At 35.8% G+C, this 144,179-nt stretch overlaps 1 protein-coding gene and 1 pseudogene across 4 annotated transcripts; both read left to right on the top strand.

Moving 5' to 3' along the window:
* Window positions 1-10,527: 10,527 nt before the first annotated feature.
* Window positions 10,528-13,402, top strand: LOC149546413 (pentatricopeptide repeat-containing protein At2g13600 pseudogene; annotated as a pseudogene). The gene has a single exon (XR_016353712.1). The product of XR_016353712.1 is annotated as a pentatricopeptide repeat-containing protein At2g13600 pseudogene (transcript).
* Window positions 13,403-24,231: 10,829 nt separating this feature from the next.
* Window positions 24,232-143,827, top strand: LOC149546412 (uncharacterized). 3 transcript variants are annotated; one of them, XM_089791190.1, is made up of 2 exons: window positions 24,232-25,618; window positions 28,658-28,998. In XM_089791190.1, the coding sequence occupies exon 1, from the start codon at window positions 24,331-24,333 to the stop codon at window positions 25,594-25,596; it is 1,266 nt and encodes a 421-aa protein (XP_089647316.1). In that variant the 5' UTR covers window positions 24,232-24,330; the 3' UTR covers window positions 25,597-25,618; window positions 28,658-28,998. The 3 variants fall into 3 exon arrangements, with proteins under 3 accessions (XP_089647316.1, XP_089647313.1, XP_089647315.1); XM_089791187.1 differs by lacking the exon at window positions 28,658-28,998 and adding an exon at window positions 59,564-59,817 and having other exon boundaries at window positions 24,235-25,618; XM_089791189.1 differs by lacking the exon at window positions 28,658-28,998 and adding an exon at window positions 143,405-143,827 and having other exon boundaries at window positions 24,241-25,618.
* The last annotated feature ends 352 nt before the right edge of the window (window positions 143,828-144,179 follow it).

The following is a 144,179-nucleotide window of genomic DNA, read 5'->3' as shown; positions in this document are numbered from 1 at the left end:
GTAATGGGTATAAAAGACTTACCTATGCAATCTCTCTTCATATATCCAACTTCATTGTATATGAAATATTTGCCTCTAAATTCATGTCTAACTTATTAAGATGATTCATCTTGCTTAGGTCAATCAACTTGCTCTATTATCTTTGGTTCAACATGTTTCTCAGACAACTCAACTTCTTTAGATGCTTTTTTAGATATGTTTGAATCAATCTTACTTTGATCAAACTCTTTAGGCTTAGGGATTTCAACAACTAGATCTAGTTCTTTTCTAACTTTACTTTTCTTGGCTGATTTTTCAATAAGATATCCAAGGCTTGTATTATCATAAGAAAGTCTCAGGTGAAATATTTGTTCATCAATTTTCTCACTGCTAGAATAAAGTCTCTAACTACTACTTAGCTTGCGTTAATTCTCCTTTCATAATGATATTTTACTTTTCTAGTTTTGCATGCTCTATTTTAATAGAATCTAATTCAAATGTTACTTGACTCAATTGGGATCTAAGATCTGCATTCTCAATTTTCAGATCTAATTCACTTTTACTATCATCCTTTTTAAGACTCAACTTAGGTTCATCAATTTTCAACTCATATTTCAAGATCTCATTTTCTTTCTTGAGGTTTTTTACTTCACCATTGTCACTAGTCTATTCATTTGATTCCCTCCTAGATTTATGATCATTAATCTTATCTTTCAGTTTACCGATGTAGACTTTTGCATCTTCATACCTATCTTTTAGGTTATGTCTTTCTTTTGTAAGAAGATCAATTTGTTGAAGAGCTTCTTCTATATTTCTTTTCAATTGTTTCATATCCATGGGGATTTTACTCAAGATGTCAAGCCTCTTTTGAGTAACTATTCTTTGATACCGATTGTTAGAAATAGATAATATTGAGTAATAATAATACTGAGAGGGGGGCTGAATCAGTATCCTACAAACTTTTTCCCATAACTGAATATTGTTAATTACTTTATAACTTGTATATGAAAGTAAATCAACAATGTTGAACAGTAAATTTAACCATACACAAAGAGAACTCATAACACCATTATTTGTTAACTATGAAAACCCTGGCCAAGGGAAAACCCTAGTGGAGATGATACCCACAAGATGATCCACTAAACAAAAGAACCTTGTTAAGGATATTGACCCTATTAGGAGTCTACGTGTCAAGTCCTTGTTAGAGGACTAGGCCTTGTTAAAAGCCTCAACCCTGTTAGGAGTTGCTTTGGCCTTGTTAGGAGTTGGTAGAACAAATACAATGTATGTAAGAAGAACTCATTTACCTAACATGAAATTATACAAATAAGTTCCTTCATAAGAATAGGTATACATACAATATTGTCTTACTACTGAATCTCGTACTTGCTCTCATCACACATCATATTTTGCATCACATAAAGCTTAGACATCATATATACTAGCTTCACAATATTTCACATCACATATACATCATGACATGTCACTACCATTGCACACTTATCTGCACAAGATAAGATCTTCATATATACCTTGCAAATTACAAAAACTCTGCTTTGTTGGCCTTCCTTCTTTCATGTGCTTGATTAATTATAAAAATAACTTTGGGTAAATATCTAGGATGTCGGCCCAACATGACTAAGTAATTATTTTGTTACCAAAATAATTCCTTAAGTCATACAACCCAATTTACTAATATGCTCTATTATGCTCTGTTAAATACCTAAACGGGTAAGTCAACTGTAACTTGCATTGTATAGTTTGTATAGTTCTGTGCATTGACATATGTCATCATGATATTGCCAACTGATGATCCTCCAATACGCATAGGCTAACTTGAACATTGTCATCTGTACATACCATATATGTCTTTGTACTGCTACAAACTGTCTAACACTTAGACAATTTTCTAACTCTGATTACATAAATGAAATACTAAATATATGTTTCCATAAATGACAACACTTAGACATCTATCTAGCCATATTGCCAACAAATTTATATGCTAGACATAGTCTAATATTGTAAATGCTTAATGAAACAAAATATTTATTCCTTTAAAATTTTCCTAAGTCTTCCCATCCCTTTACACTGCTTTTGAATTTAATCTACATTTCTACATAAAATATAAATTCTCTTTTCAAGAGCTTACAACTATAAATTACATTTTTATATAATTTACATCACAACATAGTACATGATACAAGTAAGCCTCCAATTGTGAATCAATAATAGAACTATGAAGAGATCATTATTGAAAATATGATCAATACCTTGATAAAGATTTCCACTCAATCACGTGGAACCAAAGTAGATCACTCCCCTGATTTAGGAGATAGGACCAAGATCCACACAAGTGGTGATAAGAAAAGTATACCTTGGGTGATAGGAGTACCCCCTTCCCAACACAAAACAAAATAAGATTGTGAAAATATCTATATAAAAATAACTACTAGAGGCACTACAAAACAAGAAGTGAGGCTCTAGATAAGAAACTAGGTGAGTTTCATTGCATCCCTTCTTGTTGGGATCAATCCTAGTGGTCATGGTGTTAGCATGATTGCTAAGAGTATTCCTTTGGGAATTTTGTTGGCATGTTTTCATAGATGATTAAGTGCTAACGTGTTGCATTCATGACTTGGTTTTTCGTTAATATCAACATATTGATTTTTTGGGTATAACAATCAGAGTTGTAAAGGAGTTTTGTTCAATGTGGGCAGAGGATGGAGAGTTGTATTTACTGAGGTTAGAAGAATTTATTTGGATATATATCTTAATGTTATATCGAAGTGAACAGAAATATTTATGCACTTTTCAATTAGTTATAATAGCTTTTCAAAAGATTGTTGGAGACCAATGTGTAGGAAACTGTATGTTGAGGTTTGAGTTTTATCTTTTTGGTGAGGTTAAAGCTTGTTCACACATGTTTGAGAGAGGTTTTCTTGGTGACTAAAGCCCCAAGTTCAATATGAAAACACCAAAAAATATTTTTGCATAAACCAACAAATAGAACAACTTAAAAGTTTGAGCACTTTATATAAAAGAAAAAAAGACCTCTCGATGAAGTTTCTAGCATCCATAAACTTTATGTCAAATTGAGTTCTAAGATGTACTATACTAAACTAATGGCATGTTGCTTAAAATAAATAAAATACCTCAAACATAATGTTATAAGTCTCATAAAATGACAAATAAAATCAATGGCATCAATTGATCTTTAATTTTTTATTGTTATTAAAATAGTTATCAAAATATTTATCTTATTCTAGACATTGTCGAGAAACTTTCTAACTAATATGAATGACATGCTCACTACCATTTGTAATAGAAGTTTCCATAAATATAATTCAAAATGATGTATAAATAAAATGGTCAATTAATTAGTTGATAGACTTTCCTTACAAGACAGTTCACAATTGAGATAGTTGTGTGATATAGGAAACTTTTTTATTTCAACTAGAAAATATTTGTAGAATGCAAAAATGCTCCACATCACATCTATGATTCTATATGATTATTAGGGAAGGTGACCTAATTGTTAAGCTCCTTAACATCATGCATCTCAAAATCATAAGTTGAAATTTAAAGTCAGCCTCATTCTTTTATATTAACTCACATGACAAGTCCCTGCTAAGTTTTAGGGCCAAATTATGAAAAATGATACTACATCATCATGTGGTTTATCTAAGGTGTAAAAGAAATCCCCCTAAAAAGGAGAGACCTATACTTGTGCACAAAGTCAAGTTTTGTTGGCACACTGATGTGACATCACATGATTGGTTGCATTTAAGATCTAAGAAATACATTTTATTTAATTATGAATTGTTATCATCAACAATAACAACTTTAAGTCATACTATTGGTGCAAAATTGTCAAAAATATTAGACACTACACTATGAAGTGTTATAATAATTATGTGAATGCCATCAACTACTAGATATTTTCTCGTAATAAAGTAACATATTAATCAAGAGAAAGGACCTAATAGTTAAGCACCCTAACTTTGAGCTTCTCAAAATCCTACATGAAATTTCAGTTGCTCCCAATTTTTTGTAGCAACTTAGTACCCTTTTTATAACTAAGGTTTTAGGGTCACATAATTAGAGATGATGTTACATCAACATGTTTTTAGCTAAATTGTCTAAAATAACCCAAAAAAAGTGAGACAAATGGTTGCAAAAAAGATAGTCCATAGTAGTTTAATTGACGTGACATCATATGATTGATTGTTTCATAGAATAAGAGATACATTTCATTTAATTATAAGCAGTCATCATTAACAATAACAACTTTAAAGTCACAACTAATAGTACAAAGTTGTCAAAATTACCCATCAATCAATAGATATAAATATTAAATCAACTCTTATCACAACCATTACCATTGAAATGTGTGCAATTACTTATCCTTTCACATTACATTTAATTGTAAACCCCAAATGACATCCTTCCTAGTTTGAACATCATGCCTTCTACCATTTCCAATAGAAGCTAGGGGAGATGACCCAGTAGCCATCCAAGCTAACTTTGGGCATGTTGGCTCCTGATTTAACAGTTTTACAAACAACCAAGAAACCAAAAAAATGCATCTAAGGCTAGCAAATTCCTATGACAGATACACTTGACTGTAGTCTTGGGCCAACTATAAGGCATAACTCCTTCTTCTTCTTCAGGCTCTACTAAACCTAGGTGGGTGGACCTCAGATTCAATTGATACCGTACCAGTGCAAAAACATATCTCTAAATCTAATATAAAGTAGATTTAACCCTTATTTCTCCTATTAACTCATGTAATAACATAGATCTACAATAACAAGTTGAAAATCTAGGAAATTCACAAGCTGAGTGAGGGCATTCTATTATAGCTCTTCAACATAAAATATAAAAATGATTTGAATTTGATTTTGATTTGATGTGGGTGGGGAAAGAAAATGAAAACAAAGTATAGACAACAAACTAATGATCCTATAGCTGATCAATGCCTGATCCATTGGGCAATTAATGAATCTCCCTCATGCATTTTGGATATCTGATATTTATTCATATATTCAGATCTATGATCTATCCATTCACCTTGTAAATAGACATCAATGTTCAACTAATTCTCATTCTTACCTAATATCCCCCTCAATAAACCTGCAACCCTATTGAATCTCTGAAGCATTTACATAATTCCTTGAATTACAAGCAACAATGAAGCAACATACAGCCTTAAGGGACTGCACTTATGATCTAGGCTCTTTGTTCAAAGACCATAAAAGATCATAGCTCAATTGAGAAGGGAGACAAGATTTAAACTGAAACTAAACACTTGCTATTCCTTGTATTGATTTCCTTGAAATAATACATAAAAATGCATGAAATTAACTCACAAAGAACCTAATAAACCAAACTATTCAATGAACAAATGCTGTCATACAAGAGAGAAAATAGTGGGAATGAGAAATTGATGGGATGGGAAGGGGGTATCATAGCCAAAGCAAAGCTTCATGGTCTGGAACCAACACATCCCAGATCTCCCATGCAAACTTCATCAATTCCAAGGCCAGTTCTACTAACTATCTTCATTCCAAAGAAAACTTTTCGAAATTCCAACCCTTACAATGAATGAAAGAAAGAAAGATATAGCAAGAAGTGAAATCCTAGATCTGATCAGTGCCTAACATGTGTCCACTTGGAATTTAATCCCTTTCAATTGCAAAACCTCTTTCATCTTTCTACCATTTTGATCTGATTTTGTTTTCATCATTACTTGTAACTGATTTGCAAACATCTTGGATGAAATGATGAAAACTTTTGAGTTATCAAAATATCTAATAACTTCATGAAAATGCTAGTGAAAACTCCATTTAACTGACTTAGAAATGACCCCAATTTCATTTTCACTATCGTTTATGCCTATTCAGGTCATTACCTTGCTAAAATTCAAAACTGAACTTTGATACCTGAATGCGGTTGCAAATTAGGAATCTAATAGAAAACCTCTTATAGCTCAAACAGATTACTTCCTGTGCAAAAACTAACCTCAGAATCGAAAAGTTTCTCTTCTTCCGATTCTGGCGATATATAATATCACTATATTAACCTTCCAGAATCTCTTAGAATATCAGTTTGAAAAATAATCCCTGTATTATAAAACCTTGTCTGCACTTCTTTTAAATTTTAAATTTCAAAAATTTAAAATATCTAAAGTTTGAACATTAGAATAAATGCCCCTTTTGATTTTAAAAACTTGCACGTACATCCATTTGAAAGGAATTAAAAATGATAAAAAATGTATGTCATTAAAATTTTCCCTTTCCTTGAAACTCAGGGTCAAACCTCTGTTGACCGACTTCCACGTGGCAATGTTTGATTGGCCGAGCCTTCCACCAAGTGCCATGTCACCACCTGAGTGGGACCCGCTGACACGTGTCAGCATCTCACTTACTCGCATTACTTATCTAGCATGCATCTTCTTTTTGCGGGCGTGCATCATTTGTTGGATCTACCACGTGGTAGCATCCTATGCATCCTCTCAAACTACTCTTCATTACCACCTCGCCACCAATCGGGCCCATGCCACCACATGTCACTTGCTTGCTTTCTCACATGCACAGTCAGCAACTGCCACGTCGCATGCGGGAATGTGCCTTTGTGACATGTGGCACACTGTGCCACATCAGTTCCTCAGAATCTACGCCCAAATGGAAGGTCGTCTACCACTTGTCAACCATCGGTTCATTCTCAGGTTCCATGTCATAGCTGACATCATCATCTTTGGCAGCATATTTGGTCAAAATTTGGTACAAGTTGCCTCCAACTATCGATTGGGACCCACGCGCAATCACAACTCTTCAAAAAGCATCTTTCTTTAGACACAAGTCATATTGTGTGCAAGTGTATTTAAAGACTAAAAGTCTCATTTCCCAGCCAATGTGGGATAATTGTTTTTGACTGCTTCAGCTTTGTGCTTTTAAAAAACTGCGGGTTCTTCTTCTTACTACCCGATCTATGCAATTGTGTGGGGTTTTCCTTACTATTCCAATCTGAAACTCTGATTCTCTGTACTCAGCTTCTTCTTTTTATTCTCACGTGGGTTGCTTACTCGACTTTTCTTAACTTTGACCTGTGGCTTATATCATTGCCGGCGTGTATACTATTTCCCTCTACCTATGGTGTGGACTTGGATGCCTCTTCTCTTCATGGAATCTCCTCTCACGCTTGGGCAACAATCTACATCCTATTGTGCGTTGGTCTTCTTCATATCTTGTGACTTTGCCTTGCATTCGTCCATGTATGTGTTGTTCCAACTCTCTCTCACTCTTTCAACGTTGGAGCATGCTATAGGCTGCTCAGCCCTTGTGTGGACCTCCTCCCTCAACTATGGCCTCTTCCTCACATGGACATGAGCCTTTTGTACTGAAGATTTCCTCTACTGTTGTGGTCTTCCTGCAAAATGTGGATTGCCCCTGTTCATGCGTGGATGTTCTTGCTGATACTACGGCTTCATCCTTCATGTATGGGCAGCCTCCTTTAGTTGCTACCTACTTCTTTCCTCTGAGTTGACCGCCTCCCCTATTGTGGGTTTCTCTCCAATTTCCATGTCTTTAAAACGGCTTCTCTTTTATCCTTGGCGCTTTTCCTCATCTCACTGCTTCTTTTCAAACACTGCTCCTGCTTAGAAATATAACTGATGTTTTGCCCTTTGCGTGGGCTTTCCTCTTTGTCTAGCGGATTCCACTATAAAAACTGCGACTTTTTCTTGATGTGGGCGGCTTGCTTCCTCTAACATTGACTCTCTTTGCCTTTTAACCCATGGTTATCCTCTTTTCACGTGCTCTACCTCCTTTTTAGCAATAGGGTCTACTCTGCCCTCTACAATTTGAATGGCGTCTCCTCTGTATATAATGTGGGTTTATGCTTTGATCTACATGTGATTTCCTCCTTGTGTGAACTCTGACTAAAATGACCTCCTTTCTTTATTTGAAACGGCTTTATCTTAGTCGTGTGGGCATCCTTCTTTTATATACATATGGCCTGGTTCCTTTGTCTGGCCAGCGGCTTTCCATATGCATGGGGGGCTTATATATCTCTTTCCTCTTGGGAACTCGCAAGTCAGGTGTCTTTTTCTTCACACCCCATCATATTTTACCTTCTCCAATGATGTGCAATACTATAAACTTTGTGTCTTCTCAACTTTGAGTAAAATTTGCACATATGCATATTTTAGACAAAGTTACATATCAGTTCACATAATTACAATGATTAAAAGAAACCATTATAATACTTATTGAAATTTCAATCCACAATGTCTATTAAATATGCAAATATTAGTCGGGCTCAAAATGGGACTAGCTAAAAAAAAATTCGTTTTCGAACAACTGATATGTCAAACTGATCCATTGATCATCTCAAACTAATTAGAATCAAGTTCAATCATTGAACCAACAATTAAAACTCATTTTATCACTTTCTACAAACTGTCAAATTTGCATCAGGAGGTCTGTTGACTGGCCTAAAAAACTGACCCAAACACCTAACAGAGCTCTGAAAACTGGCATACTGATTCTTTGCTCCACAAACTTGCAACACGTCGAATCTCGTCTCATGAAAAATTCAAGGTCAAAAGATATTCACTGTCAAAGTTGACCACTTAAAAACACCTACATATAAACAATAAACTGGGTTCGGATTTGGCTTTAAAAATTGCTTTAAAAACTAGGCAAATGGACACTCCACAGAATGAAAACTGGGACATTGGTTCTCTATCATGAGGACATTATGAATATGGGATTAAGGCTCATGAAAAATAACAGGGTGCAAATAGCGAGCGGCCAAAGTAGGCTACTTGGATTTTGCAAACTGGAAACACTGACAGAAAATATTTTTTGCAAATGGTATTGACCTGGAAAAGTGTGCAAACGGATTCGTCATGACTTGCAAACTAGCACACTGAGAGTATTTTTGGAGTACAACACAGTGGTACAATCCATTCGATATCACCTATCACGGATCTCACCTATCACGGATCTCAAGTTATAACATCCCGAACAGGGGTACCAAACAATCTACTCCTGACACTAGTAAAAAGATAGAAATTGCATTTGGAATCGCGTTTGAAAACTAATCAAACGGATTCATCATAAGCTGAAACTTGAAACATAACAAGTCTCTGACATCTACAATGTAACACAACAAGAATTTCATCATTTCGGTCAATTGGTCAAAAGTTATAATTCATCAAACAAGGCTTCCCAGAATTATGTGCAATGTGCATCAACATGAAAATAGTAAACTGCTAACTATGAGGGATTCAAAACCTAGTCAAATAGACTCGAAATCTGAAACATGGGCTCTCAGGTATGGATACTAGACACTCCCAAAGCGAAAAGTCATAAAACATTTCTGGGTGTGAGATATTCAGATGCAAACATGGCCTCCTATCACTGTTTGGCACTCAGGTGAAAATGCAGATTTGACAATTGCTCAAAACGAGACTTCATGAAATGGCTCGAAACATCAGTTTAACTTCATGGAACATGTGGATAGGCTGAATGGAAGGTGTTAGAAACATTAAACACCTCACAAGGCTCAAAGGTACAGCCGGGTATGATCTCATCAAAAAGCATTTATAGGCCTAAATTTCTCAATGGTACTCAAAATTGACCATGCAATTTTAGTCTCAACAAAGCACCTAGAACTCATAATACATACGTCAAAATTTGTCAGTTTTTCCAGTGAACCGTCTTAGGTGAGTGAAGAGCTTAAAACCAACCTTTTAGCTTTTCCACATTTACGGAGCTCTCCATAGAACTCGCAGAGTGTGAGTTGGTCTAAAAGTGTCATTTTAAAACATTCGCTTGAAACCCACTATGTTCACCCCCAATAGTCATTCAATAAAATAATAGTACTTTTTTCACAAATGGACCAATTAGCAACTAAGAAAGCTAAAAAAAATCAACTATTCGTACATGTGTGATCAATTATTAAAACATGTATGATCATTTTTTAGAGTTTTTTATGAACCATAATTAAGAGGGTCTATAACAGTGGTAGTGGTCATTAGACCTGTAACTATTAGGTCACTCCCCTACTATAGAGGGGGTCTATAGGCATATATAAGGGTCTGTTTGGTTCCTGGAAGATGACAGGAATTGCCTTTTTAAAAATCTGGATTTGAAATTTTTTGTATTTATTTCAAAATTGGCAAAATGGAATTAGCATACAGGACTTCCAATTTTGCCTCAAAACCAGATTTTCCAACTTCCTACTAGCAAGTAGGAATTGAAACTCAAAACCCGGTTATGTTTTTTAAGGAGTGTAAAAACAATAAATTGGACTACTTTTTGAAATTTGTCTTCAACTCCAAGCTTACACATACAAATGTGTCTTCACACATCTCTTTCGAGTGAAACAAATAATTTAAGTAAAATCTCAAAAATTGAAATGAAGATTTGCAAAACCTTGATTTGGCTAAACCAAAGTTTGTAAAAATCCAAACGAACCTAAAGGAAGTCCTGAATTAATTAATACGTGCGGTGAAAACGTGCATTTTACTGGAGATGATCTCGTTTTCTCTCATTGAAACGCAACATACAGGAAAAAAAACAGTAAACAACTCATTTTGAATTCATGTTAACACTTCCTCCAAGGAAACTGAATTCATTTGGAAACCATTCGTACCAGCACATTATCAGAAGCTCAAAATTATTGAATTACAATTTTTGTAATACGTTTGCTCGGCAGTCTGAACAGAAAGGGATTGTTGAATTTTGCCAAAATGTGAGCAGCTCTTGTAAACCCGAAAAATTGTATGAACCGCAAACGTTTATAAACCGAGGAAGCACGCTGGCAGATTCCTACATATATTATACCGTGTTGCAAGATTGTATAGGCATGAAATCGTTGGAAGATGGAAAAATTGTTCATTCCCACATTATCAAAGCCGGATATAACCAGGATGTATTTGCTCAAAATAGCCTTATTAATATGTATGCTAAGTGTGGAAATTTGGCTCGTGCATGCTATGTGTTCGACAAAATGTCTGAAAAAAATGCATTTGCATGGGCTTCGGTGACTGCAGCATATGTTCAGAAGAGACGATTTGAAGATGCCTTGAAGCTATTTTCTGCCGTGCAAGAGTCTGGCATAAGCCCAAATGAATATGTTTTTTCAAGCGTTTTAAAGGCCTGCTCATGCGCAGAAGCTCTAGAGGAAGGAAATCAGTTCTTTGCTTACATTGTAAAAACTGGATGCCAGTCCAGTTCTTTTGTGGGAAATGCACTAATTGACTTGTACGGAAAATGTGGAAGGTTTAAGAATGCACGACATCTGTTTGACAAAATGGTTAACCGAAATTTAGTTTCATGGAATTCTATTATTACAGGATATGCCCGAGGCGGGTTATATGAAGAGGCTCTAGAACTCTTTGGGTACATGAAAAAAGAAGATCTGGATTGGGATTGTACCACTCTGGCGACAGTTGTGGGAGTATGTGCAAATCTTCAAGCCTTGGAATTGGGTAAGCAACTCCACTGCCACTCTCTAAAATCTCAATTTGATTCCAATGTTGCTGTGGGAACTGCCCTTGTTGATATGTATGTCAAGTGTGGGAGTATAGAGGGTGGACATACAGTGTTTGATGGAATGTCAGAGCGGAATGTTGTGTCGTGGACAGCGATGATTGCAGGGTATGCTCAACATGGCAATGCTGAAAAAACTCTGAAACTCTTCCCCGAAATGCTTTCAGCAGGAACGAAAGCTGATGAATACACCTTTTCCATTGTTCTTAGTGTATGTGGAACACTTGCAGCTCTCGAATATGGGAAACAACTACATTGTCACAGCTTGAAAACTGGATTTCTGTCGCACATACTGGTAGGAAATGCTCTTGTTGGCATGTATGCTAAAAGTGGGAGCATAGTAAAAGGCCGTAAAGCTTTCGACGAAATGGTTAAGCTTGATGTTGTTTCTTGGAATTCTATGATTGCAGGATATGCCCACCATGGCTATGGCAAAGAAGCTATCCAACTCTTTGAGCAAATGCAACGGGCAAATGTGGTACCCAATCACATAACCTTCGTTGCTGTCCTATCTGCTTGCTGCCGTGAAGGCCTTGTAAGTGAAGGACACTTCTACTTCAATTACATGATTAATCATGGTATTACACCTCATATGGAGCACTACACCTGTATGATTGGGCTACTTGGACGTACTGGGCATCTGGATAAGGCAGAAGAGCTTATTAACCACATGCCATTTGAACCCGATTTTGTGGCTTGGCGCACATTGCTCGGTGCCTGCAGAGACCATGGTAATATTCGGCTAGGAAAGCTTGTTGCAGATTGTATTTGGAAGATAAAACCACAGGACCCTGGAACTTATGTGTTGCTGTCAAACATATATGCTGAAGCAGGAAGGTGGGATCATGCTGCAGATGTGAGAAAACTGATGAAAGACAGGGGAGTGAGAAAGGAGCCAGGTGTAAGCTGGATTGAGGTAAAGAACAGAGTTCATGTTTTTTCCGTAGAAGACAGAAAACATCCCCAAACAAAGGAGATTTATGCAAAGCTAGAGGAACTTACGGAGCAGATGAAAAAGGAAGGATATGCACCCGACACGACCTCTATGCTGATTGATCTTGAACAGTAATAGATGGAGCTCTCCCTGTCTTGCCCATAAACCCCATACTTAGCATTTTGCCATCAGTATCGCTCTTTTGAGGTTTCTTTCTTGAACTGAATCTTTGATGATGAATGGATATAACTGGGATGCTTCTGGTAAAAATTATCGGAGAGTTTTCCAATCAATGTCTTTGATTCCCCGTAATCCATCAGCCATCACTATGAGGCACAATTTGGATTTAGATTGTAGAAACTGGGTCCCTAAAGAACTGAGAGTGAGAAAAGACTCAATTTTAAGAGACACACCAGTTGTTTCTATTTCTCTTTTTCGAAGGAGTATGATATTTTGGACGGCTTAAACGTCACATATTAAGATATGGCATACTAAGATATGATTTCTAAGTGAGATAATATGGCATACTAAGATATGATTTCTAAGTGAGGTTCGTCTATAATGTTAGCTGAAATAAGCAACAGATCTTTCTGAAGTTATTGCGGGGAACCAAGACAACTTCCATCTTGATTTTGTGGGTGGAGTTATTGCTGGCAATGATCTGTCCTGCTTCAGACACCAACAGTTGGCGATGAAAGGAACATGGGTTTATTTTTGGGGGTTGTTTGTGGGTTTGGATGAGCAAGGAGTCATTGAGACATGATAGATTACTGATATTCTTCTTCTGACAATTTTTTTTCTGAAATTGCCAACTTTGAGATTTCTTATATCTAAACCCTAAATCATGGAAGGGGATTTGTACATTTTTTCCATGATTGGACTGTAGAATAGTAATTCAAGTAGATAATGATCATTATTTATACAATATAGGCTCCCTTTTTCTTGACCGCGTTTTTAAAATTCGTTGTTTGGGATTCCTTGATGAGCTAATATAGTGCGCCCTTTTCGAGAGTTATCTCTGTGGATTTACTTGTCATTTGACCGTTTGAAATATGTGTAACGATTACAAATTGCAGATCATTTTGATGAAATAGAAACCGTGATAATATACATGTTAAACTCATTAAGCTCTCTCCTCAAAATGCTCGCTACTGTTCCTAAAACTTTTGGAATGGGAACTGAAACTATTGGAAATGTGCATATTTAAGACAAATAGAACTTTTGTAATGGTGATTGAAACTAGTGGAAATGTGCATATTTAAGCTAATGATTTTAGTTGGTTAAATACAACATACCATAGTGGTATGGTGTCCGCTTATACACATTTACTATTATTTTCCAGTTTTACAAGATTGATTTACCCAAAGGCCTTGTGGTCAAACCTAACCTAAGCATTAGCATTAGTGAATCAAGATTCATAAATAGTGTTTGGTGTATTGGGGTGTGAAAGTAAAACCTAGAATTAGTAGAGTACCTTGTGTTTCAAGTTGAGTAATATTTAAAGGAAAGGGAGGCACTTAAAATAATAATGAAATTTGGTCTTTCAATTTAAAAGCAATGCAAATGGTGTAGCAAGCTAAGTGGGCTTAAACTTTGAGGAAACTTAATGGTTAAATGGATTTGAGTTGGAGTAGTGTTGGGATGGGTAACCTCTCTTGAAGGCCCAATGTTTCACCCTTGTGAGCGTCACCTAAATGCATTGATTGCTAAGTGTTTCATTCATTCTCACGAGAGATAGGTTCTTGCAATCCTCTACTCATGGAACATGGGTCAATGAGTTTAACCCAAAAACTACATAGTTAAATTTTAATAACAAGATCACAAATCATGTGGTGCCACATCAATACACCATAAAACATGATTTAGTCCATGACTGTCATTACAAGTTTTTTTGTACCTTTTTAAATGCCTCAACAAAAGCATATTGATGTGGCCTTGAAAAATCTTAGTGATAAGCATGGGTCTTCCCAAGTAAGTTGCTAAAAAAAATAAAAATTAATTCTAAATTTCCATGTTAAATTTTAAGAAGTGCAAAGTAAGTGCTCAACCAATGAGTCTTCTTCCCTAGATTAGGTCTTTCTCATCGTATTGAATAATCTTTGCATTACTAACACTTGAGAATCTAAATCCTTCTAATATATATTAGAATCCTATCCATTCATTTCATTCTTATTATAGCTCAATTTTGCTTACAAAACATGATAAACATTTAAGACAAGACAATAAGACAATAAGGATTGAGTAACCATTGTTGAGATTTCTACAACGATTATTAAGTTCCAAGTTGGCATTCAAGTATTCAAGCATTCTCAAGCTAGATTTCAAGCATTCAAGGCATCATTTGAAGATAATATTCTCCATTGTAGCAAGCAAATCTCCTTTGTGAAGGCCAAGTAGTGGAGATCTCAATCAAGTAAGGAGATCTTTTATCCATCCACATTCATTAATACATTTTTCAAGGTAAGCATCAATGAAGCACAATAATGTTGAAGATTTGAATAGTATTTGTAGATCTATGCATTTGTGAAGGGTATCCTTGCTTTTTCTCTACATTTCAAGAGACAACAACTACATGCAACAACATAGAAGCAATTACAAGTATTTTCAAACACATTAGGATCTCAACGTCTGCTCATGGAGGTATATGCATTTACATTGTAGATCTAGTACCCACTTCACATTTATAAGCTTTTCCTTTCGTGCATATTTCATTTTTATTTCAAGGTTGATTCCTCAACCAAGGTTTGACCAAGGCAAACATCTTTCTACACAACATTTTCCTTGTTTTCTATGTGTAGGAATAGGTGTCACTCGCATCGGATCAGGTCTAAAAAAAATAGGGTCTTGCAAAGAGTCTACAACTAAAAGTAGTTGAATGTACAGGGAACAATTTAGCCTAGGAGACTGAGTTTGTCCAGATTTACTTCAAATTCATTTTACATGTCAATGACATCCTCTAGTTTTGTTTCTAGTGTCTATACTGACATGTCTTGTTTCTGTTAGTGTGTGCATCATAAAACTTCTTTTTCCCTCCTTTCTAGCCCTCCATTTTGCATCATGCATCCATATTCCCTTAATCAACTCACCTCATTTACAATGAAGGGTCATTGTACCCACTTAGCACTTAAGTCTTACTTGGGCCTAGTAGGTCATCATCCTTTGACTTTAACTAAAGATTAGTTAGGTGTTGCATTAAGGAACCATCTATAACCCCTAATTGTCCACATAACCACATTCTCTTATGTTAAAATAATTTTCCCAATATTCTCAAATTGCAAACCCATAATCTATTTGAATATCAAATAAGACTTTTAATTATTTTAACTTAGTAAAAAATTCAAAAATTTAGAATGCATAATAAATCAAAAAAAATCTAGAATTTTGCACATATAGGCCAAATGAGTATATCTGTGCAAGTTCTTTTTATATGTCTCAAGCATTATTAACTTGTGTAGTCTAGAGAGTTCATTCTAGATTAAAGGTTCCTTCATTGTCATTGTTATGATGGATTTGTTTTGAATTACTAATGCTAGAACATTCTATCTATGCATGCTTTGATATGTATTCTCTAACTTGCAAAAACAGGGGTAAAAATTTATTAAGACAGAAAGGAATACAACAAGGAGAGCCCAACAAGGAGCTCGATCCTGAGCAACAAGATCATCAAATTCTTGCACCATCTCAAAAGATAATTGCCTCCTATCCCTAATATTCCAACCCGGATCATGACTAGATGCCCATTTGGCTAAACAATCAGCAGTTCTATTCCATTCACGAGGAATATACGTGAACCTAATGAACTGAAAAGAGGAAGAGAAGAAAAGAATCTGCTTAACAACAGTGGCCAGCTGCCAACTAACATCCTCAAGCTCTTGCGAAGAAAGCATGTTCACCACCACCTGGGAATCAGACTCACAGATAATCTTACTCCATCCCTACAAGCAACACTGTTCCACAGCATAAAAAATAGCCTAAGCTTCCATGAGATTGTTAGTGTAATCACCTTTATGAACTGAGAAGAAAAATTTAACATCCCCAGAACTACAACGAGCCACTCCGCCAATACCAGCCGGACCAGGATTCCCACGGGAAGAACCATCAGTGTTAATTTTCAAAACTCCACAGGGAGGAGGAGTCCAGTGCCCATCCCGGTTAACTCGACCCTTCCTCTGATGGTGAAGCTGCCTGGACATAGAAGGAAACCTATGAGCTGCAGCCCCATCTTGCAGATGAAAATTGAGGCGATTACAGATAGCAAGATCAACCGGATCCATACCCCCATCAAGCTCACACTTCACAAGAATAATTTCCTAAAGAGAATGTGATATTTTCCACCAAAGATGCAAAACACCAAGCCGAACATCTTGGAATATGTGACGATTCCTCTCCAACCAGATATGCCAAAGCATAAAAGATGGGCCAGCAATCCAAGCAGCATGGAGAAAAGAAGACTTGGAGGGAGCAGTACCCAAGTGGGCCCAGAACTCAGGCAAAGAGGAAGCATGCCGACAAGAGCAACCCCAAGCGCTCCACCAAAGGTGCCATATCTGAGTAGAATAGGAGCAATGGAAGAACAGATGGGAGACAGACTCCTCTCCATTACCACACAAAACACAATAAGAGGGGCCCTGAAATCCACGTTTACAAAGATTATCCCAAGTAAGACAACAGTTGTGAGCCACTAGCCACATGAAAAAATTGCACTTGGACCAAGAAACTTTATTCCAAACTTGCTTCCACCAAGGGACCTCAGCATCCCCAAATAATTGTCTAGTTATCTCTTGATACCCAACAGAGACATGATATTTACCAGACAAGGTACCACCCCAAGCCAAAACATCTGGACCAAGCAAAGAAGAACACTCTCTAGAGGCCAAAATTTGAGAAAGCTCCTGACGATCCATGTCTGTACCTCCAGGAGGCCAATCAGAAGAATGCTTCCATTTGTAACCAACAACAGGTCCCAATTGATAAGGAGTCTTGTAATGAGCCACTTTATCCCATCCAGCGGCAAGAAAAGAGTCACAAAGAGGCTGAAGATGAGGGTATATGGATAAAATGGAAGGGAATCCATCCCAAGCATCAGACCAAAACAAAGCCTGAGAACCTCCTTTACATATCCAAAACAGACCCCTCTTTACCAACATCGCACTTGTCTTCAAAGTATGCCAAACCATTGAACCACAACCTTCAAGAGGAAGTGCAGAAACAGAGCAAGGATCAACACCATGAAAATATTTATGAGTGATAATACGAGCCCAAAGTTGATGTTGTCCAGAGCACCATCGCCAATAAAGTTTAGCAGCCAAAGCTTGACTACTCAATAGAGCAGATCGAAGACCAAGACCACCCTCCTTTTTAGGCCTACAAACAGTTGCCCAATTAACCAAGCTCCATTTAGTACTACGCAAATTACCACTCCAAAGGAATTGCCGAGAAAGAGCATCAAACTCCTTGAGAAAGTAAATAGGTGCAGCGTGAACCATGCTTCGATAAGTAGGAAGAGCTTGGATAACAGCTTGAAGAAGAGTAACCTGGGCAGCAGTAGAAAGCCATCTATGAGTCCAATGATTTACCTTATCCTGAAGCTTGGTAATCAAATTTTGCCAGAAGAGACGTGGCTGCCTGGAAACAGCAATAGGGATGCCAAGATAAGTCAAAGGAAGTGATCCTATCTGAAACCGTAGGATACCAACAATCCTGTGCTGAATAGAATCAGGAGTGTTAAAAAAGTAAATGGAAGATTTGTGCTCATTAACTTTCTGGCCTGAAGTTGCCAAATAAACATCCAAAGCATGTCGAAAGGCTTCAGCTTCCTTGATCCTAGCAAGACCAACAAGAGCAGAATCATCAACAAATTGAAGATGGGAAAGAGAAGGTAAGCCATTACCCCATCGCCAGCCTTGAATAGAATTCTGGGACACCTGATGCTTAATGAATATGCCCAAGCCTTTAGCCATGATGATGAATAGATATGGGGAGAGAGGGTCACCCTGGCGGAGGCCTCTAGAAGCACCAAATAGTTGAGAAGATTGACCATTAATAAGAACAAAAAAAGAGGCAGAAGTAACACAACTCATAATCCAACTCACCCAGTCAGAGCTAAATCCAAAAGAAAGAAGAATACTCCTTAGGAAGCTCCATTTAACTCTATCGTAAGCCTTAGCCATATCCAGCTTAACAAACATGGCTCTCTCCCTTGAAGTAGCCATAGAGCGAATAGCCTCAGTAGCAATAACCACCCCATCCAAAATTTGTCTGCCAGCAACAAAACCACCTTGTTCTTCTGAGATAATAATGGGAAGCCACCTTTTCAATCTCTTAGCAATCAACTTAGTAATAACTTTGTAAACCACATTACATAAGGCAATTGGTCTAAAAAACTCCAATTGATTAGCACCCTCTCTCTTAGGAATAAGAGTCAAGAATGTAGAGTTCAAAGCTCGAAGCATCTGCTTGCTAGCATAGGATTCTTTAACCACCTCCAACAAATCATGATTAATGATGTCCCAAAATTCTTGAAAGAATTCAACTGGAAAGCCATTAGGACCAGGAGCCTTCCCCTTAGGCATGCCAAAGACCACCTCCTCCAGCTCTTCCAAAGAAATAGGACGCATGAGATAATCATTCATTTCCTAAGTGATAAGGGAAGGAATAGAGGACAAAATAAGATTTTCTTCATTATCAGCAGGAGGAGAGTCCTCAAAGAAGAGGGTAGAGAAGTACCAAATAGCCTCCTGGAACAAAGTTGGCAAGGAATTCAGTTGGATACCTTGAGAATTAACCAAAGAAGAGATAGTGCTCTAATTTCGACGAGATTGCACTGTTTTATGGAAAAAGGCAGTGTTACGATCACCTTCCTGGCGCCAATCAACTCTAGCCTTTTGCTTCCAAAAAATTTCCTCTCGAAGTTCCAATTTACTTAGTGTGAATGACAATTTGACCTTGCAAGGCTTTTGAGCTTTCCAACTGATTGATCAATGCCTCCATAACCATTACAAATGTCTGATTTTTAATAAGAAGATTCATTAATCGTAAAAGTTGAAGATTTATGGAAAGTTTGATAAAAAAAAATTCTAATGTTCAATCATTCTAATTATATAAGAGGTGTCTCACATAATTTAGCATTGTAATTGATAATTTGGGTAATAAAGTTTTTTCGACAATGTACATGCAATTCATAATTTTTTCCTTCCTTTATATTCTTATGGGGATATTTTGTCCGTGAGTTAATTTGACCACAAGTTATTTTGGCTTGGGTTATTATGACCTTGAGATATTTTATCCTTAAGTTATTATGATTGAGTTGTGTCCAAGGTTTTTTTGGTTGGGTTATTGTACCCTATAACCAAATGTAACATGATATCAAGATTTACCCTTAAAATTAACATCTATTTAAACAAACATCCAAATGAGTGAATGATTCATAATAATCCCCTATTGAGGCAATTGACAATCATCTAAGACATTTTTCATGTGTATGGTGCAAGCATTGGTGCACCAACATTTACATGCATTTTTAAAGTTCTAGTTACATAAGTACAATTGCAAAAGGTGGAGGCATTCAACTTATATATGGTCCTCACTTGAGATTATCAAGTAATCATCAAGTTCCCCCTTACCAATCTACAATTAGACTTGCCAAATGTCACAAGTAATTAAAATTATTTAACTCAAATATAGAAAGTACATATCTCAAAGGACCTTAAATATGCAAAACATTATCAAGGGTTTTAGTCATTCTAGTAATTAAATGTAAGTTTTCCTCTTCCTTACCAACACTCCTCTTTGTATACTTACCTCCAAGAAAAGCTACATTATCATAAATTGTGTGTGTGTATTATGAGGAGTCATGTGATAGTAAAAACCTAAATCAATAAGTCAAGCATCATCACTCATAGTGTTAGCATAAATACATAAAACATTATTTTCACCATCATTATATGGGATTTTTATGATGGCATCTAAACCATTTTTCTTGTTTCTAAATTTGTTCTTCATTTGTCACATTTTTCCATAGTTCTTTTCCATGAAGGCATCTAAACCCTTTTAATTATTTCTAAATTCCTTCTTTGCATGTCTCTTTTGCCATTATTCTAGCACTTGCTCTTCTATAGAGATTGTCCATTTTCTATCTCCACAACACGATTATTGATGCCGATGACTATATTTTCCAAAGTATCAAGTGAATATAAATGTGATATAATATCTTCCTCTTTTGACTTAATATTTATAAAATTAAGCTAACTTATAATTAAAATTAGAAGTTGAAATAATGTACAATAAGATAATCATCTTTTATGTTCATGAACCATCTATCGAGATATATCATATTAGTAAGAATTTTGATATGGTAAATACCACTTATCCTATTCCATAATGTGTGTGAAGTAGTAGCTTGTAAAACATATTACAAACATGAGATGTTGATTTTCATTGTTGTCAAACTTGTTGGAAGAACAAAGTATTAGTGACATGAATGTTGGTAATTTGGTTATGTTAGGCCTAGATGTAATCAAATTCGTTTGGAAGTTTCTTGGTGTTTCTTTTCCAATAAGGGGTACTATTAGACTAGTCCAAAATATCTTTGATGTCCTTTAGATATGTTGAAAATAATTTTGTTGAAAGATGATAGTAATCATGTTTGGTCATACAACATATATGTTTTGGTGATTCTTGTGTTTCACAAGAAGAACTTTGATGATCTATAGTTGATGTGTCTAGTTATGATGTTTTTGTGTGTTTAAATTTTCTACCTTAGTTGGGGTCATTCTTTTGGTCCAGATACACTTCATAGATGATGTTGGAATGTTACTTTGGGTCTCACCTTGTTGTATGGAGGTTCACATGGTTCAAGATTACTTCAAAATACACTTCTTGGTTGATTGTTCTACAATATTTATTTCACATCTGCATGTTATGTTTCATAGATGACTTTATTCATGTGTAGATTATTGGATCCATCTTATAGAAGTGTGTTGTGAAATATTTGGGTCTCCTCTTTCTCTTAGAGACTCTTAGAGATGATTGCTTTGTGCATCCTGGGTTTGAATAACCTAATTTACGTAATTATTATTTTCTTTGGTCATGGGAGACCTTCATTAAATCTTTTAATGATCTGTCTCATATTTAGGGAATTTCAAAGCTAGAGATGTGTAGTGGAAGAGTAGTAGAGTGAAAAAGTGTGTTGTGTGACAAAAAGAAAAAGAAAAACAAGTTAAGGGTTTATATGATGAAAATATGTAAAAATTTGAACTTGAAGGAAATATATTCAACTTAACAATGTGTTGAGAAAGTGATAGATTTATGCCATGACTTTGATCTCTTGATGCCGATTCATGTTTAGGAGATTCTTCTTATTTCATTTATGAGGTTCATGTTGTTGTTGGATAACATTGAGTCTAGTAACATCCTTCTATATCTTGCCCCAAGGAAGTGAGTTGTAGTTGGTGCAAGTCCTGACAGTGAACTTGAAACACTGTAATTCAAAATTATTTATATTGTGTGTTTGATTCTCGACATGGTTTTCCCTAGGATTGTACTTTCCACCTAAATATGGCATTCTTATGTTGATTGTGTTTTATATTTTGTGGTTTCATTGAAGTAAGTTGCTTATAATAGTTTGAAGTACATTCATATGTGAATTTAAAGTTGTTATATATGTCTAGATTGATTCACCCACCCTTGCCCTAGTCCTACCATGTGTTCAACCAAATATTTAAAAGTACAAAACTACCTGACATGTACTGTATGGTCCCTGTGTCTTTGTTTCTAGTTTTAAACAATCTTTATTCAACACATTCAATGATTTCTTTTGTTTTTAATCTATTTCTTTAGAAAAAATCATCCATTTCAACTTCCACATCTTGTAAACTTAATACCGTTGAGTTTTTTTAATGTTCATTTAAGAAGTAGAATTTATGATAAAAAATTGTCTTCTCAAATATACAACACACGCTTTAGAAGTTCCCAATATTGTTAATAAAACCTTTACATGCATAACCATGAGCTTCCATGCATGCAACAACCTACAACATAATGGTAAGTTGTGAGCCTCTCAAAAGGGAGGTCTTGGATGAAACTACACAAATAACATCTAAAATAGTTTGCACATATATAATTGATTTCTTAAATATAAATTACTATAAAATAAAAATTAAATAATTGCAAAATCTATAAAGAAAAGTAGACATTTAAGCATTATAAACAAAAGATTTATGTACAAATTTTATTTTATAAAAAAGAACTTTACATATAATAAAAGAACAATAAATATTATTATTCAAATACCAAATACACTCCAATACTCTCATAACTTTGACAATTTCATGAAATTTCTCTCTTTAATACCAAAAACTACACACTCTTACAATTTTACTTTATATTTTATGCTCACTTTGACATGTTAAACGTTAATGATATTAAATTTAAAATATTAGAATCAAATATCATAACCTTTGTAATGTTTAAATCATCCTTTTAGACATTTCTTGAGTTTGAATTTCCTAGAGGATTGTGCCTCATGAGGAAGTTCACATAATATGATATTATTGTTCTTTTGAGCTAATAAAAGTGAGGAGTTAAATGATTCCAAGAATGACCATCTGATTATTTGACCTAAATTCTTGCTATTAGAGAAGGGGAATCCTCATTTGTTCAATGAATTATGCTTTCAGGTAAATCTCAAAGACCCCAAAAAGAACCGTTGTCTTTTTTATCATATTTTAAGCTTTAAAGGAATCTACATCACATGTGAAGACCATTGTAATATAGAAACCTTTGGAAAGATTGATATCAATATCAAATGGGCCATCAATCTCCTTAGCATTTGTCAAGCTCTTAAGGCGATTGTCTTGTTTTCACAATCCCTTCTCTTTTTAAATATATTTGTCCATTTTTAAATATTATATATTAAACAAATAATCAAGTTGAACTCTACATACAACATAGTTCTAAAAATGGAAATCATATTGAATCTTTTATGTTTACAACAATGAACAAGTGCCACATAATGATCTTTAATTGCTTTATAATACATTATAATTATAGAAATAAAATATTATAATTATTAACTAACATATGAAACATAAAATGATAGGTTATTGATAAAATTATTATCGATAAAATTATAATCTATCAACAATTTTGTATTATATAATTTTTTACTATTATAAAATTCTATCATAAACTAACATAATATAATTTAGCTTATTTTCATTTTTAGAATGAGATATTTTGAATAAGACTATGTATTAAAAGTAATAGAGAAAATATAATAAATAGGATGTTAATTATTATTTTTATCAAAAAAATTAGATATCTTAATAAATAAATTGATTAGGTTTAAAATGATAATGTATTATAATTTGAAGAGAATAGTAGAAAGTGTGTAATTTACAATTCAAAATCTTTATTTTAATGTAGAATATAATTAAATAATTAACATAATATATCTTATAAATACATGTCCTTATAATACAAAATTATATCAACCAATCAAAATAGAAAAAATAATTTAAAAAAATATGAAATTAACTAAATTTTAGAAATATTTTAATTGTAAGAAAATAACTATTTTTAATTAGTGTAAATCAATTACATATTGGAAAAAATATGAATACAATAATATATTACCTAACAAATACGGCTGAACAGCCGTCAAACTTCACCACATTTAACGAAATGAACATAACGAGGGCAACGGCAATTTCCTTTCGAATTTACGTTAATATTTTTCACTGTTGTTGGTTCATTATGCTCGTCATTCAATATCGATAAAGACACAGTATTTTTCTCCCTGATATGCATGTTGTGATACTGCGCTAAAGCTAGGAAAAATTGATTTAGGGTTTAATGGAGCTTCTCGAAGACGCCAAAAATCACGCCGATTGCGGTCACAGGATCGAATCCCTTAGGCATTTAAAGCAAATTTTCCTTCAAAATGACAGCGATCCGGCACTGCTAAACCAGTTTCTGTCTATCTTGACGGATCTGCAGAGGTCGCCGTTCATCCCGGTGAGAAAATACCTAGCGGTAATGATAGAGCAAATCGGATCAAAAGGTTCGGAAACCTTGTCACAGATGTTTCCTGCTTTATTGCCGTTATTAAACGACGAAGCGCCGGCCGTTGTTTGTGAATCCATCAGGAGCGGAACAGTTTTGTTTCGCAGGGCTCTAGACGTCAAAAATGTTGAATCGGACAAGTGGCTGAAGGATTTATGGCCTTCCATGGTGAAATTCAAGGATGCAGTTTGCGGCTTCGCCTTCCGGCAGGGTATTTCAGGCGGAGTTAAATTTGCAGCGGTGAAATTCGCCGAAATAATGGTCTTAGGTTTCACACAGGATTCAGGCACTAATTTGAGCGTTTTAGGGCCAGCGGGAGGTCACATGGAGGAGGGCAGCAAGAACCTGGGGCTTATGCTGGATCAATTTGATGCGCTTTCTTCTTCTTCTTTGATAATCATCCTCATCAACTGCGTTGCGAAGATCGCAGCGGAAAGGCCAGGGTTTTGTGGGCGTATTTTGACGGCTTTGCTGCGGCTAGATCCTGCCCGCTACGGTCACATGGGGAGCGTAAAGCATGCCCTAAAGACCGCACTGCTTGCGCTTTTGAGTTGCGCACACTGGGGGGCTCTGCCTTGGCGTGACCGCCTGCTAGAGTCTCTACACGCATTAAATGCTGGGGAGGCTGCGATTCAAGCGCTTCGTAGAGCTGACCGCGCGCTTAAAAAACTGAAAGCGGACCGGGCAAATGCAAATCGTCTTAAAGGTCCACGTGGCACTGACAGCGACGACATGGACGGAGTGTTGCCAGGTCTGCAGAATTTAAATGTCCGGCAGCAGCCCGGATGCCAGGTGGAGGAATTGTCAACCCACGTGGACCCGACAAAGGGGATGCCAGCACACGTGGACAGGAGCTCTTCCGAGGGTGTATCATCGATACAGGTGGAGAGTGAAATTAGTTGTCCTATTCAGCAGGCGGTTGGCAGGATTGCTGCCCTGCTGGCACACGGACAGAAAAGCGGGGAGTCCATCGAGAATTTGGTGCGGAAGATGGATCCGGGTTTGCTTGCTGACGTGGTCATATCTAACATGCAAAATCTGCCATGTAGACGCTGACAATATAACTAATCCTCCAAAGGTAACTTCTCATTCTTTTTACCTGCCAAGAGTACTTAGAATTGCCATTGCTGAGCAAGAGCAAAAATCTTCGTCATTTGACTTAATTAATTATTCATATTCTTTATGTCAAAATGCTTGTAGAACGTCTTTTTAACACCTGTTAGGCTGCCATAAACCTTTTTAACGACACTAGACCTACTCTCAACCTTTTTCCACTAACCCACCCCTTGTCGAATGTGTTGGTAGAAGGTCTCTTGGACACCTAGCTTAACTTTTAGGAAACATTTCTTCGTGGAAGCTTTTTTTCTTCCACAATTCAGCTCACTTTTCAATTTTATAGAGACAAAGAAATGTTTAAGAAAAATAAATACAATTGATGTCATCCATACGAATATGAGTTGTGGACTAAAATATTATAAATTTCACAAGTCCTTACCTAGACTTCTAAGCCATTTTGAAATTTTGGTTTAATTGTTTTGGATACGTTTAATGTTTAAATTTAGTTACATATTTTATTATTTATTATTATGTATTATGTGATATTATATAATCTAAGTCTTATATTAAAAGTTAATAATGAAGATCAAATAAATGTGGTGTTCTTAATTGAAGTCATGAAGTTTAGTAGTCTATTGGTTATTCTTATTTGATAACTCAAGGGAAAGTAAAACGTTATTAGGTTAGTGTGAAGACTTTGACTTGTTTCGTATTCTACTTTTAAGTTGTGATTACATTTTTATGCAACTTAAGGAGCAAACATGATTTTAAGTTGTGGACATGTTTTTTTATGCATCTTAAATGACTCGCAACCTAAAAACTTAAGTTGCCCCCTTATTTAAGTTTAATCAGTTAAGTCACATGTATTTTAAATTATTTAAAAAACCATATGCTTAAAGATGAAGGGGATATAGGATTTCACGGAGCCCATTGGCTCATTTTAGGGACATTGTTTGGAGCATTTGAATGAGTTGGTAGTGGATCAAGGGTTGATTTAAATCATAAAAAGTGTGTAGGGTACTTTTGGAGTGCATTATGTTATTAGTTCTTATTTATATTTTTGTTGCTATCTTTTTCTTAAGTTATAAAAGCCCTTAGGCACCCTTGGTCCTAGAGAGACATACAAGCTCTCCATAATTAGAAGGTTGTGTTCAATGAAAGGGCTTTGGTATGTGATGACCTAACACATCATTTTCAAAGTTGTGGTTGTCTATCAAGTTTGAAGGCCAATTTGTGGGTGCACATCAATGTTACATTTCAAACTAGATGATATGCAACAACGTGTCTTAATATTTCTAACCATCATTGGAAATTACAAGAGAGAGGACAAGTGGATAAACACAACACTAGTTTTCTAGGAGATTTGTCAAGGATAGCTAGGGTTTGGAAACTTTTTTGAGATTTTCCTGCCTAAACTTGCAAACTTTTAATCATCCCAACCTTAGAGAAATAAATAAAAATAATGTAAACCATTTTTTGAATTTCTAGGAAGAATTAACGTGTTTCTTATTAACATTTTTTGTACTTGAAATATTTAGAAATTATTTGTATTGGCAAAAAAATTAGATAAATAATTTGAGACCAAACTCAAATTGGTTGAAGAATATCTTATTTGCAAATAAAATTTTATAATTTTGTGCTATATTTTGGACATATTATCTTTCTATAATCCCTATTAGGGGATATTACAATGGTATAGGAGTTGCAACTCTGAATGGCCTATTTGGGTTGGTTGCATGTGTGGAAAGGGTGGCCATTTCACAAGTGTGATCCATAGTAAGTCAAATTGCGATATTACTATCAAGATTCAATCGTGTAGTTTTGGAGTCAAGCACATTGGCCCATGTCTTATGAGCATTGGTTTAGAGGAACCCATGTGTCATGAGAACAAATGAGACACTTAACACCCTTTGCAATTAAAAGAACTCTCAATATCTTCTTTAATTATGAAGCATGTAAACAATAGATGCAACAACCATATAAAGATAACCATACACAATAACACCAGATTTGTTAACTAGGGAAACCCTTGATCAAAGGGAAAACCCCAGAGGGGATGGTACCCACAAAATGATGTACTAATTCCTTGTGAAAGGATAGACCCTGTTAGGAGACTTTGAAACCCTATTAGGAGATTCCAACCTTGTTAGGAGTTAAAAAGAAGATACATAGACCCACTGTGTAAACAACTTCAGTACTATCCTCTTTGAATAATACAAATGCACAACTGTCCAACAACAACTTATCGTGCCAAATTCTGGGAACCAACCATTTTGGATTCAACTCAAATTTACCCTGTGGCAAGGGGTTTTTTTTATTTAAAAATTTCCTAATGCTAATGACAGAAATTCCATCCTGGGTTGTGGCTTCTCTTGGAAGGAAAGGTTCCCCCTGATGACTAAGCCTTGGTATCTGACTTTTAATTCGAATACTAAAACCTTTAATAAGATTCCTCTTTGGGTTCGGTTACCGAACCTTCCGCTTCACTTTTGGCTGGATTTAGTCTTCGAGGCTGTGGGGGAGACCCTTGGGGATTTTTTGATGGTTGATTTGGCTTCCTCCAATATCTATAGGATGATGTATGCCCACATCCTTGTGGAGGTAGATGTCTCCAAGGGGCTTCCGGAAAAGATAAAGTTGGCTTCTCCAAATGGTTCTTAGAGTCAACTTCTTGATTATGAGGGTATCCCCTTTAGATGTAAGAAATGTCATATGACCGGCCATCTTGCTGCCGGATGCTCCTCTGAAAAGGTTTGGTTGAAGAAATCACCTTTTTGGTGGTTGAGGGTTTCAAATGATCACTATGCGGTTCGAAAAGTATCCACGGTGGTAGACAGGTCAGATAGCTCTTCTCATGCTGATTTGAATGAGGATTTTGTTGTTGTCTCTTGCGATTTGAATGATGTCCCTTTGACAGTTTTGACTGCTGACACTTCTCTTGTTGCTGACTCTGTTGATTTGATTATTGTCCCTTTGGAGGCTTTGAGTCAGAATGTTGATGTTGTCCCTTTTTCTGTTGCTGACTCTATCCATAACTCTATTGTTGGTGCTTCTCCTGCAGCGAGGATTTTGGGGGTTAGTGGGGATTGGCAGAAGTTTGTTGGGAAGGTGGAGGATGGTTGGACGTATGTTAAAGCAGAAAAAAGGAAAATCCTCCAAACCCTCATTTGATATGTCTTCACGTTCTCAAAAGTCGGGACTAAAAATGTAAATCTTGATGGTCTGTGGTTTCTTGGGTTGTTTTCCCTATAGTGGGGAACTTGGTTGTCCCTCTAGTTTGTCGGGTGGTTTCCACAGTTATTTTATGTTCTTCATTGTTATATCTTTCTTGTCCCTTTGTACAAGGTTTTGGGTCCTTTCAAAACCTGTTTTTACTTAATCAAAACAACTGATCTTGCCAAATACAACTCCTTGTAAGCTCATTGCACCTCAACTCACCAATCTTTGGTCTGATCCAAAAGATATTCACATGTAAGCTCACATAATACATCACATAGATACGATCACATATCACTCTTTCATTGCAACACACTTCCATAAGGAAATTCGCTTTCCTTTATACCAAGCCCTAAAACAAACTATTGAGTCGACCTTGAGACTTTCCCAATTTACAATTATAATATAAGACCAACTTAAGATATTATATTACACATTACATTACAATATTACATCTTTTCATAGTTACAAGCAATCTGTCAACTCACAGTCTTCATGACTTTCCACTTGCTAATCATTTGATTATACATGATTAACCAATGCATCTTCAACATGTCTTCAACCTTTGTCTTAGCTCGCTCAACTAGATTTCATCTCTGTTAGGAGATAAAATCCAAACAACAATACTCGCTTTCTAGAAACTCTGTCTAAAATCTTCATTCACCAAATCCTTCATAACTTGTCTAGTCTTCAAATTTTCACAGACACTCTTACCTGTAGCATCTAGACATAATCTAGAACGTAATCCCAAGTGTGCGTAAGCTTATCTTCAATCCTTAAATCACACTTAACCAATCTCTGTCTACTATACTACCAATCTTCATAGAATAACCAGTATGTTGACACCAATGACAAACTCTGTCATGAATGCAACATATAATCACTAAAGCATGTCTCCAATGCTGCTAGGATACTCCCTCGTAGTAATACCATCAACATTCATACTAACGAGATCCCCCTTTGGCATTGATGGGAACATAGATGAAAAACATCAAAATTCTATGAATACCAAATATATCTAAACTGCAATTGCTCCCCCATTCACGCTGTCCATGAATGTAACCATGCACAAGGAAGGTGTTAATCTCCCCTATACATCAACATCATTCAAATCCTCTTCATTAATCAATATTAATATCTCCCTCAAGTACATCTCTCCCTGTAGAATGTATCATGTATAATGTACTCTTCTTTCTTCAAACATACATATCAAAGGATGTTTTTCATGTACATACCTCTTCGCGATTGACTTCAATGAAAAAGTCATCATTATGTCAATTCTCTAAGTATGATATACAATAAGCTCAAGTGTCCATAGACATTGTTAAATACTAGTACCAAGAGTCCTTCACGACTCAAATCAAATATAAATACCCTCCATAGGAGAAGCATCAAGCATTCAGTCCAAATAAATAAATAATGCTATGCTACAACCTCCAGTTGGCCCATTTTCAAACCAAGGAAGCAGAGGTAGCCCCTTCCCCAAAATTTGTCATTCCAAGCTATAAGAAGCCCCATCCAATACAAGAGCCAAATGGTGTGACGTCTCCACTCCCTATGTAAAAGAGATGGCCTTATCAACCTTCTATACCTATCGCCATTTCACTCTTTGAGGGTGGACTAGTTGTATGGACTCCTAATGGTCCTAACATATCATTTTGGAAGAGAAAGGAAAAACTGAAGCTACCATGGGAGGAGTTGCAACTTGTTGAGGATGACATAAAGGTGGAGGTAGAGCATAAGGAAGAGGATCTAGTCCTCTTATTTGAAGAGCTTCCCTCTTTCATTGAGGAAGAAGAAATAAACAAGGTTGTTCCTTCTCTTGAGGAACAAATATTGGCTGTTGAGCCTTTAGAAGAAAATGAGGATCTGTTGCAAGAGAAAGAAGAAGAAGAAGACCAATTACTACAAGAAACAATCCTCTATGATATGGAGGATGATGAAGAGAACCCCAATGACAACTCTATCCTTGAGGAGGAACATTCTTATATACATGAGGTTGTTTTTCAACCTATGCATATTACTGCAACAAAGCTAGGAGAATAAGATGAAGAGATCTTTTGGGATGAGCTAGAGTTGTTTTGTTCATCCATGGATATCAAGAAACCTTCTCCTTTATCAGAAGATCATGAGTTGTAGCAACAACAAATAGAAATCCATGCCATACTAGTAGCTCTCTCAGAGGTGGTTCATGAGCAACATGATGACAAGGAATAAATCATTTCTTCACAAAAGGAGGAGCCACTTCCAAACCAGCAAGGTACCAACATTGCAGAGAAAAACAACATGGTCAAGGTTGATTTCCTAGACCTAAAGCCATCAAGAGGATGCCCCATAAGGCATCTAGCTCTGCAACAAATCAACTTGTTGCCCTTTTGGTCATACTTACTTCGAAGCATGAGGATGAATTTCAAAAGGAGCAGGTTTGTCTTTGTTGGTGTAAATAAGTATTTACTTATTACACTTTACATAATTTTACTTAAATTAATGCATTATTTTATTATTATGCATTATTTTTTTATTTCTTAGGTGAGACACTTAGGAGTTTGCGTACTTTTATAAGTCGTCATGTTGACAACATAGAAGTAAGCAACTCTAATTCAACATATGGTGTCTACAACATTGGAGTTTGCATAATTAACTAAGTTGTCATGTAGACACCACAATTATTCACACTCCTATTATAGCACATGGTGTCTACAACATTAATTTGCATGCTACACCTTTGTAAGCTTATCTTCTCATCATCACACTTACCCCTGTGCTTAATGGAGGATAATCCACACGTGGTGGACATGTGTCTGGTTGTATGACTTATCATGTTGCCGATTCTTATGCATTTTAGAAGCATTACAGAAGCCTTTATATATAGGCACTCCTAGTGTATTTTCACATTGAATTGATTATATATTGTTATTCTGATCATACTCTTTTTAGTCTACTATTGTGCTTGTGCTTGACTTCCTTGATCTTGGGTGAATTTTGCTTTAAGAAAAATTCTTACATGGTATCAGAGCTTGGAGAATTTCTCTTCACATAGCCGTTCGAGACCATGGTTGCTTCAACACCTTGACCCAGATCCAGCGTATCACAGTCATTGAGAGTGTCTAGAGGTAGAATGGAGCTCGCCATTGTGTCTAAAACGTCGATTCAGTGAAAATTGACTACAAATTTGCCTACCCTAAGCCAAAGTCGATTTTGAGGCAAATTTTTTTCGCAAACCGGCACCAATTTGCAACCATAGTATGATCATTCTTTAGATCTACAAATTTGTTTTAGATCAGTATTTATTTTCTTTCTCTGCAATTTTTAGATACAATTTTTTGAAATTTTTTTAGGCTAGGTCGGCTTGTAGAGAATTTTTTTTGTACAAGCACTGAGTAGTGACACTTGGATGCTGTACCTTGCACGAAATATTTTGCGGCGGCATTCAACTTTCCAATTTTAGAAATACACAATAGACTACTCAATAACCGACGACTACAACCCAAATCTAGCCAGAAGACCTCACCAGTCAAGTACACGGCTCACCCACGATGGCGTAGCTCGTTTGTTTGGGTTTTGCAGCTTACACATTTTAAACTTTTAAAAAGTTTCTTCCCCACGCAATGTGGGATTAAATCACCAAAACATGTTAGAGTAAGTCATTTATTACTCTAGGTGCTTTAGCTCTCTTAGGTGCATATAATTAATATTTTATATTAATTATAATGTGCAAACCTAGCTTTCTTTCCTTTAGGGTTTCGTTCACCTTAAAAGGTTGAACTTTTGTATTTTGTTTGCATGACTTAAAATACATTTTTTGCTCTCACATTTCTAAGAACTTCTAAGCTCTGCTTTTTTCGTTTTCTGGCTTCTCTTCATTGCAGGATATTTGCATTCAGGTGTTCTTGAGAGTCTGTGAAGTTGGATTTCTCAACTTCTACATGGTATCAGAGCCACCTTGCTGCTTCCTCGTCTGAAGATTCTCGAAGCCACGATTCACAATCAGAAACCCTCGCTTTTTCGGAGTTTTTTTCTTCAAAAGGGTGAAGGGTGAATTTTCGAGGTACTTTGGGCTCAAACGAACATCACCATTAAATCCAGAAGGCTGTTTGTAGTTAGGATTCATATAAAACTTTTTGTTTTTGGACACAAGGCATTTTTGGAGATTTTTTGAAGCCTCCAAGGAGCGGTGTACGAACTGTATGGACGAAAAAGGCAACTTTTTTTAAAAAAAATCGTGTCGCCGTTGCTGCGCTCACGTGCCACCACGGCGCCGCCTTCTCGCCTCCCGGCTGCCACCAGCTCTGCACTCTGCCGGCGGATCCGACAGCAGCACCACTCGACGACCGCTCCAAGCCACTGCCCGACTGTCGCCCGACCATCGCCAACTCACCGCCCGGGATAGCGGGGCCACTGGGTGTCCCTCCCGAGTGCCATCGCCACTGACGGCTTCAACTCCTTCGCCGCCTTGCGAAAAAATTCGGTGCTGATGTCATCAAACCAACAGGTGATGTCACTTTCAGACAGGCTGACATCATCTTGCTGGAGGATCACGTCACTTTTTCGGGGTATGCTGATGTCATTTTTTGGCGTGCTAATGTCATTTCTCAATTGCTGACATCATCTTTTTGGTGACAATTTCTTTTTCTTTTTTTGGTGACGGTCGTACGGCCGTCAAATTTAACCTCGTGTCTGTAATTTTCCAGCAAGGTGCATTTTTGGAGCAATAGTCGATTTTTTGGCTATAACTTGAGCATATGGAGGTCTTTTTCTAATCCGAAAGAAGCGTTGGAAAGCTGAGTCAAAGACGGAGACATTGGTGTTGGTTTCGTGTGATTCTGAGTTTGTTTGAGCTTCCAAATTCGTCGTTGAAGTAGAGGCTTTTGTTTTCCTCTTCTCTGCATCCAAATCCTAGGTTCTTTTCTCAATTTTTGTGCTTTTCCATAGTTGTTGCTTTGGCTTTGGGGGATATTTTTTATTCGTTGTGGGGGGAGCATTTTCTATTCTGTAATTTGCTTCAGAATTAGACCCTTCTACTTTCGTCTTTTTTTTCTCTCAATGTCGGATCCTTCTGTGATCCGGCTCACGCTGCACAACTATCACACCTAGAAGACACAAATGACTAGACTTCTCATGTCAAGAGGTCTATGGTCTTGTCTGGATGCGAATCAGCCTGCTCTTACGTGACCTTATGAGGTTCTACAACACAGGAACAAAATGGATGAAGCCATGGGACTGATTGCACTCAACATTTCAGACAGTCTGTTATTTCACTTGGATGGTCTGACTACTCCACGGGCTTATTGGCTCAAATTTCAGACTTTGTTTGGCCAAGTGAATGAGTTTCGGGCACTTCAACTTGATGCAGAGTTGACATCTTTGACACCTAACAGCTTTGCCACCATTGAGGACTTCTTGATGAAGTTCAAATCTCTGCGCACAGTTTTGTAGGGATGTGGTAGAAACAAAATAGATGATGAGTGTATTTTTTTGATACTCTCAAAGTTGCGAGGACAGTATCAGATCTTTTCTTCTACTTTCTACTCCACTATGGATGCCTTGGGTAACAGACATCAGATGCCCTCTTTTGAGATTTTCTATGACAGGTTAACTCGTGAGCAATCCAAGCTCACTCAGATGGACTCACTTATAGGTTCACCATCACAGGCATTACTTGCCAAAGATACACAGGAGCAGAAGCCGAAGCAGATATCTGATTCCTCTTCTCAGCACTTTACTGGTCCATCCTCTTCTTTTAAGAAGAAGGAGAAAAAGAAGACCGAGACTCCTTCTTGTTCCTATTGTCAGAAAGGAGCTCATGATGAGGCACATTGTTTTCAAAAGAGATTTGATGGTTATGAGAAATAGATTGCAGATTTGCAAGCCCTTCTTCAAAAGAGTTCTATTTCATCCCCATCCTCTTCTACCTCATTGGGGTTTGCTTTTTAGTCTTCTTCCACCTCTTCGACATCTTCACCGGATTTTGGATAGGGTCATGCATTACGGGCTTCCATTGCCTTCCCTTCCCAGGTCCCTTAGATACTGGATTCAGGTGCGTCTCACCATATGGCATCTTCTCCTCTATTTAGGCTTCTCCGATTCCTCATATTCTCATGGGGAATAACACTGCTCTAACTGTCTGCGGGAAAGGTTCCGTTCGCATTCAGGATGGCACATTCAATGATGTATTGTATGTTCCATCTCTCTCTGCCAACCTTCTCTCGATATATCAGATTACACACAGTGGATCAGGAAAGTTAGTTGGGTTCACTAGAGATTCAGTCTACATTCGGGATAGTGCAACAGGAGGCCTTATTGCTTCAGGGACAGTTGATCATACCACCCGTCTCTACACCTTCTCACACTTTGGTCCACCATCTCCATTATCAGAGCATTCTTCTTCTCTTTCGCGAGAGCATCATGTGGTGCAGTCAGGACATGTGAACCTTTGTATTGTTCCTGAGTTCACCACACCTCATTCCGTTGAAGTCTTTTCTTCTTCAACTCTGCCGGACTCTCCAGCTCCACTCATCGAGCCTTCAGGAGCACTTGTTGCAGATTCCATAGAGGACGTTCATCTCCTCTTTCATGATAGTGTCAGCACACCTGCTTTGGGGATTCCCTTTCAAGATCCTCATGTCTACTCCTTTGAGCATCAGTTAGGCCTTCCTGTGATTCAGTGGTTTCCTTGTTTCTTCTGCATTGGAGTTCCATTGGTTCGTTTATTTCTATAGGTACTTCATCATTTTGGGGGGGCTTTGCTGTCTCATCTCTCTCTCATGGGGGGGTTGTTTATGGTTTTGAGAAAGTCTCTTGAGCCATAAAATTTCTGTTATTTTTTTAAGCATGTTTGTTCTATCTCTTTTTGGAGAGGGGTTTTTCCCACTGGGTTTTCTCCTTTGTCTCCGGTTCACAGAGATTTCCTTGTATTGGGTACTTGATCAGGCCTTGTTGCCAGGACCCATTTTTCCTGCTTTCATAGCTTTGCTAGGTTAGCTTCCTCCTAAGCTTCGCTTAAGGGGGGTGTTAGAGTAAGTCATTTATTACTCTGGGTGCTTTAGCTCTCTTAGGTGCATATAATTAATATTTTATATTAATTATAATGTGCAAACCTAGCTTTCTTTCCTTTAGGGTTTCGTTCACCTTAAAAGGTTGAACTTTGTATTTTGTTTGCATAACTTAGAATACATTTTTTGCTCTCACATTTCTGAGAACTTCTAAGCTCTTCTTTTTCCGTTTTTTGGCTTCTCTTCATTGTAGGATATTTGCATGTAGGTGTTCTTGAGGGTTTGTGAAGTTGGATTTCTCAACTTCTACAAAACATCGGTGCTTTGACCACCAGAAAAAGCTTTCAATGGGTTTAAATTGCCGCCGACCGTTGTAGACTTGCTCCCCGATGCCGCAAACTTCTTGCCGGCTATGAATTACCTTCTAGCATCACAAAGACTCTCCTCCGAGGCCTGATGTTTGAGATTCTAGTTGCCACAATGAATCTTCGGTGACATCTTTCCTGATTCCTCCAACGATCTATATTCTTTGGCCTACCCATTAATTGCCATGCGACATTTGAAGACAAAGCCACACGAACCCTTCATCTTGCAGACACGTGGACAGTACCTTGCACACTCAATCAAAGACCCCATGTGGCACTGCCACATGTGCAAACACGTCAGCGGGCCAACTCAACATCGTACAATTCCATGTGGCATGCCACCTCGGCAACCGTATGCCATGTCAGCGTCCATTCCGTACAGACATGTGTCATTTTCGTACAATCAACCTGCCACGTTAGCAAGGGAGGCTAATTTTTTTGCTTATGTCAACATTTCATGGTGTTAAAATTTGAAGCCGTCTGACTATTATTCCTAGGCATTTTTTAACTGTTGCGATGATTGTTTGACTATCAAATTTAAGCTCACAGTTTGCTGCCCATACCCCTCTCTAGATGTAGTTTTGATTTGACAGTCCGACTTTGGGAGGCCATAACTCAATCATCTAGACTCCAAATCAGGTGCCATTTTTTTGGATTTTGGGTAGAATTTCCTGAACTTTTCAGTGGTGGTGCTCTTTTCTAGTTTTGGTGCACAGATTTGTCATAAATTACATTTTTTGGCGATCACACCTATCAGATCTTGTATTTTACACCATGAAATGCTTCGTACGGGCTCATCTGGACTCAAAAATAGGTTTCATTTTTTTTAAAAGTGCTTAATTTTTCGTCTACTTTCCAAATCTACAATCAGATTATAGGGTTGTGTGGACAAAAATATCACTTTCAGACTTGGGGCCTTTTCTATATTGTATCGCTTTGATAACTTTTCAAAATTGTTGTATATCTGAGCTATAGTGCTTAGTAACAGATTTGAGCCTCAAAAGGTAGTTGTATATAACAAAATCAGAAGTCTACTTTGTACATTTTGACAAGTGGCCTATTGTACATGCATTACATATAAAGTGCCAAAAGCTTTTTTTTTTGTTGGGGGCGGGGTGGGGTGTGTTCTTTGATTAGAGTGTGTATTGTGTTTTTGTGTCTCTATCTTGTGCTCTTTGTATTTTTTTGCCTCATGGGTTCACCTAAAGGTCCACTTCTAACTTCACACAATTATTCTACATGGAAAGATATTATATGGACTTGATTAATGACAAAAGGTTTAAATCTTTATGTTGATGGTACAATTCCCAAACCCATTGATGCTACAACACTCTCTAATTAGTAAATTAAAGACCAATAGGCTTTAGGCAATATCGAGACTTGTGTACATAGAGATCTCTTCTTGCACATTTCCAATTTCATGGAAGCCAAACTTGGTAGGGACAAACTTGAATCTTTGTATGATAAGGTGGATGAGGAAAAGGGATACCAGATTGAGGATGACCTACTTCTCTTGGATCCAAAGAATTTTGACACAATTCAAGATTATATCAACAAAGCCAATGAGTTTAGAGCAGTACTTAAAGATTGTGGTAATCCCATGAAGGATGATATGTTGATTCATCATATCCTGAAGAGGCTACCTTCAGCGTATGCTTCCTTTGTTTCGAGTTATAACACTCACATGTTGACCATGAGAAGTGCTTTCCAAAAGCCTACATTTGATGCATTTGTATAAATGTTAATTTTTGAACAATCCCACTTGATAGATATGAGACTTCTCACGTCATCAAAGACCAAAGCATTCGTGGCTAGTGATGAGAACCACTCAAGTCACGGAGGAAAAATTCTTACAATAGCAAGAAAAAGCAGTGGAAGCAAAAATCACAATCTAAGACACAACAATCCTCCTCACAATAAGACAATTCTTCTTCCAACAAGAAGGGAAGTAATGAAAACAAGGAAAAACTTTTTTGTGCCATATTGCAAGAAACTGAATCATGATGAGCATCATTGCAAGAGTAAGAGAATTGATGAATTAGAAAACCTACTCAAGAAGAATAAAATTCAAGTGCCAAATGCTTCCAAGGATTCAACTCCAACCACTTCAAAGGGAAAAGGGAAAACACTTATGGCTGGTTCAAGTTCTTCATTGAAATGGATTCTTAACTTAGGTGCCTCATATCATATGGGTTCTTCAAAGGGAGACTTTTCTTCATTGAAGCAGTCACAAGTACCTCACATCTTTGTGGGAGATGATAGTAAAATGGAAGTTGAAGGGAAAGGATATGTGGAGATGAAAAATGGGGAATTCAAAGACATTCTCTATGTTCAAAACCTTAGCTCTAATCTCCTCTTAATTTACCAAATCATTCACCTTGGAGATGGCAACAAAGTTGAGTGAGTTCCAGATTTCGTAATGGTGTGTAGTCTCAAAGATAATTCATTGGTTGCAGTGGGAAAAGTCAACCATGACAAGAGGCTTTATTCCTTCTCCCACTTTGTGCCTAAGTCTCCTTCACATGCCTTGTTGATTCAATCACTTTCAAAAACCAAATTATGGCATGAGCGGTATGGTCATCTTGCCTTTTGCTATCTTCAACAACTTTGATCCAAAAACATGGTCAAAGGTCTACCTATAATCAACTTTTCTAAGGGGGAATGTTCAACATGTTCAGTCGATATGCATCTAGAAGGGAAGTTTGATAAAGAGAAGTCTTCAAGAGCACCAGTTGTTCTTCTGTTGGTTCACATGGTCATAGTAGGTCCTTTTGTAGTGGCATCAGTCAACTAGGGTCACTACATACTCACTTTCATTGATAACTTTTCATGCTACACATGGGTCTACTTTCTTCATCACAAGAATGAAGTGGTTGAATAAGCTTCAACCCTTCAAGAGTCATGTTGAACAACAATCAAGAAAAGCCATCAAGGTTCTTCGGATGGACAATGAAAGCAATATGTGAACACAAGACTTAAAGACTTTTGCACACTTGAGGGTATTGATCTTCAGAATCCACCAACATTCAGTCCACACAAGAGAAATGTTGCAACATTGAGGATACAAACTCTTAAGTCCATGGCAAGTTGCACGATACAAGCCAAGTCTCTTGATCCTACACTTGAAGTCGAAGCCATTAGCAATGCCAATCACATACTTAATAGGTCTCCTCATAATGCCTTAGATGGTAAGACTCCTTTTGAGGCATGGTGCGATAGAAAACCAGTTGTGAAACACTTCTGAGTCTTTGATTGTCCAACATTGGCAAACATATCTTCTAGGGGATGCAAGGCACCATTACTAAGGCCTTCTACTTTCATCGGATATGAAGACAGTGTTAAGGCATATAGACTTATGGATCCTGAGACTCATAAGATTTTTGTAGAGAGATATCTACACTTTGAGGAAAGTTCACCCAACTTATCCTCTAATCCTCTTCGCACTTCATACATTGTGAAAACTGATAGTGACACCAGCAATAGTGATTCAATAGACTCAGATTTGTGGGATCCTATTAACAGATGCAGAGAGAGGTCACATCATCAGAACATTCCACATGCATACATTGCCACAATGATAGGTCTAACACAACAAGGTACACCTTGTTTTCCAACTCTAGCATCAAGGGATGACTACATAGTAGATAATTCAGGTTTGTTGTGGAGTCATACATAGCAGACTTGGGGGACATCATCGATGATATACATCTTCTCTTTGATGAAGAAGATTCTTCTTCAGTTGTTGTGAGGGCTCACTCTGACCCTCATGTCCATTCTCTACATGATCGATCTTCACAACTTGATATGATTGTGGATTCTTATGTACAATAGGTTTAGGAGGTCTCTTTATCATTTAAGAAGACAGTTGGTTCTTTGGGACAAGTTCTACATCCATCCTTGCTAGATTTGCACTCGTTCTTTTCAGCAGTCTTGGAAGGGGCGACCATCAGCATCGACACAGGGACAGTTGAGTAGGTTTCAGAGGCATCATTGATCATTGGGATTCTTTCTACACATAGGGGAAGCATCTCACTTGTACCTTTGCCATTGTTTCTTCCAAAAGGGAGGAACATTATTCAACACTCATAGACTAGTTGTAATGCCCCGGCTGGAGATCCTTGGAAACAAGGATGAAATACAAGCGAAGAATATTTTTTTTGTTACAAGTATGAATGCAAATGACAACATCATACAGGGATCACAAAGATCGCAATGGAAGACTTCGCCACAATCCCAACAACCAACAGATCTCCAAATGCCACTACCAAACTGACACACACACGAACAAAAGCCAACAACCACCACACACAAGATGAGGGCTCAAGAAATGACCACTCATCAACAAAACACCAAGCTGGGGTAGAATGTAGAAACCTAAAATTTGGCTAAGCATGAAATCCTGAAGCCCTGAAAATTGGCTAAGTCTGGATTTCTGAAGCTTTAAAATTTCCTAGAATCTTTATCTTATCTCCGAGAGGTCTGAAACCTATCTCGAAAGATTTGTTGCATATATTAACATATATATATATATGTCAACTTATACTTAAACGATATATTTTAACCCCCGAAGAACGAACTATGAAAAGACACAACTGAAATTCAAATTGCGCCGCCAAGGGATTGAAGAACACCTAAGAGGGTACCTCGAACCATCCCTGAAAAGTTTGGATCGGACTGAAAAGTGCCTGCTGCTCCCCTCGCACAGGTTTAATAAAAACACATGCGACACTTTATTAGCACAGTGTGATACTTTACCAGTATCATGCGACATCTTTCCAGAAGGAGGGCGACACAATTAGGGGTTGGGCGATACTTTTCCAAAGGGCGTGCGATACTGGAAGTGTATCGTATGACATTTCTTCTAAGGGTGTGCGATACTTTAAAGTATCGTACGACATTCCTCAAATGGGCGTGCGACACTATATTGTAGCGCACCATGCTGACACATGGTCACCCAGGAAAAAAGCAAGAAAAGTCTAAGGACAAACAACAATATAAAACATAGATAAAAACCTCCACATCAGGGAGTACTGGATCCACATCTCGAGGCAAAAACACTTGACAAACTGAAAGACGGAAAGCCAAAATCTAAGCATCTAAATCATACAGTAGAAAAGAATGTACTGAAAGCAACATCACAGTGAACATAAGCAACATCGCAATGTACAGAGATAATATCACAATTACAAAATAACCAAATTAAGTACGCGGTTCCTCCCAACTGTCAATAGCATCATAAGACCATCATGGATCTTAGCCATCCCCTGCGCATGACATCCCAAACCACCGACCAAATTGTCAGTACTGTCGTAATAGGGCCGTCACTACTAAAACATGCAACAAAATACGCATAAGGAATCTAACATGCTAGTAGAAAAGCATAAGATAATCCTACAGTAGATAACATCACCTATCACATGCTAAACATCAATAAGCAATAGATATGCTACTACAACAATTCACATCATCTAATCATATGCTAACCATCATAATATGGGAATGCGTCAAGTAAACTAACATCATCTAAACATGATATCCAAGCATTCCAATGAAAGCATAAATCACAAGAAAACATACTTCGGAACCCTAAGTATCAAGTGAAAACATCCAGCAACGATCGTAGTAGGATAAAAGATCGTCTCTATACACCGGTTTCTAGCAATGGTGAAGGTAGCTACGCCTCCCAACCACGTGGAACCCGTAGGTCCACACCTACCATGCTGATGGAGATAATGATCCAACCACAAACACACATAAAGCATAACATCCAAGGCTAACACTCACGCTAGACAGTATGATGGCTACAACCAAGAACCTAAGACAATGCAAGGAGTACAGGTCTTGGTCAGACACTCAATAGGCTACTAAGTAGGGGCTAACATCATGGAGAGTCGCTTGGCATCGACAAGCCCATGCTCGGATCATGCGTTTCAAATCCTCAATGGAGGGACTTGCACACACATTTTATTATCTTAAGTTTTATTACCAGTCACACATTTTCTTTAATCATCACTTATTTTAAAACTTCCTCTGCCAACCCTATGTGACTGAGGTCACCAGCTGCGAGATAGAAGCCCCCTCCGTATGCTACCTACCCTACCCATGCTCATCCTACGACAAGTGCCCGCGGGCATGCATACTCCCATCCCAACCCCAATGATCATAACTTCTGGAAGTACCATGGAAGATCGGGCCTCGCAAGTCACTCGACAAATGTACGCGCACATACTCGTGTGTGGCACACCACCATCACGAAGATCACAACACAAGGACAGGATGAGAACACAATGCAAAACAAAACACCCGACCGAAAGCAACTCAAGAGGACGGATTTTACACGAATCCCAAAGCCAATAAAATCATACATCATAAAATCACTCAATTGACCTCAATCCGAGAGTATGGATTCTACACGAATCCCAATGATGCAATAAGACCAAACATCATGAACTCACTCAACCGGCCTCAATCCGAGATATGGATTCTACACGAATCCTAATGCTGATGAAACAAAAGAAAAGGTCTAAAATAAACAATAACACCAGGTATAAAATCACTCAACCGAACACAACGTCAGGAGTACAGATGCAACATGCATCCTAATGCAACATAAAAGTGCAATAGTGGTCTGACTGATATCCAAACGGATCATCAAGGTCCACGACCCACATTGTGCTAAGAAAACTCAAGAAAACAGGGCGGCACGCAAAATGAGGTAAAAACTCCAAATTTTGGGAAAACTGCAAAATTAAAACCCATTTAGGCACAAACACCCCAAAAATTAAAAAATAATCAAATTCGAACACCGTATGCAAAGACGACCACCATAACGGTGTAAAACCCCAAACCTTCATCTCAAAAAACAGGAAAATTTTTGTACCTGCTCAACTGAGTAGAACTAACATACAAAAACGGAGGGGAACACTAGTTCTCAGCCTCCAAACAAATGGCTACAAAAAATAGGGTCTTTGGGCACAAACACCCCAAAAATTCAAAAATAATCAAATTCGAACGCCGTATGCAAAGACGGCCACCATAACGGCATAAAACCCCAAACTTTCATCTCGAAAAACAGGGAAATGTTCGTACCTGCCCAACTGGGTAGAACTAACATACAAAAACGGAGGGGAACACTAGTTCTCAGCCTCCAAACAAATGGCTACCAAAAACAGAAGTAGAAACAGAGTAGAAACAGTAAAACAGGAAAGCCCTACCTCACAGCCAAAAGGGCAAAACGAGAATCTGAACCATAAAATAAATATCTCGCAGAAGTAGCTGAAAATCGCGGCAATCCAAGGTTTCCCCGAGCTGGATCCAATGAGCCCAAGCTCGCGACGATCCCATGCCCGTAGCTCCCACAATGAACAAAACAATAAATCCTCATGAAGAGGATTTTAGGTTTTACTCTTCAACTTTCTAATTCAAAAGTGAGAAGTGAGGAATTAAATTCTTTTGTGGATATTTATTCACTTTTCGAGTGAATAATCGATTAGGGCAAATAACCAACCAACCTAGTTAAACTCCAAATCAACCCAAACGAAAATAGGCTATTCCTATAAATAGGAATTCATCTATGGCAAAGTTGCCAGAAATTAAAATAAAACAATTTAAAAGCCCAAAAATCCAAAAAACAGAAATCTCCTTAACAACTTTTGTGACAATGCAAAACTCTAAATGCACACACAGACAAGCTCACTGGTCAAATCACATAATGCAAATGAGTTCGGATTTAATAATTATTGAAAGGTTTAAATTAAACATTTAATTAAGGATACGTCGACCATACTAGGATGACATTGATAAAATATGAAAGTCTGAATCACTAACTCCATGTGCCACTGCCAGGGATATAAATCTTGCACACTAAACAACACGATCAAGTGCAATTGCATATAATAACATAACCAAAGCAATAAATGCATTAAATCACCTAATTTAACCATTTATTAATTTATATTAAAATAATCTATTTACATCACTCACGTTTGCATAACGCATACAACGCAGGAATGAAGTAAATAGCCATAGCATTAAATCCATCACATAACATAATCAGAGGTATATCCAAATACTAGATAACCAGATATCATCATAAAACACTTTGTCACCTCAAAATGGCATTGTCATGCAATATGATCAACTGAACAACATAGTAGTCTAAAATCTATGATACTGAAATCAAAGTAACTTGACCCTCAGGTCGTCTCAAATGTAAAATATCACATAAGTAACAGATATCTCACAGATCAAAATATAACAAGGTAAATGTCTGCAACACAGAACCAAAGAACCCAACATGAACAATCCATTTCTAATTACTTAAGCATTAAATAATGATTGTTTAAAGAATCAACAAAAGGCACTTAAAACACATAAGCAAACACAGTCATAAACATGACTAATCACTGCTACAGGAACCTAGTCCAGTGTAGCATGGTAACAAGTACATAGCGCAATCTCTCCACACATCTCAAGGTAATCACGAAACAACCTCATGATACCACATCAATCTTGGTAACCACTGGCACAAACCTCAGTGAACCAAAAATCACATCATAATCTCATAGATAAGTCAAAAGCATAATCAAAGCAACTGATACAGAAACATAAATCCAAACACCTCGACGATGTAGACCACTCAGGGTCACAATCATGATCCCATCACAACCAAAGATCAACAAGGTTGCATCCATCAGGATGACTTACAGAAGTCAAATGGGAGAGGCACTGCATCATCCCCCCCAAAGACTAGGCTTACTCCTGGAAGCCTGCAATCCAAGAATAGAAACCAAACACACCATGAACAAAATCAAAAGTGAGCAATAGGAATGACTCAACAACTCTCTACAAGTCAAACCCAAATCACTCCAACATTGTCAAACCATCACGTTAACCCCCAAATAGGTTAACCACAAGAGAATGGGTGTCACATAGACACAAGGTCCTTCAACAAGGAACCTTCTATGCGCTAGAAAAAACCCATCTAGCCATAAAGTCAACAATACAAGATAAGGAACAAGCCCCTCTACCTCGTCTGCAGGTGCCCAACAAAACATGCTCCTACCAAGTGACTGCAAAACTAGGTCAAAACACTATGCACTTCCAACAAAAGTTGGAATCATGGGGAAAAACCATCCCAAAATTCCCAAGAATACTATCATGTCACACATGATCATTCTGGAATCCACGTAAACTCACCCTTAGAACAAAGCAGATGATAGTTTACCAACAAAATTTACACACTCCAAATGACTACTCACCACCAAGTGTAGGAGCACAATGCCTCTCCAAGGCACGAAAGCTCAACTACCACTGGAAACTAGGGTAACATAACCCAACCAGACAAGATATCACCTTCTCACAAAGTTCAAAGACTTTCGTCAGTAGACACAATCATGTAATGTCTGCATACCAAATCATAAGATGGTAACATGTGTCCAACAATACCATGTCCCTCCAGCACCATGCTGGGAAAAACTACACCCAACCTACCGCTAAACTCAATCTTTAGCCTCAAGTCAATGGTTTAATGAGAAACTTGACTGAGACAATCCACAAGAAGATATAAGCTTAGGGAGAACGATACTACTGAGTATTAGGACTGAGAGGGAGTCTCTCTCAACCTCTACACTAAATCAGCCCAAGACGCATTAGGGAACTCACAATTTCCCCAACCATCAACGTACTCACAAGAGAACACTAACTGAGCTAGTGGTACAACCACACTAGCCTACGCTCACAAGAGAGAAAAGGATACAAAGGTGCGCTTAAGACAACGTCCAAAAAGGAGAATCCAGACTCATCAAAGAACTGAGTCACTCCCAAACGACAAGGCAACATCATCCTCAAACAAGGAACACTCACAAACCACACTACACCTCACAAGGGTGGGTCAGTGCAATAGGAAACACAAAAACCCAAGCACGAACCCCAACAAGTACCTAGTAGATTATGAAGACAAGATAACTCTTTCATTATGAATAACATGAAGAGTTAAACTTCTCCAATGGCCATAAATATGACATGTCATGATTGAATTGGCCTCTACTCGAAAAGGTACTTGGAACATCGATCAACAACTCTAGAAGCCATAGCTTTCATGTTCGGACTCGGATTGAATCCATTTGAAAAGTGTTGAAAAGATATCGACAAGGACTACAACATGAAGAAGCTAAGAGAGACCTAAGACCTACGATCTGAGACACCACTCAAGAAAAAACCACAAAGGGAAAAACAGCAGTCTTGGCCACCAAGAGAAGCGATGGACAAAACGTCCAAATCCACACAAGAGTACACATGCCCAAACAACATAAGACATGGAATGAAAGGTAGTTCGCACATTGAAACCATCATTACTTATCTCCGATAATTTCATTAGTTAAACATAACATAAGCACTAATGCATAATGAACTGAAAGATTTTCAAGCAAGGGTCCAAGAGTCACCATAAAACAAGTACATACCTTTCAAGGATTAACATTAAGTTTAATCACCATTTAATTACTTTAACTTTACATTTACTACACCCACACTAGCATGTTCGCTGTGATATTATCCCTTGTACGTACTACTAGAGGTTCGAGATGAACATGATAGAGTCACAACACACAACTGGGCAGTAGTAAAACACATCCAGAATAGTCATCAGGAAACATAATCAAAAGCCCAAATGGGGGAATTGCCGATTCCAATAGTAAGTACCAAAAGGAGCTCATTTCAACAATAAGTCAAATGTGACAACTATCACAAAGAGAGCAATAGATAAAATTTGATGACTACTCCAAGAGAGGAAAATATTGAAAACCAATGCTAGCCCAACAACTTGAGGAAAGTACCTCTAGCCAAATAAAATAAGGCATCAAACAAATCACATTACAGGAGATGACTGAGTACAGTCACACAAGAGAGATAAATCACCACACAATGCTAAGGAATACATCATCCTAGCATCATTAGAGAACACACTCACACACATCAAGTAATATCCCATCAGTAAACTCATGCATATGCAGACAACATAATTTCCATGCAATGCAACATTTAGATATCCATCAAATTAATACATTTTACATAAGCTTCAGAAGCAATCAGATTGGGGACTTAATTCATTAACCCAATGATATAATGCAAACCTATTTCTTTGTAATGATTCACCATAACACTTACTTCTCAATGAAAGGAACCATTTTATTATTATAACAACAAAATAAAGAATCACAATAAGATTCCTATATTACTTACAATAAGGATAAAACAAGGAACAATGCACCTAACTCCATAAGGAGAAACGAGAAGAGGCACACAAGGCCAACACATGGACACCAATCAGTGGTTCCATCCAAAAAGGGTCACACAAGCAACCAACCAAACAAGGCATATCGATTCCGCTAACAAAACTAGGAAGACTCACTTCCTTCTCCACATGCCGATCTAGTTGCATCTACTTGACAAGCAAGTCCATCACGAGTAGATACCACAACAACAAAGATCACGAGTTCTCACGAAGACACTCGCACTCAACCAACAAAACATCAACCACATGGGCAACATAAACACAGAGATCCCAATGTTTGAACATGGGCTCTGATACCAGATATAATGCCCCGCCTGGAGATCCTTGGAAACAAGGATGAAATACAAGCCAAGATTTTTTTTTTTTTTTACAAGTATGAATGCACATGACAACATCATACAGGGATCAGAAAGATTGCAATGGAAGACTTCACCACAATCTCGACAACCAACAGATCTCCAAACGCCACTACCAAACTGACACACACTTGAACAAAAACCAACAACCGCCACACACAAGATGAGGGCTCAAGAAATGACCACTCATCAACAAAACACCAAGCTGGGGTAGAATGCAAAAACCTAATATTTGGCCAAGCATGAAATCCTGAAGCCCTGAAAATTGACTAAGTTGTGATTTCTGAAGCCCTGAAATTTCCTAAAATCTTTATCTTATCTTTGAGAGGTTTGAAACCTATCTCAAAAGATTCGTCGCATATATAAAAATATATCTTAAGTATCAGGAATTACGATATATTTTAACCCCCGAAGAACGAACTACGAAAAGACAACTCTGAAATTCAAATTGCGCCGCCAAGGGATTGAAGAACACCTAAGAGGGTACCCCGAATTATCCCTGAAAAGTTTGGATCGGACTGAAAAGTGCCCGCTGCGCCCCCCCCCCCTCCCCCCCCCCCCGCACAGGTTTAATAAAAAAACATGCAACACTTTATTAGCACAGTGTGATACTTTACCAGTGTCGTGCGACATCTTTCCAGAAGGAGGGCGACACAATCAGGGGTTGGGCGATACTTCTCCAAAGGGCGTGCGATACTGGAAGTGTATCGTACGACATGTCTTCTGAGGGTGTGTGATACTTTAAAGTATCGTACGACATTCCTCAAATGGGCGTGCGACACTATATTGTAGCGCACCATGCTGACACATGGTCGCCCAGGAAAAAAACAAGAAAACTCTAAGGACAAACAACAAGATAAAACATAGATAAAAACCTCCACATCGGGGAGTACTGGATCCACATCTCGAGGTGAAAACACTTGACAAGCTGAAAGACGGAAAGCCAAAATCTAACCATCTAAATCATATAGCAGAAAAGAACGTACTGAAAGCAACATCACAGTGAACATAAGCAACATCGCAATATACAGAGATAATATCACAATTACAAAACAACCAAATTAAGTACGTGGTTTCTCCCAACCATCAATAGCATCATAAGACCATCATAGATCCTAGCCATCGCCCGCGCGTGACATCCCAAGCCACCGACCAAATCGTCAGTACTGTCGTAATAGGGACGTCACTACTAAAACATGCAACAAAATACACATAAGGAATCTAACATGCTAGTAGAAAAACATAAGATAATCCTACAGTAGATAACATCACCTATCACATGCTAAACATCAATAAGCAATAGATATGCTACTACAACAATTCACATCATCTAATCATATGCTAAACATCATAATATGGGAATGCGTCAAGTAAACTAACATCATCTAAACATGATATCCAAGCATTCCAATGAAAGCATAGATCACAAAAAAACATACTTCAGAACCCGAAGTATCAAGTGAAAACATCCAACAATGGTCGTAGTAGGACAAAAGACTGTCTCTGTACAACAATCCCTAGTAGTGGTGAAAGTAGCTACGCCTCCCAACCACATGGAACTCGTAGGTCCACACCTGCCGTGCTGATGGAGATAATGATCCAACCACAAAGATATATAAAGCACAACATCCAAGGCTAACACTCACGCTCGACAATATGATGGCTGCAACCAAGAGCCTAAGACAATGCAAGGAGTACAAGTCCTGGTCAAACACTCAATAGGCTGCTAAGTAGGGGCTGATATCATGGAGAGTCATTTGACATTGCCAAGCCCAAGCTCGGATCGTGTGTTTCAACTCTTCAACGGAGGGCCCCGCACACACATTTTATTATCTTAAGTTTTATTACCAGTCACATTTTCTTTAATTATCACTTATTTAAAACTTCCTCTGCCAACCCTATGGGATTGAGCTCACCAGGCTGCGAGATAGAAGCCCCCTCCATATGCTACCCTACCCTACCCATGCTCATCCTACGACAAGTGCCCGTGGGCATGCATACTCCCATCCCAACCCCAATGATCATAACTTCTGGAAGTACCACGGAAGATCGGGCCTCGCAAGTCACTCGACAAATGTACGCGCACGTACTCGTGTGTGACACACCACCATCACGACGATTGCAACACAAGGACAAGATGAGAACACAATGCAAAACAAAACACCCAACTGAAAGCAACTCAAGAGGATGGATTTTACACGAATCCCAAAGCCAATAAAACCATACATCATAAAATCACTCAATCGACCTCAATCCGAGAGTATGGATTCTACACGAATCCCAATGATGCAACAAGATCAAACATCATGAACTCACTCAACCGGCCTCAATCCGAGATTATGGATTCTACATGAATCCTAGCGCTCATGAAACAAAAGCAAAGGTCTAAAAGAAACAATAACACCAGGTATAAAATCACTCAACCGAACACAACGTCGGGAGTACGGATGCAACATGCATCCCAATGCAACATAAAAGTGCAATAGTAGTCTGACTAATATCCAAACGGATCATCAAGATTCACGACCCACATTGTGCCAAAAAAATTTGAGAAAATAGGGCGGCACGCAAAACGAAGTAAAAACTCCAAATTTTAAAAAAATTGCAAAATTAAAACCCATTTGGTCTTTGGGCACAAACACCCCAAAAATTCAAAAATAATCAAATTTGGACACTGTATGCAAAGACGGCCAGCATAACGGCGTAAAACCCCAAACCCTCATCTCGAAAAATAGAGAAATGTTTGTACCCGCCCAACCGGATAGAACTAACATACAGAAACAGAGTGGAACACTAGTTCTCAGCCTCCAAACAAATGACTACAAAAAATAGAAGTAGAAACTGAGCAGAAACAATAAAATAGGAAAGCTCTACCTCAGCCAAAAGGGCAAAACGAGAATCTGAACCATAAAATAAATATCTAGTAGAAGTACCTGAAAATCGCGGCAATCCAAGGTTTCACCGAGATGGATCCAACGAGTCCAACCTCGTGACGATCCCACGCCTGTAGCTCCCACAATGAACAAAACAATAAATCCTTATGAAGAGGATTTTGGGTTGTACTCTCCAACTTTCTAATTCAAAAGTGAGAAGTGAGGAATTAAATTCCTTTTTGGATATTCATTCACTTTTCGAGTGAATAATCGATTAGGGCATATAACCAGCCAACCTAGTTAAACCTCGAATTGACCCAAACGAAAATAGGCTATTCCTATAAATAGGAATTCATCTATGGCAAAGCTGCCAGAAATTAAAATAAAACAATTAAAAAGCTCGAAAACTCAAAACACAGAAATCTCTTTAACAACTTTCGTGACAATGTGAAACTCTAAATGCACACACATACATGCTCACTGGTCAAATCACATAATGCAAATGAGTTCGAATTTAATAATCACCAAAAGGTTTAAATTAAACATTTAATTAAGGATACGTCAACCATACTAGGACGACATTGGTAAAATAAGAAAGTCTGAATCACTAACTCCATGTGCCACTGCCAGGGATATAAATCCTGCTCACTAACCGACACGATCAAGTGCAATTGCATATAATAACATAGCCGAAGTAGTAAATGCATTAAATCACCTAATTTAACCATTTATTAATTTATATTAAAATAATCTATTTACATCACTCACGTTCGCATAACACATACAACACAGGAATGAAGTAAATAACCATAGCATTAAATCCATCACATAACATAATCAGAGGTTTGCCCAAATACCAGATAACCAGATATCATCATAAAACACTTTGTCATCTCAAAATGGCATCGTCATGCAATATGATCAACTGAACAACATAGTAGTCTAAAATCTATGATACTAAAATCAGAGTATAACACCTGACCCTCGGGTCATGTCAAATGTAAAATATCACATAAGTAACAGATATCTCATAGATCAAAATATAATAAGGTAAATGTCTGCAGCACAGAACCAAAGAACACAACATGAACAATCCATTTCTAATTATCGAAACATTAAATAATGATTGTTTGAAGAATCAACAAAAGGTACTTAAAACACATAAGCAAACACAATCATAAACATGACTAATCACTGCTACAGGAACCTAGTCCAGTGTAGCATGGTAAAAAGTACACAGTGCAATCTCTGCACACATCTCAAGGTAATCATGGAACAACCTCATGATACCACATTGATCTTGGTAACCATTGGCATAAACCTCAGTGAACCACAAATCACATGATAATCTCATAGATCAGTCAAAAGCATAATCAAAGCAACTGATACAGTAATATAAATCCAAACACCTCGACGATGTAGACCACTCAGGGTCACAATCATGATCCCATCACAACAAAAGATCAGCAAAGTTGCATCCATCAGGATGACTTACATAAATCAAATGGGAGAGGCACTACACTAGCTTCTACGTTGGAGCAGCTATCACTGATCGACACTCTTCATTAGGGTGGGGGGGGGACTACCTTGTCTCTCTTCTTCTTCTTTCTTATGGGGGAAACTTTTTCCTCTTAAGGGGTTTTGTCCTTCTCATTCTTCACTATTGTATATACTTGATGTATGCTATAATGGGGTGGGGGGGGGCGGGGGCGGGGGCGGGGTCTTAATTACTCCATCCATCCATGCATATTGTTTTTTCATCTCTCTTTTTGGGGGAGAGTTTTTCCCATGAGGTTTTCCCTCTTTCTCCGCTTTATGAGAGATTGTATTTCATTATGTACATGTGTACCTAACATGGCCTAATAGCCAGGACCCATTATGCATTTCATCCTGGTTGTTGTGAGCTTAAGTGCATTTCGCTAAGTTGCACTTAAGGGGGGGACGGGGGGCATGTTGGTGTAAATAAGTATTCACTTATTACACTTTACTTAAGTTTACTTAGGTTAATGCATTATTTTATTATTTCTTAGGTGAGACACTTAGGAGTTTGCACACTTTTATGAGTTTTGATGTTGACAGCACAGAAGTAAACAACTCTAATTCAACACATGGTGTCTACAACACTGGAGTTTGCATAATTAACTGAGTTTTCATGTAGACAACGCAATTATTCGTACTCTTATTATAACGCATGGTGTCTACAACATTAATTTGTGTGCTACACCTTTGTAGGCTTATCCTTTCATCATCACACTTACTCCTGTGCTTAATGGAGGATAATGCACACCTGGTGGACATGTGCCTAGTTGTATGACTTATCATGTTGCTGATTCCTATGCATTCTAGAAGCATTCAAGAGGCCTTTATATATAGACACTCCTAGTGTACTTTCACATTGAATTGAATACATATTGTTATTTTGGTCATACTCTTTCTGGTCTACTATTGTGCTTGTTCTTGAGTTCCTTGATCTTGGGTGAATTTTTCCTTGAGGCAAATTCTTATAGTCTTGATCAAAAGAGCTTCATTTTTTCTCATTATTGGGAAGGTTTCCAAAATGCAACAATATGCTTGTCATGCTTACTGATCTATTCAACTACCTACATGCATGAAAGAAAAAATTAGCTTGTAAGGAAGGACAACTATGTCAACAAGCCAATCAATGGCTTTGTTTGATTTATTTTCTTGTAAATACTTGTACGTAGTAGATAACATGTTTTCAAATTTCTAAGAAGTACATGAGCACATCTATCTCTCTTGGAGATATTAGATTTTGATGTTTTTCCAGTTGCAGGGTTGCTGATTTTATGTGTGATAGAGATGTGCATTATGTTTTGATGCTTATGACTCTATGCCCAATGGATTGCTTCAAGGCCACTAATCATATGTTTAGAAGGCAAGCATCCTCCTTGAGTCGCCATAAATGTTGACATTTTTTGTCACCATTTATGCCATTACAGATAATCGATCAAAAATATTTTCGAGGGATAATTTCTATATATCTTTTGATTAGGAAAAGTTGTGCATTTTCAGGCATTCTTGGGTGCACAAAAACATTGCAGAGTTTCAATTGTCTTAAGAGTTGTGTTGAATGAATTAGCTTATCGAATGAACACTTTTATGCTCATTCGACATTTGTAGGTCAAAATAGTGGTCCGTTTTCATGCCCGTGCATGATCGCATATCAGTTTGAAGAAGGAAGCTTGCAGGCTAGAATGGTGCACTATTATGTAATTTGGAGCATTGAAGGAAGCCTTTTCTGCTCATCCAATGCCTTTTGCTTATTCAATGCTGTAATCTTGTGTGGGTCACAGTTGTGTGTGCAGTACTTTTTTGTGTTGTGGGACATCACATGTCTATGTCACGTGGTGTGTTTTCATGCTGTGATCACATGCTATGGCGTATTTTTATGTTGTGCAACATCACATGACATTTGTGAGAGGAAAAGTTTCATCTTGCGATTTTGCGCCAATGCATGGGATTGTAGGTTAGTTATGCCGATGGAAAGTCATGGGGCGATCATGTGAGAGTCTTTTGCATTGTGCATTTTCATGCTCTGTGCAACATCACAAGTCTTTTTGCAGGAAGGAAATATGTGTTGTGATGGTGCATAGGCCAAAAAAGTTGTGTATTTCTGTGCTAGAGTTAATTTTTTTTGCTGACTGTGATAAGGCTTGAGAGTTCAATATTTTTTGCTGAATTGCATTTTTTGGATTTTTTACATGACATAAAGGCTTTTCCTTGCTATGTTGTCACTTGCAGAGGGTATGGGCATGGTTTTATTAACTGCATGAGCATTTATTGGCCCATTTTCTAATACTTCATGAACATATTTTTGTATAAAATCAAAAAATTTCTCATTTCTTTCTTGATTGCAAATTTGTAACTTAACTTCGATGTAGTTAGAGTTTGAACTCGACTGTTGTAATTGAGTTATGCCTAATCTCTTTAAAAGAAAACTTTCTACTTTTTTTTCTAGGTTCTTCTCTGGTTCATTGTAATAGCATTATGCTCTGCAATTGTATTCCTTTTGCCATATATGAATAGAAATCTTAGTTTTACCTTATCTTGCAAGTCTAATAAATTGTGCATTTTATGCCTTATATGGATTATTTCTATTCTTATTTTCCAAAATTTGTATGTTGTGTTTAACCTGTTGTTGAATGTTGTCTTTTGAACTTGTTTCCTTCCAACATTTCATTGGCTTTTACCTTGATGCGAGTTTTGAAAGAGAGATTGGAGTCAAGATCTGTGTATTTAGGTGCTTTATTCATGTGTAGTGTATTTATAGGCAAAGTTAGTAACCAAATTTCAATCTCATGCCACCTTTCTCTTTCACCATTTTAATTTCAACATCTCCTTCCCCCTTTTCCCTCAAAGTTGTAGTTAGCTACATTTTGATTGTAAGGAAGCTGACCTTCTCTAGAGATTCAACCTTTGGATTTTGTTTCCATGTTACACGAGGTTGCTTGAGGGTCATACCTCAAGCAAGGGTGTATACTTTTGTGTCAACAATACTTCATCTCACTAATCATACTTATTTCAAATTCTTTCTTCATCTCCTTTGAAAATGCCTCCTCACTTGCACTTCATCATTTCCACCAAAAATAATGTCATCCACAAATACTACAATAATTAGTAATCGTTTATCATTCTTTCTTAGATACAAGTTACTATCAACAATACCTTTCATAGATCCCAAGTTTGTCAAGTATTTATCCAACCTTGCATAGTAGGCTTTAGGTGCTTGTTTCATTCCATACAATGCCTTTTTCAATCTAAAAACCATATCATCTTTGTCTGTTAAAGGAAAACCATCAAGCTCCTCAATATATACCACTTTTTCAAGATCTCCATTTAGAAAAGCTGATTTGACATCCATTTGATAAACTTTAAAGTTCTTGTTAGCTACATATGTCAAGAACATTCTTACTGTTTCTAATCTAGCAATAGAGGCAAATGTTTCTTCAAAATCAATTCCTTCTCACTGTGAATATCCTTCACATACGAATCTTGCTTTGTTTCTTGCAACTTCACCTAGTTCATTCACCTTGTTTTTGAATACCCATTTAGTTACAATAACATTCTCATCCTTAGGTCTAGGAACTGATTTCCATGTCTTGTTCTTCTCAATCTTCTCTAGTTCTTCTTTCATAGCTTTTATCCAATAATCATGCTTAATTGCTTCATCTACATTCTTAGGTTCAACTCGAGAAATAAAGCATAGTTTTTTTTGTATCTTTTTTCTTGTCACCAATAATTTTTCTTTGCTTCCAATGATATGTTCAACAGGGTGATTCTTTTCCAAATTCATGTTATGTGTTACTATCTCAACTTTGATTTCTGCTCTAGGTTCAATTCTAGGTTCTTCTCTCTAAATTTGAGTCTGCAAATTAGTGTTAGTCTCATAAATAATTCGTGTGCAACATTCTCATTATTAGTTTTCAGATTAGTCTCTTCATCAAAATGATAATTGTTGTGGTTCCACAACACACACCCCATTCCCTCTTAAAGGAATGGGGACCCCCTACTTTTTTCAGGTCCTCAAACCCATAGTTTGGGATCCGAAAAATGTTAGAGAGTCGAAATTGGAAAATCAGAAAATATAATTGTTTTTAAAAAGTCAAAAAAGTCAAAAAATTGGAAAATCGAAAAAGGATAAAGAAAAAATAAATGCACGCACCACCCACGTGGTCCGCGTCGTGCACTTGCGCACTCATGCACCCCATGGGTGGGCGAGGTTATAAAAGCCCCCACCGCCCCCCAAAACCCCAAACTTCTTCCTTTTGCATTTTGTGTGCCGGTTCACTGCTTTAGGTGAGCATAATTCATCGTTTTGGTGCTCCATGCCCGCGAGCGCACCACACCGTGGCCTGCGTGCACACCTCCAAGACCCATCCTCCATGCAAGCCCGCGCACACTGACCCCTTACTATGTCCACAAAACAAAAAAGGATTAAAATCTGAATGAAGAAAAGGAAAAGGGTGACCAAGAGAATGGTACCTTTTCCATTTGTTCCCGAGACCATTCTGGAAGAAGAAGAGGAAGAAGAAGAGGAGACAAACGAAGAAGAGCAGCTACCCCTACAGAGAAAAACCAAGATAGCCAGGGCCATAGAGCAAGAAAGGAGAAGAAGTACCATGGGTACATTGCCATCCACCCTAGCAAGACCCTTGGAAGTCTCTTCTTCAGAAGATGAAGTAAAACAATGAATGGATGAGTAGGGTGAAGAAGGTGATGACATTTTCAAAATGTTAGATTTTGATTTTATGCTCTTGGGAACAGAGCTAGTTGGGGATAAGATTAGAGATATCCCTACAAGTGAACCTCTACAAGAAGACTGGATGCAAATGCCACAAGATTCATAGGATCCTGATTTTACTCCCCTATCTCCACCACAAGTCACGGTGGTAGATAAAGGCTCGGTCACTCCTCCCCCCCAAAGTTCGGAAGAGGAACAGGTTCAGGAACCATCACATGGGGAGGAGCTAGAACAAATGGCAATCGATGAAGTGTCGAAGGAAGGAAAAATGGTCAAATATTCTCAACCACCTTCCCAAGACATTGAGATGCAAACTGTAGGGTCTATGGAAATAGAAGCCGCAAAAGAAGAGCCCTCACAAAGGGAAACAACTCCGAGGAGGAGCAATAAGAGAAAGGAGGTAGCAAAACATACTCCTTCGTCCTCGAGAGGCAAGTGTTCCATTGAGCACATTCTAAGATGGCTTCGGAAAGAAGTAATGAGGAGTACCATACCTCAATTTCAAGCTACGGAGGAAGACATTTTTGAGATTGCAGAGATTTTAAATAATCTCGAGTCTCCGTTGCATGAGGTAAGACCGTTGGCCTTCGTTACCAATACACAGAACGAGGAATTGTTTGCGCAAGTGGTTGTCCCTCCTGAAGACACAGATGTAGAAAGCCTTGGTCCCCAAGATTATCAATTGAAGGAGACCATGCTTGGGAGACCTACAAGGGATACAACCCGATTGATGGTGACTTTGGGAATTAAAGAAATCTTTAGAAACATGGAATAGGAAGAGGTTGAACTCCAAACACTTCGAAGGAAGAATAAGATCCTAAGGGGATATTTAGCTGTAGTGGTTGGTCCTCTAGATCCTAAGCGCCCGAGGACACATTGAACATCATTCTCAGGGAAGGGGGGAGTGTACAATCAGATCCATTTTTGAAAGGCTATCAACAATGACGGGAAAGTTTTGAGGACAAAGGAATTTCAATTATTCAAGGGAACCTAAAGTTACTGCACGCTACACAGGGGAATGTGACTAAAATGGTAGCGATTTTGAAGTAGGACTTTAGCATCATGGATGAAGTAAGGGCTTGGAGCAAGGACTTACAAATTCTGCAGACAATAAAAGGACAAAGGTATAGGATTTTGATAGATGTTTATACTGCTGAAGAATTAGATTTGATTGATGATTGGATAGAGAAAATTGCGGATGGTAATAAAGTGATGGAAACATTACACACGAAGATTCATTGACTCAAGGATCAGGCCCGAGAGCGAATTTTGGAACCAGAAAAGCATTATAGTGATGCTTGTTTAGATATTTTTGAGGATGAAGAATGGGAGAAGTTATTACCTGTAGAGGTAGTGATGGAGAATTTTAAAAAGATTTTTGTGGAAGCTGCCGATGACAAAGACATTCGGCAAGCCTTTAGGACTGAAGAAGCTTTATTAGAATTGGATACCAAACTTGGGGATTTTGCTGACACCCGAATAGAGGTAGACAATTACAGGAAAAAGGTCAAGGACAATATGAGGCTTTAGATTTACTGGATGTGGCTAAAATTACTGAGATTATAGAGAAATTCAAGGGCAAATATCCAAATATAGCTTTGGGATGAAGAAGAACAAAACCTAGATGCCAGAATTCCAATTTTGACACTTAGTAAAATTTTGAGATTTTGGACCATTTTGAGGTACGCAGCTCCGTAGCTCTACAAGTGCACATTTTCGAAAGTTTCGCTGATAGCTAACTGCCAGTTCCCAAAAATAGAGCTTTCCATGCATCAGAAATGCATTCTAATGGCAGTTTAACTCCGAGAAATGCCCTGTGAAGGATTAGTTTCCAATTTTGGCACTCTCAGACACTTCCACATCGACTCAGAGCATTATCATTTTTTCTTCTCTCATATTTCTTTGTTTTTAACATGTAAAAGGCTCATGCATCCAATTAATGAATAAAATATGGATGTAGTTTTGTTTAGCACTAGTTAGATTGTTAGTTTGTATATAATTAGTTTATTTTGTTAATTAAAAGAATTTTATTGTATGAAGAATATCTCTCACTCTCAAGACAAATTGAGGAGATGATTTCTTATAAATACCCCATTGTAATATGTAATGAGGGCCGCCATTATTATGCAATAAAGTTATTCTTTTGGTGCTCGCATTTGGAGTGTAGTGATTTTTGCCTGAATGTGTCATTTCTGTGAATTTTGTTCATAGAATTGTGATTGAGTTGTGCTTGCATAACTCTCTGTCTCACATGAGTGCACTTTCTATGGCCTTGCGATTTGATGAAGAATGAAATATCATACGATTACTAAGTTTCTCATCGATGATTGCATCAGTGCAATTGAGGAAGCGTTGCTCCTACTTTCATTAGTTACCTACCGATTTCTTTGAAAGCTTAACTTGCAGACGTGTTGTTTTCTGTAGCTTATGTCCTTTAGGATTTCAATTCCATGTTATTTGCTTAAACTTCTTGGTACCTTATCTTTGTTATTTTCTTTATTAACCCCATTGTTAGAATAGGATTTCATAATAGTTGCACTGTTAGATTGCATTCATAAAAAAACATAAAAATACAAAAACATAGTTCTTTTAATGTTATTTTTGAAACAGTGTGCAGATTCTTCATCTCATCAGAGATCAAAATGAACCAGCAAAGGCCTCCTCGTGAACATTCACATTTATCTTCAACTAAGCAGATTCCAGTAGGTCGCAAGATCACCCGGAACCTTGGAGTCGATTCCCAAAATCATCTTTTCAAGAGAGGAGTTCACAAGAATTTTTGCCGTTTAGCATCGTGTAAAATGAGAACTCAACAATAATCAAGTGTCCTTTCTTGAATTCTAAACGTTTCATCAACTTTCACATGAGTGCTTTCAACAATATTCTTAGATCTTTGATTAAAATATTTGCAAGCTTGGCTTATCAATGAATATCCGAAGAACATACCTTCATCACTTCTTGAATCAAACTTTCCAATATCATCATATCTCTTAATGTAACATTTACTTCCCAAGATTCTAAAATACTTCACCAAAGTTCATAAGGTGTCTTACCAGTTCCTTGTCTAATTTGCACTCCATTCATAGCGTATAGTACTTTTTATACTGCTTCTCTCTAAAAGATTTAATATACATTGTTTACAAGCATCATTGCTCTTGCTGCCTCTATTATTGATCTGTTCCTGCTTTATGTTATTTCATTTTGTTTAGGTGTCTTAGGGGTGGAAAGCTATCTCTTTATTCCATTGTTAAACTCATTTCAAGTAAAATCTCCTCTATTAGATCTCTAATATTTAATCCTTAAACTAGATTCATTCTCAACTCTACTCTTAAATTTTTTGAATTTCTCAAAAGCTTAAGGTTTTTCTATAAGAAATGCTACTCACATCATTCTAGTGAATCATCAACAAGAATCATAAATTACCTTTCACCACAGAATGCTCTAGTCTTGGTAGGACCACTCAAATCTGTGTGCACAATCTCCAATTTTGCCAAAGTGGAAAATTTCTTGCTTAGAAATGAAACTTTTTTTCCCACTATTACACAATCTTTACACACCATGTTTGGAGGTTTCACAGTCTTAGGCAAATTCCTGCAAATGTAGTACTCACCTCACAATATTGTCAAAGTTGATAAGACAAAATCTCTTATGCCATAATCAACTTTTATCCACTTTAGCAACTAAACATGTCATCTTAATATAATTCAATTGAAATACATTAGCTCTTGTCCTTGTACTAGTACCAATCAATGTGTCATTTTTATCTTTAATAATGCAAGTCTTCTTTGTAAACTACAATTGATGTCCCTTGTTAACTAGTTGTCCAACACTCAAAAGATTATGTTTCAAACCATCCACAAAGTAAACATCACCAGTGTTAGTCTTTCCATCAAGTGTAATAGATCATTTTCCTTTTATATTATAGGCTACATCGTTTCCAATTCTAAGTACTCCATCATAGCTATTGAATTCAACAAACTTATTCATATCTCCAGTCATGTGATGTGAACAACCACCATATATAATCCAATCATATTTCATCTCTTCAACTTGTGATACTAATGTTTTTCTTCTTCTGAAATTCTTCTTTTTCAGGGCTTTCTTCTTTAATAACAACAAATCCTATTTCATCATCATCACTTTCACTCAAGAATTCTTCCAATTTAGAATCGAATTCGTTGTCATTAGCATAAAAATAATCCTTAGGCACTCTTGATTTATAGGGTTTTTAAAACTTCTTTACTCTATTAGGATATTTAGAAGAATAATGACCAAATTCATTACAAGTCCAACCCTTAGAACTTTTGTTACCTTTGAGTTCTCTCTTCATAAGTAGGGCAAGCCCTTCTTCAATCTTTGTCTTCTTTGACGTGGGCAAATGGTTAATAACTAGGGCCAAAGGCTCACCCAGCTATCCAAACCACCCTACAACAGTTAACACAATGGAAGCAAACACAAGTAACATCAACCAAAGGAGGAAAAATACTTTTATTGATTATTCAAATATTCAACATACATGCCTAGCTATAAGGCCTTCTGGGTTACGACCAATTACAAATACATTCACATTCAAAGATCCAATTGCAAATTCACACTTCTAGTTCTGCTTTCCAATCTACTCCCAAAAACTTGCCTAACTCTAAGCCCAAACACTCTATATATACTTGCCAAAATGACTTACAGATTATTCTAGAACATTACATAAGAGGAGGGCCGACCCAACAACGACACATCCCAAGAAAAGATCTTAACATAAATGTCGCGATCAAAATAAATTCCACAAGTCGGCTTGCAGAAATCAGGTCTAAATACTGACGCTTGGCATACACTAGATAACTTGGCACATGAAGAGTCACTCGACATACACTGGATAACTCAACACATGAAGAGTCACTCGACATACGCTAGGTAACTCGACACATGAAGGAATTGCTACAGTAAGTCGGCACCAACTAAGTGCTACAGTAACTTGGCTCCAATTGAGTGCTACAGTAACTCGGCTCTAACTAAGTGCTACAATAACTTGGCGCCAACCAAGTGCTACAGTAACTCAACTCCCATTGAGTGCTATAGTAACTCGGCTCCAACTAAGTGCTACAGTAACTCAGCTCCCATTGAGTGTTACAGTAACTTGGTTCCCATTGTGTGCTATAGTAACTCGACTCCAACTAAGTGCTACAGTAACTCGGCTCCAACTAAGTGCTACAGTAACTCGGCTCCCATTGAGTGCTAAGTAACTCGGCTCCAACTGAGTGCTACAGTAACTCAGCTCCAACATGCATAATGAACAAAAATAAGCAGGATAACAAGGCAACCCAGGATTCTCCTACATTATTCGCCCACTTTTTTTGGCTGCTACTTGCATACTCTCCACTTGTACTCGAATTCTTTGTCAACATAGGTTTATCATTTTGTGCACAGAAAACAATTTCAACTCTAGGAAATTCTCCACTTTATCTCATCCACATTTCAAATGATTGTAATCTCCCAAGAAAAGTCTCTCATGTAAAGTTAGATGCGCAAGGAATAACTTGTTCAATTCTGTGTTATCTGTTTGTATGCAGGTGTCAACGTCCTCAATATCTTCCATACAACTTCATCTTCTAATTTCTCTCCTCCACAAGTCTTAGTTCCTGTAACAATCTCTAATATTCTACCAAAATAACTTCTCATAGATTCATCTTTCATGATCTTAGCATCTTGGAATAAGCATATCCAACTTTGTAGTCTAATCTTCTAAGCATGTTTATCACCTTCAAATGTACTTTGCAAAGCATTCCAAACTCCATGAGCAAGTCTTAAAGATTTTACTTGAGCAAATTCAATTTCAGGAAGAGTTGATAATATTGCCTCTCTAGCAAGCATGTTGAACATGAACATATCTTTCTCTTTTTCATCACAACCTTCAAGATCTTTTTCTTCAATCACATCCTTTTTCTTTGTAGTAACCAACCAGTAATCTGGACCCATGCATAGCAGACGTTTCTTCATCTTTTCTTTCCATCTGTCATAGTTAACTCTATCAAACTTCAGACTTTCATTCTTGAAATGTGCCATAGATCTCCTTAAGATGTTAAGCTTTTCGTTCAAGGACTTGATGCTTTGATACCAAATGTTAGAAAGTAAAGTCCACTAATATAATTGAGGTGGGCGGGTGGGGCGTGAATCAATTATGCAATTAAAACAACTCTCAATATCTTCTTTAATTATGAAACATGTAAACAATAGATGCAACAACCATAGAAATATAACCATACAAAATAACATCGGATTTTTTAACTTTGGAAACCTTTGATCAGAGAGAAAACCCCAGTGGGGATGACACCCACAAAATGATATACTAATATAAAAGTTCCTCTTGAAAAGATAAGCCTTGTTAGGAAGCATTGAAATATAATCAATACATATGAGTCCCTATTAGGAGACTTTGAATCCTTGTTTGGAGATTCTAACCCTGTTAGGAGTTGAAAGGAAGACAGATGGACCCACTGTCCAAATAGCTTCAGTACCGCCCTCATTGAATAATACAATTGTACATCAACAATTGTCCAACAACAACAACAACTTATCTTGCCAAATACAATTCCTTGTAAACTCATCGTGCCTCAATTGCACCAATCTCTTCTCTAATCCAAAAGATGTTTGCATGTAAGCTTGCACAATACATCACACAGATATGATTGCATAGCAATCTTTCATTGCCACACATTTCCACAAAGAATGACCTTTCTTTTATACCAAGTCTTAAAGCAAATTATTGTGTCAGCCTTGAGGCTTTTCCAATTTATAATAATAATATACGATCAACTTAAGATATTGCATTACACGTTATGTTACAATATTACATCTTTTCATGATTACAAGCAATGTGTCGGCTCATAGTCTTCATAACTCCATTTGTTGACATTTGATTATGTGTGATTAACCAATGTATCTTCAACATGTCTTCAACCTCTATCTCAACTCGCTCAACCAAATTCCATCTCTATTAGGAGATAAAATCCAAACAACGGTACCCGCTGTTGGTGTTTTAAAATGTTACACTTCAAATTATCCGAATGAGAACAAATGTCATCTAGGGGCAGTTACTTCTCGTCTACAACATATCTTCTTAAACACTGGGCCAACTATAAGGCTAGATAATTCTTCTACTTTAGGCTCTGCAAAACTTAGGCAGGTGTACCTCAGATTCATTCATATGGTACCAGTTGTTCAAAAAAATATACTTGAATCTAAACAAAGCAGATAAAACCCTTATTTCTCCTATACTTATGCAATGACAAAGATGTGCAGTAGCAAATTTCAAATCCTATGAAATCCACAAGCTAAGTGAGGGCATCCTTTCAACTCTTAAACAGAAAGGGAAATGGATGATTATAATTTTAATTTTAGAAAATTCCCAAATATGCAATAGTAAGAACAAATTGATCCTATAGTTGATTAGTGCCTTATCTATTGGGTAGTCCCATGCATAACACAGATACATCTATGATACCAATGACATATTCCATACATCAAGATATCAGATCTATCCTATCACTTTGTGAATCAGACATCGGTGTTCATAATGACCTCATTCTAATGAAATATTCTTTTCAAATAACCAACCCTATCAAATACATCAAGCATTTACTTGGCTCTTTGTTCCAATAGCAAAACATACAAGACATACAACCTTAAAGGGATGTAAAAGGTTCTAAGTTCTTTGTCTCTAAACCATCAAAACATTGTAGATTACAGAGATAGGAGACGAGAATTAGAATGAAACTAAGAAGTTTTCTGCTCATTGTATTCATTTTTTGAAACTATACATTTAAAATGCATGTAAATAACTCCTGAACATACTAAATAGATCAAAACTATCTATATTAGCTTTTTTACTATTGTTCATACAAGAGAGAAAATTGAAAAAAATGGTGGAAATATAGTTCTTGATCCAACCTTATGACATCACAAACTAATTGCAACCAACATGGTATCACAACAATGAAAAAAATTCAAAAAGCAAAACCCTTACAATGAGAAAGAAAGAGAGAGATATATGAAAAGAACAAAATCCTAGATTTGATCTGGAAGTGGCATGTGTCCACTTGAATCTTCATTCCCTATTGTCGCAAAGCATCTCTCTTCTCTCTACAACCGAAATTGGAAAGGAATCTCATCATTGTATCTCAACAAACTCAAAATATCTCTTTTAACTGATGAAAAACCCTATTTTGATAACACCATCAGGCTTGCATCTGAAATACTGATAAAACCTTCACTAAACTGACTTGGAGGTGAGAAAATCTTCCCCTAATTGCATTCTTACTACCTTTGGTGCTCATGCAGTTTATCATTTTGCCAAAAATCAGACTTGATCTGCCTTAATTGAATATGGCTGAAAAATGAGCATCTAGTACAAAACCCTAAATAACTTGAACTAATGGCTTCTTGTGCAAAAACAAACCTCAAATATGGAAAATTCGTTTTCTCCTAATTCCAACTGTCTATGATAGTCCTATGTCGATGCATCGTAGATGCCTAGAATCTCAGTTTGAACATCAGGTCCATGGACTAGCTTTCAGGTATGCAATTCCTCTTTTGCAAAAAATTAAATCCTTTCTAAAATCAAAACTTTAGAATAAAACCCTTTTGATTTAAAAACAAACCTCCTGCATGTGATTTTGAAGAAAATCATTAAAAAATATCTTTTAGCACTTTTGAATTTTCCCTCAATTACCAATCCGGGTCAAATAGGGTTTGACCATCCTGACATGTGTCACCTTTTGATTGGCCTATTTTTCCCATGTCACCCGATCTGTCAGTACTTTTGCCACCTAGGCGCCATGTGGCACCATTAGATTGATTCTGATTCTGCCAAGTCTAACTAGGTCCTCTTCCATGTCGCAGCCTCTGATTGGGTCGCCATGTCACCATACTTAACCAACATGCATCTTTCCTTGACAACTTAGTGACAACTATCAATCCTATGCCACATGGCACAATCTGGTGCCACTGTCCTGCAACTGCCACCTCAACATCGATTGCCACGTGTCGCTCCTAGATTGCGTTGCCATGTCACTATCCTCATCAACATGGTCACCACGTCATCATGACATAGTGACGTTGTGACATGTGGCACCTCCGTCCACGTCATCCTCCTCGTAATTTGTGCCCCATCATCTTCTCCATGTCACCAGCCCTGCCACCTAGCAGCTTATTGCTATGTCACTATCACCGTTAGCAACTGCCACATCGCTAGCGACATAGCAACATTGTGCCATGTGTCACTCTTTGCCACATCATCACCTTGGTAACCATACCAGGCCCTAAAGTATCTGCCATGTGTCATCTCACCATTCACCCTTCTGCTGCCACATGTCTCTTCCCAGTTGGTCATTGGAACTGCCACGTCATTTGGTGATTGGTCTTTGCTCGGTCAAAATTTCCTTACATTCCTCCAAGCTGTCGCGAGGCCCACATGAGATGTTTGTGGCTCAAAAGCCTTGTGTCTTTAAGACACTTAAAATGAGTGTGTTTGGGTATTAAAACAACTAAAAATTCCTCCTTCCAATCAATGTGGGATAATGAAAACAGGGAATAAGAGCGATTGACAACAAATAAAACCATGCGTGAGCTGCTTCAGAAACACCTCTCATGATTTGTCTTTTGCATCATTGAAATAAGGGCTTTGGCAATGCTGCTGCTCATAAGGAGGTTATTGGCATTATGGGGGATGGGCGACCTCCCTCATGCATAGCAACAGTCCCTAGTATGTAGATTTGGTGGGTCTTTTAGAAACGTAAACTCACATTCTAGACTTTTTCCAAAGCTACAACTTGCCTGCTGTCTAGAACTTCCTCATGGACTTTTCCAACACCGCCTAAACCATTTAGATTAATCTCCCTCAAGTTACCAAAGATGTATGCCATACTCCAAACTAGTGGGAAGCATAAGGCAGAGGGGATGGAGTCTCAATGGCCTTAATATATTACCAGCTATCGCTTCATCACAAGTACCACATTCATGATTCAGAAGGGTCTTTTTCCTAAGCTTCAACTTGCAGGTTGGATAAATGGATGAACAAAAGCATTAGGATACATTGGTCAACTCAAGAGACAATGTATGCAAGTTGGCATCAGATAAAAAGACATTCATTCTTAACCTCGTTCTTAACATATGCACCATTTTGTTTCCCACTACATCGAACCTTGATCGCTTTGGAAATGAATTGAATGTAATGTAAGAACCCAAAATGGTTTGCATAACTGTTGGAGCAATCCATAACCTATGCGTGATTAGGTAAGAGGGAGGTCACATTGCTAGCCCATAGAAAATTAGTGAATTGGAAAGCTTAGCAAGGGGTCTGCAGTTTTGTTGATGGAAATGTTTCTCTCCACAGTCCCAATATTTCTTCTTTGGCTCTAAATACAATAGATTTCAAGCCTATACTCACTAAAAGTTTAGTTTCTTGAATCCCATTCAATCCCACTCCCACGATACCCACCTACTTTTGCCTATACCCTGTTGAACTGATGAACACATCAAACATCAATGCATAAGGGAATAAGTACTCACTAGGTTGACATCATGCCTTTAAGTTTCCTGAGCCAAATTTCTTAACTAAAAATGGACAAATGTTGACTTCAATGATCTGGAATTGTAATTGGAATCATAAATTTGTCATCCTTCCTGACTTGTTTGCATTCGTTAGCCAATGCATCATGAGACAATTAAATGTTCATAATTCTTATAATACTGCAATCTTGTTTCATAGTAATTTTTCCATGTTCATCTAGTATTCATAGAAGTGTCATCATTTACACTTGACCACCATGTAACAAAAACTTTTTAAAACTCAAGACACCTTTAGGATTCCATGACATTCTACCAATCTGAAGCAATCAGTCAAACCCCAAAACGGGTCTGGCTAATTTTTTTTTTGAACTGAAACACCTGACCTCTCAGATTGATCCAATGAGCCTGTCATTGATTGAAATCAAACTTGACCACTGAAGAAAACCTTTAAATTCATTTTTAACCTCTTTCTACAAACTCGCTAATTTCGTGTTAAGGAGTTCTCTGACTAGCCTTAAAAACTAACTGAAATAGAGGATCAAGCCTTGAAATCAGACATGTTGATTCTTTGTTCCGCATACTCTTACCCTACCAAATCTTGTGTCATGATGACTTTAGGATCAAAAGATATTGACCATCAAAATTGCCTTCTCAAAACTGCCTACAAGCTAGCACATTAGAAACCCATAAATTGCATTAAGTTTTTGCATTGGAAATAGGTCAAACTGACACTTGGGAGAATGAAAACTAGGGCATTAGTTCATTGTCATGGGGAAAGTATAAATCTGGGATTTGGGCTCATGATGAATAACATGGCGCATTTGGCAAACGCTCAAAGTGGGGTACTTGGATTTGCAGTATTTGAAACACTAGTAGAAAAGTGATTTTTGCAAACAGAATGGACCTAGGAAAGTGTGCAAATAGATTCATCAAGATTTGCAAACTAGTACACTTAAAGAATTTTCAGAGTAAAACACAACAATACAATCCATTTGGTTCAAGTTGTCATAGATTCAGAGTTATGAAATGCCAAACAAAGGTACTAATTAATCTGAACTTTATGACACCGGTGAAAATTTACAATTTACATATGGAATTGCATTCAAAAATTGATCAAACAGATTCATCATAAGTTCAAATTTGAAACATAGCAAGTGTTTGACCTCTAGAATGTAATGCAAAAAGATTTTTCTCATGTCAGTTGACTGGATCAAAGTTACAACTAGTTAAACAGGGCCTCCCAGAATTTTGTACAATTAGCATCAACATGACAATAGGAAACAACCAACTTCGAGGGATTCAAAACCTAGTCAAAACATTTTGAAACAACTTAAAATCTGAAACATAGGTTATTTCATATGTGTACTAAACACTCCCAAAGTGATAAGTCATGACATGTTATTGGGTACAAGATATTCAAATGCAAACTAGGCTGCCTGTCGTTGTTTGACACATAAAAATGCAGATTTGAACATTGCTCAAAACGAGACTTCACAAAATAACTTGGAATGTCAATTTATCGTAATGGGACGAGTGGATATACTGAATGCAAAGTGTTAGAAACATTAAACACCTCTTAGGCCTAAAAAGGAAGGTTGAGTACACATGCATTAAATGTGCTTTGAGGGGCTCAAAAGCTTGGAATGGTACTCAAAATCAGGGCTTCAATTTTGAGTCCCATAACCTGCTTTCTAGAAACTTTGTTTGAAAGTTTCCTTCACCAAATCCTTCATAACTGTGTCTAGTCTTCATATTTCCTTACGCCCTCTTAAATGTAGCATCTAGACATACTCTAGAATAAAATCTCAAGTACACAAGGTAATCTTCAATCGTCAAATTGCGTGAAGTCAATCTTTGTCTGTTACACTACCAGTCTTCACAACATAACCAATATGTGGACATCAATGAAAAAACTAATCATGAATGCAAGATGTAATCATAGGAATGTAACTCGGAATGACAATTTATCTTGATGGGACGAGTGGATATACTGAATGCAAAGTGTTAGAAACATTAAACACCTCTTAGGCCTAAAAAGGATAGTCAAGTACGCATGCATTAAATGCACTTTGAGGGGCTCAAAAGCTTGGAATGGTACTCAAAATTAGGGTTTCAATTTTGAGTCTCATCACTCACTTTCTAGAAACTTTGTTTGAAAGTTGCCTTCACCAAATCCTTCATAATTGTGTCTAGTCTTCATATTTCCTTATGCGCTCTTAAATGTAGCATCTAGACATACTCTAGAATAAAATCTCAAGTACACATAAGCTAATCTTCAATCGTCAAACTATGCGAGGTCAATCTTTGTCTGTTACACTACCGGTCTTCAATTTATCATTGACCTTTACATTCACATTCCAAACAAAATATGTAGGGTGCTTAATTGTTTGTAGACAAACAATTAATTGTTTGTAGACAAAGAGGTAGGGTGCTTAAACACACAACTGATAGAGACCAACCCCTCCGATTGTGACATGGTGGCTGAAATCAATGATGATGTGTACAAGATTGTGTAAGTCTTACTCATGGAGCCCTTCAACTTGTAATAATAAATAAATAAATACTGCACACACACACATAGGAATATCATCAACATTCATGCTATCAATGTATACTATTGCTTCAACCCCCACTTTTAGCTCCACTCTCACTCCAATTGGAACTGCGCCAACTCATCACTTAATGACCACCTTTCCAATGCTTCCCCCTACATTGAGAGCAATCATTAAGCTCAACACCAAATGAGTCTAGGTACTCATCTTCCCTTCTCAAGAATTGCCTTTGATCACCACTCTATAGGATATCCCTTTATTCCCTAAGTTGGTGAATATGCTACACAGACAAGTGGTATCTAGTGTAGTAATGTCCACCCAGGTTGTTCTTGTCCCATCTCAGTACCCCCATATTAGCTTCCTTATCATCTTGAAGGCTTTTATAATCAATTAGAGATCTCCTGCTCTGTCTTTAAAGAGAAAATTTGAATAGGGCTATGTCTTGGAGTTTTGGCATCATAAATTTGCTATGATAGAACCTCTATGTATATTTGTCCTCACAATAGAGAAAACTTTTACTTCTCTTAAGTTTGGCTTTGCCGATTTTGGAGAGGTTAACAAGAATCCTCTTCATGGGCTCCCTAAGAGCTTCGAGGCTTGCATTTTTTACTCATTGGAGGATATTTCAATGGTGACGATAACCTTACAACAATCTCTCTTGCTACAACTGAGTTGGTGGACAGTAATGTCGAGTCTGCTTCATCCCATATCTTGGTGGTGGGGGACTTGTGGTTGCCATCACAATCGCACCATTGCAGTATCAACCTCTCTCCCCATATGATTAAGATTGGGGGGATGATGATATTCTAATGGGTGATTTGTGAGGGTAGTGCCCACTTCTACATCTTTAGATTGGAGTGTGTTTTCTTGTGATCCTCAGTGCTTGTCTTTTAGTGTCGTTTCCTCCTAAAGGACCTGTGTACTTGAAAATGAGAGGTTTTATGTTGTTTACCTTCTATTTTTTAAAATCTTGTTCTTCTATTTATTGTGTCATTGATTTTACATTTGGGTATGATGCAAAGTGTCAGGGCATTTTGACATTCCTTCCATGTTGACCTAATTTTTTTCCTTTAATCTCTGTGTGTATTTCTCTAGATCCAAGTCATGATTAATAGTGATGACATATCCTCTTAGACCATGTTTATTTACTCTTCTGCATTTTGATGACAATCCATTAGATATCCTTGTCTTTGTATAGATGTTGTGAAAATCATGTCTCAGCCATCAAGAAATGACATTTTATGGAAACGTCTCATGTTTGACATGCCCCAATGACTATTGTCTCCCAAGAACCTCTAATAATCCCCTGTAAGTAGTGTAGTCCATTCTAGGGGACAGGGGATGCTTTACCTATGTGTCTGAGTTTTATTTAATGATTACAATTTCTCTATAGCACAAATTCTTCTCGCAAAACAATTCAAACTTTTGATCTTAGTGTCTATTTTTGTTGGGGTCAATCCACTTTGTCAGTGTCTTCTTTTGTAGGGGACAATTTACTATCTCTATATCTCGATCTTAACATGTGGGAGGTGTCTTATGACATAGTCAAAATCTGACATGTGCCAATCCCAAGGTGCCCATTTACTACTCCAAGGCATGGTGTGGTTGTTAGGATGGGGAAAAGCTTTAATGCATTTTAACCACAAACTTTTCCACCCTTCCCAAGAACTAGTCGCCATAAGTATGTTAGACCAATCACTTTTTCAACATGTCCCAAAGTTTCTTTCCAATGTGAATGTCGATTGGTGAAAAGGGGAGCATATCCCAAGTTTGAAAAGATTTAACTAGGGCCTGACATGAGGCAGGGGTAGGGTACCCCCATATGTGTTTTAAGTCCCTTCCAAGGTGTAAAGCATTTTTTTTGTCTTGCTGGGAACTTTAGACATTTACCCATTCCTAAGATCTAGTGTCTAGGCCCCATCACATGATGTTAGTGCTTAGCTTCTATTTATTTTCTTTTTTGATTATGTTTCTTTCCCACTTTAAAACATGGTGCCTAGGTTTTTTGTTAGTTTTTTTTTTTTTTAAATTTTAAATTTTATTGTTTCTTGGTGGTGATGTTTTGAGTAACACCTAGTGTCAAGGGATAGGTGCTTAGGAACTAATGTAGCCCTGACAATGTTTTAAAGACACACACACACACACACACACACACACACACACACGCACACACGCGCACGCGCGCGCACGCACGTGCACACACACACACACACACACACATTATATCTACTTTAGTATGAGCATTTGTTTGCCTAATAGTTGTGCTAAGGTGGCGACTAAATTTATAGTTCTAAAATTTAGCACCCATGAATTTGGAAACTCTATAGAAATTTGAGCCCTATTTTAATGTTCTTCTTTATCTTGGATGTATTTGTGGTTGATTTTCCCTCTTGCCTATTTCTTTTTCCTTTGGATTTAAAATGCTTCTCATACCCTACACCTTTGACCTAGGAATCGACACTTATAGGTATAGGTCAATTAGGGGTGACCTATACATCAAGGTTCTTATTTAAAGGGTTGTGAGGGCCAATGCAAAGTATTTATGTTTTCTTGCCCAATATAGTTGGCCCTCTTAATTTTAAAGCCTGAAATCACTGTAAAATGAGGCCTTTACCCTTCATGTCAATACCCATCAATTCAATGACATTCATGATCCAAAATTCATGAGTTGCAAGCATACTGTCTACAAGAAAACTATTGTACATCCAATGAGTTCAAGAAAGAAAGGTTTCATCAAAGACATTCGTTCCATTCATCCAACGAGCATTAACACATTTCCATTTGTAGATAGCTTCTTTCTCCATAGGAAGCAAAGGAGTTGGGTTGTCAAGGGAGGATTTCATATCAAGCATTCGTACATCCATGATCAATGAATTTGACAAGTATTGAGATATAGCATAAGTAAAGACATCCTACATTCTAGATACACATCCACACATTCAAATATATTCATGCCTATTGTAATGCCTCACCAAGGAACCCAAAAGAACAAGGCCTAATGTCTTGTATTTTTTCTTGATACATATTTAAATCAAATTATTCATCTAATGCTAAGTTATTAATTCGCTTTAGGGTCCTTAATGCTAATTTGTTTTACTTCATTAGTTATTTATGTTGGAGAGATAGTTAGCATGACTGTGGATTGCATTCATGACTATGTTTGTCATTGATATCAACATATTGAGAAGATTGGTAGAGTAGTAGTCATAAATTGAGGTCGTACGAATCAAGTACTGAAGATGAGGCCAAGTGTAGTTGAGGACATGTTCTACAGTATGTCTTGATGATGTGGCTAAGAGCATGTGCAAATAGTTGAAAACTAGTAGGAGTTATTTATGATTACATAACACAATTTACAGATAGAGTTCCTAAGAAGTGGTTTCTGGTAATCAAATTATATCTCCTAATAGGGATATAATTTGGATGAGAGAGGTTAGACAGAGATAGATGACAACTTGATGATGACGTTACCGAGTGCACAAAGCCCAATGTTTCATGTGAGAGAAGTTGTGAGGACTGTGAGCTGACACAATTTTATAATTATGAAAAATTAGTATTGTAGTGTGTTATCTTAATGTGGTCCTATTGCAATTAATTGGGAACACATCAAGGCCAACTCATTGAATTTTTTTGAGGACTTGATATGAATGAAGTGTTGGAAATTCGTCTAGCGCTCCCCTCGAGATTCGTGACAAGGGTTTAACTGCCTCCTATGTACAATAATTTGAGTGGTTGTATCAGGCATTGACAAATCAATCTTTCGGTGCAACAACTCCACTCTAACAAGTGGTGTCAGATCTTGGTCACCAGTTCGAATCTTCAAATCCTTGAATAAAGCTGAGGGGGAGACTATTGGAAATTTGTTTAGCACTTCCCTCAAGATTTGTGACAAGGGCTTAACTGCCTCCTGTGTACTATAAGTTGAGTGACTGTATCGAGCAATGGAAGATCGATCTTTTGGTGCAATGACAACCCCACTCTAACAGGAAGAATTGTTTCCTTGGTTGTAAGTATGGATGTAAGCGAATTGTACTGGACTTGTGAAGATTAGTAAATGCAAGTAAGCGATCAAAGGGATCATTGTGATGTGAGTTTGCAGATCTTGTATTGAGATTTGAGAAGTGTTTTAGTGCGGTAGAGGCATGGTAAGAGGACAAAGCAAGTATTGAGTTGCTGAGATCTATTGCACTTCTATTATTCTGAAAGGATTAATACAAATACTAGTTGGATAATGAGTTCGGTTGTTTTTCCCCTGAAGTTATTTGGACAGTGGGTCATGCCTTCTACCACTCTTAGCAGGGTTGGAATCTCCTCACAGGGATTTGAAGTATCATAACATAGATTGATATGTACTGAATGTATTTCATTGGCTCCTAATAGAATCCATCCATTTATAAGGAACAATTAAATTAGTACATCATTTTGTGGGTACCATACCCACTGGGGTTTTCCCTCTGATCAATGGTTTCCTAGTTAACATATTTGGTGTTATTGTGTATGTGTATCTTCTTATGGTTGGTGTTTATATTGATCGCATGTTTAAGGTATAATAAGGTTGATAAAAGTTGTATTGATCAGATAATTGATTCACCCCCTCAGTCTTAGTTATCTTGCCAGGCTTTACTTTCTAACACTTCAGTCACTCACATCTATAAAGTTTGAATAACATAGAATTGATTTCTTGACATTCCTAAAACTACATCTACTATTTCCTTTACTGAAGGACATAGATAATTTCCAATAGTGGAGACAACATAAACTTAGTTTTATAATTTATCCTTCCTTTCCATATTATTGTCTATTTATCCCTCACTAGAGAGTATGGTAAGTGATTTCAACAATATTCCTAAAACTTAAATAAATATGGAATAGACAATACTTTCAATTTTTTTCCACATGTAAATACAATATCATTTGTTTTCCATTCCAATTGTATCTTTATGTTATGGTACTCATATTAAGTTAAACATTAATAAAGAGATAGACTAGACAAGACTTAACAACATACTTATTTTCCATTTTGAACATAAATAAACATAGTACCTTCTCAACTACTCATTTGCATAGGGTAAAGTCTTCAACCTCAATTAATTGTTTCATCTTTACTACATAATTCATGTTTAATATACATTCTTATACATTTAATTAAGTATGATATACATTTAGTTAAGTATGAGAGTCCTTTAATTAAGCACATCACACCATATTATTTCTAACCTTATTACAATTCTAATTAAATACACATAAATGCGTCCAAGGACATTTATGTTTAAGCTCTTTGAAATAACACAATATGCTTTTCTTTTCCACTCATTTCACCTAGAGATACCCTTCTTCCCTTTACATTAAATTTTAATTCATGTTACATATTACATTTAATATCTAGTCTCCTTTAGGAGCTCACATAATTACAAAGAATTGCATGTAATCTTTACATATTACACCATTGCTGAATGCATGATATACATAAATGAGCTTTAATTGTCTCTAAGTAGGATCATCATGAAACATGAACAAGACCTCAAAAATACTTCACCACCCAACCACATGAAACCTTAAATGGCTCACTCCTCTAAGAAATTAGATAAGACCACAGTCCACATGAGTTTTAAAGTAAACTAAGCATAAGGATCAACCTTCCCAAAACATTGACAAATACAATGCGTTAAAACTATCACACACAAGACACCTAGAGGCAACACCGACAATAGTGAACATGTTAGGATGCTAACTATGTAAGTGTCATTGCGTACCCCTCAAATGTTAGGATCAACCTCTTGAACCATTATAACCTTGCCATACAAATTGACACATGGTCTCAATACTCTAATAGAGTATATGCAACCTCTTAAATATCTTTATTTTGATTAACATGATAACCCAAAACCCCCAAACCCAGTTAATTTTATTATTGTTTTTACTTGATTGCAAGACTCACATGTAAAGCTAGCCTACTTAAGGCCGTAGTCTTTACTACATATGATCCTCTAGTGACCACTTTTAGGTCCTAGCACGTATGATGAGCTGCTCACCTAGAGAAAATAACTACCCTATTCAACATGCAAACAAGATGTATGGTCATAAAAATATATCAACCCATAAAAAGGTTTAGGAAACATACTAGGGTCCAATACCACTAAGATGACCCTAAACCCTAACCCTACCATTGAGGTTTACAACATATATAAAATTATGCCATGTATTGGGTGGATATTTTGGAAATGACAATTTTTAGAACTTTTGTTACAAAATAGGGTTTCCAACCAAAATGTGTGAGACAAAGTCTCTCCTACGACCTACCTTAAAGGGAAGACTCCCCCTCCTCATAGTTACTTGGATCAACTCAAGGTAAGCAAGAAGTTGAAAGAATCTAGAGGGGTTTTACCCATATTCTTCCTCTTTTTTCAAGGAACAATCAAAATACTCATAAAATGGGCAAGGGAAACTATGAAATTCTAACTACACATCTCTCTTGAATCAAAATAGTGATACTCATAAACTGAAATCAACTCATAGATTGGTTGTAAGCATATTAGTTTAGATCTATGTCTTGCTCCTAAGCTATAAGTACAAATAGGGAGCTCACAGACTCGTACAAAATGTTGCAAAGATGATATTATAGTAATGGACTGTACAAACTTTCACAAGTAGATAATTTCTAACTCTAATTCCACCGCCACCAATGGAGCACACAAACTTCCACAAACAATGTTTTCTAAATTCTAAATCTCTAAGTTATTCCAACACAGACTGAAAGTAACTATTCTATGGTTTCTCTAAATATAGACAAGATTGCATGAATTGAAGAAAGCAATACAAATTGCAAGTTGATTAGTAAAGGAACAAGGAAAAGGGGTAATGTTCTTTAATTGAATCCTATTGAGACGAGATGTTTGGTTGCAAAGGTTGATGATAGTTGGTTATGACATAAGAGATTTTGTCACATTAACTTTGATAGCATTATGAAGATAAGTACCACACATGAAGTTAGAGATTTTCTTAAGATTGTAAAGCCTTCTAACATGGTTTGTAAGGAATGTGCGAGCAAAGCAAAAGAAGGGTTAATTTCCAAGCAAGATGTTTACTAGTATAACAAAGTTGGAGATTGTGCATATATATTTCATTGGTCCTACAAGAAAAAAAAAACATTTCATGGTGAAAGGTACTTCATTCTTCTTATTGATGGATTTACAAGGATGATATGGGTAGCATTTCTTAAAGGCAAATATGAAACTTTTAAGAAGTTCAAGTTATTAAAGAATAGAGCTGAGAATGAATTTGATTTGAAGGTTAAGTGTTTGATATCAGATACAGGAGGATAATTTATTTCAAATGAGTTTATCATCTTTTGTGGGAATAGTGGAATTAAGAGACAACTTTTAGCTCCTTAGATACACAACAATATAATGGGATAACAGAAAGGAGGAACAAACCAATAAGTGAAGCAACTAGAACAATGATGTTTGAGAATAATGTATCACATATCTTTTGGAGAGAAGTAGTAAATATTGTGGTATACACAATGCACAGAGTGCGGATAAGGAAAGACACTAGTAAGACACCCTAGGAACTTTGGTTTGGACATACAACTACTCTAAAGTACTTTAGAATCTTTGGAAGCATGTGTTATATCAAAATAGATGATGATATTAGGAAGTTTGACCCTAGAAGTGATGAAGTTTTTTTCCTTGGTTATTTTTTGAAGAGTAAGACATATAGATGTTTTAATAAGGGATTGAAAACTATTGTTGAGAGCGCTAATGTGAAAGTTGATGAAAACATCAAAATTGAAGAAAGAATACTTGATTATGATTTTGATGAAAATACTAATCAAAGGACTTAACAATCATAATTTTGAGAAGGAATTATTTGATGAAACTGACATTGATTTGAAAGCTAAAATAGTAAGAGAAGAACAGAGTGAAGAACCAAGACCAAAAATTAGAATAGAGAAGGGAATACCTAATAATAGATCTGTTGTAAAGAATCACCCTGTAGATTAGATCATTGGAAGTGCAAACAAAAGAGTGATGTAAAGAAACAAGGTGAGTAAAGAAGTATGCTTAATTTCTTAAGTTGAACCTAAGATCATTGATGAAGGTTGTAAATATTAGTTTTGAATTAAGCCCATGAAAGAGGAATTAGAGAAGATTAAGAAGAACAAGAATTGGGAACTAGTTCCTAGACCTAACGATAAGAATGCTATTGGAATTAAGTGGGTGTTTAGAAACAAGATGAATGAGAAAGGAAAAGTGGTAAGAAATAAAGAGAGATTAGTATGCAAAGGTTATTCAGAACATGAAGAAATTGACTTTGAGGAAACTTTTGCCCTTGTTGCTAGACTTGAAGTAGTAAGAATGTTTTTGGCATATGTAGCTAACAAGAGCTTTAAGGTTTATCAGATGGATGTTAATTCAACTTTTCTTAATGGAGAATTTGAGGAAGAAGTTTATATTGAACAAGCTGATGGATTTCCTTTGATAGAAGACAAAGAAATGGATTGCAAATTGAAGGAAGCATTGTATGGATTGAAACAAGAACCTAGAGCTTTTTATGCAAGATTAGATAAACATTTACAGAATTCTGGATTTAAGAAAGGCAATGAAAGTAGTAGCATGTATTTGACAAAGAATGGAGATGGAGTATTGATTATTGTTGTATTTGTTAATGACATTATTTTTGGAGGAAATGATGAAGCTAGCAAAAAAACACTTAGAAGAAATGAAGAATGAATTTGAGATGAGTATGATTTGTGAGATGAAATATTTCTTGGGGTTGCACATAAATTAGAATGAGGATGGCATTTTCATATCATAAAGTAAATATCTTAAGAATTTATTGGCAAAGTTTGGTTTAGAGAACCGTAAAGAAGTTGGAAGACCTATGAATATAAGATGCAAATTATCAAGTAAGGATGAATCCCTAGTGTAGAACAAAAAAGATACAAATCTATGATAGGAGGAATGCAATATTCTACTCATACAAGACATGATATATCTAATGTAGTTTGAATTGTGGCAATATTCCAAGAAGGTCCTAAAGCGACACATTTGACAATGGTAAAAAAAATTTTCAAATTCTTGAAAGGTACAACTAATTATGGCTTATGGTATGACATATCACATGACTTTACCTTATGTGCATATTTGGTTGTAGATTGGACAAGAAATGTGGATAATAGGAAAAACACTAGTAGTGGAGCATTGTTTTTAGGAGGAAGATTGGTTTCATGGCTAAGCCAAAAACAAAATTACATATCACAATCTATAATAGAAATGTAATATGCAGTAGCAACAAACAATTATAATCAAATTATTTGGATGAAGCAAATGTTAGAAGACATTGGTATTGAATTTTCAGAACCTATCATCATTTACTGTGATAACAAAAACAAAATTAGTATATCAAAGAATCCAATGTAACATTCAAAGACTAAGCACATTGCAACAAAGTATCATTTCTCGAGAGAAAAGGTAATAGAGAAAGTGACCAGATTGAGTATGTTAACACAAAGGAGTAAATAGAATTTTTTTTCACATAACCTTTGGCTAAGGATACTTTTGAGCACTTGCAAGGTATGCGTGGGGTTATGCCCCAATCCTTTTCAAAGTAATTGATATAGGATTGCATGAGTCTAGTATATTTAGAGTATATTCTTATATCTAGACTATATGTTGGTGAATCTTCCTTAGGGGAGTAGTCACTTTTGGACAAAGTTACAACGAAATCTTGTGCATTGTTTAATAGTGTCGTTTGATGCTTGGTGAGCTTTTTCAGATTTACTGTAGATAGTTGATCTTATATTATTCACTTATTATTAATTTTAGTGAGGGAGAGATATACATGAAAAACATTGTTGATTAACGAGGGAGTAGAACATGGAAAACTCTTTACAACCTATCTTTATCTACGAGGGAAAGATATGTTTATACATTCGCAAAGCAACATGAATAGGGGAGTAAAAGTAGGTGAGGAAGAAATATGTTTTTGTATTTTTGGAGATTTGATGTTTTTCATCATATGCTGCCATCAATGCCAAAGGGGGTGATTGTTAACGTGAATGCCCTATGGAGATTGTCAGTATGCTCTGGGAGATGATTAAGTGCTAATTATGTGTTGCATTCATGACTTTTTTTTTCATTGATGATAATCTATATCAAATTTATAGACAATTTTGGTAGAGTAGCAAATACCATTTTTTTTGGTGAGGTTTCTAGTTGCCGAATTTCTTTCAACAAGGCTAGTAGCCTATTCTTGGTCATTTATAGATGCTATGTAGTGCAAAAAAATAATTATGAAGTTTTGAGTGAGTTGCAAAAGATTTTTAGAGGACTTGTTGTAAGACATTTTGTAGGAGGTTGTATGTTGTTGTTTATGTTGTATCTTTTTGATGAGGATGCAACTTGGTCAATGAGATTGGATTTTGGTCAAAAACTTGTTCATGATGCTATGTTTGAGGTGACAAAATTTGGTTTTCATTTTCTGAAGACTTGTGAAGGACAATGTTCAGGTTATTTCCCAGAGGTCGACTGTATTGTAATATTGATGTAACATTTAATGAAATTGTGAAACCTAATTTTAATATCTCATGATGGTCCTATATTATCGATGCAGTACAAGGCTGGTGAGTCCCCAAAGGAGATGACCAAGCCCCCAACAAATACAACACAATAGAAGAAAAAATTATATACTTGCAAGAGACCACTTGAATAACAACAAAGATTCAATTGTATCCAATGTTCACCATACATTCCACTGATGATAGCTTAACTAGCATGATAAACAAAATACGTGCCAGATTATAAGGCCTTCCTAGTTATGGCCAATATACAACTCTAGATTACAGACCAAAGTTTGCTATCCAATCTCTAACTTCTTCATGAGTAACCTTACTTGCCATTGTCTTTTTTAGACACAAGAAAATTACATATATGGCCACAAGAATAGGTAGGTTGGCTCAGAGTTCACAATCTCCAATAATAAGAAATGTGCATCACATTAAATATAGAACTGATCCAATGAATTAATGACCAATTATATAATGCATTACATTAAATACATAATACATTACATTATATTATGCAATCTTTGATTTAGGTCCACACATTAACAAGGCACTAAGATACAAGAGTGCGCAAGCTAACTCTTAAATATAGAACCACACCAAATTAAATATTAGGCATTGCTAGAAGAGAAACCAATGGAAAACATCACCCGAGAAGATAAATCAGAACTTCCACTACGAGTCACATAGGACTATACACACTTAGGGTAATGATTCATGATATGCCCCCAATATGAAGCCAAGTGTACAAAATATAGAAAGAACAAACAAGAGTTTGTCAATACAAACCCATAGATAGGAAATTGTAAAACAATTTTTTTTTTGGGTGATGCAAGATTGCCAACAGCGCAAGGATCCTCCTACATCAAACACCAAAGTTGACAAAGAGATGTTCTATAAGGACTTAAGAACATTTTAGAGAATTCAAAACATGAATTCCATGTTCATTCTTAACCGACCAATCCTCTTCATCAATCATCACATAAGTGTTGACCCTATAGTGAGACATATTGTCAATTAGTGACAAACCACTTAAGCTATACAATAAGGTCAATTAATACTGCAACCAAGCTTTCCACTAGGGAGAAGAATTCATTGTAGCTTGAGTAGATGAAGGTATACTATGTTAACCGAGCTCACAATATGACCCAAGCTATTAAGTATTATCAGTGGGAAACATGTTTCATGTGTGAACCAAGTTCATAGGTTAATCGAGCTCCTATATCAGCTGAGTTTCATAGTGTTATCCCAGCTTCCAATGCTAACCGAGTAACAATGTCACCTGAGCTCATTGCATTGACCAAGTGATATCAGAAGATCAAACACATTGTATTTCTTGAGCATTAGTACTTGAGCCAACTTAAAGGTATATTTGGTTTTTATAAAGACATCTCCTATGGGAGCTAACTCAATGAGGAGTTATTGTTTGAAGGGTATGTAAGGAAGAAAAAATCATTTTTCTATAGTGTGTGTAGTGTATGAGAAGTGTATCAAGACAAATATATGAATATTTGAAGGCACACGAAGCGAATATGGAACATAGTAAGTAAGGAGGCTACAAGGCAGTATAAAGGGAAGAGAAAAGACTCATTTATCATAGTCAGGTGATCATAGAATTCAAAGTATCTTATTCAACAAATAAATTTGCAAAGTAGAGATTGACTTGTTGATTCATCCTAGCAAGTGCATTAGTCGAATCCTCTAATCAAGTGTACCTAACTGTCCTTTGCTAAGTCTCTTAACAGAGAAGATACTTCATTGTATTGTAAGATCCTTCTACAAGGTGGACCTGACAATCCTTTATACTCCTGACCGAGTAGACCGTCAGAAGTGATCAATTGTAAGCCCTAATGGGCCAACTCTATTACTGCAATAGTGAAGCTTTTGGGTGTCATCCCCACCCTAGTTTTGCCTTCTCCTTGGAGAGTTTTTGGGTTACGATATCTTGTGTCAAAAGTGTTATGGTGTTGATTTCTTTATTGCTTTATGTTCATGCATGGAAGTAGATTAGATAATCTAAAGAAGTAAAGATTATGTAATCTAAATTGAAAAGTTTCATGGGTTCCTAGTTTACCCCCCTTTTTTAGACACTTTCTTGTCATTACATTTCCAACAATTAGTATCAGAGCAAGGTTCTCATATCAGAGGCTTAAGAACTAGAGAGTAAAGATCTGAGGAAATGCAATTGTACAAGTTATTGCAAGCTATTGACAATGAAAAATTGGATCTACATATGGCTATGGAGCAAGTCAAGAAATTTAAGGAATAACTTACTCACTCTCTGAAAAGAAGAAAAGAATTGGCCATATAGATGAATGGAAATCTCCGCATAGAAGAAACAATAAGAGATCTATACAAAGAAAGTAGCTCAGAAGAAGCAGATGCAACCATAGAAGATCTAGTGGAGAGGAATGCTACTCTACAAGAAGAAGTAATAATATTGAAAAGGGAACAAGAAGGTCACTTAGTCAGGCTATGTGAAGTCATGGAGGTAAAGAAAAAAGAAATAAATGATAAAGAAATGGCAGATGAAGACATAAGACTACTTGCTACAAGGCTAGAGGAAAAGACCAATGAAGTTCAACAATTATCACAAAATCAAGTAGACATGGAAGATCAGCTAGATGATGAAAATCAAGGAATCACCAATCTAAGAGCAAAAAATGAAAGACTTCAGAATGAACTAAGAGATAAAAAGGAATTGAATGAAAGATGATTGAGATCACAAGAAAGTGTGAATCAATTATATTAGAAAACTTTGAATAGACCTAAAGGCACTACTGGCTTTGGGTACACCAATCAAGGAGAATCATCTCAACAAGGAGCACATAAGAACAAAAGTCCTACTTGCAACACTTGTGGAAAAATAGGTCATACTTCAAATGTTTGTTGGAGCAATTCCATGTAACCCAAGTTGAAAGGCCAATGCTACAATTGCAACAAATATGGTCACAAGGAAAATGAATGCAAAACCAAATCAATGTTTGTAGGAAATTGTTTCACATGTAATAAAAAAGGTCACAAATTTTTTAGAGTGAATATCAAATCCAAATATTCATATCAAATCCAAATATTCAGTACAATGGATCTAGACAAAGAACATTTATTGGTTTGGACTACAATACATGGGGAAGATGTCATTATTGTGGAGAATATGGGCACATTGGAGATAATTATGTAGAAACCCACATCAGAAAAATAAATACCAATATAAGATGCTATGTATGCAAAAAGATAGGTCACTTGGCAAGAAACTGTACGAATAGAGGTACAACAAATAATGATGAAGAAAACAAAGGCAAGCCAAAGATTGAAGAAATTAGAAATCAGAGGAATTAGAAATGGGTAATAAAAATAGAGGAAAGCCTAAGGCAAGCAGATATCATCATCCAATCTAATGAGTTGGGTGAACCATCCACATCCAACTATGCATCCATGGAAATGGTTGGAATTGGGAAATCAAGAAAATCTTACATCAATTCTAGATGTGAAAAAGGGAGCAATTAATAGCATAGTAAGATGCACAAGGTCATATAACACATAATTATGTTTTAGCTAAGTTACAACTTAGTTATAATTGAGTTTCATATTGTCATTGAGTTGAGTGTTGTCATCAAGCAGAGACATGTTAGAACGTAGTTCTAATCGAGCTGTGAAAGGATTAGTTCATGCCAAGCTTGAATGACTTAACAGAGCTATTCCTACGACTATAAAATGCATTTAAGAGGCCCTAAATTTGAATTTTTCGATAAAAGGTAAAATCGAGGGTTTTATTTTTACCTTGCATTCAATTTTCAGAGTGATTTCAAGCCCCAAGCGATCTACAAGCGAATTGGTCTTGAAGTGCAAAGTTGAAAGTTTTAGTTGGTATGAATTCATCTTTCACTAAGTATCATGACATCCAACTCGAGCTCGAAGGTAAAGAAGAGTTCAAAAATGTTAATGAAGAATGTGGTTTGCGAGGCACCTAAATTCAAGATACATTTAGCAATTGTCGAGAAAAAGGTTCCAATGTGAGCACATTCAGCTTTACCACCAAAGGTACTATTGATTAACAATATTAGGTCAATTTACCACTGCACTATTCAAGACTTAGGGACATTTGAAATGAACGAAACATATAATGCCCTATGTGAAAATGGTGTATTAAAGCCAGATCATAAACATCTAGAGATCAGTGGTTTAACTCATGCCCTATACATTTCAAAAGATTTCAAAATAAAGTGGATCAGATTCATTTTGAGCAGAGTGCATGACATCTCCTTCTGGCTTGAGCAACATGTGAGGATTACGAAGAAGAGGATTCACCAAGTTACAAGTTACCCTATGCTGGATAGACCCAAAATGATGAAGACTCTAGCTCGTGGTGAATTGGAAAAGAAAACCCTAGCAGAATGGGATTGCAAGGGAATGAAGTTGAACAATGTCACTGACATAGAGATTGAATTCGGGATCCATGTGAAATGTCCCTTTACTGATTTTGTATGATATTTCAAGCCTCAAATCAGATCTTTAAAATCAAACAACCAATATTACAAAGATCCACCAATTTCTCAATAAAACCCAAATCGGGTATGTCTGAAATAGTGCCAAAAAACTTCACAACTTCACAAATTATTAATAAATCTGAAAATGGACATTTTTACAGAAATTTTAGTAGCATATCAGCCTATGAAATGATATTTCCAGATCTGTATAGCCTTTACACAACAGTTCACAAATGTAGGACAAAAACTATGCTCATCGAGCTCCTGAAATTAACACAAAAATGCTTGGAAACACCACAAAAACACTAATAATCTATCTCAAAAGTTTAATCACATCCCAATACATATATTCAGCTCTATTTTAACATCTTAAAGTCTGAAATACAGCAGCAACCCAAACTGATATGAAATACTCAATTGAAAACACCAAACTCATACAAAAAACACACCCAAAAACTCACAAATCTGCACTGTTCAGCACAAAGGCAAACTCTGTATGAGCATGCACATGGAATGGCTTCAAACTCCCGTCCTTAGCCTTCCTGAAAACCTACAAACTCCCATTCTTGGGTCTCTTTCTCTACAAGTTTGGCAGCCTCTGAAGAACAACAAAGAAATGAGCAAAAATCAAGTTCTAGAATGAGCCCAAAATGCCTCCAAACCCCTTAAAAGAGGGCATAACCCTAACTCACGCCCAAGAGGGGTTAATAAAATATAATTTAATAATAATTTTTATTTATTAGTCCATTGGTTTCCAAAGATTAGCCCTTTTTGCCGAAACTTCACCTTTTTGGAGCCTGCCTGCCTTAGCAAAGTTTATTATTTTTAATTATTTGAAAAGGGGACATGACAAGTCCTCCCCTCCCAAATATTGCTTGTCCTCAAGAAATGAAGTTTGGAATTCTCAAGAATATGTGCTCCTTCCCATGTTGCATCCTCTAGTGGTAATCCTTTCCATTTGACCAAATGCTCTATGACGCTCCTGTTTCTCAATCTTTTCTCTCTTGTATCCAAAATCTTTTCTGGTATCAAAACTAATTTCCCTTCATCATCAAGAGGTGGTAATTCTATAGATACTATGGTTTGTTGGCCTAGAACCTTCTTTAGGCAAGATACATGGAAAATATTATGTATTTTGCTGTTTGGTGGGAGCTCCAATTCATAAGCTACCTCTCCTACCTTCTTGATTATCTTATAAGACCCATAGAACCTTGGCTTGAGTTTCTTTGCCCCACTCCTCTTCAAGGTGCTTTGCTTATATGGCTGCAACCTAACAAATACCAAATCTCTCACCTCAAAAGATCTTTCAACCCTTTTTCTATCAGCATATAACTTTTGTTGGTTCTGTACATGTAGATTATCCTTGAGGGACCTTATTATGTCTTGGCTTTGCTCGACGAAATCACTTGTTGTAGGTACTCTGCTATCGGAAAGTATTAGATCAACAAAGGAAAGGGCATCATAACCATAAAGTGCACGAAAAGGAGGCATACCAATAGATATGTGATGATATGTATTGTAACAATACTCCCCTAGGTGTAACCATTTCACCCAAGCATGTTGATTTGAGACAGTGTTTCTCAAATATCCCTCTATCCATTTATTAACTATCTTTGTTTGTCCATCTGGTTGAGGGTGATAGCTAGTACTGGGAGTGAGTTCAGTACCTGCCAAATGAAAGAGCTCCTTCCAAAAAGAGCTGAGGAATCTACTGTCTCGGTCACTAACAATGTTTCTAGGCAAGCCATGTAATCTAAAAATTTCGTTGAAGAACAATTCGGCCACTTGTGATGCCTTGAAATCAGATGTGATAGGAAAGAAATATGCATACTTAGTCTATCTACGACCACATATATGCAATCCTTACCTTGAACCTTGGGCAACCCGGTGATGAAGTCCATGGAAATACTTTCCCATTTTTGTTTAGGAATAGGAAGTGGCTGCAACAACCCTGCAGGAAAATTTTGCTCACTCTTGCTTTGTTGGCATACCATACATTCCTTAATGTGTTTAAGGACATCCTCCTTCATACCCTTCCATGAAAACTACTCTCAAATTTGCCTGTATGTCTTGAAGTATCCCTGATGACCAGCCAAAGGTGTGTCATGAAAGACCCTCAATATCCTCTCCTTAGTTTTTGATCCTGGCACTAAGAAGATCCTGTTCTTGTAATAAATAAATTCATCAACAACCTTGTACCTGTTATCATCCACTAACTTATCCAAAATCTTGGTGGCAAAGGAATCTGTAGCATACTCTAAAATTATGGAGACTTTCCAATCAACAGAGATAGATGATAAGGAACACAAAGTGGGCTTTCTTGAGAGAGCATCAACAACCACATTATTCTTTCCTTTCATGTATTCAATATGAAAATCATAAGCTTGCATTTTGCTTACCCATTTTTGTTGACGATCATTCAAATCCCTTTGGTTCAAGAAGAACTTGAGGCTATTATGGTCTGTCTTTACAATGAATCTCCCACATACCAAATATTGTCTAAACTTATGAAGTGCATGCATGATTGCCAACATTTCCTTATCATAGATGGAGTAACCTTTCTCTGATTGATTTAATTTTCTACTCTTAAATGCTATTAGATGTCCCCTTTGAGTTAGGACAGCCCCTATACCTTCTCCAGAAGCATCACATTCAACAACAAAAGGTAAAGAGAAATCTGGAATTGCAAGCACAGGGCATGAACTCATTACCTCCTTAAGCTTATCAAATGTTTTTTGTGCCTCTTCTGTCAAAAAAAAAACTCATTTCTTTGTCAAATCTGTCAAGGGGGCAGCAAGCTGAGAGAATCCTTTGGCAAATCTCCTATAGTTGCTACACAACTTGAAGAAACCTCTCAACTGTGTAAGATTAGTGGGTGGAGGCCAATCCAAAATTGCCTGGATTTTTTGTTGATCAACCTGTACTCCTTTAGAACTTACAATATGTCCCAAATATAGGATCTCTGTCAAACCAAACTCACATTTAGATAGCTTAGCATAGAAGGTTTGCTGCTCCAAGATTCCCAAAACAGTGTCTATGTGCTTTAGATGCTCTTCCCATGTTTTACTATAAATCAAGATATCATCAAAAAATACCAAAACAAATTTTCTAAGATGCTGGCTGAATACCTTATTCATACAAGATTGGAATGTTGCAGGTGCATTAGTGAGGCCAAATGGCATAACAAGAAATTCAAAGTGCCCATAGTGACATCTGAAAGCAGTCTTTTCCACATCTTCACTCTTCATTCGGATTTGATGGTACCCTGATCTTAAGTCAATTTTTGAGAAGTATACGACACCATGTAACTCATCAATGAGTTCATCTATGTGTGTTATGGGATACCTATTTTTTATGGTCTTCTTGTTTAGAGCCCTGTAGTCTATACACATTCTCATTGTACCATCCTTTTTCTTGACAAGTACCACAGATGATGCAAATTTACTAGAGCTAGGCCTTATGAATCCCATGTCCAGGAGTTCTTTAATAGTTTTTTCAATTTCTTCCTTATAACCTCTTGGATGGCGGTATGGGGTTGTTATAACTAGTTTGGAGCCCTGTTCTAACTCTATAACATGCTCAAAACCTCTATCTGGTGGTAATCTTGGAGGCAAGTCATTGAAAACTATACTATGCTTATCAAGAATATTTTGAATTTCAAAATGGAAATTACCTTGATTCTTTGGAGAGCTTGTTGGATGGATTATGACTCCTGCTGCCCATGCTACTTGTCCTCTTCGAAAAGTCCTTTCCATCCTCTTTGCAGAGATCGCCCTAGGTGCTCCATTCGATAAACCTCTCAATATGACTTCTTTCCCATTGGAATGAAATTTAAATTCCATAGTTTGATGGTTGATGTAATAGCCTCCAATAGAGTGCAACCATTGAACACCCAATACAAGATCTGTGTCCCCAATACCGACTACAAAGAAGTCATCACATAACTCATAATATCCTAAGGTCATCTTGAGTTGTTTCATCACTTGTGTGCAAGGCATCGTGAATCCATCAGCTACAGTAACATTGAATCCCTCAAAATCTTCTGCTTTAAGCCCTCTTTTCATGACAAATCCCTCATCAATAAAATTGTGAGTTGCCCCACTCACAAGAAGAACTGTCAACCTTTTCCCTGCTAGTACCCCTCGAATTCGAAAGGGATGGTATCTTGGGACTCCTAATAATGCTGCTAAAGTGCCATCCTTGCTGATTTCTTTTTCTTTCTCTTCTTCTACCTCCTCCTTAGTATCATTAAATTCCTCATGCTCATCTGAATCAGATTTTGAAGCAACTTCGATATAGTGCACTTGACCTTTCTCCAAACATCTGTGTCCTGGAACCCATGGTTCTCTACGAGTAAAACAAAGCTTTTTCCTTTGTAATTCACTCCTAGTCTCTTCATCTACCTTCTTTTTTGCCACATTTATCACATCTTTTGGTGGTAGTGTTGGGAAAGTCTTTCTATGAAAATCTCCCTTATGTTGCCACAGATTTGGGGGTTTTTGATTGGTGACTGATTTCATAGGCGCACAAGTTTCAAGTTGCAAGCTTCTTTTGATAGCGTCCTGTAAGGTTGAGGGTGAGAAAGGCTTAACCAAACCCTTAATAAAATCTTCTAAACCATCAAGAAAAAGATAAACAATCCTCTTTTCACTCATATCAGGTACCATAACAACCAATTTTTGAAACTCTTCTATATACTCATTAACCGATTTGGTTTGCTTCAACTTTGACAATTCTTTTAAGCACTCTTCATCATCCTTGAGGTCAAATCTATCTATCACTCTTTGACTGAAATCATCAAATGTAGTTACCTAATCATGACCTTGAGTAGTCATTCCATGATACCACCAATCATAGGTTGCATCTTCCAAGTGTAGACTTACAAATTGAACAACATCACTCTCCTTCATGGGTTTAAGTGTGGAGAAAGTCTGTAATTTTTGTAGCCATGCTCTAGCTGAAATTTTATTTGTTCCATCAAAAGTAGGTGCTGTAAACTTGCTTATTTTATTTTTGAGCTCTCTTCCACTTATGTCATGCTCCCTCCTGTTCTCTTTCTTTGGCATCAAAGTGTTCATCATATCCACATATTCTCTAAAAGGAACTGAACTACGAAAGTCATCATCTAAGCCATTGTAAGTAGCTCTTAATGCAATCAAGTTACCTGTAACCTCTTCCACGAGATTAATGGCTGGATTTGGTACTGGTGGCTCATCTGCAGGCAAGAAAATAGTTTTGGTTGATTTAGATGGTGTGTATATCAGATTTCTTGGCTCCTCTGAAGTGCTCCCTTTCTCATTAATAGATGAAACTCCTTGTAGTTTTTCTGTCAATATTCGCAAGGCCTCTCTAGTTTCTGCCAAACTATCCACTGTTTGCTTCTGAGTATTTTGGATGTCTTGGAAGAATTTCTTTGCCATCTCATCTGGATCAGCCATACTTTTCCCTTCCTTGGATTTTGTACTTTTACTTTCAACTGGAGGTTTGATCAAAATTTATTTATTCTTTTCTCGCTGCAAATATCTTTTTTCTCTTTCATTTAGTTGCATGCGATCATAAATTTTGACATGCAACTGATTAGAAGCAACATGCAACCATAAATTATGACATGCAAGATCTGGGTAGTTGTCAAAACTGACATGCAAACTTCTACAAACCCTCAAGCTGGCAAGATCATTGCTCTGATACCACTGAAATGTCCCTTTACTGATTTTGTATGATATTTCAAGCCTCAAATCAAATCTTTAAAATCAAACAACCAATATTACAAAGATCAACCAATTTCTCAATAAAACCCAAATCGAGTATGTCCGAAATAGTGCCAAAAAACTTCACAACTTCACAAATTATTAATAAATTTGAAAATGGACATTTTTACAAAAATTTCAGCAGCATAATGGCCTACGAAATGACATTTCCAGATCTGTATAGCCTTTACACAACAGTTCACAAATGTAGGACAAAAACTATGTTCATCGGGCTCCCAAAATTAACATAAAAATGCCTGGAAACACCACAAAAACACTAATAATCTATCTCAAAAGTTTAATCACGTCCCAATACATATATTCAGCTCTATTTTAACATCTTAACGTCTGAAATACAGTAGCAACCCAAACTGATATGAAATACTCAACTGAAAACACCAAACTCATACAAAAAACACATCCGAAAACCCACAAATTTGCACTCTTCAGCACAAAGGAAAACTCTGTATGAACATGCACATGGAATGGCTTCAAACTCACATCCTTAGCCTTCCTGGAAACCTGCAAAATCCCATTCTTGGGTCTCCTTCTCCACAGGTTTGGCAGCCTCTGAAGAACAACAAAGAAATGAGCAAAAATCAAGTTATGGAATGAGCCCAAAATGCCTCCAAACTCCTTAAAAGAGGGCATAACCCTAACTCACGTCCAAGAGGGGTTAATAAAATATAATTTAATAAGAATTTTTATTTATTAGTCCATTGGTTTCCAAAGGTTAGCCCCTTTTGCGGAAACTTCACCTTTTTGGAGCCTGCTTGCCTTAGCAAAGTTTATTATTTTTAAGTATTTGAAAAGGGGATATGACACCATGTCATTGCTCACAAAATCTACAGCTTAAGTAGACCGAACAATGTTCCCTGTGAAGCTATTGACTTAGCTTATAAAGTGGTGAAGAATAGTGTATCATTTGACCTTGCCGAGTTGCAGCTTAGTCATCTTAGCAAGAACATGGAGAGCATCCGAGATTCAAAGAAAAACATACGTAAGTTTGGATCCCCCCTAGTTTTTTTATTCTTCTATGTTCAAAAATTCTTAACATCCAAAGGTAGTGTGGTCTGGAGTAAGGGTAGGCTAGTAATTTATTAAATCAATGATTACATCGAAGTGTTGGGAGAAAATGTTATGGCATAACAGAAGCATATTTCAAGAATTTCAAGGAGAAAATGCGGATGATGTATATGATATCTTGGTTGATTGTGATAACACTCACATTCAAGCACTCATTTCTAGGACTGCATGGGTGAAACCCTTGGGATATGAAGTCAATATAGATGATACAAGGGATATCATAGAGGCTCTTCTTAATGAGCTTGCTGACCCTAAAGCAACATACTTTGGCACCTATGGTGAAGCAAATACCAAGATATCTCTAGAGATAGAGATTCCTCAAGTCTTGAAAAGAGGGAAGAAGAGGATGGAGACCTTGAAGAAAAAGTTGAAAGGTGACCCTCTCATGCTAACTGAGGGTAAAGGTGAAGATGAAGAGGAAGAAGAAGAGGATAAAGAGGAAGAGGAAGAAGAAGAGCAAAAGCCTCTCAAGAAGAAAGGAAAGGTGATTACAAGGGCACTCAGGAAGTCTACACTCAAGAAGATTACACCCAAGAAGGTAACCACCCCTGTAATCACAACTACTAGGAAATCCAAGAGGAACCTAAACTTCAGAATGAAGACAATGAAGAGGAAAATACTCCTATCATCCATGTAAAGAAGCCCCCACTAACCTTTGAGAAACAATTTCAAATATTAAGGGAAGGTAGTCGTATGATAGGTCTCAAATACATCAAGTATGATACTAGAGGTAGATAAGAGAAACAATAGATTGAAGATGCTCTAGTGGAGAAAATGGCCAAATGGAAATATGATCCAAATGAGTTAAAAAACCATGCCCTTGATGTCCTACTAGAGGCAGTCGTACATAGGTGGACTAATATTGTTAAAATAGGAAGGGACATCAGAGAGAAAATATTGAAAAGTGTCATGCCTAGCTCATCAAATGAAGAAATGAAAGAGGCCATGAAAAGACATGAGAACATGTAGACTCCAAGAATGAAGGCATTCCAAATTTTGTCAAACAATATTGAGGATGTTGTGTAGTCCACAACAAAGTCGTGGAAAACTATTTTTGAGCAAGAGGGTAAAATGAAGAAGGATGAAGAGCAAGAGGTACAGACTGTAGAAGAGTCTAATACAGAAATGATTGCAACAGTTGTGATTGCATCTCTATCTTCCACTCTGAGGCAAGCCATTGCTACACCTAGTGTAGAACAATCAAAGGAGCAAATTCTTCCATTCACTCAAGCAGGAATCGAGTTACAAACTCAATCTAACTTTGGGACATCTTTAACTGACCTGAACTATAAGGATGAAGATAGGGTTGGCAAAGAAGAAAAATAAGGAATTAAGAGTCAACCGAGTGAAGAGGAGAAGAAAGATGAGAATAAAGATAAAGAAATCATTGTCTCTCCTAGTGCTAAAAGTAAAGGTAAGGAAAAGGTAAAGATCTTTGATGAGATAGACCTTGAAACTAAGATTGTGATTCCAAATTGGGATCAATCCAATCTCACTGCTAATCAGATGGAGATCCTCAATGATCTATCAAGAAAAGGGCCCACCAAAGGAAATTGAGAGAAGAAAGTGATAGAGTTAAAGTTCTTTAAGATATCAAGGACATATTTTTGGATATATTTCAAATTGAGGTAAATAATGAGACCCATGTTATTGAGCAATTAGTAGATATTGTACATATATTCAACAAGGATGTAGATGGGCAAGATAAACTTTTGTAAAAGGGAAAAAAGAAAGAAAGTTTTAGAATAAAGTGCTGGAGAATGTAGCAAAAAAAATTGCTATTGATCAAGTGGAATTGTCCACTCTTATTGGAACTCTTGAAGGAGTTGTAAAGAATTTTGCTTCATTGTTCTCAAATTTGTGTGATACATCAATTTTCACCAAGAACATAAAAGACAAACTGACAAAGTGGTGTAGAGCTCCAAAGAATTTGTGTGGTTTTTTAGTTTGATGTCTTGGTTTTCACCTAATTAGGCTAGAATAATCAAGTCTTGGATGAAAAGTCTGTGGTTGTAAAGGAAAGACACCATTATGTATGCCTAGGCCACTTTGTGCAAGTTATAAGAAAAAGTTGCTAATTAGGCAAAATTGGGTCTTTTTGTGTTTTTGGTCAATATAGCTTAGGATTAGATGTTTTTAGTTGTTTCATAGTAACTTGGAACTTTTCCATGTCCTTGAATTGAAATCTAGTGAAAATTGCAAAAGTTGCACTTTTTATGCAAACTTGCAAAATTGAAAACTTGTAAAAGTTGCTAAAAAATGCAACTTTGTTAGAAAGAAGTTATAACTATTCAAATAATAGTTGTAACCATTGGAATAGGTATAGGATGGATAAATATCTCATTTGTGAGGTCACAATGGGAATATTGTACGGATTGGGAGACATTGCAATAAAATATTTTCAATTTTGAAGCCATTTTCACTATTTTATGTATGTTGGCCATAGTGTATGGATTTGCATGCCTAATCTAATGATTGTGTGAGAAGGATTTTTTACCTAACTTTCCATTTGTTTTGGTTTCATCCTTCTAGGTGTTGTTTTGTTCAAGATATTCAAATTTTAGTGTAACAGGGTTTGTAGGACAATAATTTTGTACAAATTCCATAAATGGGCCCCTAACTATAATTCCTAAAGATGGATTTTTATAGCCTCTTCGGAAATGGTAGCTAGTAGGGTCATTTCAATGATTCCATGGTTTCAAGACTGTAGAAGGAGTTTTTCTATTTTCCCTAACTAGCCCTAGGTCAAGTACTTGAGAGGATTTGACATTTTGGATGTGTTGTTTGGAGTATGATAGGAGTAGGAGACTAGTTGGAGGGCTGAGTGTTTGGGAACAAGTTTAAATAAGGTTGTTAGTCATTCATGAGTGTTAGGTGTGTTTCCATGAACCCATTTCCTTTATGTTGCTTTGTAAACCAAGCCTAACTTGATCAATTAGGATTGTGTTGCCTAGTGAAGGAAAGGGAGTGCTGGAGTGAAACTAAAACTTAGTGTTTTAGGATTTGCTACAACTATGAAAAAGGGTATCTAAAACCTTGATTTTTTTTGGGCCCTGTTTGTTACTTTGGGAAGTTAAACCTTAAAAACCTCTTAAGGAGGGCTAATAGGGGCTCATAAGGCTACTAGGTGAAATTGGGGTTTGGTAAGTTGTGAAAGTGTGGGAATCAAACCAGTGGTGTAGTTTGTGTTGTCTAAGTGCCCTAAGTCCATTTCATATCTTAGAACCCTTGGGGCAACCCTTTATGGTGTTTTTCTTATATTGACCTAGTTGTGGGAAACAGGTCCTAAAATCATAAATTGGGTGAACTTTGTTCTTTGTCCTTGGATTCTTGATGAATTTGGTTATCTTGTTTCTCTTATAACTTGGAGGATTAAGAACTAAAACCTTGTGTGAAAGGTAGGAGATTTGGTAGTTTTTTGGTTGGGTGAAATAGTGAGAAAGCCCATTTGAAGCTACCTAGTTGTGCACTCTGCATCGTAAAGATTGATGGAGACTTAAAGAGTAGTGCTAGTCAGTTAGCACTTGACTCAAGTACCAACTCAAATCATTTTGTGAAGGTCATATTTTTGATAGATTTGCAGGAAAAGTTATTGAGAGAGGAAGCTAGAATAAGTGAAACTATATAAGACATCGAGGGCATGATAATTCCTCACATGGATGTGATGTAGAAGCATTTGGCACATGTAAAGACATTAGTACATGACACCAACTTCTTAGTTGTAGATCTCGTGATGGAGCTATCAGTTGAAATCCAGATTGAATTGCACTTTTTGAAGGTACTACAGGAAAATTGGGATAAAACTATTTATTTAATTTTAAAAGTGCATAATGATTTCCTCACACATTTTGGTATTACTTTGTAAATATATGTTTTTGGCATTTGTAACAAAAACAAGGGGGAAAACATACTATGTATAGAATCAAGGAGGAATATTTATATGATGCATATTAGATAATCATATTTTCAATCAAACAATTTTTTTTTTGAAAATAAAATAAAATTCAAATTCAGACAAGTTGTAACTGAGTTACAATATTCTAGTTCAAATTGAGTTATAGAACCAAGCACATGCAAAGGGGGTGTTTGACAAAAAATTTTGATTCAAAGATTTTTGTATTACTAGCAGGTTTACTCAAGATAAGTGGTTTTGTCACTAATGCAAAAGGGGGAGATTGTTGACCCTATGGTAAGCCATATTGTCAATTAGTGACAAACCAGTTAAGCTATTTAGGAAGGTAAGTTAATAATGCAACTAAGCTTTCCATTAGGGAGCAAAATTCAATGGAGGCCAAGAAGATGAAGGTATATTGTGTTAACCGAGCTTACAGTATGACCTAAGCTATTTAGTATTATTAGTGGGAAATAAGTTTCATGTGTGAACTGAGTTCATAGAGTTCACCGAGCTCTTTGTGTAAACTGAGCTCCTATATCACTTGAGTTTCATAGTGTTATCCCAACTTCTAATGCTAACTGAGCAACAATGTCACCTGAGCTCACTACATTGCCCGAGTGTCAACAAAAGATCAAATGCATTGTATTTCTTGAGCATTAGTACTTGAGCCAAATTAAAGGTATATTTGGTTTTTATAATGATATCTATTATGGGAGCCAACTCAATGAGTTACTATTTGAAGGGTATGTAAGGAAAACAAATTTATTTTTCTATAGTGTGTGTAAGAAGTGTATCGAGAGAGATATATGAATATTTAAAGGCACAAGAAGTGAATATGGAGCAAAGTAAGTAACTAGGCTACAAGGCAATATAAAGGGTAGAGAAGAGAATCATCTATCACAGTCAGGTGATCATATTATTCAATCGATCTTATTCAACAAATCAAGTTGCAAAGCAAAGATCAACTTGTTGATTCATCCTAACATGTGCATCAATCAAATCCTCTAATCTGGTGGACCTAATAGTCCTTTTCTATGTCTCTTAACAGAGTAGATAATTCATTGTATTGTAAAATCCTTCTACAAGGTGGACCTAATAGTCCTTCGACATACTCCTAACAAAGTAGATCTCTAGTAGTGATCAACTATAAGCCCTATTAGGCCAACTTTATTATTGATGTAGTGAAGCTTATGGGTGTCATCCCCACCCTAGTTTTACCTCCTACTTGGAGGGTTTGTGGGTTGCCATATCTTGTGTCAAAAGTGTTATGGTGTTGATTTCTTTATTGCTTTATGTTCATGCATGGAAGTAGACTAGATAATTGTTGTGGTTCAACAACACACACATCAAATTTTTGTAGTTTGGGTTTAGGAGTCTGGTCAACTAGCATAATTTTTTTTCAACCCCTAACACTAGAATATTGATGTTTATATTTTGTGTAAGTCATCATGGAATCCTCATCATCCATAGAACAAAACAATTACCATGGTATTACATGTGAATTTTCAAAATAGATACCTTGGGATTTCAAATAGAAGAAACAAGAGTTCAAGTCTATGACAATGTTGGGATACAAAGAGGGTATAAATTATCAAAAAGGGCAAAAAAGGTATACTAGAGTGCTCGTAGACCTCATCTGACAAAAACCCATAAACCATTTTCAAAATTGACAACTTTTATTTTTTGGTGAATTGAGCAGCTTGCACAAATTCCTTGAAGGTGCATAGGTGCACAATTTGAAGATTTGGTGAATTAATCATATCTAGAAGGTGCACATGTGCAAAGGTGCGCATTGTAATTTTGAGATATGCATACGTTGAAGGACTCTATAAGGTGCACAATTTTGCAAGTTTTAAACAGAAAAAGTACATAGGTGAGAAAATAGACCTAAATGATGAAAATGATCAAAACAAGTACACTAGAGTGGTCCTAGACCTTGCCTAAGAAAAACCCATAAACCATTTTCAAAATTGAGAACCTTGGTTTTTTTGGTGAATTGAGCATCTTGCCCAAATTCTCTGAAGGTGCGTAGGTGCGTAATATAAAGATTTGGTGAATGAATTGTCTCCAGAAGGTGCACATGTGTGCATTGTAATTTTGAGATATGCATAAGTTGAAATACTCTAGAAGGTGCACATGTGCAAAGGTGATCAATTTTACAAGTTTTGAAGAGCAAAGTACATAGGTGCCCAAGGTGCTCAAATAGACCTAAATCATTAAACGATCAAAATAAGTACACAAGAGTGTTCCAAAACCCCATTTGAGAAAAACTTAGAAACCATTTTCAAAATTGAGAACTTTGATTTCTGGTAAATTGAGCACCTTGCACAATTCTCTGCAAGTACGCAGGTGCATAATTTGAAGATTTGGTGAATGAATTGTCTCTAGCAGGTACATAGGTGCACATATCTAAAACACCTAGAGTCCCCCCAAAGTCCTAAACATTACCATGACTTCCTTGTCTTCTTCCACAACTGAGATCACACTTGAACTCGTGACTTTCAAGTTCCAAGCAATGCTTAAGAAGTCACACTTCAGGATTTCCACAAGGAAGTCAGGGTAAAATATGAAGCTTTAGACTTATTAGCTTCTCAAGAAATCACCTCTACTATGCAAAAGTTCAAAGGGAAACATGAACACATCATTTTGGTTGAAGGTCAACAAGATGTAGATGATGGAAATTGGAAAATTGTCAAGTTAGAAAAAATTTAAACTCTAGAAAATTTTGGAGTTAAAAAAAATTCTAAATCTGAAAAATTGTGGAGTTGAAAACAATTCTAGCTTTGGAAAATTGTGGAGTTTGAAAAAATTCCATCTTTAGAAAATTGTGGAGTAAGAAAAAATTCAACTTTGGAAAATTGTGATAATTTTAACTCTAGAAAATTGTTGAGTTAGAAAAAACTCACTCTGGAAAATTGTGGAGTTCAAAAAAATTCCAACTTTGGAAAATTGTGGAGTTTGAAAAAATTCTAACTCTAGAAAATTGTGATGGTAGATGAAATTCTAACTCCAAAATATTGTGGAGTTAGGAAAAAATTCTATGTTTGGAAAATTGTGGAGTTTGAAAAAACTCTAACTTTGGAAAAATGTGAAGTTTTAAAAAATTCTAACACTTTTCTGAGAGGTGCGCTGGCAGTTTTTGAAGAAGAAGTAGTGCATCGATAGTTAACTATGAGTTTCTATTTTAGAGCATTTCATGCACTAGAAACACATTTTGATGATAGTTCAACTCCCATAAACACCTAGAGAAGGCCGAGTTTCCATTTTTAGAGCTTCTAGAGACTCCTAGATCATCTTGCAGGTGCATTCTTCTTATCTTCTCATTCTTTTATTCTTTTGTGTCATGTAAAGGCTCATGCACCCATTAATTGATATAAACAAGGGTGGAGACCTACTTAACACCATTTAGAGAGTCAATTTGTATATTAATAGATTTTTTTATTAGTTTTAACCATGAGTTGCATTTTAAGAACTCTCTCCTAACACAAAGGGAAGAGATGATTTCTTATAAATACATGAATGTAATATGTACTTTGAGCCATTATTTTGATGCAATAATATATGCTATTGGTGCTCTCATTTTAGTATTGTTATTCTTTCTAGAGTGTGTTATTTTTGTGAATGCATGTTTATGAATAATAATGGAGGCAATGGTTTTGTTGTGTCGTTATGATTGTGTGACCTTTTAGTTTTGGTGTTTGCCTCATGTTAATGAACTCTACTGATGTAACAAATTGGAAAAAATATCACCTGTTGTTCTTGCATAGCTTTTATCTCGTGTGATTGCAATTTTCATGGCATTGAGATTTGATGAGAAGTGAAATATCGTTTGGTTACTGTTGAGTTCCCATTGATGATTACATTAGTGGAGATGATGAAGTTCTGCTCCTAATTTTATTGGTTTCCTACCTGATCTTTTTGACGATTTAACTCGTAGAGGTATTGTCACCATGGTTCATGTCCATTAGGAATTTCCCTTTCAAGTTATTTTCTTTAAACTCTTGTTACCTGATCTTGTTTATTTTCTTTGTTAACACTTGGTTAAAATAGGAATTCATATAGTTGCATCGACAAATTGCATTCATCATAAAATAAAAAATACCAAATATATGTTTATTTTTTGGTTACTTTTTCAAACAACAACAAATCAAATAGATTATCTGAAATTGGTTCGAACTAGTAGAGAGCTCCTTGTGAACATACACATTTATCTTCAATTGAGCGGATTTCAATAGGTCATAAGATCGCCCATAAACTTATAGTTGATCCTTGATTAGATTTTCAAGGGAGGAGTTCGAAAGGATTCCTATCATTCAACATCGTGCAAAATGATAGCTCAACAATAATCTAAAGAAGTAAAGATGAAGTAATCTAAGTGGAAAAGTTTCATTGGTTCTTGATTCACCCCCCTTTCAATCACTTGCTTGTCATTACATTCCCAACAATAAGTGTATCCATACTTATTGCTACAATAAACTATGTCATCACAAATCTCAATTTGTTACTACTACAACTACCAAGATCAAATGAGTGATACATACTTCTTTCCCTCATCTGATTACAAAATTTATTTCTTTTACCTCTTTTCTTCATCATAGGATTGACAAACTTCAAGTAAGTCTGTCTTTTATCAACATCAACCTCAATTATAGGTTCTATTATCTGCAAACTGAAAGTCTCAAAAAAACATGTGGGTTCTTTCCTTTTATAGCTTCTTAATCCTTGAAAGGAAGTAGAACAAATTTCTTACCATCCTTTTCAACTTCAATAATATTCTTTCCTCTATCATGTATAGCTTTTCTATCAAATTGGTAAGGTCTTCCAAGTAAACATGACATACACTCATGTCCACTACATAACATAAGACTTAATCCTATACTAAAATTAACATGACATTGCTTTCTAACTTGCACCCAATGGTCGTCTTGAAATCAACTAATACTATAAGGAGTAGGATGTTTCAATCTTTACAAACCAAGTTTCCTAACCATATCCTCATAAATAAGATTATCAGGACTTTCTCCATCCATAACAACTTTACAAAATTTACCTCCATACTTAAAAATAGTTTGGAATAAGTTTCTTCATTGCTCTAGTTCAACTTCATGCTTAGCCAAAATGATTCTTCTTGATGTAGGAGCATCCTAGGTGTAAGACAAATCTTGCATCAACCCAAAATAGATCATTTCAATTGTTTGAATAAGAGTTGTCTTAATGCAGAGTTGTTGTTTATGGAGGCTTGCTACTTAGTAAATTAGTCATACAAGCTCAGAATGTCCTTATTTCAGAGGTGGATGTTCATCTTGGATATATCAGCCTACTAGGTAAGGCTCAGTGCCATATCATGCGCATTCATAGATTTATTGTGGATTTTTAGTTTGAAATTTTGGTATATAAACTTCAGGTTCACCATTGAAGGCCTAAATGTGCCCAGATGAGATTAAAAAATGTGATGGATGGACACTTACGTGAGTCCTTTCCTGTAAATCAAAAGTTGAGGTTTCTGAAAAGTGGTTATAATAGCCAATTGGAGCAATAGTTCAAGAGTTATGGCCTTCCAAAATTGGGCCAACCAAAACTTCCAAAATAAATGTCAAGATTGTATCTGGCTGACTCTAGATGTATTTTTATGGTCTGTCGACACTAGGTATTAAGTTTGAGTATCTAGAACCTTCCTGAGCGGCATAAAATTTCTTATTTAAGAAATGCTCGAACATTGTCTATGATAGCTTCAGATGATAGTCTGAAACTTTGTCTTGGAGATTACTATAATGAAGGTACCCATGTGGGTTAACATATTGTGATTTTGAATTCTATAATTCCACATTTACAGCGATAGTAAGAAGCCCATATTTTGTTCTCGCAAATTGTTATTATTCCTTTGTTTTTGTTATGTGTTTATCGTATTAAGGGAGCACCCTTCATCAAGTGGTATCAGAGCTAGAGTTCCTTGGTGTATGGATTGATCGCCAAGTGTGAGGCAGTTCAGACTATGGTTTTGGTTGAGCATGTAGACAAATCACCGATTGTATGGCAGTTTGCAATAGCATTTTAGTGGAAGCATGAAGATGTCTCCACAAAGAGAGCGTGGTGGGAGAGTTGTAGGTGTTATACCTAAGGGTTTTCAAGCCCTCTAGAGACAGATGGAAGCAAGCATGAAGGCAAAGAAGAAGAAAATTCTAAAGTAGAGACAATTTTGAACCCATAAGAAGACAGAATTTTCAAGGCCATCTCCAAGATTGGAAAAAGACATAAGTTTAAGGTTCCCACATTTTTTGGAAATCTTAACCAAGAGGAGGTTATTGATCGAATCAATGAATTGGAGGAATTCTTTTAGTATGAAGATATTGAGGATCCTAATTGGGTCAAGTTTTGGAAGGCAAACCTAAAGGGACATGCAAGGATCTAGTGGCAGGAGATTCAATTAGAGAGAAATAGAAGAGGGAAGGACAAAATCACCAGATGGGATCAGATGATAGCTAAATTAAAGTGACAATTCATCCCCATGGATTATGAGCTTGATTTGCTAAAGAAAATGCAAGGGTTGAAGCAAGTGAGAATATTAGTTTAGAGTATATTAAGGAGATTTACATAGTTCTCATAAGAACCAACCATACAGGAGCTGATAAGGAGAAAGCTTCCTGTTATCTTAATGGGTTAAGGCCAAGCATTTAAGATGAGCTGAGTCTGGTTAAAATAACTGATATTGAGGAGACATACCGGTTTTCCCTAAGAGTTGAGGAGAGGCTAAACAAAATATTTGATAACAAGAATAGTGGAAGAGGTCGTGGCAGAAGATCTGGGGGACAGTCTAATGGAGGCCAAAATGATCAAAAGAATAAGGATGATGCAAGAAGTAGTAGTCAAAACTAGAGGGGAAACAATTCTAACCTTTTCCATGATCAGAATAATAGAGATCAGAGAGAAAAAGGAAGAGGGCAAGAATCTCAAAGAGAAGGCTTCTGTGGGAAATGTTTTCACTGTGGAGAAGAAGGACATAGAGCATTTGAGTGTTCCCAACACCAAGGAAGGATAGATCAGAGAATTGAAGGCCAAGCTAGAGTTGTGCATGTTGATGAAGATGCCAAATCATCCCATTTTGAAGATGTTGAAAGAGGATCAATCCTAGTTAAAAGGAGGATCTTGCTAAGTGATGAGAATGGACCTAATCAAAGGAGGAGTTTGTTTTGCACTAGGTGCAAATGTGAAGGTAAGTGTTGCAATGTGATCATTGATGGTGGAAGCATTAACAATCTCGTGTTAGGAAAGATGGTCAAAAAGTTGAAGCTTAATAGGTAGAAACACCCATGTCTATACTATATTGCTTGGGTGCAAGATGACTACAAGGTCATCGTCAGCGAGCAATGCTTAGTGAAGTTCAAATTGGAAGCTACGAGGATGAGGTACTCTATGATATCATATCTATGGACATATGTCATATGTTGCTAGGTAGACCATGGCAGTTTGACAGACATGTTGTACATGATAGGCGATCAAATACCTACACTTTGACAAAGGATGAAGTGAAACATAAGTTGAAGCCATTAAAGGAGAAAGAAGAAAAGATATGTGGTGCTGCTAGAATATGTTTTGTTGATGGAAAGGAGTTTCTAGAAGGTATGAAGCATGAGCATATGTTTTTTGTAGTAATCTTAAAAGATGGTAAAGAAGAAGAAGAAACCTGCAGAAGTTGAAAATTTGTTGGTAGAGTTTCTTGATATTGCTTCAGATAATGTACTTGATGGATTACCCCTAGTAAAAAACATCAATCACCAGATGGAGTTGATCTCAGGAGCTAGTTTTCTAAACAAGGCAACACATAGAATGACACAAACATAAAGTGAAGAGTTGAACAAACAAGTGCATGAGTTGTTGCAGAAGGGGTTGATTCGAGAGAGTCTAAGTCCATGTGCTATATTAATAGTACTAGCACTAAAGAAGAATGAAGAATGGAGGATGTGTATTGATTCTCGTGCTATTAACAAGATCACAATTAAGTACAAATTTCTATTGGGAAGGATGGATAATATTATTAATTGTTTTAGTGAAGTTGTGTATTTTAGAAATATAGATCTAAAGAGTGGGTATCATTAGATTCACATTAGAGAAGGAGATGAGTGGAAGACTGCATTCAACACAAGGGAAAGGCTGTACAAGTGGTTAGTCGTGCCTTTTGAGCTAATCCATACACCGAATAGTTTCATGCAGCTCATGAATGAGGTATTGAAGGAGTTTGAGGGTAAGTTTGTCATTGTTTACCTAGATGATATTTTGATCTTTAGTAAGATATTGGAGGCATATCCGAAAGGTGTTTGATAAGTTGAGGGAAGAAATGTTGCTGATAAACATTGAGAAGTATAATTTTGTGAAGGAGTTAGTGTACTTGGGATTTGTAGTCTCAGCAGAAGGCTATGCTTGAATGTCTTACTCCAAAGAGTGCTATAGAGGTAAGATCTTTCCATGGGCTAACTAGTTTTTACATTAGAGGTTTTAGCAATATTTGTGGACCCTTAACTGAAACTATAATAGGGGATATGAAATAATTTAAGTGGGCTGTAGGAGTAGATAAGAGTTTTAATTTGTTTAAAAAGAGAGTTGTAGAGAAACCTCTTTTAACACTTCTAGATTTTAACAAGGTGTTTTGAGTAGATTGTGATGTTAGTGGTACTACAATAGGAGTTGTTTTGAGCCAAGAAGGTAGACCTATTGCTTATTTTAGTGAGAAGTTGAATGATGCCAAAAAAAATATTTTGTTTATGATCAAGAATTTTATGCTATAGTTCAGGCATTGAAGAAGTAGCGACACTATCTTCTTCCTAAGGAGTTTGTTTTTATACTGATCATCAAGCTTTGCACATTTGAATAGTCAAGGAAAAGAAAATCAAAGGCATTTGAAGTGGGTTGAGTTTTTGCAGAGTTATACATTTGTTTTGAAACATAGTAGTGGGAAGTCTAACAGAGTTGCAAATACTCTTAGTAGAAGACAATGTTTAATGATAGAATGCAGATTGAGGTGGTTGGGTTCAAGGAACTCAGTAATATACATCCAGAGGATCTTGATTTTGGTGAAGCATGGAAGGCTTGTACATAACCTTTTACTCTTTACAAGATGAAGTGCTATGATTTCATAATCCAAGATGGTATGTTGTTCAAAGGGAGCTAGTTATGCATTCCAAGAAGTTCAACGTGAGACAATCTCATCAAGGAGAAGCATACTGGATGACTGGCTGGACACTTTGGGAGATATAAGACCATTTCCTTGGTTGCTAAGAATAATTACTAGCTACAATTGTGATGTAGGGCCACACCACCCTTACAAATGCACAACCAAAATCACAACAAGGTGGAGATAGAGAGATGAAAAAATGCTTCATAAAGCATCCATTAATACTTGCAATTCATTACAATATTCTCCAAATGGAAAAAACTCCAAACTCTTATAATATAAGAGAGATTCCTCACTAAGGGCTTGCAACTAGAAGAGCTTACAACAAAAGAGCTTGTTCGCTACACCTTGAGATCTTCCTTACAAGAGATTACATTCGAAGAGCTTGATTAAAAATAAACATAAGCCTTCCTTAAATAGGCACTTACCACCCAATGCATGATTTATCCACAACATTCTAGAATATCCACAACCTTCTAGAATATCCACAACCTTCTACAATATCTACAACTTTCTAGAATTTCCTCCTAAATACAACTAAGCACCACCATGTGGCCCAATTAGAAAATTACATTTCCTTTATGGATCACAAAAAATATTAAATAGGAAAGGGGAAAATTTTATTAACTTTGTAAATATGCTAATACATTCAGTACAGAGAAAATAGACTTGAAAACATGCCCTAAGGGCTTACAATAGTATAAATCTGGAGATAATTTCTCTTTTTAGTACCTCCTCTCAAACTCCACTCCGAACTGCCTTTTACAATACAAAAAATGTTCTTAAATAGACCTCAAAGGGTTAAGGATTAGGAATACATTCTAGAAAGTGCTAGTTGGCATCCATCGACTAAATAGAAGGCTCCAGAAGTTGCATTAGAAGTTGGCACAAAATTAGAAGAATCTAAAAATGGTAACCGAACTTCCGAGAGGCATAACTTTTGAAACGTAGTTCTGCTTGACGAACCGTTTACATTTTCGGAAATCTCTTGAAGCGCTCTATAGCCCTATGGATTAGCTTTGCTCATCCCCCATTTTTCAGTTGTATACGAGGTATTTTAATGCCTTGAACCTGACTTTGAAGCATTCTTAGGAGGTCTCCAAAAATTGAAAAAATTGCGATAACTTTCAAACTGTGGAGCCTTTTGACCTGATTCTTTTTGTAGAATGCTCTAAATTGCAATTACAATGATCCGACCAATTTACACCTTCTATTTTACCAAAATGATGGATCAATTACATACTCTTATTTTTTTGGCATTTACACGTATCCCAAGGTGATTAAAAACTCTAACCTAGAACACTAATAGTGGAACTGTGAGAGTTGGAACCTTTACTTGACCCAAATGGGTATCTAGAAATGAAAACACATGAAACAGAAACTAAGTCTAAGTACATTTTTTTGGGTGACACAGGATTGCCCTTATACCTCTGGATGCTCCTGCATCAAATTGTAACAAGATGTGAAGAAGTTTGTATAGAGTTGCAGAGTGTGTCAGATGGCGATAGATTGAAGCAAAATATAGGATTGTATTATCCATTACCTTTTCTAGAGAAGTTGTAGGGGAATGTTGAAGGATTTGAGAAAATACGCAAATCAAATCCACAAGCCCTCGAATACCTACATGCAGAAAACCAGTCATGAAGAAGAAAAAGACAAGAAGAAGCAAAGGATTTACTCTGAAATCATGAAAACTATATATTCAGATGTAGAAAAGATAATGAAATACAAAGAGATCATTCCTTATAAAAGGAGATCGAAACCCAAAAGGGTAACCTAATAAGTTACTAAAGGTAACTTAAAGGTGAAAGCTATTTAATAATTCCTTATTAATTATTAAATAAAGAAAGCTAAAAAATGCATAAAGTGAAATCTTAAGAAGGGAGAAAAGGTAATTTAATAAATGAAATTAAATTAACCTTTTTAGTTAACAATGTCAGTATGGATTTCATTCTTAGATTACCAAGGACTCAAGAAGGGTATGATTCTATTTTTGTGGTGGTTGACAGGTTTTCAAAGATGACACATTTCATTGATTTTAAGAAGAGTAGTGATGATGTTCATGTGGTAGAGTTGTTTTTCAGAGAAGTGGTGAGACTACATAGTTTTTCAAAGAGTATAGTTTTAGATCATGATACCAAATTTGTTGGGTATTTCTTACATACATTATGGAAGAAATTGAAGGTAGATTTGAAGTTCAACTTATCACGTCAGCCATAGACTGATAGATAGATAGAAGGATTGAATTGTAAGGAAACTCAGGTGCGGAAACAGCTTCGTACACTAATCTCATAAGGAAAGTATGGTGCAAATCCTTTTAAAATCTTTTACACTTACAGATTCAATATCATGTAAACAACATTATTACAGCCAACCATGCATATCGAAATTGGATAGAGAAAGAACACAACACAAAGATTTTTCGGTGGGGAAAAACCTTTCGGTAAAACAACCCCACCCCTCCAGAACCTGCACAATGTATTATCTTCAACACAAGATTACAATACACTTGCAATGCAAGTTCAATAGCAACAATAGAAGACTCCAGCAACACCTCAGTACCTGCAAACTTTCATCTATCACACTATTGCATTACAACATGCAATACACATTTTTATGAATATCTTAAGACCCAACAAAATGCCCATAATGGAGTTGGGCATTTTTGATGGCTCAACCACCAAGAAACATGCACAATGCCACATGTACATCCAATACCAAGAAAAGGGTGTCCATCCCTTGAATAGACAATGACAACTTGTCATAGAATCTACCAAAAATAGCGGTCACAAGAGAAGTGTAAGGGAATCCGTCATACCAACCTATTTTTGGCATATTCTCTTACACACACCAACCACTCATTCTTGGGTGCCCAAATAGGCCTCATGTCATAAGATGCTCTTACACTTGTCATAGCTCATTCCTTAAATAGCTCTTACGTGTCATAGGAATCTGTTATAACCATTTCAGCCATGATCTCCTTCACACACTTCAAGATGCTGATAGATGTAAGTGATCAACATGCCAACTAGACATGTGCACTCACATTTACATATTATTTGCAAAAATACATTTTACAAAGAAAACAATAATAAGAATAGGAATTATACAAGGTTGAGACACCTTATTCCTAACATTCTCCCACTTGTCGAACAACTTGTAAGAGCAACATGAACATAACAGGAACTAACCGCTAGAGGCCAAAAGGCCCATAGACTCCGAACACCATCTGAACTTCTCAGTGCCCACTGGTTTCGTTAATGCATCTGCAACATTCTTCACAATATCTACCTTCTCCAAATTTACCTTTCCATCTTCCACCATATCTCTCACAAAGTGAAACTGCACATCAATGTGCTTCGTTCTGGCATGGAAAGTTGGATTCTTCGCAAGGCAAATAGCACTCTGATTGTCACACCAAATAGTAATCTTTTCTGCATCAACACCAACATCAGAAAACAATCTCTTAAGCCAAATGGATTCCTTACAAGCATGATTAGCAACCATGTACTCAGCTTCTGTAGTGGACAAAGAAACCACAGGTTGTCACTTACTCATCCAACTGATGGCACCACCAAACATAGTGAACACATAACCACTGGTGGATCTCCTGCGATCAATATCACCTGCCCAATCTGAATCCACAAACCCATGAATACAAACTGAATGCGCAGATCCAGAAGAGTTACCATGATAACATATGGAGTAATCTGATGTACCCCTCAAATATCTGAATACTCGCTTAACTGCATCCCAATGTATCCGTCCAGGATTAGCCATAAATCGACTTAGGACTCGCACTGCTTGGGCAATCTCTGGTCTAGTATAGACCATAGCATACATAAGACTGCCAACTGCATTAGCATAAGGTACTCTACTCATGTCCTCCACCTCACTAGGAGATTTTGGACAATCATCTATAGATAAATTTGTTCCCACAGAAATAGGAACACATAGTGGTCTACAATCTGCCATGCTGAACCTGTCCAACACAGACTTCACATACTTCCTCTGACTCAACCAAATTTTTCTGTTAGACCTGTCTCTACTGATTTCCATACCCAAGATGTACCTTGCTGCCCAAGGATCTTTCATCTCAAACTGTGCCGACAACTGAGATTGAAAATCAGAAATCATACCCTTACCCTTCCCAAACAGCAACATATCATCAACATATAATGCAACAATAAGAAGGCGATCATTCTCAACTCTGAAATAAACACAATGATCTGATTTCAATCTTACAAATCCAATTGACAACACAAAGGCATCAAACCTAAGGTACCACATCCTAGGAGATTGCTTCAAACCATATAGAGATTTCTTCAATCTGCAAACAAAGGATTCTTTACCTTTAACAATGTAGTGCTCAGGCTATGACATATAAATATCTTCCTCCACATCACCATGAAGGAAAGCTGTCTTCACATCCATCTGTTCTATCTCTAAATCATATGATGCAGCAAGAGATAACAGAAATCTAATGGATGTCAACTTTGCAACAGGAGAGAATATTTCACCATAATCTATTCCCTCTACCTGTGAATACCCCTTTGCAACCAATCTAGCTTTGTACCTTTCAACACTGCCATCTGCACAAAATTTCTTCTTGAACACCCATTTACAGCCAACAGGTTTTCTCCCTTTAGGCAAAGGTACAAGGTCCCATGTTTTATTTTTCTCTAATGAAGCCATCTCATCATCCATAGCCTCAATCTAGGAACCTACATCTTCCATGCCCAAAGCCTCTTTCACAGATCTAGGCTCATCAGTGTTAGTAATCAAAGAAAAAGCACAACTGGAATCTAACATAGAACAACCAAACCTTTCTGGTTTCTTTCTTTATCTCGTGGATCTCCTCAAGGGCTGAGGTTGAGGTTGTTCTTCCTCTTCTTCTGAACTATCAGAGCTGCTAGAGCTCTCCTCATCATTAGACCCAACATGGTCTCTCTGTTCAGTCTTCTCAGGGGTAGGAGGCAACTGAACAACATCATTTTTCTTTTCTTTTTCATCTGGTTGTAGCACAATAGGAGAAGATGTTAGCTCTCTAAAAATAACATTTCTGCTATACAACACCTTACTAGTCACAGGATCCCAAAGCTTGTATCCTTTCACACCAACATTGTACCAAATGAAAATACATTTAACAACTTTGTTTTCCAACTTAGATCTTTTCTCCTTTGGAACATATGCATAAGCTTCACAACCAAAAAAATGAAGATGTCTAATTGAAGGCTTCTTACCAGACCACACCTCCATGGGTGTCTTACCAACAAGGGCTGATGTAGGAGATCTATTAACCAGATAGCAAGCAGTGGCCACAACTTCGGCCCAAAACCTTTGTTCTAAACCAGCTCCACTAAGCATACGCCTTCTCCATCAGTGTCCTGTTCATTCTCTCTGCAACTCCATTTTGCTCTGTGGTGTAAGGAGTTGTCTTATGCCTCTCGATACCTTGTTCTTTACAGAACTGTTCAAACTCTGCTGAGCAAAACTCACCACCATTGTCAGTTCTCACACACTTAATCTTCTTACTAGTCTGATTCTCTACAAGGGCTTTAAATTCCTTGAATCGACTAAAGAATTATGTCTTACTTTTAAGGAAATAAATTCATGTCCTTCTACTGTAATCATCTATGAAAGATACAAAAAATACAGACTTGGAGATCGAAGGAACTTTTACAGGACCAAATACATCAGAATGAATAAGATCCAAAAGATCAGAAGATTTGTGAGAACTAGAGTAAAACTGAACACGATTTTGTTTACCATATACACAGTGTTCACAGAAGTCAAACTTGAGATTGCAATCATTTAACCCCTCAACGAGATTTTTCTTTTTCAGGGTTCTGAGACCCTTCTCACCAATGTGGCCAAGTCTCATATGCCACAACATTGTCTTTTCTGCAGGGACCTTTCCTTCCAAAGTGTTTGCATTGCCATCGGAATCAATAACCACAGAATTCTTCACTGCTCGTTCAGATGGTGAGGATGAAGAACTGTTACATAGAGGAATAAATGCATCTAGCTGAAACAAAGTACCTCTCCTAGTACCCTTAGCAAGCACCATCGATCCTCTAATAATCTTACATCCTTCTTTCTAAAAAACAACTTGCACACCTACATTGTTCAACATACTTATAGATAATAGGTTTCGTGCCAAGCCTGGAATGTGCATAACTCCATTGATTCCCTTTACTTGTCCATCAGGAAATTTGATAGTGACCCTTCCGCGTCCAACTATCTTCAGGTGAGAATCATCACCCAAGTACACCTTTCCACCATCGAACTCTTCATATCTTGAGAACTAGTTTCGGTGAGAGGTCATGTGAAAAGATGCACCCGAGTCAACCAACCACACATCATCAAATGCATGGGCTGCCAAAGCTACGATGAATGCATCGCGATCTTCTTGAGATTTTTCAGAACCAGAATCTGAGGCTTTCTTCTTCTTCTTAGGCTCTTTACAGTCTTTACGGAAGTGTCCAGTCTTTTCACAGTTCCAACATTTTGCCTTGGACTTATTGGAAGTCTTTGACTTCCCACGGGATTTGGATTTACCCTTATTGTCAAACTTTTTGTCATTTTTCTTTCCTCTTTCCGTGGATCTCCCATGAACAACAAGGGCTTCTTTTTCTGAACTGGAAGCCTTTCTCCGCATCTCCTCTGATAGCAGCGAAGACACCACATCATCCATTTTGAAGGTGACTAATGTGCTTTTGAGAGCCATCACAAGATGGTCCCATGAATCCCGTAAAGAACACAAAAGTGTGTAGCAACGATCCTCCTCCTCTAACTTGACACCAGCAGATGTCAATTGTGCAGCTAGCAGATTAAATGCATTTAAATGATCCGTTAAGGATCCACCTTCCTCCATTCGCAGAGAATACAACTTCTTCCTCAGGAACAACTTGTTCACCAAAGATTTGGCCTAATACACGACCCCAAGTCTCTCCCACAAACTATATGCGGTTTTCTCATCTAGAACATTTAGAAGGACTGCATCGGTTAAATAGAGTCTTATGAGACCCTTAGCTTTACGATCCTTGATATCCCAATCTGCTTGAGTTATAGTTGTTGGTCTTGTAGCGCTTGTAGTCGCTTCCCATAGGTCACGATCTTCCAACATGTCTTCCATCTTGAGTTTCCACAATTTAAAATTAGTGCCATTAAATTTCTCCACCTCCATTCTTCCATATGATGAACTCGCCATCTCAATCTGCAAATAAGATTCAGGATGCTCTGCACAAGACTCCCACTCAACTTGAGATTAGCTCAAAAAACCCTACCCAACAACTAGGATCAAAAGTTGATCAAGCTTTGATACCACTTGTAAGGAAACTCAAGTGCGGAAACAACTTCCTACACTAATCTCATAAGGAAAGTATGGTGCAAATCCTTTTAAAATCTTTTACACTTACAGATTCAATATCATGTAAACAACATTATTACAACCAACCATGCATACAGAAATTAGATAGAGAAAGAACACATAACACAAAGATTTGCTGGTGGAGAAAAACCTTTCGGTAAAACAACCCCACCCCTCCAGAACTTGCACAATGCATTATCTTCAACACAAGATTACAATACACTTGCAATGCAAGTTCAATAGCAACAATAGAAGACTCCAGCAGCACCTCAGTACCTGCAAACTTTCATCTATCACACTATTGCATTACAACATGCAATACACATTTTTATGAACATCTTAAGACCCAACAAAATGCCCATAATGGAGTTGGGCATTTTTCATGGCTCAACCACCAAGAAACATGCACAATGCCACATGTGCATCCAGTACCAAGAAAAATGTGTCCATCCCTTGAATAGACAATGACAGCTTGTCATAGAATCCACCAAAAATAGCGGTCACAAGAGAAGATTAAGGGAATCCGTCATACCAACCTATTTTTGGCATATTCTCTTACACACACCAACCACTCATTCTTGGGCGCTCAAATAGGCCTCATGTCATAAGATGCTCTTACACCTATCATAGCTCATTCCTTAAATAGCTCTTACGCGTTATAGGAATCTGTCATAACCATTTCAGCCATGATCTACTTCACACACTTCAAGATGCCGACACATGTAAGTGATCAACATGCCAACTAGACATGTACACTCACATTTACATATTATTTGCAAAATTACATTTTACAAAACAAATAATAATAAGAATAGGAATTATACAAGGTTGAGACACCTTATTCCTAACATGAATGACAGGTTGGGAAACTTTTTAAGATGTTTGGCTAGAGATAAATCAAAAGGACGGGATTTGATTTTACCACAGACAAAATTTGCATAGTATAATTCTATCAACATGAGTACTAGTAAATCACCATTCCAGATTGTATATGGGAGTAGTCCTAGAAATGCTTTTGAATTGTGACAGTCAGATAAAGGAGAGACTAGTAGTGTTGAAGTAGAAGAATTTGTTGAATAATTGAAGAACATCCATGAAAAGGTGAGGAAGCACATTATAAAGATGAATACATAGTACAAGTCTAATGAAGATGTAAAAATGAGGTATAAAGACTTTCATATTAGAGATGAACTCATGGTTCATTTGCAAAAGGAGAATTTCCCATTGGGTACATATAATAAGCTGAAAATGAAAAAGCTTGGACCATGCAAGATAGTGAGAAGGCATGATTTTGGAAATGCCTATGTAGTAGAGTTGCCCGTTGAATTGAATATTTCACTAGTATTTAATATTTTCGATTTGATACAGTATTATGAAGGAGGTGATGGAGATGGAGTTGTAGAAGTGTAGTGGAGTATTCCAACAACTAGTTCAACTACAAAGGAGATTGAGGGGATACTAGATAGTCGTATTGGCAAAAGTACAAGGCACAAAACTTATGAAGAATACCTTGTAATGTCCTGTTTCGAATATACCCCAAATCACTCTTAGTTTTCAATTTAAGGACTTATAAATAACTTCAAATATTCATTCTATACGTGGAAATATATAGAATTTGTATTTATTTTTAAAGAATTCCAAATTCTTGAATATATATATATGAAATAACAAATTTGTAAATAGGATACAAATATATTTGAAATTAGGAAATCTCTCCTAATAGTATATCAATGACTTGTACTCTTCTCTTATTTATAGCTTAATGTCCCCTTTTACTTTATTGGTGATTCAACTTCCACACTAATAATTAATTCCTTCTTTTATCCTTGGGTCCTCCTTATTATATTGACCTTTTACCATTTAATGTTGTTTAACATTTCATTGCATGCTCTTACCAAGTTGATGCTATGTACGTGAATTGAATGACGATGCCCCTTATACGGAGTTTATGTCCTTCCAATGCCATTTCCTTATTACCTTACGTCATGGTGTTGAGACTATGTTAGGTAACACCTTACATGTTTATCGATGCAAGCACTATGGTTGATGTTACTAATGGTGACGTGTCGTCATTCTCCTTCACCCTCGTCCACGTCTTTATTGTGAATGCAATATTCCACGTCTACTTACACCAAATGGAGCTCGGTGATAATAATCTCCTTGTTTGAATATGTTTCAACCAACGTAATTCAGTGATGTTTTTCCTTCATGCCATTCGATCCCCTTCCTTCCTACGCATGCCTCCTTAAATATGTGCAAGATGCGACACGATATTTCCTAGCGTGAGCAGTGATGTCACCCTTGCATGCATTATATTTGATTAAATATATAATTTTGGTTAGGTTTATTTATTAGACTTGTGTATTGATTGTATAATCATATATTATATTAATAATATTATTAGTAATATCATTATTCTTAATATTATTACATAGTATATTTGCTCTATAATAATACTTCTCATATTTAAGTAATATGTTATTTATTTTTATATTTATTGTATTACAATGATATTATAATATTATTGTTGAATATATTCATCTCATAATATACATTATAAAATTATTATTATTATTTGATATTACTTATAATTAATATTATATATCTCATAGATTATTATATATATTATATTAAATATATCAAAATATACGTATTAAATGATTTTATATCATATATTTATCTATCCATATTAATCTCATATTATTATTATTTAACTCTTAATTTCTATTAAAATCTTTTCTATAACTGGGGACACCACATACCTGGTCAACTAGAAAGGGAAACCAATAGAAGAATCATCATGGCTAGCAAGGGAGGAGGTTAACTATCTTGGTTTTCCTCTAAATACCTGAGACATGACGGGGTCACTTCTTAAATTACCCTGGGTATCTGATGTAGGAGTATCCTGGGTGTAAGAGCAATCTTGTATCAACCAAAAATATTTTAGTTGTTTAAATAAAGGTTGTCTTAGTATAGAGTTGTTGTTTGTGGAGGCTTTAGGACGGGCGCTTGCGTGGATCCGAGCCTATAGATAAGAAGCCAAGGTTTTCAAAAAGTGGTTATAGTAACCAATCAAAGAAACGGTTCGAGAGTTATGGCCTTCCAAAGTTGGGCCAACCAAAACTTTCAAAATAAATGTAAAAAATGTATTTGGCTGACTCTATATGTATTTTTAGGGCTTGTCGGCCCTAGGTATTAACTTTGAGTATCTAGAACCTTCTCGGGTGGCATAACATTTCCTATTTAAGAAATTTCCAAACATTGTCTAAGATAGCATTGGGTGATAGTTCGTAACTTTGTCTTGCAAATAACTATAACGAAGGTGCCCATGTGGGTTAGCATATTGTAATATTCAATTCTATAATTTCGCATTTGCGGCGATAATAGGAAGCCCATGTTTTTTTCTCACAAATTGTTGTTATTCCTTTGTTTCTATTATGTGTTTATGGTATTAAGGGTAGCATCGTTCTATTGGAAGATTGGTTTGATGATATGTTACATTCATGACTGAGTTTGTCATTGATGTCAACATAGCATGTTTGATGTCTTCTGTGGTATTTGACAGAACAACAGTGGAAAGATTAAGGTGGTACGAATGATTAGTTGAGCATGATAACCACCCGAGGTTATGGGAGATACTTTGGAGCATCCAGTATATGTAGCTAATGTTGGAAGCATAAAGGATAAGTCTAAAAGAAGTTGTGCAAGTTTTGGTGATGTCTTTTCTAAGATAGAGTTTATAGAGGCATGTTCTAGTAAACTTGTTATATCTCCTACTATAGTTGATATCTTGAGGATCAAGGTTGAGGACATGAAGAAGACATGTTGAAGATGACATGGCTAATTTTTCTCGTCATAATATTACGTGTACAAAAATTTATTCAAGTTGCAAGGCAGAAGATTAAGATTATCGCTAAGTGTAACACATTCTTAATGAGGTCCTATAATAATTAATTGAGGATGACTAACAACCAACTCAAGAATTGTTTTATGGAATCAGTATGAAGGACATTTTCCCTTATCATGGATGGGTTGATATGAATGAATGCGAATTGCAAATGTCCAGAAAGTGGCAGAGAGTACGAAATGCGAAGTTGAGAAGAGCAGTGCAGAAGTGAAGGAAACTTCATTGGTGAGTGATCCAAGGTTCGGTATTTGGTTTGTTGTTAGAGATTTGCCAAAGATTGTAAAGCCTACTAACACAATTTGCAAGGAGTGTGTTTTGGCAAAACATAACATAACTTCTTTTCCCAGTAAGAAGTTTACCACTACAGTGAAGTTGGAGATTATACGCATAGATCTCAATGGTCCCACAAAGACTAGAGGATTCTATGGTGAAAGGTATTTTATGATTCTTGTTGATGATTTTTATAGAATGATGTGGGTTGCATTTCTTAAAGAGAAATCTGAGGCATTTGAAAAATTTAAGATATTCAAGAATAGAGTTGAGAATGATTTTGGTGTAAAGATTAAATGTTTAAGATAAAATAGAGGAGGGGAATTTACTTCAAATGAATTTAACATGTTTTGTGAGGAGAATGGAATTAAGAGATATCTATTAGCTCTGAGAACCCCTGAATAGAATGGCGTTATAGAGAGAAGAAATAAGTCTATAATAGAAGCAGCTAGAGCTGAGAAGAAACAAATTTGTAACATAAGAAACTAGAGCTATGATAGTAGAAAATGATGTATCCAAGACATTTTGGAGAGAAGCAATCAATACAACAGTTTACACTATGAACAGAGTGCAAGTTAGGAAGGACACAAACATGACACCTTATGAACTGTGGTTTGGTCACTTACCTATACTTAAGTACTTTAGAATATTTGAACGTAAGTGTTACATAAAGACAGATGATGACATTGGTAAGTTCGATACTAGAAGTGATGAAGGTGTGTTTCTTGGTTATTCATTGAAAAACAAGGCCTATAGATGTTATAATCAGAGAACTAAAACTATTATGGAAAGTTCTAATTTGAGAATTGATAAGAAATTTAGAGTAGAAGAGAGAATAGTTGATTGCAATTCAGATGATGATGTTGTTACTAAGTCAATAAATGATGAGCTATTTCTTGAGACTAATAATGGTTTGCAGAGTGAAGGAGAGAAAATGTAGGAACAAAGCTTGGAACCTTTAGTAGGGCCAAGAGTTGAAATAAAAACTCCTACTTCAAGATAGAACATGATAAAGAACCACCCATCTGAATAGATCATTGAAAGAAAAGACAAAGGTATGATGACAAGAAGTAGAGTGAATGTAGAACTATGCTTGACATCTCAAATTGAGCCAAAGAATGTAGATGAAGCATGTAAAGATGATTATTTGAAGCAAGCTATGAAAGATGAATTGGATCAGATTGTAAAGAATGAGACATGGGAATTGGTCCCCAGACCAACAAACAAAAATGTGATAGAAACTAAATGGATATTTAGGAACAAGATGAATGAGCAAGGAGAAGTTGTAAGAAACCAAGCAAGACCAATATATAAAGGTTACTTAGAACAATAAGGCATAGATTATGGGGAGACTTATGCTCTAGTGGCTAGAATAGAAGCTGTAAGATTATTCTTAGCCTATGTAGCACAAAATAAATTTATAGTATATTAGATGGATGTCAAGTCAACATTCCTAAATGGAGAACTTGAAGAAGAGGTATACATTGAGTAGCCTGAAGGATGTCCTTTGATAGATGATAAGGACATAGTATGCAAACTAAGCAAAGCATTGTATGGATTGAAGCAAGCACCCAAAACTTGGTATGCAAGGCTGAACAAGGATTTGACAAAGCTCAGATATAACAAAGGTATGATAGATAATAATCTATATTGGAAAGAAATTGATAATGGTTTGATGATTTTGGTAATATTTTTTGATGATATCATATTTGGAGGAAATGATGAAGAAAGTAAGAAGTTTGTAGAAGAAATGAAGAAAGAATTTGAAATGAGTATGATAGGAGAGATGAAATATTTTCTAGGATTGTAGATAGTACAGAATAAATAAGGAATCTTCATTTATTAGACTAAGTACTTGAAGGACTTACTGAAAAGGTTTGGTTTGGAAATATGTAAATTTATTGGAACACCTATGGTAACTAGACACAAGTTATCTACTAAGGATGAGACACCTACTTTTGAGTAGAAGAAGTATAGATCTATGATCAGAGGTTTGCAATATTTGATCACACAAGGCCGGATATAACAAATGTAGTTTGAATTGTTGCAAGATTCTAGGCTTATCCCAGAGAAGCACATTATGCAGAAGTGAAAATGATATTTAGATATCTGAAAGGAACTTCAGAATTTGGATTGTAGTATGAAAGATCTAATGATTTTACTCTAAGTGCTTATACGAATGCAGATTTGGTAGGCAGTATGGATGAAAGAAAGAGCACTAGTGGAGGAGCTTTCTTTCTTGAAGGAAGATTGGTTTCTTGGTTAAGCAAGAAGCAGGATTGTACATCTCAAAGCACAATAGAAGCAGAATATGTTGTAGCAACAAATAATTGCAATCAAGTTATCTAGATGAAGTAGACGCTGAAGGATACAAGGATAGAAATCAATGAACCTATTGTTATACATTGTGACAACACAAGTATGGTAAATATGTCTAAGAATCTAGTATTGCATTCAAGGACAAAGCACATTTTTATTAAGTATCATATGTTGAGAGAAACAGTTGTAGAAAAGGAAATCAGATTGGAGTATGTGAGCACTAAAGAGCAGATTGCAAATATATTCACTAAGCCTCTTCCCAAAGAGACTTTTGAGTATTTGTGAGGTATGCTTGGAGTTATGCCCCTTCTTACATCAGAGTAGAAGATGCAAGAGTGCATCAGTACAGGGTAACAAAGTACCATTGTTTGTCTGGAATGGATGCTGATGCTTATTGTTTTGGGGAGTATTTGTGATGGACAGAGTCATTTAGGACTCTTATTGATGTTGTTGGTGTTGTCTTGAATAGTGTCTTTTGACACTTGAGCTAGTAAGTATCAATTGTTGTAGGATTTGATGTAGAGACATTGGTTGCATGAACCTCAAGAAAGTATTATACTAGAGGAGAAGTTTAACATTATACTGGGAAGATGTTCATCATGAGTATGGGAGAGTTTGGCATGAATTTGAAATAATAGTTTGGTACATAGCACATTGAGGTATATTAATGGGGGAGTATGATTGATGAACATGATTTGAAGACTGTTTGTCTTTTGTTGGTTTTCTTGGAACTAGATGTTTTTCATCTATGTTGCCATCAATGCCAAAGGGAGAGATTGTTGGAAGATTGGCAAGATTATTGGAAAATTGGTTTGATGATATGTTACATTCATGACTGAGTCTGTCATTGATGTCAACATAGCATGTTTGATGTCTTTTGTGGTATCTGATAGAAGAACACCGGAAATATTAAGATGGTATGGATGGCTAGTTGAGCATGATATCCACTCAAGGTTATGGGCGATATTTTGGAGCATTTGGTATATGCAGCTAATGTTGGAAGTAGAAAGGATAAGTCTAGAAGAAGTTATCTAAGTTTTATTGATGTCTATTTTGAGATAAAGATTATAGAGGTATGTTTTGGTAAACTAGTTATATCTCCTAGCAGAGTTGATATCTTGAGGATCAAGGTTTAGTACATGAAGAAGACATGTTGAGGATGATGTGGCTAAGCTTGCTCGTCATAATATTGTGTGTGCAAAAAGTTATTCAAGTTGCAAGGAGGAAGATTAAGATTATCGCTAAGTGTAACGTGTTCTTAATGAGGTCCTATAATAATTAATTGAGAAGGACTAATAGGCAACTTAGGAATTATTTAATGGACTCGGTATAAAGGAAGGACATTTTCCTTTATCATGGATGTGTTGATATGAGTGAATGCGAATTGTTAATGTTTGGAAAGCAGCAGAGAGTACAAAATGCGAAGTTGAGTAGAGCAGTACGAAAGTGAAAGAAACTTCATTGTTGAGGTTTTGCTGAGTGATCCAAGGTTTGGTATTTGGATCCGAGGTTCGTGACCTAGTCTACAAGGTTTGACAGTGATTGGTTCAGTTGACATGACAAATCAAAGGATAGAGCAAAGAAGAAGATACCAATAAATTACTTGTTCGAGTAGTGAGCTCTTCTTGTAGTTGAAATTGCATGTTTGGGCAGTGGGCTCTTCTTGCATACATTTTACCACAACTCCTAACAGGGTTGGTACAACTCCTAATAGGGTTGGAATCTCCTAACAGGGATTCAAAGTCTCCTAATAGGGACTCATTGTACTAAATGTTGTAACAGACTCCTAATAGGGTCTATCCTCTAACAAGGAATATTTATATTAGTACATTATCTTGTGGTCATCATTCCCACTGGGGTTTTCCTTTGATCATGGGTTTCCCTAGTCAACATATATGGTGTAATTTTCTATGTGCATCTTTGTATGGTTGTTGTTTACTTTGGTTGAATGGTTAAGTTTGTTTAAAGAAGATAAATGTTTTAATTATTCGATAACTGATTCCCCCCTCCTCTCAGTTACCTTGGTTGATTATTATTTCTAACACATTCATCACTTCTCATCAATAGAGATTCTACATCTTTTAGTGAAGCCAAATCAAAATTTGAAGATTCCACTTTCTGTTCTTCTTGTACTACTAAGTTCTGTTTGTCAACTTTCACATTAGGACATTCAAGAGCTTGGTCATGATTCTTACCACATTAAAAAAAGTACTCTAAAAACAAACTTCTTTTTAGGAACAAGTTGTTTACCCTTATTAAATTTAGTAACTTTCTTACCTTGCTTACTTCCCAACTTTCTTCAACTTTCAATGCATACTAATAAGCATCTACAATGCAACTAAGTTTTTGCATATTCAATTCATCCTAAACATTGAATTTTAAACCATTAACATACCTTGCAACCTTTTCCTTAGAATATTCATAATTTCCATATTTGATTTGTATCTTGTAAAATCCCTCAATATATGCTTTCATAGTCACATCTTTCAACTTCAGGTTCTGCAATTTCTTAATCAATTCAAGTTCATAGTCTTTATCGATGAATTTAGTCTTCAATATAGAAACTATGGGTTTCCATCTACTAATCTTAGGTTCATCCTTATCTTCTCTATCCTTCTACAATTCCTTCCACCATAAGGAAGCATAACCTTTAAACTTAGTCTATGCAAACCCAACTCTTCATGAATCTACAATATTTTCAAGCTCAAAGTAATCCTCAAGTTCATTAGTTTGATCTATCAATTCCTCATTATCCAAAGAACTAGAATAATTGAAGACTTTCATTCTATGACTCTTACCCATTTGTGCCATAGCTTTCAAAAATATTTCGTCTTCCATAGGGATCTTTATATCAGGTACTTCAAGATCTTCAAAAAATTCAACACATTCTTCTTTAGCTTCAAGGTTTCTTCTCAAGCCATTCAAGACATTTTAGATCTTGTTCCTCATTTCAACCTTGAACTCTTCAAACATATTCTCTAACCTCCTAGGGTTTATTCTTCTAGGAAAATTTTTAACTAACAACAAAGTGCAACTACCTCAAGCTTTGACAATCTGTCCACCAACAAGGATCAATAGGTTTGTAATTGGATTGGAAACAAACTTGAACAAGTCCTTTACAATTATGAGCCATAATTTCAATCTACCACCTCACAATCAATGATTTCAAGTCTCCACCATCTCTCCAAGCTTAACTAAGATCAGATCAACTATGATAAGATCCACTCCTCTGACAAGCCACCAACAACATCAACCTTCACTCTGATAGCACTTCATGTAGTACAAGGCTGGTGAGTCCCCAAAGGATATGACCGAGCCCACAAAAAATACAACACTCCATAAGAAAATAAGATATAATTGCAACATCCCACTTGATTAACAATAAAGATTCAATTATATCCAATGTTCACCATACACTCGAGTGATGATAGCACAACTAGCATGAAAAAGGAACTATATGCTAACTTGTAAGGCCTTTTTAGTTACAACCAATGTACAACACCAGACTACAAACAAAATTTCTCTAAGTTCTAACTTATTCATGAGTAACCTTACTTGCCACTACCTTCTAAAACTTAAATAACATATCATATATAGCCACCATGATACATAGGTCATCTTGGAGTTTACAATCTCCAATAATAGGAAACACACATTAAGATAAATATAGGACTAACACAATGAATTAATGACAAAATATATTATATTACATTATTGGTCTTAGATATAGGTCCACACATTAACATGGAACTTGTTGGAATACTTTAGAATACTTGAGAGGGGGGGCGTGACAGTGAATCATTTATCTAAGGTCGAAATGTACAAATAAAACTTTTTAGTACTAAAACTTATCCTTATGAATGCATTGACCATTCAATATCTTAAACATATGCATATTGTTGTCCTATGTCAGAATAACTTTGTAGAAATTTAAACATGAAAAAACACAAAACCAATCACACATTTTGACACAAGGGTTTTATGTGGAAATTCAATTTGGGAAAACCACTAGTAACATGCTACCAATTTCCATTCTTTTGAAGTAAGCTCTATGAGGAGACAACCTTGTTAAAGGTTACAATGCACACTGCCAAATTGACCTAGTAAATGATCTAAATCACCCTATTAGGAGTGATCCTTGTTAGAGGACTTTATAACATTCCATTAGAATGTCACCTTGTTAAAGGATTTATTAATGACTATTAGGTCAACCTTAATTCAAAGGATTTATTCAAACTGATACAATTGTTAGAGAGTAACAATAGGACTTGATCTGATAGAAATAACAACTCAATTATAGATTATAGATCTTTGCTTCAGTTCTCCATTCTACTTGGCATTCATCCTCTTCATCTCTGACAACTTGTTCACCCTTCAAGCATTCATACTCTTAAGCCTTCTTTCTTTGCATGCCAATTTCAAACACTTCTATTTGCCCCATATAAAGTAACACCCTATACTTCTTGTCTTTCTTAGGTTCTCGCACATGACAACTATTATTTCTGGCCTGCTATCCCTATATATAGAGAATTTAGATCTTTTTCCACTTAACCACAATCATCCATTCTAGGGTTAGGTAAGATTCAATAAATCTACCCACTTTTCCATTTTAGCCCTTCTATAAACTTCCTCTATATTCCTCTTTGAATTCGCCTTAAAATGGTTTATTTTGAATTCTATGTCACTATCTCACCATAGAAATACTCCACACACTTTAAAAAATTCAAGAAATCAACTTTGTTAGCTTGGATTCATTAAATTTTTGATCTAACACATTTTCCTGACACTTGACTCTAACACTTTGTTTGCTCGACAAGCACTGCATTTCGATGCTCAACCAACATTGGGTTGCTCGACATCCACTAGGTCTTTTACTAGTGCTTGACACATATTAACTTTCTTCACTCGATACCAACTAGATTTCTCTTACTTGGCTTACACTAACTTTCTTCACTCAGCTTCCACTATTTTGTGCTCAACTTGCACTAACTTTGCTCAGCTTGCATAGTTTTCTCGGTCAGGCTTGGCATACACTTTTCTTTACTTAGCCTCCTTCTAGTCTTTGCTTAGGTATAGTTTCATTATAGCCTTATGTAGATAAATAATACACTATATCATCAATGTCTTTCTTGGTCTTAGTGGTCCTTTTATACAACAAATAACTCAGCCTTTCTCTAGGTTCTCTTGTTATCCTTTCTTTTCAAATCCTCTTCATCAATCACATAAATGATAACGTTTAGACCAAGGTAAGCAATTGTCTCATCAACAAGTAGTAGGTTTGACATTAGTGACAAAATAATAATTATTTCATGATCCTTTTAACAACCATTAAATTATTCACCTTAAGATTTGTGAAAAACCTTGCAATAATCCCAACAACTATTGCAATGCCAAGTTTGCTTTGAACTACATATTACAATTTTCCAATTATAGACCTGTACAATGTTTGATTTACTTTAACAGAATCATCAGTTTTGGGTAGTTTGTGTCATGTCACCATAAGAGTACTAACATGTTTTGAATCCTCCATACCAAATTTTTTCAATATTTCCTTTACATACTTGGACTAAGTGATGTAAATACCATATTTCATCAGATATACTTGTAGTTCAACAAAGAAATATATCTCTCAAAACATAGGCATCTCAATCTCTTTCTTCATTTCATTTGTAAATGTCTTTCACAATGCATTTTGTCTTCCAAATATGATATCATCAACAAATATTTCAACTAGTAAAATTTTGTTACCTCCTTTTGTCTTCAAGTACATATTGTTGTTGTCATTAGTATTCTCAAAACCAATCATCATAAGATAGTTGTGAAGCCTTTCATACCATACTTTGGGAGCTTACTTTAAACCATATAAAGCTTTGTGTAATCTACATACCATATTCTTTTTGTTTGGATCAACAAATTCTTCTAGTTATTCTATATAAACCTCCTTTTCAAGTATACAATTCAGAAATGCTGACTTCACATCCATTCGATAAACTTTAGAACTTTTATATATAGAGTAAGAAAGCAACGTGTTTACTCCTAATCTTGGAACTAGGGAAAATGTCTCTCCATAGTCAATTCCTTCTTCTTGCGCATAACCTTTGTAGAGTAATATTGCCTTATTTCTTGTGACTTTGTTATTCTCATCCAATTTATTTTTGTACACCCACTTGGTTCCAATCACATTTTTGTTCTCTGATCCAGGTACTAGAGTCCATGATTTGTTCTTCTCAATCTAATCAATCTCTTCTTTCATGGCTTCACTCTAGTCTTCATTCTCTAATGCATCCTTCACTGACTTAGGTTCATGCATGCTTAACAAAAATGTATCATTTCCCAACCTATTCCTTGTCATTGGTCTGTGTTCTTTATCTCCAATAATTTGTCTAGCAGGGTTGTGTATTCTGACATACTTTGACAATCTTGGTTCTACTCTTATTTCTACAATGGGTTTGTCAATTTTAGATTCACTATGCACTTCTCTATTAGCTAACTTGACATTCCTTTCATGTACATTGATCTCAGAATCATAATGTACATTGGCTTCTGATTGCAACTCGACTCTTGAATGCAACTCAGCGCCTAACTACAACTCAAAATCCATTGTATATGACTCAACAGTCACTGATTCTTGTTGATTAACAACATAATCTGTAGAATCATCATCATTAGTAGACATATCTTCATAGTAGTAGATAAAGGTTTTGTAATTTTCAAGTTCCTTCTTCAGTTCATCTTCATGCACTTTTGTATATTCATCAAAATTCACATTTGGACTTTCAACAACTTTGTTAGTGTTAGTATTTAAACACTTATAATGTTTACTTCTTTGGAATAGCCTAGAAATATACCTTTTTCACTTTAAGCATCAAGTTTACCATTTATGTTGTCCCTAAGAATGTAACACTTTCTTCCAAATACCTTAAAATATTTGACATTGGGTGAGTATCCATACCATAGTTTAAAAGGTGTGGAATTTGTACCTTTCTTGACTTGTACTCAATTCAAGGTATCATCAGTGTTCTAGCATAATCCATTACAAATTTGTTCCTCCTTTCAACAATCTCATTTTGTTGAGGGGTCCTAGGTGTAGAAGTTTGTCTCTTGATTCCTCTATCATTACAAAAGTTTTCAAACTCATTTGATGTAAACTCTCCACTTTTTTCATATCTTAGACATTACAGGTTCTTACCAATTTCTTTTTCAACTCTTGCTAAATACCATTTGAACATTTGAAAAGCATCATATTTTTCTTGTAAGAGCATTACTGTTATTATTCTTGAGTAATCATCAACAAATATGATAATATACTTGTCACCTTTGTAGCTTTGCATATCAGTTGGTCCACATAAATCAGTATGAACTAATTCAATAATTTCTTTTGAAGTATGAGTCTTACTTTTGAAATTAGATTTTTCCATCTTGCCTAACTGACATTATTTGTAAATCACATCATCATGTTTCTTCAGTTTTGGAAAACTTTTGACTCTTTTCATCTTATTGATACAGACCATATTGTCAAAATTTACATGACATAACCTCTGGTGCCATATCCACACATCATTAAATTTTACAACAAGACAAGTAGTATCATTCATACCAAGATAAAATAGATTACCTCTAGTTTGATCCCCAATTCCAAGTAGTTTTCCATTAGTGTCATAGAACTTAGCTTTTTTGTTATCAAATTCAACTTTATAATTTGAAATTTTGAATTGTGACACACTCAACAAGTTATAGTTAAGTCCTTCCACATAGTAAGTATTATCACACATGATCTTATCTATCAATCTTATTGACCCTTTTCCTTTAATCAGATAGGGTGCATCATTACCAAATCTAACACTATTTTAATTGTAATACACAAGGGTAATGACTTAGTTTTGTCTTTAGTCATGTGATGTGAACATCCATTGTTAATGATCCATCTACCACTTTTGTTTAGATAAGATATCAATGCAGTTGCCTCATCTTCATTATAATTATCCTTCATAGAAACATAAACATTTTCATCATCATGATCTTTAGATTTATCATTGGATTCTTCTTCAACAATGTAACAAGTTTTCTTTCCCTTGTCCTTGTAGCCTTTGTTACTGTCATCTTTTCTACCTTTGAATTTGTTTTCATTCCTGTTGTTTGTCTTTTCACGACATCTTGCTGCAATATGACCAACTTCATGCCAATTAAAGAAAATGATGGGTAACTTACCTTTGTATTTTCCTTTTCCTCTATGAAACTTACTAGCCAACAATGCTTCTAGTTCTCCTAGCTCTTCATCATCTGTATCACTATCACTAGAAGCAAGTTTGACATTTTTCTTTTTCTTATTTTTGGGCTCTTTTAGTGTTAGTTCAACTTTGAAAGAAGATTCAACATTCTAGGACTTGAAGTTATCAAAATTTGAAAGTTCAAAAGTAGTGAGTCTACCAACCAGTCCTTCAAGGGTCAGATTCCAACTAGGGGTACACCTTAGTTCTTGTATAGTAGAGACTCCAATAGCATAGATAGGTAGCAAGGTTCTCAATACTTTTTTGATCACAGTCTCATCTTCAATCTTTCCATTAGATCCTCAAATAACATTAACAATATCTTTGATCCTTTCACAACACTAGACTATAGTCTCACCCTCTTGCATTATGATTTCATCAAATTTTCCTCTAAGGCTTTAAGCTTTGGCTCTCAACATATTTTTGTCTCCTCCATAGATTACCTATAGGGCATCCCACATTTTCTTAGTAGTATCACATCCTTTATGTCATCAAACTCTGAGTAGCTTAGGGAAGATGCAATCTCCAACATTGCCTAATTGTGTTCTTTCTCCTATTTCAATAGATTAGTTGTTGGAGCTCCAACTTGATCAATATGTTCAGTAGTGATAGTTGACTAATCTCCAGGACCTCCTAGATGTAGCTTCATCAAACTTTTCCATGCAGGAAAGTTTTCCTTGTTTAACTTGGGCACCTCCTTTCTGTACATCCTTATCTTTAGCTTTAAGTACCTTCAAACTTCTCTTTAGAAGCACTCATGCTCTGGTACTAATTATTGGAATACTCTAGAATAACTAAGAGGTGAGGTGAATTAGTTATCCAAGGTCCAAATGTACAAAGTACACTTTTTAGTATTGTAACTTATCCTTATGAATGCATTGGCCATTCAATATCTTAAACATATGCATATTGTTGTTCTATGTCAAAATAACTTTGCAAAAATGTAAACACATAAAACCACAAAATTAATTACACATTTTGACACAAGGATTTTATGTGGAAACTCAATTTGGAAAAATCCACTAGTAACATGCTATCTACCAATTTTCACTCTTTTAAAGTGAGCTCTATGAAGAACTAACCCTATTAAAGGTTACAATGCACACTATTAAATATGACCTAGTTAAAGGATTTCAGTCACCTTATTAGGAGTGAGCCTTGCAAGAGGACTTTAGAACATTCCATTAGAATTTCACCCTATTAAAGGATTCACTAATGACTTCTAGGTCAACCTTAAATCAAAGGATTTATCCAAACTGATATAATTGTTAAAGAGTAACAATAGGACTTGATTTAATAATAATAACAACTCACTTACAAATTATAAATCTCCCATTTAGCTCTCCATTCTTCTTGGCATTCATCCTCTTTTTCTCTGAAAACTTGTTCACCCTTCAAGCATTCATCCTCTTAAGCTTTCTTTCTTTGTATGCCAATTGTAGACTCTTCTATTTTGTCACCATATGAAGCAACACCCTAGACTTTTTTTTTTCCTTAGGTTCTCGCACATGACATCTGTTGCTTTTGGCCCACTATCTCTATAAATAGAGAATTTCTTTTGTCTCTTGACTACAATTGTCCATTCTAGGGTTAGGTAAGATTTAATGAATCCACCCACTTCTCCATTTTAGCCCTTCTACAAACTTTCTCTACAATCCTCTTCGGATCAGACTCAAAATTTTTTATCTTGAATTTCATGCCACTAGCTCATCATAAAATTCTTCCACATGCTTCACATAATTTATGAAATTAATTGTCAATTTAGATTCATTAAATCTTTGATCTAACACATTTTCTTGACACTCAACACTAACACTCTATTTTCTCAGCAAACACTTTGTTCTGATGCTCAGCCAAAAATGGGTTGCTCGACATCCACTAGATGTCTTTTACTAGGGCTTGACACATACTAACTATCTTCACTCGACACCAACTAGATTTCTCTTGCTTGCCCCACACTAACTTTCTTCACTTGGATTCCACTAATTTTTGCTTGGCCCACACTAACCTTTTTCGACTTGTACTATTTTTTCGATATGGCTTGAGAAACACTTTTCTTTACTTAGCCTCCTAGTCTTTGCTTAGGTATAGTTTCATTATAGCCTTAAGTATATAAACAATACACTATATCATCAATGTCTTGTTTGGTCTTAGTGGTCTTTTTATATAACAAATAACTCAACATTTCTCTAGGTTCTCTTGTTATCATTTCTTTTCAAATCCTCTTTGTTAATCAAACAAATGAAAGCATTCAAACCAAGGTAAGAAATTGTCTCACCAACAAGTAGTAGGTTTGACATCAATGATAAAATAATGATTGTTCCATGATTGGTTTTATCAATCTTCTTCACTTCAACAATTTCATTTCAATAGAACCAAGATCCAAGAGCGTCCAAGCTAACTCTTAAATAAAAAATCACACCAAATTAACTATTAGGTATCACTAGAAGAGAAACCAATGAAAACTAACACATGTAGCATGAATTTTGCTACCGAGCACATAGGATTATACAAACTATACAAACTTAGGGTAATGATCCATGATTTGTCCCCAATATGAAGCCAAGAGCATCGAATCTAGAAAAAACAAAAAAGAGTTTGCCAATACAAACCAACAGATAAGAAATTGTTAAACAAAAGGCAATAAATATATTTGTGGGGGATGGAAGATTGCCAATAGTCCATTGATGCTCCTGCACCAATTATTCATTATACATTGGGGAATTCTTAAGAATGACTCAATTATTTATTAGGACTTGGTATAATGGAAAGATGTTCCCTTAGTTGTAAGTACCATTTTTGGTTAGTGAGATCATATGCGGTCATATGTTATTGATGTCATGTTATGCGAGCTTTGGATGGAAATTTGAGATGATCGGAGAACTGTTTGATGGTGAGGATAAGTTTTGGACCTCAAATGAACATATTAGTAAAGATAAGTTGTTTTAGTCAGTATATATTTTTTGAATAGGTTATCCTAAATAGTTTAGTGACAACAATTCTAAAGCAATTTGAATAGTGGGTATAGTTATCTTCCTTTCAACTCCTAAAAAATTTGGAATCTTCTAATAAAGATTCAAAGTTTCCTAGCAGAGACTCATATATATACTGATTGTATATATTTGACGCCTAACAGGGTCACATCCTTTCACAAGGAAATTTTATATTAGTGTATCATCTTTTTGGAATCATTCCCACTAGAGTTTTCCCTCTGATCAAAGGTTTCCCTAGTTAACATATCTTGTGTCACATTGCATGGTTGTTATCTATTGGTTGCTACATATTTTGGCTACATGATTGAGATTTGTTAAAGTTGATGAAAGTTTTTAAAAGCATATAACTAATTCACCCCACCCCCTCCCCTCACTCTTAGTTATATTGGAAGACTTCACTTTATAACATAATTTCTTACTGGAACAAATAAAGGATTGTGAATCAACTACAAAACTTAAGAAAGAGAATGAGATATGAGGCTTGAACTTGAGATCATAATACTAAAGATGTATTTTAAGTCTAATGAACAAAAAATAGATACAAACCTAAGGAATGAGAATGTCGATTTGGGATCACAACTTAACAAGGTAATATTTGAACTCAAATTTCCTAAATTAAAGTTTTTCCAACTTGAGAAATATATTTGTATAGCAAAAAGTGAACTTTTTCAAACTAAGAAACATCTTGAAAAGTTGTATTCAAGCACAAAGAAACTTGATTAGAAAATCCTGACACAAAAGCCTAAAAGAGATATGACAGGAATTGAATACATTGAAGGAGAATCATCAAAGGAATTAGACAACATAGTTGAGCATGAAATGGAACAAGAACCTAATCAACCATTATATCAAATCACCCAATCAGTTTGAACAATCTAGAGATTAGAGAGGACAATTTAATGAAAGATGATTTTCATAAAACAAATATGGACACATGAAGAGAGATTATAGAGGTAACGTAAATGCTAAACCCTTTACTAAGTATTGTTATAATTGCTACCTTTATGGATACAAATCACATGAATGCAAGAATCCTAATCAGAGATCAAATATCATAATGAATGAACGTACTAATATGACAACTAATAGACCTTTGGGAATGAACAATGTTATCAATAAGCGAGTTATGTGTTATAAAAGTAACAATTTTGGACATATTGCAAGGGATTGCAAATTAAGGATCAATTAGTTTGGGCCAAGGTAAGCAAATGTGGTTATTTAATGTTATATTTGTAACAACTTAGGTCATACAACAATATTTTGCATTTTTAATAGATTCAATAACAACATGAGTATATGCAATGTAATAAGGAAATGAATAATAGGAGAACGAATGAGAATATAAACAAAACACAAGTAGATAATATTGAAAGGACATTTGTGAAAGAAGGATTTGTAGTGACTATGTAAGTATGGAAGGAAGAGTCAAAGAAAGTCATAGAGATCAAGGTGGAAACAATGCCAACCACCGAATCTTCTACATCATTATGAATTGACATCTTTTGGCCTTAACAAGGGAAATCTTGCTAGTAAATATCTAGACTATTGAATAATTAAATTATTTTTTGTGAGGTTAGGTATAGTGTTCTAAGGTATGCTTGCATCTAAATATAAGTCCATAAAAATTAATGTGTAGATATGGAAGGTCACTAAAGATTTCATGAGTTATGTAAGTCATATTGGCTTTTGTGCTGCTTCACTGAATGCATTTAATAAAGATTAATTTTGGCAAACATTAGTCATTTTACTCACCATTTGAGCAAAGAGAGAGTGTAAGAAGCTAGCACAAAGATTTGGAGGAAAATTGAAGCATTTTGAAGTAATTTTATTGATTCCCTAACACATAATGATCAAAGGTATTTATCATTTTCATGAGATAGTTTTAAGCATTGAATTTGTGTTCAATGTTCATGATAACCCCACAAGTATGTAGTGTGAATGAAAGACCTAGATATTAGTTTAAGAAACATTTTTTACATCAATAGGAGATGATCTTGCAAGAGCTTTTCTTGCAAACCCTTGAAGGCATGTTGCACATAGAGAATATAAGAACTTATATTCACTATAAATTTCAATCAATTGGGGATAGAGACATTTACTCAGACCTAGATAAGGTATATCATGAAGAAAAATCATTTAAACCTAGGTTTGAACACCTAGGATAATTTAGCATCCTAAAACTCATATTTCATGAGGAATTTGATGAGGAGTGGATTAGGATAATATTGAGAAAAATCCATGATGATATATTTTGGATGGGGGACCAATAAGTTATGATCACTAATAAGTTAATTCTTAAAGCAACTAGACTAAGAAACACTAGAATTACTACTATAGATGAGAATCTTGTAAAGAAAGAAGTAAAAAAGAATAAAGGAGTCAAATGGGATAGTTTAGGAATGATTTTATCAAACATTAGCTAAATTGATGTAAGACTTATTAGAAAAATCATGGGATATAACATTAACTACAATTCAAGACCCAATGTATTATGAACAGGTTGAAGTTTCATTAATACATCTTATAAGATGGTTATTGAAGGAGAGTATATCAATGTCTATGTGATTTTAAGACAACAATTTCTATAGAATATTAAGAGGATCAAGAATGATACGTATCATCATTTTAGATTTGGATCTTTGGTTATGTGTCTATTGATTCACATTTTACACAAATTTACAAATATGCCACATTGTGCATGGATCATTAAAAATTGTACTGGAACTAATTATAGAAGTTGAGAAATACAACTTCATAGAACCCAAAGAACACCAACATGTAAAATAACTTGTCACAAGGAAGAATGGAGCAAAAGGCAAGAAGATGACTCTGAAAATAGGAAAGATCTATTTCATAGAAAATGGAATTGGATTACAAAATACAAAAGATCAATCCTTATAAAAGGATACCAAAACCTAAGAGGGAAACCCTAAGAGGTAACTATTTAATAAGTAATATAGACATTAAATATGAGCAATGCATAAAGTTAAATTTTAAGAAGGCATAACATGTAACTTAATGAAATAATTAAGTTAAAAAATTTAACTTTAACACTCCCCTTAAGATGAGTGACAATGTAAATATAAATTGTCCATGAAAGGGAAAGGAAACTACAATGTAAAAAGAAAAATTGGGTGCCAACAACAAGGCCTAATGAGGTACCGAATCATGAGCAAATCTTTCTAAAGTGGAGAAATAGAGAATACCACATGGGAAAAACTCTACTAAAAAATGAAATGGAAAGAATGTTGAAAGACTAGTGAAGGATTGCAGAAGCCTCCAAACTAGAGAATGTCCTGAGAAATAGGAAGAAAAGAATGATTAATATGAAGAACACTACTGAAGCATGATGAAGGTGCAAACTCTATTAAAAGGTATCTGCTAATCTAAAGAACCTCTAGTGAAAATAGAACCTAAATTGGTAGAGAAGACTGTAATTTGCATGAGTACTCTTAAATAATACTACTCAAATTAGGAGGAAGATAAAGGTAAACAAATTAACTCATAGATACAAGTGACATAAAACACCAAAGACTAAAGAGTTGATCAATAAAACATGGAAGACTACCTCTAAAATAGGAATGAAAATAATGTTCATATGATAAATGATCTATCTCAGCAAAATGCATAGGTACCCAACCACTGATCAACCTAGTACATAGGAACAAATACTATATACATATCTCACTCCATCAAACCAATGGAGCATAAGAACCAATAAGAGAAACCCCTTAAATGCAGATAAGGGTGAGGTGACATGCAACTAAAAAAGATGTCTTAGTAGAACTATATGTCAAGCAACCAAGATGCACAAAAAATATATTATAGTGTCATGAAGTGATCAACCCCTTTATAAACCATGAGACTAATCTCATGGAATGAAAACTCACTCGATAAAGGTGGATACTAAAGAAAGGAAACCATCAACCCCTGTTGGCAATTTGGCTAAGTGGAAAGTATGGAGATACTACGAGGTTGTCATTTACAACAACATATATGCTATATCTAGTGAGAAGACTTTGGAATTATGTTTTGGAGGAAATAACTCAAAAAATTGTCTAATTATAACAAAGGCTAATTATTAGTAGAGATGCCTTTTTGATTGGCGAGCTTCACTAGGAGAGAATTGGCATGTGCACAATTAATAGAAGGTATTACGAACATTGAAGATCATATCCCCTAGTGTGCATGTCATAATGATTTTTACGAATAGCGTTATTAAAGTTTTATCATTTAGAGTCTTGTATAGGTAAAACATAACAAAGACAAAAATGGTACATTGTGTTAAGGAATTATTTTGGTTTACTAAAATAATTACTTAACTATTATGGGACGATATCTTACATGTTAACCCTAACTTAACATGAAGTTATTATATGCTTTGGAACATGTGTGAATACTTGAAGGCCAACATGAAATAACATATTGGCGCAAAGAAAAGAGTTTTGGAAGAAAAGTTATGTGATGATCATGTCATTATTTTGTGATAATTGTATGATGTGAAATTTGTATTAGAGAAAAAAAAATGCAATATATGGAAAGTTTTGTGAAGAGAGCCATCAAGGACTAATCACATATTGAAGATATCATTACTATCAAATGGTTTTTGTATCTGCACCTTTTGTGTATAGAATATATCATTTTATATGTACATTTGAGCAATAAGCATAGCTTGCTTCTTTTTTATTGCACTACCAACTCCTAATACGGTTGAGGCTTCAAACAAAGCCTAGTCCTCTAACAAGGACATATATACTATACAAATGTAATAGACTCCTAATAGGATCAATATCTTTCATAGGATACTTTTGATTAGTGGATCATTTGTGGGTACCATCCCCACCAAGGTTCTCTCTTGGCTAGGGTTTCCTTAGTTAAAAAATAATAGTGTTATGAGTTGCATTGTGTTACAGTTATGTTTACTTTTCATTTTAATCTTATATGCATGCTTAAAGATTGTTAAAGATATCCATAGTTGGGAAAATTTTTTGTGGAATATTGATTCACACCCAACACTCTTAGTATTTCCCATTTCTAACAATTGTTATAAAAGCATAATTACTTAGAGAAGGCCTAAGGGGTTGAGTAAGATATCTATGGATATGGATTAGTTACAGAAGAACCTAGAGGAGTCTCTAGAGGAACTTGATGTAATCATAGAAGAAAGAGACATCTTGAAGATAAAACTCAAAGTTGCACAAGATTTCATTCAGAAGTTGAAATAGTATATTGAATATACTAAATCCAAGAAGAAAGAATCAAATGATCATATGAAGGATAGTGATGTAGTTTCTAAACTTAAGAAGGAAAATGAGATTCTAAAGCATAAATTTAAGATCACAAACCTTAAGATAAGTTTGATGGAAGATGAGAAGAAAAGTCAATCAGATTTGGGATCTTACAATGTATATTTGAAATCCAAACTTACAAAGGTGACATCTTGATGAAGGGTGCTCCCCTTAATACTACAACAAACAACAATGTATGTGCACGATCATGGTCAACCAAACTATGCTTTTAAATGGCAATAAAAAATTAGCAAATTAGGGTTATGTCAACTTGACATGCAATTTTCTACTTGTTATAAACTTTATATGAAAAAGTTGAGAGAAAAGAATCTATAGGAAATTGAATTTAGTTTCTAGACTACTAGGCCTTATCTAAAAAAATAAAATTTGATTGGTCAAAATTTTCAATTTGAATGTAATAGTACAAAAATTTTAGGACAAAAATAAGAAGTAGATGTATATCTTACCACCTTTATCAAAATCAAATGATAATATTTTTAAATAATATTCTAGATAGAAGATGTAGAATCATGCTTGTATGTGACACATAGTTTGTGTATTTTTATTCTAAACCAATAATTTATTATTAATTTTCTACTTTTGTATTTTTGGAATGAAAAAACTCTCATGTCTTACCACCTTAGCTAATTTAAAACTCTGCAATTTTTTTTAAATTTTTTTTTTCCCATATACTAGAAGAAGCATAGAATGTGATGCATATTTTAAATCTAAAAAATGTTGTACCAGTTGAAAGCTATAGTTATTTCTCAAGTAGTGTGTCAATCAATACTTTATATATAACTCTATTAGAAAATAAGTAATAATTACTTATTGATTTTGTAATTTGAAAAATCTTACATTTAAGTAAAGCTAAGAATGTTCTTAAGAAACTCTTTTCATTTCATGAAATTTTAGTAAAAAAATTTGTCAGCTACATGTTTGAAGTAAAAAACACATTAGAATAGGGCAAAAATACATTTTCAGGACATTTTTAAAGTTGACCATATAGAGTTGGTACCAAAAGATATAATAGGTCTTATAAAGGTATTAATTGTTTTAATTTAGTATTAGAATGAGTTGGAAAAAATTGGAATATATTTTCAAATGCTTAGAGGCATTTCAGGACTACATATTTTCAGATCACCACTTTTTGGCATACCATGATCCTACACATACCCAAAAGAAAAAAAGAACAAAAAATTTGAGAACAAAATATGGGCTTCTTAGTGTTCCCACAAATGGAGAATTATGGATTTATAATATGGAAACACCCATGGGTTCATTCTTTACAAAAATTTGCAAGACATAGCTATGACTATCACCTAGGATTTCCCTAGATGACCTATAGACCTTCCTTATATAGAAACTTTTAACCACCTTGAAAGGTGCTAGACACTAAGCCCTCACCCTTGAGGCTGACCAACCTGATGTTATATTATTTCATTATACTTTATTACATAAGATTGACTCAAGACAATTTACAAATTATATTTTCAAATGGGTTCACTTTTGGATACCATAACTAGTGAACCATTGACCAGATGGACTATTATAACCCGATTCTAGAATCCTCGAATGGCGATCTATAATAATCAAATGGTGCAAGTGCCCATCAACTTAGGTTTTGCCTCATTATGGAGCCATTTAGACCTTTATCGCTAGACCTAAAATTTTGGATAGCCAAAATTCATACTAGAAATCTACAATAACTTCAATAATAAATATGATATAACAATGGAAGTCATGTAGCAGATTGATATGCAAAAGATGAACCTCCACATATGAGATTAGAACAATTTGAGCACATAATGCCAACTTAGTAAAATTAGCAAGCTCCCTCAAATAGAAACTCTATATAGAAATGACCCTTATTAAAAATGCAAAAATTAGAACACTAGAAATATAAATATTTTTGGGTGGTGCAAGATTTCCCTTACACCTAGGATGCTCAAGGATGGTCAACTGCCTCTCGTGCTAGCCTTGATGAATCCTCCACTGGCCTCCCTTTCCATTTGACCATATACTCTTTATATATTATGGTCCTTGTGCTTCTTCCCTCATGACTCTCCAATATCGCCTCAATGTGTAGCTAAAGTAGATGTCATAATACTTTATAGAACTTCTACAACTTCATCTCCATTATTTCTATCATAATATTCTATCAAATCTAAAATTTTAAACACTGGTGAAATATTTAGTTCAGTAGGCAACTCTCCTTCATAAGCATTTCTAGAATTATGCTTTTTGACTATCTTGCATGGTTAAAACTTCTTCATTTTCAGCTTATTATATGTACCCATTGGAAATCTTTCCTTGCTCAAATGAACCATGACTTCATCACCAATATGAAATTTCTTATACTTCCTCACATCTACCTTAGCCTTATACTATGCATTCATCTTTGTAATGTTTTTCCTCACCTCCTCATGGATATTCTTCAAATGTTCAACAAAATCTTTTTCTTGAACACTACTTAGTTCTCATTTATCCAACTTTCTTAATTCAAAAGTATTTCTAGGACTACTCTCATATACATTTAGGAATGGTGATTTACTAGTACTCCTATTGAAAGAATTATTATGTATAAATTCTGCCATGGTAAAATTAAATCCCTACCTTTCGGTTTATCTCTAACCAAACATCTCAACAAATACCCCAAACTCTAATTTATAACTTCTATTTGTCCATTAGTCTTTGGATGATGTGATGAATTCAACTTCAAATTTGTCTTCAATTTCTTCCATAATGTACACTAGAAATAGCCAAAAAATTTGATATCTTGATTAGAAATGATACTCTTTGGCAGAACATGTAGTCTCACCACTTCTCTAAAAAATAACTCCACCACATGAACAACACCACTTGTCTTCTTGTAGGGAATGAAATGTGTCATTTTTGAAAATTTGTGAACCACCATAGATATGGAATCATGCCTTCGCTTTTTCCTTGGTAAACAAAGAACAAAATCCATGCTAACATCTTCCCATGGCTTCTCAAGTATAGGTAATGGATGATATAACCCCATATTTTTGTCACTCCTTTAGCCATTTGACATACTCTACAACACTACATAAAATTATTCACATATTTCTGTAACTATGATAAATAATAATTTTCAACAACCAAAGAAATGGTCTTGTATCTACCAAAGTGTCCAACCGATCCTCCATTATGCTTCTCCTTGATGAGATTCTTTCTTATAGAACTTTTGGGAATGCACAACTGACCTCCCTTGAACAACATACCATCTTGGATTATGAAATCGAACTACTTTGTCCTATCAGGTGTAATAGGTTTTGTACAAGCTTTCTAAGCCTCAACAAAATTAGGATCCTCTGGATATAAATTCTTGAGTTCCTTGAACCTAACCACCTCAATTTTCCTTTCTATTACCAAAACTTGTCTTCTACTAAGAGCATCTACATGTCTATTAGAATTTCCACTCAGTATTTCAAAACAAATGTATAACTCTTAAAAAACTCAACCCATCTCAAATGTCTTTGGTTCAATTTTCCTTGACTATTCAAATATTGCAAAGATTGATGATCAGTATACAAAAAGACTCCTTAGGAAGAATATAGTGTCTCCACTTCTTCAATGCTTGAACTGTAACATGAAATTCTTGATCATAAACAAAATACTTTCTTTTGGCATCATTCAATTTATCATTGAGATAAACATGTCTATCTTCTTGGCTCAAAACAACTCTTATTGAAGTACCACTAGCATCACAAGCTACTTGAAACACCTTATTGAAATATGGAAGTGCTAAAATAGGCTTCTCTATAGCTTTTTGTTTCAGCAAATTAAAACTCTTATCTACACCTGAAATCCACTTAAATTCTTTCCTATCTCCTCTCATCGTTTAAGCCAAAGGTCCAAAAACACTACTAAAACCTTTGATGAAATTGCTATAAAAAAAGCCAGTCCATGAAACAATATTGCCTATGTTGCACTCCTTGGAGTAGGCCATTTGAGGATAGCCTTGACTTTCTTAGGGTCCATTTTCAGACCTCCTATTGATACTACAAATCCCAAGTACACCAACTCCTTCCCAAAACTGCACTTCTTTAAATTTATTAGCAAGTTTTCCTCCTTCAACTTGTCAAACACTTTACAAATGTCCATTAAACACTCATTCAATTTCTTACTTGAGATCAAAATATCATCTAGGTAAACAATGACAAACTCACCAAGAAACTCCTTCAGTGCCTCATTCATAAGCCTCATGAAAGTGCTCAATGCATTGGTTATCCCAAAATGCATCACTAACCACTCGTACAATCCTTCCCTTGTCTTAAAGGTGGTCTTCCACTCATCTCCTCTTATGCAAATTTGATGGTACCTACTTTTCAGATCTATCTTTATGAGATACATAGCTCCAATCAAACAATCTATAATATCATCTATCAACTCTAATTGAAATCTATACTTGATCATGATCTTGTTGATAGCTTGAGTATCTGTACACATCCTCTATTCTTCATTCTTCTTAGGTCTCAACATTGCTAGTACAACTCATGGACTCACACTCTCTTGAATCAACCCCTTCCGCGACAACTCATGCACTTGTTTGTTCAACTCTTCTCTTTCTTCTTATATCATTTTGTGCATTTGTGCTATTTGGTGATGCAAGAAGGATATGAATAGCTAGGGCTAGAGGCATGCCTAACTATCCAACCACCTCACTAAGTAAACACAACGAAAGAAAAAAACATGGAGAAGAACACCAAGGAGAGAAGAAACACCAACACTTTATTGATTCATACAATTATCAACATACATGCCTAGGTGTAAGGTCTTCTGGGTTACAACTCCTCATTAATGAGCACAATGAACAAAGATGAGCAGGATAGCAAGGTAACCCAACATGCTCTTGCATCATTAGGCAAATTAGTTCTTGAAATCAAGTCCATTTGCTGATTGTTCATTCACACTTGGGATAATCTATCAATTACAATATCTAACATAATATCAAGAAACTCTCCCAACAATTATACAACTTTTGTAGGTACCTCCTCTACTTCTTCTTTACCATCTTTTGGGATTACATCAAAACACATATGCTCACAGATCATAGCCTTGAGAAAATTCTCTCAATCAATAAAACATATTTCAGTAGCACTAAATATCTTCTCTTCTTTCTCCTTCAATGGCTTCAACTTGTTTCACTCCATCCTTTGTCAGAGACTATCTATTTGTATGCCCATCATGTATAACATACCTATAAAACTACCACAAGCTACTTATTGTATGCACCCTAAAATGGTTGCCTAAAATAAATAAAATAATCTTATTTAATTTAAAAAAATCTCTCTTTTAGTTAAATAGTTTTAATTAAAAATGACATATTTCAAAAATTCAAAAAAAATTGATATATTTCAAAAATATAAAAAATAATATATTTCAAAAATAAAAAAAATGATATATTTCAAAAAATCCAAAAAACTGATATATTGTCAAAAATTCTACAAATTGGAAAATGTGTTGGAAAAATGATCATGTTAGTGAAAACCTAGCAATAGGCACTTTGATGTATCTCTAAAAACGATTATATTTTCCAAAAATTCAAAAAAAAAGAAAAAAAAAAGATTGCAATAAAATCCAAGTGGCGAAAACTTGGAAATGGGCACTGCTTGAGGCCTTTACACCCCTATTTCTTAGTGCATGTCCTCGATACTTAGCCTTTCTCCATCATTCCTTGTCCTTGTTTCCTTGGTTTGGAATTGTTCTTTGTCTTTGTCTAGGGGCCATTACTATGTTAGCTTTGGTCTCTTGGACGCATTAGTCTTTAAGACACCTTGCAAATGTATTTTTCAATACCACCCCAACTGTAGTTTTCACTACAACCACTAACATCAAGTTTTTTTCAACACTTATTGGTTTGGTCTTACCCTGTTTTGTCATGTGATCTTACCTACATTCAAGAATTTGATCCTTATCCTTAGAATTCAGTATCAGTTAACACATTTATATTTTTAAACACAAACACTTAATGCTTGAGCTATGTCATGATCGTTTCTTTGTGTGCTAACTGTTATTGATTTTCATTGAGTGTTCTTGTTTAAAAAGTCTCTCTGATATGCCTAGCTAGAGGACTTGGAACATGGGGCATATTTTTCTTTACTTTCTACTTGTGGGTGTCGTCTTAAAACTCTAGAGTCTCTTGTTGTCACCTTGAAACACTTAGGAGATTTGAGGCATTATCCTTGATTGTTTTTGCACAATAATTCTTATGGTCATCCCAACATCTATGTCTTGATGCGAGCTTTATTTTGCTACATTAAATTGGGTAAGCTAACACTGAAGTTATCTTGACCTTTATGTCTTTGATACTTATGTTAGAATCTTTCCACATTCCAATCCAATATAAATCACATTCATATCTTCATAGTTGCACTTGTGACTAGTGATGATTGTGTGATTTTTTGATGTCCATTAATAATGACCCACTGATGAAAATAAGTTCCTTAAGACCCTCTAATGAACGATGAACACAAAATCCTATGTTATAGTTGATTTATTGCAAAGAGACCTTTGCATTTTCATGTAGCTTGAATTACTAGACTTCATTTTTAGGTTGCATTATGAGTTTGAGAGGGTCTTCCTTCATCTTTCTTGTGGACTTTTAATCAACCATGGTCATGTCTTTATCTTCATTTCATTGTCTTCTTTTGTGATCTCAACCAGAATTTTCTATCTTAAACAATTGATTGATCTTGAGGCATTCTCTTTCTTGAGGCAAATTCTATTTCTTCTTTCCATTTCTTTCCACCTTGTCCAAACTTCTATCTTCCATTTTCTTTCACTCCACTTCTTTTCTTCTAATTCAAATTTGGGGCATAATCTTTCATGCTTGATAATCTACCTTGGTTGTGTGATCCTTATATTCTTCATTTTACATCAAGAACCTTATCTTTAGTTCGATTTGATCAAATTTATCAATTTTTTGTTTTTCCTCTATTTCATTTTGATTTTGATCATGAGGGGGCAGCACCTATTAAACTTCAATCCTTGATTCGGCTTTATCAATCTTTGTTTCACCTAGGACAACTTTGTCTTTGTCAAGACAAAATTGTTATCAAAAATTGCATTCTTTGTCCTGATGTGTTCCTAAATTGACCACACATCTGTGGTATTTTGTAATCCAACTTTGACCTCACACTTCAACTGCATTATTTGACTACATGTGTACCGAAAATGATCACACATTAATCAAAGAGGAGCAAATGTATGCACCCTAAAATGGTCACCTAGACTATGGGACCTCATTCTTCAATTTATCAATTTCCTAAATCATTTTATCAGTTTTCTAAATCAATGCATCACAATATTTTATTGAATCAATTCATATCATTTTCCTAATTCAAATTGCAATTAATTTAATTATTTCAATATTTTCTAAGGTTTGATCATTTCATTAATAATCTTATTTAATTAAAAGAAAAAATCTTTTTAAATAAATAAAATAATCTTATTTAATTAAAAGAAAATCTATCTTTTAATTAAATAGTTTTATCTTATTTAATTAAAATCTTTCTTTTAATTAAATAATCTTTTCTTTTTAATTAAAATAAAATATTTCTTTTAAATGAATAAAATAATCTTATTTAATTAAAATAAAATCTCTCTTTTAATTAAATAATTTTATCTTATTTAATTAAAATATTTTTTTCAATTAAATAATCTCATCTTCTTTAATTAAAAGAAAATCCCTCTTTCAATTAAATAAATAAATCCCCACTTAAAGCTCTCTTTTTGATGGAAAAAAGAAATAAATTAAATAAATCAAATAAAGATTCCTTTTTTTTGCACATATCTCTAAGTGGTGAGCTTTTTTTCCTCCTACTTGTCCTTTTAGGGATTTATCCCACATTGCTCTTGTGAGAAGCCTCCCACCTCCATAGTTTCTTTTATAAGGAGCCCTCTCCTTCTCATTTGGATAGATGTTAGTTGATATAGTATTTTTATGCTGCAGGTTTGGACGATTTTTGGAGAAGGAGTTTGAGCCTTAGGATTTGGACATTGGAACTTCATTACAACTTCTCTCTTCTTGTCTTCTTCTCTCATGCATCCATGAATTCCATCATCGTGCTGAATCCTTACATTTTCATATTAGCTTAGAGTCATATTTTCTTTAATAGATTAATCTTGCATTGTTATTTCCTTTCATAGATTAGATTTCCTTTCTTGCATTTCTTTTCTTTGTTAACATTTAGATTAGCTTGCATCTTCATTTACATGAATATTTTGATGTTTGAATCTCTCATTTATGGTGTATTTGGGCACAAACTAGGTCAAACTAAGGGCCTCCATTACAAACTCTTGCACTTCATGAATAGAGAGCTATGAGTTGTCATTTGATATCTCATTTTTGAGCAATCTTGGATATAATAACTCATAGAAGTGTGTCAACATACCTACAACATATGACATGTGTCTATAAGTATGATATGACACACCACCTCATCCTAGTAGCTTTCAATCTTGAACTTCACTAGCTATTGCCCATTAATCATGACCTTGTGATCATCTTGCACCTAGGCAATATGGTATGGGAGAAAATGTTTCTACCTCTTGAGATTTAACTTTGTGACCATATTTTCTGACACCATATTATTAGTGCTTCCACCTTCTATGGTTACATCAAATCACTTATCTTCACATTTGCACTTTGTGTGGAAAAAACTCCTTGTTTGATCAGGTTCACTCTCACCACTCAACAAGATTCTTCGATTAACTAGTACTTCTTC

The sequence above is a fragment of the Cupressus sempervirens genome, chromosome 7 (assembly GCF_028749045.1).
Source record: "Cupressus sempervirens isolate cs-2001-9-10 chromosome 7, ASM2874904v1, whole genome shotgun sequence".
Taxonomy (NCBI): Eukaryota; Viridiplantae; Streptophyta; class Pinopsida; order Cupressales; family Cupressaceae; genus Cupressus; species Cupressus sempervirens.
This window is presented reverse-complemented; position numbering and strand designations above follow the sequence as displayed.

Coding starts and splice junctions, on each gene's coding strand:
- LOC149546412 (XM_089791189.1), top strand. CDS start 24,331: ATGGAGCTTCTCGAAGACGCCAAAAATCACGCCGATTGCGGTCACAGG.